This window comes from Diplotaxodon limnothrissa, linkage group LG19 (genome assembly GCF_057381915.1).
Source record: "Diplotaxodon limnothrissa isolate DT_005_m linkage group LG19, D_limnothrissa_male_GT1.1, whole genome shotgun sequence".
Classification (NCBI taxonomy): domain Eukaryota; kingdom Metazoa; phylum Chordata; class Actinopteri; order Cichliformes; family Cichlidae; genus Diplotaxodon; species Diplotaxodon limnothrissa.
This window is the reverse complement of record NC_140614.1, coordinates 30653960-30775855: the sequence shown is the minus strand read 5'-3', so window position 1 is coordinate 30775855 and position 121896 is coordinate 30653960. Positions and strand designations below refer to the sequence as shown.

Here is a 121896-nt window from a genome sequence, read left to right as displayed (position 1 = left end):
TCACCCTCACAAATGTACTCTACACTCAAGAGACACAGTATATTTCAACAACTTTATTGCAAACCGTTAAGTAACAACGTAAGTTAAATCGCCAGCATGATACATGTTGTAACAGCAGGAACAGGAAAAGGGGGTGAGAGTGTCATTGTACTCTCAATATTGGTTGCTGTGGTTATAATTCATAATATAATCATAACCATATCAGCCAAATAAAATATTTCCATATAAAGATATGAAAACGTGAACATGATGGGCACACGGTAGCAGGAGACTGTCCGCATAAAGAGTTTACATCTAGGTCATTCTTTAGCTTTTCTACAGAATTCTTCACTGCGTAGAATTTGTAGATCAGCCTAAATAAAAATTCCTTGAACCAAGACCAAAACTTTATTACTGAGAGACTCGTGCAGAACACGCCCACGTCACTGACGTCAGAGTGCGCTCTGAAGAGTTTAAGTGGGTGGGGAAATTAAAACTTAACGGTAACAATGAGTCCCTCCTCTGTTTACTAAGCCGTTTTAACTACGACGAAAGCCGCTCTCCGTGTATAAAGGCAGACGATCCTCATGTAACCCTGCTAACAATAAAGAAACCCGGGTTTTGAACACTTTTCTTAGCTACCGCATTTAAAGAGACAGCGCCGGGGCTTTCGAAAAGCATCATGGCGGACTCCAGCACCAATGGCCTCACATCTCTCGCGCGGGCTTTGTCACAACCATCTCTGGATCTGATAGAAGTTAATGATGTTTCCCCTCCACGAAGTCTTCAGCTTCATCCAGGACGAAGGAGAAAGTTGTCCAGTTGCAACTCGATTGAGAACGCCGACCTGGTAACCTCACCTTGCGCCGCGGAGGCGCGGGTCCTCGTTATCAATACTGGAGGAACTATCGGCATGACTCTTCACGAAGACGGTAGCTATGGCAATCATTGTCATCAATTATTCGTTGTTCTCCTCTGTAGCAGTTAGCTAGCATAGCCGGTGGCTTCCTCTTATTGCATGTTTGCATGTGGGTCTGAACACGAGGCGTGACAACAATCTGCACGTGCATCCGAAAATAGACTTGGGGTAAACAGCTTACCTACACAGCTGATGCCATGTGCGACTGGCGACCTTCCAAATATACTACACCGGTGTACACATGAGCAGACTGTCTTGGTCTTGTGAATGAACATGGAAATGAAGATGCTAAATGAAGCTTGGTTTTAGTGAACAGAAATGCAAAGACGAAAGTTGAGATCAGATGTATTTACTCTGCGCATGATTCAGGGTTTTACAACAGACTTAAGTTTCGAAACAGGAGAGCAGCCAACGCCAAACGTACTACAGTGAAAACAGGTTCTCTCAATGAATAACTGAATGTTGACATTAGTTACTGTGCAACATCTGCGGTATTCGGACTTTTAAAAACCACCTGTCCCTATTTTTCAATCCATAATAAGCGACCTACTCATGTTTGTGGTTTATTCATTGCTTTGACATTTGCAATACAACTAAATATTCTTATATGTTATGGATTTTCTAAATAAGCTGAACTTGCCTTAACTATATTTGGACAAATACCTTTCATTACTTTGTACACAATAGAGTAGATATGAGAATGTTACAAGGCCATTGTTAAATCCTCCCAATTCTTTTGACCTTTGGGCTGAAGGAAGGACAATACTCTGTGGATAAATGCTCAATCAACAATTACTTTATTACATACAATTCAACACTTTATGAGCACAAACCATCCGGATGGGGAGACATGCATGAAGAGGGTCACAGCAAAATCTCAAACTGGTGGAGGATTACTCAAACTCTTATAGCCTCTAGTGGCCCCCAGCTAGTTGTAAAAACCTAAACATTCACATTCTTTCTAACTCCAAGCGAGCCTGACTTATGGCCTTGTCTGTCTCCTCTACTATCAGAAAAAGCAAGGTCCTGACTCTCTGAAAACAGTGTTTCTTATAACTCAGCAGTATAATGCATCATAAAACAATATCATTCATTCACACAGAATCAGCAGTCTAATGCAATACAAATCAGTTTAATAACTGTAATAGTTATCACCTTCTTCTAATTCAGGAGAATAATACAAACTAAAACTACATAATAATTTCACAATCTTTAATTAGGGGTATAACATAGCATACGATAATATGCTAATATATACCATCCATGTTCTGGTAGCAAAGAAAAGAAAAAAAGCAGCCGGAAAGCCATTTAGGCGAGGGTCATCATCCACACTTGTATTATACGTATATTATACTTATAGCTAAATAGAGCCCAACAATCAGAGTGAACTCATCAAACACAGTGCTAGATCAGTCGCAATGTACAGTAGATCAAGGTGGTTTGTTGACCAACTGAGATATTGACAAGTGATCACAGGATTTATACCACAGCAGAAAGATCTTTTCCTCATCTAATCTCTCCCCACACCCTGGCGTTCTCCCAGCTCAGGCTTCATCAATATTCATGTCACTAACACCCAAAACCAGTTTTTCCTCAGTTTTATGCCAAGGTATGTTCTTTATGGTCTGTTTTTCAACAGATAAACAAAAGTTAAATTAAATACACTCCTTAGACATTAAATTAAGAATAAAATGATTTTATAGATTTGATATGACACTGTTATACTTACATCAAACACTGTAACTATCCTTCATTGTAGCTTAGTAAATGACTGAAATCTTTTCAGTGCCAACACACTGCCTTCGTTGTGTTGTTTTGCTCGACTCATGCTTCCAAGCCTTCTCCATCACTCTAATTCTAGCCTTTCTGTTTTGAACGCAGTGAATAGTTTGGAGCTTGTGATGAAGGTCTTCCGAGGTCTTTTCTTAATGGCTGACTTGGATAATGATATTCCTGCCTTCTGGAGAGTCTTTTTCATTTACATGGATTTTCTGAAGTGGTTTCTTCTTTGTCATGGAAAAGATGCTGTGACCATTCACAGCTATGGTGATCTGTGGGGGGTCCAGGCCTTTTTATTATTTACAGAGCTGACCAGTGTATCCTTTTTTCTTAGGATGTCCCACACTTTTGATTTGGCCACTTATAATATCCCCATTGTCTCTATGATGGGTTTTTTTTGGAGCCTAAAGATGGTCTGGTTTTTGAATCGAGAGCTTCTTTGATTACATATTGAGGGTTTTATAGCAACTGCTTCCAAATACATTATGCCGTTAGAGCTGTAATTACTATACTCTTCCTACAGTTTGGATGTAAACAGCCTCAAATTAAAGCTGAAAGTATTACTTTAGTCATATTTTAAGCCCATATTGGTTGCAATTGTAACTTGAATATGTTTTGATAAAAGGCTCAAATAACAAAAATTGCACGGACTTAACTGTAGGTCAGCTCCCTTAATATACAGTCATATGAAAAATAGTTTTCACACGACTTCTTTACAGCCCTGTGATAATGTAACTACACCCTTGTTGCTTCCGTACAATTTAGAGGGAAACTACGAGCCAGCCACTGCTGACAAATTGCACTTGATTAATTGATCATCATGAAGTGCTGTTGTGGAGGATTAAGTTTGTGTTAACACAATATGAATGATCTTAGAGAAGGAATTGTTGCTGCCCATCATTCCATCATTCTATAGTAAGAAAGATTATTCACAAGTGGAAAACATTCAAGACAGATGCCTGGATCCCCAGCAAATTCAATCCAAAGTCAGACTGTGCAAGAGAGAAATTGCAAAAAACTCAAGAGCTACCTCTCAGATGCTACAGGTCTTGGTTAGTGTGTTCAATGTTAAGTTTGTTTGTACAGTATAAAAAGGCTGAACAAATATGGCGTTTTTGGAAGGGTTTCCAGAAAAAGAACATGGCAGTATAGCCTAGGTTTGTCAAACCACACGACTTCGGGAACGATGTCCTTTGGACAAACCAAACTAAACTAAATCCAGAGCGCCACATTTGGTGAAAACCAAACAAAGCATATCAACCCAAACACCTTACCAACCGTCAAGCACGGTGGTGGAGGGGTGATGATTTGGGTTTGTTTTCCAGTCACAGTACGTAGGCAACCTTTCACTCACTGGGACGATCAGGAACTCCTCTTTATACTAAACTATACTAAAATCAAATGTGAGGCCATGTGCCGGACAAAAATGATTGTTAACTGAAATATGATAATCATCAGTTATTCAGATTGCCAGTTTAAAGCTGTATTATTTGTGTGAGTTCAATGTATGTTTATTTTGCTTGACAGTTAAGATTGCATGTCCATATTATATTCTGTCTCCTAACCTTTGTGTTATTGTTTCTAATAGTACATTTAATGTTGTCCTTTTATGTTATACTCAAGAAGATCATGTGTTTTTAAAAGTGTGCTTCAAGTGTATTTCCAGCCATAATGTTATTTTTTACAATAACCACTAGGGTTCAGTATGAGAGTGTTGTTGTGGTGTTGAGATGACAGCATATCCACTGTGCTCGCTTTCTATTAATAGTAATCCTACTAAAAGCAAACTGTTAAACATTAAATATCTCTGTTGTTTTTCTGCTCTTTAACCTACAGTTCTTGCCCCACAAGCCAATGCTTTTGTGAAGAGCCTGCGTAAGCTGCCCATCCTCCATGATGAGACATATGCTCACCAGACCCGCATGTATGAATACTATGGATCTGACACCTTGGTCCTGCCGTAAGTGCACCCATTAGTCAACATGTAGATATATATATCTGTATTTAACAAAATGAAACCACATGCTGTACTATTGGTTGCCATATGTATCAGAGGAAGACTACATAACTGTGTTTGTAATATTTTAAACATGTTTCCTTATCCTTATTTGAAAACAGAAAATTAACAGTATTTTCTGTTGTCACAGCCATGAGGCATTAGCTCATAATTTGTCTTCATTATTAGCATCTTGTGAGGCCTGTGTTACTGACAGAGCAAGAGTAGGTCAACAACAAAGAAAAGGATCGCATGTAAATTTGTATTGTTGCTTATTTTGAACTAAAAGTTTGAAATCCTGTGTGTTTTTATTTCCTTTATACCTAATTTATTACATTAATTATGTCATTTATTTAACTTGAGACCGTCTCACTTCACAGTGAAAAAATGTTGCACTTCATCTAATGTGCAGTGCTTTTCCTGAATGGCTAAACCTGACAGCTATTTGGATCTTTATAGATCCAAACTTTGTGTTTATAGTATGTGCAGACCGTCCTCAGGACAGTGAGATATAATGTATTTCAGGTGTTTTTGCAAGAGCATTCGTTATACAGGCTAAATCGCCCTATATCTTGGATCTGCCCAAGATGGTAACTGCACACAGTGCAAGATATGTTTCCTATCTGGAAAAGCAGAGGCTGAAAATAAAACAAGTTACATTCCTGTTAAGAGATGCACTTATTTTTATTACCCTTAACTGCTTTTGTCACTTTAACAGGAAGCCAGCGCCCCATCCCGACCTGCACTTTCACGGGTGTTGTAGTACTGGTTGCATTGTGTTTGACTTCTCCCTGCTTGAGATTGGTTTGATGTCTCTGCTGTACTTAACACCACTTGCTTGGGTGTGCTTCCCTGTTGGGAAGTGCATGCCTACGTGTCTTTCGGCAGTTGGAAAAAGTTGCTTGTTGCTTGAAGTAATTCTGTGTCTCTTACTCCGGCTAATTTTGAACTCTGTAACTAACAAGGCAGCTGTACAGCGTCTCGTTCCTGATATAAGCAAAAGATAGATTGCAGTGTTGCATGTTTAACTTTATTTTGTCTTGTTTTGTCATGCTTGTGTGCAGTTGAGTGAATTGGGCTCGGAGCCGATTGACAAGCCCTTTAGGGTCTTCATCGTCAGTAGAAGTAGCCTTTTCCAGAGACACTAATTTCCTCTCTGGCCTCATGTTGACTGCTATTATGAAAGTGGGTTTAGTCCTGTATTATAGTAAAGATATCAAGGTATCTATGGCCCTTGAAATGGTAAGTATTTTCTAAAGATAGGTTGTTAGAACTTCGTTATTTTATTATCTGTGAGATATATATATGCCATCTTCTTATGTTTTTCATTAATATTCTACTGATTGAATGTTTTTAGGTGTTCAGCACGTCTTAACACTTGCTCATCCTTGAGTTTGCAGTGTTCATATCAACTGAATTAAACTCACATGCAAATTTAATAGGCATACCGTTGATCTTATTCAAGAGCTGATCCTACGTCTATTATTTCAGAGGGGAATTGGTTTATTGATTAACTGCAAAGCTTTATTCATGTGATGTTGAGAGGCAATGCCACAGGGCTGTTTGCTTCCACCTCCAGCGTCCTTCCATGCGTTTATTATTCTGAGCATATGAAGTGTCTTAGCATGAGTATGGTAATGTGTAGCTTTGCTAAACCTTAGGACACACTGCCAGATATGTGAATAATTGGTGATTTGAATAGTGTTTTTTTTAGGCACTTTTCTTCTAGAAGATCGACAACATATGTTCTTGGGTCATGTGTCGACTTGAGGCTAATTAGTAGAGTGTCTATAGGACCCCTGCTTGGATGGACTGGGGCTCACCCGCTCTTCCCCCTGCTGTTCCATTCACCTCCTATCTCTATGCTATAAGGCTGCCCTATGGTAATGTGGGGGGTGTTCTACGGTGTTTCTTTAAAAGGGAGATTAAAAAGAAAATCGCTTCATGGCTTTTCAGTCAGTCACGCTGCCTTACATGGAGCGTGGCAGGTGGGGCTGTGGGACGCCTGCGTTAAACTGCACTTACAGGCAGCATAAATATGTATGTATGAAAGACTCCCTCCCTATTATTTGCAATGAAAAAGAAATACAGGCTTTTGCTCCAACATGATACGAGTCACCAAAGAACCTTCAAAATATATCGGATAAGCTATCTTGTGTCCATAAATGTAAGTGTTCAGTCATGTAGCTGTGCAGGAAATTGGGACTCTACTGTGCTAAACAAAAATGCTTAACTTTTAAAGTGCTGCACTGTCTAACTTGTGTGACTTTGCCCCTCCCTTTTACCCTTTGAAAATTCTTTGTGTGCGTAAACCTGAAACAGGTTTTGGCGCCCTGTTGCTCAGACAGAAGGCCCAGCTAAACGGATTTTGAAGTCAGCGTTTTTAACATTCCCTTACGCTTCTTTAAGCTCACATCTCCCCTTTAACCAGAACCTGATCCAGCTTTTATTAAATGTTCACCACAATACATAATACGTAATAATTTATCCCAGTAAAGACTTTAATTGCTTGTTGACTGCGTGAACTTTTGAAGTTGAATATTTGTACTTGGAACGACCAACACCGCTGCTTTATTATTGGCTGTATAATCTGTCACTGTTTGGCTTTGTGTAAATGTTCCTATAGAGAATGCAGCTCATAGATAAACTGGACTGTTTTCTCTTCCAGACTGAGTAAACAAAATAAGAGGATAGTCTACACTATCTTGGAGTACAATCCTTTATTGGACTCTTCCAATATGACCACAGATGACTGGGGTAGATTTGGAAAGGACATTGAGGTACTTGCTACTCTTTTTAATTTGTTGTTGTGCCTTTATATTACTTAAATCCTGCTTTTAAAATCTAACTGGCCATGTGAAATTATCTCCATTATGATAATTATTTTCTTATTTCACCCCAGAGAAACTATGAAAGCTACGATGGTTTTGTGATTCTTCATGGCACAGACACTATGGCTTACACAGCCTCTGCCCTGTCCTTTATGTGTGAGCATTTGGGCAAACCGATCATTCTCACGGGCTCACAGGTAAGAGCTGCTATCCTCAAGTCACTAACTAACCAGCAAATAAACCAGGGTTTACTGCTTTGTTAAAATGAGACACTTTCTGTCTTTAGGTACCCATCTATGAGATGAGGAATGATGGCAGAGACAATCTACTTGGGGCATTACTAATTGCTGGACAATTTGTCATTCCTGAGGTGAGATAAAGAAGATGGTTTATAGCTGCTAATTGACTGCAAACCTTATTAGAAATGTTGGATTGTGAGAGAGAAACTGACTGAATGTAATACCCTGATAGCCAGTTGTTGCTTTGTTTTCTCTTAGCTCTGTTATATGTTAGTGATTTAATCAATCAAGAAATAAATTATTAAGTTCATCTTATGAACATGCATTTGTTAGGTGTGCCTGTATTTCTACAACAAACTCTACAGAGGGAATCGTGTGACCAAAGTGGATGCTGGGAGCTTCAATGCATTCTCATCTCCTAACTTGGCCCCCTTGGCCACTGCTGAAGTGGATATTACAAGTAAGGAACCAATAAACTGCTTACGTAGAAAATAAATCACTTTTTGTTTTTAAAGGATTATTTTTTTAATGGAGTTTCTTCAACTTTCCGCCAGTCAACTGGGATACAGTGTGGAGGGCAAACACCACAGCAAAGTTTCAAGTCAAGACTGAGCTGAACCGCAACGTAGGCCTGCTTAGGCTATTCCCAGGAATCACTGCGTCTACTGTAAGTTTCAGGGAAATGTATTTTATTTAACTTTTTATTAAAGTGGTATAAAATGTCGTTTTTTGTTTAATGCTACTGGTGTAGCCTGTGAAGTGGACCATGGATGTAATTTTGGAATATTTACCAGATGTTCTGAAGCTACCGCTTGTCATTATTTGGATAGAAGAATGAAAATGATAAAAACTAAACAGCTTGCTCCTTAGAGTGCCTCACTAATCACTCAGAGCGGCCGCCCTGACAGTTGTGTATAACTTTATGTCACAGTCTGGCGAGAGCAGACTGTATGTATAGTGAAGAGTGGACCCAAAATGCAGACACCAAGGAACTTGGATCAAAACTTGAGTATCAACAAAAAGCGAGCCGTTTAATGAGGCTGGCAGAAAAGGTACAAATAAAGGGCAAGGCAAACAGAAATAAAACTAACATTAACCTAAACTGGGAGAACTAAACAAACAACATGGAAAAACCTGGACATGAAACCTAGAAACATGGCATGGAGAACATGGCGTGAACAACAGACGACCTGACAATCACACACTGAAAACAGAGGACTTAAATACACAGGAGGTGATTAGGGGAAGTGGAGACACATGAGGAAACAGCTGGCACACATGAACATAATGACGTCACAGTGGGAGAGTAAAACTGAACATGATGAACACAGAACACCAGACCTCTTCACAATAAAACAGGAAACATAATGAGACATAGACATGACAACCCGAACTTGACAACGTAAGACACAGACATGAAACGCATAAAGAGCAGGGGAGATTTAACATGGTTGGAAACACGAGGGGAAAATAATAACTAGAAACACTTAGGCATAATAATACAAACTTGATAACAAATGACACGCAGCATGAAACACGAAGGTTGAGGGGAAACTTAAATACAGGGGAAGAAAACACAAGGAGTCTAATAACCAAATGAACTTAGATAACCTAATGAACAAAATAAACTCAAACTTAAAACGCTGGGTCAAAAGACCCAGGATCATGACACTTTAAGTCTTAAATGCAACCCTGTACAACCTTACAGCTAAGGTCACAAAAAAGATTAAAACACTCACTAGCACCATAAACAAACAGCCAGCTTCATGTAACTCAGCAGTCGTATTGTCTTCTCCAATGTTGTCCTTTTAAACATGGGAGTCATTTGGCTGCTTGAGGAACTGCAGTATTTGGACTTGAGCCTTGGCTTCATTTCTAAGCCTCAGAGGTTCCAGCTTACTTACGCTGTTTCCAATTAAAACCAAATGACATGCAGTCAAGTGCTGAAATGAGTATGTTAAAATTGCCGGCATGGTGCAAATCTTTAAGCCGAGAAAGTTGTAATTGCCTCCTTTTTTTCTGTTGTACTAGATCACCTGTTCTTCAAAGGTAACAGACTGTTGTTTTGTCTGCAATAAAATATAGTTAACTTCAATGTAATTGCGCTATTAGCCTTCTTCTGTTACTTTCCCAGTCATGTAAGCTGCCATCAAAGCTCAAGCCAGAGAAAGATGAGACGGAGTTATGGGCCATGTCCAATCCCCCTGTAAAGAGGGAGGGTTGCTACAGATACTGTAACATTTAGCTGCACCTCCCCCTGCAGCGTCTGCTGGGGGAGCGACTTTACTGTCTCAGTCTGCTCCCACTGCCCAACTCTGCTATCAAGGCTTTCTTACAGCCTTTAACTGCTTTTATGAGGCACCGTTTTGATTAGGCACTTGGCTCTCGTGTGTCCGCACTCTGCAGTACGGGAGCTTCATTGGTAATCTGTGTCACACCTTTCTTGTCAAACTGCTTATCGCATCAAAAAATACTGAGTGAACCTGGAACTTTTAATGTCACCTTCTTCTCGCATTTTATGGTAACTGGCACAAACTTGCCAAGTGACTTTATGCTTGCTAACACCTTCAGATTAATTGCTCTCCTTTCTGCCATTTGAGTCATCTGCCATTCTAGTCATATGCCATGGCTAATGATGTGGTGTAGGGCTTCCCAGTGCCAACCAGCCAACCAGTGACTGAGATACTCTGGTTGCAGAGATGGCACCAGATGGGCTTTTAGGAGAGTGAATGGGTTGCATGGAGTTAAAGGGGCTGCAGGAAAAATAACACGGAATACTAATTTCTCATCTTGATTCTGCACAGTTGAGTAGCCAGTTAAGATGGCCATAAATTTTGGGTGTTTATAACCTGAAACTGCGCTCATCTTTGTCCAGGTAAAGGCTTTCCTGCAGCCACCCATGGAAGGAGTGGTCCTGGAAACCTACGGCAGCGGAAATGCCCCCGATAACCGCCCTGATCTCCTGGAACAGTTAAAGAAAGCCACTGATGCCGGTGTCATCATCATCAACTGCACGCAGTGTCTGAGGGGGTCGGTGTCTACATCCTACGCCACTGGCAAGGTAGTTCATGACGCTTGGTAATTAATCACAGTCTTGTTAATATGTTCAGTTGAGTTGGAGAGAGAATGAATCAATCAGGTCACTTATTCCTGTGATTGATACTACAGGTCTTGATAGTAGCCGGCCTGATAGCAGGAGGCGACATGACTCCAGAGGCTGCGCTGTCAAAACTGTCCTACGTATTGGCCAAGAAGGAGCTTGCTCTGGAGGCGAAGAAAAAGGCTGGTGGCACTTTCAACACTTTCTTTTCCATTATGTGGAAGCTTTTAAAGTAACAAAGTGCTAAAAGATTATTATTTTTTTGTGACTCTGTCCAGATGATGGCAGAGAACCTGCGAGGTGAAATGCTCGCTGACTTGGCAGGAGCCAAACTGTGCCTGAGTGACAGCCGTTTCATCCAAGTCATTGCCAAGTCTCTAAGCGTCAGCTGCAAAGAGGTAAGGGTAGCAGTGCATTTCCGCAGACTTTCAGCTCTGGGGCTAACTTTAGGTTATTAGGAGCTTGTCATTTTGCCATACTTGATGACTTGTTTTCATATTCAGAGAAATTGCGGGTTTTAAAATTCTTGGAATCTGGTTTCAAAAGGAGCTGGAAGCCATCCGAGATGCTCTGACTCCCACACTGGCATGCGCCGCTGCTAAGATCGGTGACATTGAGGCCTTAAAAGCCCTAAAAGAAATGGTAAGCAATCCCACGACCTTCACCACATGCTGTAAAGTTAATCATTATTTCCTGTTTTTGAGTCTCCAAACACATTTTACCCATTTCTTTCCTGGTCATGTTTGGCTGTAAGGTCATTGAACTTTGGAAAACTTTTCCCACTGGTAGATTTTCAAAACATTTTCAGGGTCACACTTCCATTTTGTATTAGAGCGGTGTAGTCAACACGCAGGCACTCAGACAAGCAGAACTAGAGGACAGACTGGTAAGGCAAGCCTAGAGTTGTCTCCACAGTCGCATGTACATGTCTGTATGTGGATTGACTGGTATGCAGCTGCTGCCTAGATTACCTTGAAGTTTTCAAAAATATATTCTGCCCTCACGTAAGGGCATTGGCTGCTTTTCACTCATTTTTGGTCCAGACCTTGTTTATTTTTATTTTTTGTATATTTGTTAAGCCACTTAACACTGACCCATGAATCATTCAAGCATAAAAAAGCAGCAGATGAACAGTATTTGAAAGTCATGTCCTTAAGAAATAGTAAAGAAAATCCAGCAAAAACCTTCCAGTTGATGATCCCTCTAATGTTCACTGAAGCCTCTGCAGAAATGGTAGAAGGGCGGCTGTCAAGCAGCCACTCTTAAGGAAAGTAAGCAGGGAGAAAGGGCTGAGATATACCACATTAGACAAGAAATTTAGTTAAAATCGGTAGCAGCAGGTCTTAAGAAGTGATCAAATTGAAAATTTTGGTTCAAATCATTGTCAGTATCTACAGAGGAGATCGAGAGAGAGCTACAACAGTGAGTGAATACAAGCACGGTGGATGGTGACGTTGTCAAAATTGATGCAATTATAAACACAGAAATGTGCTGTCAAATTTTGATCCGATGTAATGCTAATTGGAAAGCATCAGATTGGCAACGGCTTCATTTTTTCAGCATGACGGTGATCCCAAACACACTGTCAAACTAAAAGCATACATGGATAAAGACAAACAAAAAAACAGTGGGACACTACCAGGCATGGGTTGGCCCTCAGAGCCCAGACCTCAACATTACTGAAGCAGTGTGGAATCATCCTCACAAAGAATGGAACAAAAAGCAGCAAACATCCAGAGAAGAGCTTTGAATGTCCTTCAAGAAGCCTGGAGAAGTATTCTTGAAGACTGCTACTCAAACAGTTTGGCACTTTAGATCCTCAGATGAGTGGAAAAAAAATCAGCCACAGGTTTGGCATCGCCCAAATCTAGCAGTGGTGTAAGGCTTTTCGATCATTCTAGTTGTACACTCAAGTTTTAGTCTTTTTCAGGAGATTTTTTATTATTATTTTTGTAATTTTGTTACGCTGTCTGAAACAGGTTTCTCTTGTGATTGAGCATTGAGTCTCACTGGGATTACCCGTATAAATAAAGATTAAATAAAAACAAATAAACAAAAAGAACAAATATAGATTAGAAATAAAATCAATACATCATCTCACCACACTAACCTTTAAACCACCAGCACACACACTGAGGATTTTCCCTTTCCACAGGGCAGTAACTTATGTCTGGTGGACTACGATGGACGCACACCCCTTCATGTTGCTGCCTGTGAGGGCCACCTCAAAATGGTGCAGTACCTACTGAGTCATGGAGCTTCGGTCCACACTAAAGATCGCTATGGCGACACACCCCTATGCAATGCTGTGCGTTTCAGGTAAGACTTGTCTTGTTTCGAAACAGTAAGGGCCAGTGTGTCTGCCTGTATCTTGCTGTTAAAGTAATATTGTCATTTATGAATTTGCAAACACAACAATTTAAATCCCCCCCTCTTGGCAATTAGACATCTGAGGATCTCCTGCAAATATGTTTAATAGCTGCTACAGAGAGGACTTCATTACATGAGCTGCTGATAGGTTTTGCTCAAATGGCAAGAAAGCAGCAGCGGCTGGGGGGAGGGTGAAACCAGGAAGGGGCTCGTAATGGAGTTTAGAGGCCGGGCAATAATTATAAGCTAATTAGGCTAATTGTCATCTGACAATTTAGGCAGTGTTTATTTTTACCAAAGCTGTATTTTTAATTTTGTGTCATTCACTGAGGTTGCTCTAAACGTCTGTCAGGGAATAGCCAGGCGTAACATTTCAGGGCTATGTTGAGCCTCAGGGTGAAAACGTTGTGTGTGTCAGAGCTGCGACAAATGGCTCATCTCTTTCAACGGTTGGTGCTGCAAGTGTGGACTTGTTGCCTTTGTGATGGCAGAGGGATGCACTGGAGCGCAGACACCTGTTGTTACACTTCCTGTAATGTGCTGCACAGCTTGAGCAGCTATTCCCCTTCTTAATATTTTCACTGAAATAACAAAAGTAATAAAAGTGGAGTTTTAAGTTGCTGTCAGGGATGCGCGAGCACATTGTGAGCCACATTTCGTACTGTATTAAGAGCCTAATGCCCATATAAGGAGAGGCAGAGAGGACAGAGAGAGAAACCTGAAAGAAATGTGGGGAGTGCCCTCTGAACCAGTCCTACCAGCTTGCTCCCCGGTTCATTGATGAGAGTTACTGGCTTATGCTCCGCAGGAAGTCCCTAATAGGTTCTCTGGCTGTTGCTCTCCATACAGCTAAACAATTAGGCACAAAATTGAGCTCTTACTAGCTTACCCTGTCGCTTTGTCACACAGGTCTTATTCAGAAAGTCTGCGGGTCAGTTGTGGAAACTTTTCAGCCTTTGCTTTTAATGCACATTTCTTGTCACCGTGAAAATCACTGCATGTGACTCCTGCGTGGGCGGCTCTTTGCGGGGGACAACAAACTTGTTCGTACTTGCCAAACGACGATTACTGCCACACAGACTCTTTCGCTCCAAGTCTAAATTACAGTGTGAATGAAAATGTTGTTTAAAATTAGCATTATATCTAATTACACTTAATAGGTAGTTATGTCTGTTTCTTCTGATTCAAACGAATATGCTTATTAAACATAAGCCCTTTTATTAATGAGATATAGGCTCTCTGGCATCTCGCTAAGAGACGGAGATGGAGTGCACGAGCATTATTTGGTTCACGTGCAAAGGACTCGTCACACTTGTTGTAACTGAGATTGTCATCATCACTTCTCTTGAAGTCTAGCCAAACTTCTGAGTATTTGGGCCCATCATTAATAGCAGGGTCTATGTGTGTGTGCTGCAACAGCTGCTCTCGATTGGACACAGGCACCGAGAGGGGAAGACCTGACTTTTGAATTGAGAATAGCAAAAATGCACCATAATCTAATGTCCTAATACAACTGCAATTAGAGAGAGATTTATAGTCACAATGTTGTGTTGTGTTATTACATTCCTTGAAACTTGTACCATGTGGAATATGTTACTAGCTCTGTCTTAAGGTTTGCAAGAGTTACAGAAAAGTGATCAGTTGCGATGCCCTTTTATTAATAGAAAAGAGTGCATGTGTGAATGGTGATATACAGTAACAATAACTCTGTGATTACATGCTCTCTAACTTAGACACAAGGAAGTTGTGAAGCTGCTGAGAAAGACCGGAGCTCATTTCTCCAGACATGAGTTGGAGGAAGCAGGAACTGAAATGTGCAGGTCAGACACAAAAAAGGAAGTATTGTAACAATTGTACACAGCCACTTCGTTGCTCCACCGTCACTAATGACCCATCCTACATAGCTGACACAGGTGCAACCAGTTGTCCCACTCTTACACAAACTGTAGGAATGCTCCCTAACAGCATAGCTTCAGATCTGTTCTCTATCTGTAGTGTCAGTAAGTACGTGTTGTTTTTTTCCCTTTCTTTCTTTCTTTTTTTTTTTTTAATCTGCCCGAGACACTAAACAGGTTTTGTTAAGACCGTTCCAATTTCCAGTTTCAGGAACACACCTTTCATATGATAAGCATTGCATGTGTCACTATGAAGATAAACCTCAAGCTCCTGTGGCTCATGTGGCTCAGTAATACTGAATGTTCCATTGATATGCTTTTGCAGTCTTTCCACAAATTTCCTTTACACAAGCTGTTCTTTGCCCAGTGTATAATATTATATTAATACTGATTTTGGAGAAATGAATCCTGTTGCTGTAATAATGCTTTTACTTTGTGTGCATCAGCCTGGCAGCCAATGGTGACCTGGATGGTCTGGAAATCTGGAGCCTTGCTGGAGCAGACTTAAATCAACCAGGCTATGATGGGCAGACTGCAATTCAATTGGTGGGTTTGTAGGAAGGCATATTTCTATTTTATTAACACTTAGCAGTTCACAAAGTTAAAAAAAACTTCTCCATCATCGCCTGTCACAGGCACAAGCTGTCGGCAAAAAGGATGTGGTAGCATTTTTGCTCCGACTCGAGAGCAAAAAATCAAAGGTATGCTCTGTTTTCTCCATTTTTCAGCTTTACTCTTCTGCAGGGCAAGCTTGGTTTCTCTGTCTATAATTTTCTCTCAATTACTTTGTTTAATTCCAGAAAGTATTGGGTGAATTTAATGATGATGATGATGATGATGATGATGAGGAAGAGGTAAAAAAGATGTAGCCCAAGTGTGTGTGTTTCCCTGTGTCTACATTCCCCATACTCAGCATGAGATCAAACCCTGTGCATGACTGCATTGGCTCCCTTTTTTCTTTGTCTACAATACCTTTTGCTTATTATCCATCATGACCTGTTGTCACTGGGTTGTGTGTCTCAGCGCAAAGTGCTAAAGAGGAATTGCATACACTTGGAATGGTCACCAAATTGGGTGGGAATAACGTGCCAAATCTACAGAGAAATGGCTCTGATCTGGAAAGCCATTAGCTAGCATGCTGATTGAAAACCTGGGGGAAGCGGGCTTTTTTTGGGGTCTGGGTTTCTGGTGTAACCAGGACATCCAATAGAAGTATATTTTAATAATTCCATACTTCCTGTTCAGTTGTAGTTTACAAATAGATTCCTTTTGAAAATCAAATTAAAACCCTAAATTTATGTCAGGTGATAGGTGACTATGTCCACATAGCATTTTGGTCAATGCACTCACTCTTTGGGTCTTCACACACCTTGTTCACCTGCATGTACCCACACCTGCTCAGATCCCACTGGTTGAACTGACACACAAGCAGACTGCAAAAGGAAATCGGAAAAGCTCCTAGTGCCAACAATATATTATATTATAACCGGGTCGACTGTGGCTCAGGACATAGAGTAGGTCATCTGCCAACTGGAAGGTTGGTAGTTAGATCCAGTCTGCATGTCAGCTTAACCTTGGGCAAAAATGAGCCCTGAGTTTTGATTCATCCATGAGAGTGTTAGTGTTTAGGTATAGAGAAAAGCACTGTGTGAATGTGTGTGTGATTAAGTGCATATGGCTTGTAGTAAGAAAGCGCTTTGAGTGCTCACTTAGACTAGAAAAGCAGTGTGTGTGTGTGTGTGTGTGTGTGTGTGTGTGTGTGTGTGTGTGTGTGTGTGTGTGTGTATATATATATATATATATATATATATATATATATATATATATATATATATATACACACATGTTGAAAATCATTTAATCGTTAATAGAAGTAATCAAGAAAAATATTCATGAGGATAAGCTGCTTCCTTACTGTGTAGATGTTTCCCTCTGGCTCTGAGAAACTTGAACTGACAGCTTTACTAAATAATAACTTAATCATTGATTAAAATGAGCTAATTGCCAGCTTAATTTGTAACCTGCTCACTTTGCAAAACAACTATTGCATGAATTTGAGCCAAACGTGTGTCAGACCCCGTTTATCACCAGAGATACATCAGATAACATCTGATAACATCTGTGTGTGTAATTGTGGTTGGAGATGAAGCGTTTTATTGAATTCTGCTGAAACACCAGCCACCCTTGCATATTAATCCTGTCTCTGTTTGTCCCCGTGGCAGAGCGGAGTGATCCAATTCAAGGCTACCCCACCGGCACTTTGAGCTGACGCTACCTGAACCAACAATTGTCCTCTGCTGGCATCCATTTAACTGCTGAGGTGTTCTCTGCACAACGTCCGGCTACTTTTCACAAAATTGCTCTCTTCTTGGATGTCATCTGATTGCATGTGTTCTTCAAAGCCATCGCTGCTGCAGTCTTCCTCTCCAAAAATATTAATAACACAAAAGACTGTGTAACTGCTGAGGGCATGGTGCCCAGAGAAAATAAGTGGATGTATGTACATGAAGTTGTTGCAGACTTTTCTGTGTATAAGGAAACTGGTTACAGTGCTGACTGTTTTAATCAAATGTTTTATTTCTATGTATGTAGTAAATGTGATGTCCAATTAGGGAATTATGCCATTTGAGCAGAACCTATATATATATATATACACATGAACATTACAATATAAAGTAATATTTTCTCCTTGTGTAGCAATATATGTGTCATAGCATAATATCTGGACGTACAGGGTACATTCACAGATTTCTATGCTGTTTCTTTTATAGTGACATGCTGCAAAATCTCAGTTCAAATGATTCTAGGATTTTTTTTTTTAAATTTTATTTTATTTTTATTTTGGATGGTGTCCAAACTACCCATGCATTTTGAGCCAAAGTATACCTCTGTTCCCAGAGCTTTTCATTTCCTCCTGCTACAACAGGTATTTCAGAAACCTGCAGTTTAAACCTTTGCAACTCATCTAGCGTGTTTCTTGTTCTGATTGTTGAGCCTGAAGTGTCACATATCTCTTTCTTTAAGATGGAAAGGGGAAATCCAGAGTATTGTGTGAGACATAAATGCTTTAAAGTGTCACGGTTTCTGTTTTCCTTAATGTGTTTTAAATGTCTTTTCGCATTCTTTACATTTGTAATCACAAATGAATGACATTTACTTATTCGTTACTTTAGTTAAACATGAGGAAATGTTAAACATTGCTACTCCTGTTTGGTTTTCAGTAACGTTAATACCAATCTGGGCAAGAGTCATTCACGTAAATGTTTTGTGATTACATGTGTGTGCATATACATCTTAGTTATTTTAAATGTATCCTGTTGTTTCCATTGCTGCTGTTGCCTCTGCTGCTGCAAATCAGGAACTCTGGGAGATTTAGTTTGTTCTGTGGATGAAAAAAAGAGGCAGAAATAAATTTCTTCTTTCAGAGAAATGTCTCCTGTGATCGCTCCCATGTTGCACAAAAAAAATAAAAAACACATGGACTGCTCCATGCCTGATTCTTGAGCAGTTATCACTTTTACATACAATAAAATGTTTTAAAAACTTAAAAATGAAATTGGAAAACTTTTTTTTTTAAAAAGGCTGGAAATAGTCGTTTTCAAAGGCGTGGTTTAGTTAAAGGCTAATCTAAAAACATAGTGGGGTTTTCCCCCTATTTATTTTTTTTTAAAGAAAAGTCAAGTGAAACGGAGTCCCTCTGAGACCACTGAAATGCCGTGTCTATGAAACTCCCATCTATAATTTATCTCGTGCAGGCCATTCAGTGATTTAAAAGCTAGTAATACAATCTTAACACTGACAGGTAGCCAGAGTATCTGCTTAAAATAGGTGTTACATGACATGAAACCCAAACACAGCCCTTCAGCTCACACAATGTAAGACTTTGTGAGACAATTGATAGTTTCATCAGAAATTAAACAAACTACAAAGACAAAGATAACGTGAAATTCCTCATGTTCATGTGATAGCAGTTGCTATCTTTGTCTTGAGCGTGGCTGCCCAGTCGTGCTCCTACTGGTGGAACCCAGCTCATCCGGTTGGACCTGCACGGGCCTCATTCCTGCCTGAATGTGAGGCTTGTACGAACCAACCCCAAAACGCTATATAAAGAGCTCTTAACCCTGCAGTTAGTCAGTCTGGGCTGGGATGACACAAAGAAACACCACCGCGAGGAAAGAACTATCTCTAGGTAAGTCTTCTCAGCGCACGTTGGCTGAAACCCCTTGTTAGTTTTTGCGTATTTGCTCTCCATCAGGCCCAGTGTGAAATCTGCTGTCGTGATGTGTTTGACTTGTGCCTTAACCGACAGATTAACAGAACTTAATTCTGTCTGTTGTTGTTTCTTTCACTAGTGAGATCAGCAGTTTAGAGGACGGACCTTGCTATGAAGACGTGCGTAGTCTCTCTGATTAAGTGGTTCTCAACAGTTCAACAGTTCTTTAACAAAATTGTGAAATGTTTAGGACCACTTGACCAGTACGACAAATGCTCCCACCTTTGGAGAAGAAGCTACACTGTTCTCGAGTGACTATACCAGAAAGGTCTAACGTTTGCCTTTTTTAAAATTAATTTTTTTTAAACGACAGAGTGAATTGCTCTGCTTTTCTTCTTCCTTAATGCACGCCTTTGTCTCCTACTCTCATTGTGCCCCCTTGTGTTGCAATCACACCTGCAATCCAGGAGCTGCGGGGAGCTGTAAAAATCTTCAGGGTTCAGTAATTTCATTCTGCTGGCGCACATACAAATTTTTTAACAGCTCTGCTGCTCCTGCTGCTGTAACACCCGTCCTTTTCACTGCTTTACTGTTGCTGCTGTTCAGAAGTCAATAAAGAACCATTTGTCACTAATGGGTATGCGTGGGATTGTGTACTTTACGTCTGCAGGGATGGTCGCTGTCCAAAGTACTGAAAATTGCAACTGTGGTAAATATGGAAAAATCACATCTGCTGCTATCTAATTTGACAAAACAGAGAAAAATAATTGCTGGTAAGACATTTTAATCAACAAATAGTTAAGCGTGGAGCAGCTATTTCCCCATTTAACTTGGTTTAATATCATTTTTCCTGGGCTGTTGTTTTCCCGTCTGTATTATATTGATTAAATCATTTATTAGTCTAAATTAGTTTAAAAAGCCTCTAAACTGAGACAGACTTAATTAAAGCCACAGGTTTGCATTCAGGTCTCTTATCTGCTTAAAGGTTTGATGAGAAAACCAAAACTAAGGACTCACAATCTGACACAAGTAAATCCAAATGCTTTTTCCCAGGGAAGGGAAAGGCTACTCTACATTGCATAAATCATTCATGAAAGCAGTGTGCACCATTTATTCCCCCTCCCCTTTTTAGACAGCCCCCTTCCTTTTTTTCTTTTGATCTCCTCCATGCGCCAAGAACTATCAATATTTGCTAAACGTTTCTCACAAAGCCTGTCCGTGCACCGGGAGAAGCTGCAGATCGAGGTCTCACAGTCAGAGGATAAGACATAGGAGAGGACTTAATGAGATGCCCAGAGCGATTTCCCTGTACGTGCGCAAGGGCAGCAGATGTAGCAGCACACGAAGTCCCAGGGGATCCCGTCTTTGGAATTTCATCAGCGGCCAGAGGAGACTCAACCCAGACCTCCTCCAGAGGGGAGGGCTGGGTGACGGACATGGTAAATCATCTTTACTATGAATTGCAGTTATTGCTCTTCTCACAACCCCTGTCTCTCCATCACACAAAAGAAGGTGTCTGTGTTTGCGTGCATGCACGCGTGCATGCGCAACAGCGGGTGTGATGAGTTGCGTTGTTCTGGGGATAAAACAAATGATTAACCCCCCGCTGCTTAGCTGTCAAGTCATAATTGTTGCACCAGAGTCACTCTTGATCTTCTCTGCCCTCCTGAAAGACAAAGAAAAACTTTGCTCCATGCAGCCGCCGCTCTCTCCCGGTGACCTTACAACTTTCCAGCAGTCAGATCAGATACGTCACACTTACACTTACCGCCACTGTGAATAAAAGTTGACTGTATTTGGGCTCTGATACTAATGAGCTAAACTAATAAAACGATTGAAGTTAAAGATAAATTTCACCCAAGATATGATTTCCGCTCAGCTAGTTCATTTGTTAAGTTAAAGGAACCATCCACAGATTTCAACCTCAGCCAACAGGTGTACTGCTGTTTCCAGGGGCTTTGAAGGCACCTTTTAAAACTCAGAGCTAAATAAAGCTAATCATGTCATAGTCTTATACCACGGAGCCCAATATACCACATACCACACCAGCCTGTGGTGTTTCTTAATTTAAACTGCACTCTCAGGTGCAACATATAGCCTATCAAATATTTGTTTCTGCTCTTATGGGCTTTGGTGGTGACACTTAACCCCATTATATCAATTTAATCCAAAAGAAATAATGCGGATTCTTACAGCTGTAACATTAAAAAAAGCATACTTTGTCAATTTGAATTCAGTTTTCAAGAAATGCGAGCCAGTGTTTCGGTGAAACCACCACGGGTGCCGCGTTTCACAGTGACACGTAGCTCACCGAGGAGCGGCTCCATGTGCATGACATCACCACTACAGTTTGTTTCCGTGCAGTCCAGTCTGAGAAGAAAAACTGGTTTATATTCGTAAATTAAACCCGGGCAGGACAACACTCTGATTATTCTGTTTAACGCCTGTTTTCATTCTAAAAACTAATCGTCTCTAAATTGTTTTTTTTTTTTTTAAAGACAACTCATTACTTTTATAATAGATCCGCTGGATCACAGGGAAACCACCCACTGGCCTCGTTCTTAATCTCACTATTTTAGCCGCATCTTGCTCGAAGAGTTGAGGCTATTCGCTGCATAGTGATTGGCAACCATGCGATCTTACTCAGTTATAACTGTTAGTTCCATTTTTAAGCAGCAAACACCTTAAATTATCAGGAATTTCAGCACTCGGGAGATTTTTCCGCCTTGGACATCTCACAGGAAATTTGAGCTGATCTGATTTCGATACAGACTGTAATAAAGTAAAATCAATCAAAAGCTGATCTGTTTCAATCCAAACAAAATTGGCTATCACTGCAGATAACCGTCATCACGGTAAACAAATCAAGTGCCTCATATTTGATTATATCCCAGACTGGCTTCTACAGCAACACTTTAACCACAGAGCTGCAGTACATTCTGCTGCAGGAAGATTATAGGAACATTATATATGTATATAAGACAAACATATAACATAGAAGCTTTGATTGGGTCGTTACTGCAAGCCCCTACATGAATAATACAGGAATATTACAGGGGGTCTGCCGTTAGGGGTTATAGCCGGATTGTCATTGTGTTTTACGTGTTCGTCCAGGGGGATGACAACGACGCACCAGCAAATCGGCTATGAGAGCAGGTCATCTCTATCTGAGGGAACAGAGAGCGAGAGAGATGGAGAGAGAGGGAGGCTGAGTGAGGGGGAGAGAGGAAGGGAGGGAGGGGGAGAGGAGAGGAGATGAGATGAGAGTACAGCAGATGCACAAGGTGCTCCTTCTCTCTCAGACCTGCAACAGCACTCAAAGATCATGGATAATAAAAAAGTATTTCAGTGGATATAAACACCTTTTTGCGCACCGGATGGATTGCAGTGCTTGTTTCCCTCCTCTTATTGGGCTGCTGGAAGTCGTGGCTATTTTACGCACACGTGCGAGCGCTCAGCTTGAATGACTGAATGTCCGGATTAAAAACCCCTTTGGATCTTTTTAGGGGGTACGAGACATATAAAATAGATGGCTGTAAGAATCAAATAGGTTTCCCAGGGAGTGGAATATTTTCTAGGGTACACTTGCAGCCCACATGGCTTTACCAAACTCACCGGGGTCTCCCGAAGCTGGGAAGCCCAACCCCAGCGTCATAGACCTGGGGACATTCTTCGTCGACTCGGACATTATATTTGGGTTTACAAGTCACCTGCTGAAGAGAAAAACAAAGGTAAGAGTTTTTTCAAGGGATGTTTGAAACAAAAGCTATCTCAGAGAGCATGTTCTTGCTGGAGCGCTGTTTGCACAAGTGGGAAACAGTGACGAGCCAGATAAATGATGCGCGCTTGACGGGTCCTGTCCGCTATTCAGGACCGTGAGCAGCACCTCGTAGCATCTGCGATCCCTGTTAACCTCCAGCTTCATTCACTGATTTCAAGAATCTCCAGTTTTGCGTATCAATACTTTCTTCAGCATTTTGAAGCAAATAAAAGCGCCTTAACTTAAATTCTCTTTAACTGCTGTTAAAGTAAACGAGGAAAAATACACCTATAAGGCTTTGTAGACAATTCAATGACAACTTACCAACATATTTAAATATGACTTATAAGCTGGTGTGGAAAAAATGTTTATTACAAGGTGCGTTGTTTAATTTAAGTCTTAATTTCCTAATAATAAATCTTCCAGTGTCTTTTGACAAGCCCCTTTCAGCCCCGAGAAATGTTGCAGCCGACGATAAAAACATATATTGGAGGTTATATTTACGTTTAAAACGTCACCATTGGCTGATATGACTTGTGCAAAAGAATTGGACGAGAAAAAAGTGAAATAAATTAAAATCTTTTTATGGGGAGAGAAAAAAGAGAAACCGTTTCTTATGTGCAGGACAGCAGGGCATGTGGCGACTGTCGCTTACATCACCCGCATGAAATATTCAAAGTTTACCAATTAAATATTTAACCGTGGAGAGCCCACCCTCTTCAATTTGAGAGATGGTGTTCTTTATTTCTGACGGAGGATGGCGCCAGAGTAACATCAGCGACAAACATCTCTGCTCCCTGAGAGGCAACAGTTGACGGTGCACCCTGAAAGCGAATAAAGCACAAAATCCAACAAGAAGATTCATATTATCATTATCATTCATGTAAGATGTTGTCTTTGACATTAGTTTAATTAAGCTCCAATTTAGGGTTTTATATAGCCCTACCTACCAAATAACAGACTGGGTACCTTAAAGTGATTAAGGCATCTAGTATTATATTTTTCATATATATATATATATATATATATATATATATATATATATATATATATATATATATATATATATATATATATATATTTTTTTTTTTTTTATCTCTTTATATCTCTTAAGATATTTTTACATTTAATACAGTTGTAAAACGTTAAAACTGTACTCTAGACTATGGCTATTTAAATCCGCGTGTGATAAACTGAAGAGAGCAAGCTGAGAGAGAAACTACTGAGATTTTTAATAAAGAAATAGTGGAAACGTTTTTATGCAATTAAATTAGTATAATATTCGATAATGGTTCACTTCACAGACAACTCGATTGCCGCATGAGCAGGGAAGTTTCTTTATCCCTCCCATTCGGAGAGTAACACCGCCTCCTGCGCACGGCTGAGTGCCCTCCTGTACCAAAACTCCTCCACAACTTTGGAGCTTCATGGGGCGCACTCACAAGTTGCCTTCGCCCAGTCGCCACCGGTCCGGTGCGATGTGACAGATGACTGATAACCTTCAGTCCGGTCTTCGGTGCAGCCTATGGCTCGGTCTCACATTTTTCAGCCACAGTATCCGTGAGTTTCAAGACGTTCTCCTGAAGGTGCAACCTTGAGTTGGGAGAATGAGCTCCTCTTGGGGCAGTTCAGCTTTTGATGGTGGAGACCATGACAACCGCGTGTTCACTGTAAGTGTCTCCCTGCACAGGATTACGTGTAAAAAAACTAATTTGCTTATTCTTAAATACAGTTTGCATTGTTTTTATTTACATCAGCTTTTGTGAGGTGCGCACTTCAGGTGCTCTGTATTCAAACGGGCTGTCAAGGTACAGGCAAAACAGTTTCACCGTCACAGTTGGACGCTTTTTAAGTGCAAACTACTCTTTTTTGAAACCTCAAAAGTTAACCAAACCTTTGCTTGTTCCGAAGGTGGAGGGATGTCCGGGTGGAGACTCTCCCGCGACCCCCAGGAAAAGACTTCACTCCGCGGAGGAAGCGCAATGGAGCAGCCGACCTCCTCCTGAGGGCGCCGGGTCGGTTCCCATCTCCGAGTCGGAGGAGAAGGGAGGCTTTTGCCAAAGTTGCCAGAAGAAAGTCTCAGAGCTGAAGAAACAAGCGCTAGCTCTGGCTGACCAGAATTCACTGAAGGTTGGTGTTATAATTTGTAATCTTTGAAATCTTTTAGCACATTCTGTCGCTCACATTTTAACTTTTTTTGTTTGCATTGAAAAGTACTGTGATCACCCAAGTTGCACTTCTGCTTTACAGTAATTCATGGTAAAATTTTCATAAAAAGCCATCAAGCAAGCAAATTATAGTAACTATTACCACAGAATAGTGATAGGAGCTCTGTAGTGATGCTTGTGTCCACCTGCACCTGCTCTTCGCATTGAAACATGAACAGTGAAATTAGATCCAGCTAATGTTTCACCAAGAAAGCTCTCACAGTCCACTTGCAAAGTTGTTTATTGCTATACTTGACTTCAAAATGCTGGCTCTGGAAGTGAAAATGGAAGCTTTTGAGACTTTGAAAGTGGCCTATTGTTTGGCTAAACAATGCTTATCTTTTTATTTTGCTGTTGGGTGTGGGGGGGTCGAAGGGGCCGAAACAAGCAGGCCCCGCTCACGTTGGAGACTGAGGAGGAAGTTAAGTCCCAGTCGACCTTCGCTGTGCATTGAAAGTGTTCCTGTGTTGCTGCTCCCACAATTCCCACCGCTGTTAAATATAGGCCCTGAGACCACTGTTGTTGTGGCGCGCTGGTTTTTGCCCCAGGGTCGGTTCTCCTTTGTTGTACCATTTTAGAGGGAAAGTCTCAAAGTTAGATTGGATTACTGCTCTACAAGGTTCACCCTGAATACGCCTGCACCTGATGTTCATACAGGAACAGAATACATAAGGGAGAAGGAAACATTTGGACAGCACCTGTGCTCCGGTTTGAATCACCTGTATGTGTGGTCTAATCTTTAAAGGTGGTTTTGAGTGTATCAGATCTATAGTCAGGTTTCAGGTTAAGTCCACACATTAGCCAAACCCTAACTATTATTATCTGCCCTGGGAACTGACCTCCCCTTTTTTAGTGTGGGACCCTCCAGCAGTACTTTGTGGCCTTCAACAGGTGCTCTGGGCTGAAGAAAGAGACGAAGACTTCCCCTCTGCCCCGTATTTTGCTCTTGTTGATGGCTAAATTGCGCCTTAATTCCGGGGTGGCAAACAGTGATGGCAGGGTGCTGTTATTGTACCAGCGTTATGGTATAGGTTTCCCCTAGGTGAAGGATAATAAAACCATTGTCTTTGTGAGTTTGAGCTGCTCACCTGTTGGGCCTCATAGGATGGATGCAGTTATGGATGATCGCTTCCAAATTACTTCCTCCATGGAGGGAAGAAGGTCAACACGGTTATTCAGGTGGCCTGCTGGGATACCTGCTAGAGTTCAGCCAGTGTTGTGTCTGCGGCCGTCATGGGAAAAATGAGTGCGGAGACTGTTTACTGAGGTCACACTTCCCCTCCCTCCCCATCCGCCCGCCGTCCCGTTTTTGAGAGGAGGAAGTCAGCTTGGTCCCCAGGCATCCCTCCCCCCCCCCTTCTCTGCTGTAGACTTATTGTTTGAATACAGTAGTAGTAGTGAGTAGATAAAAATTCAAGGAAAAGTGTTTGGGTCAAGTGAATGTGCTTTCAGACATGAAGCGACTGGAGGGAAAGCTGACTTTTAACACACATTGAAGTCCAGACAGCTTTTGCATTTTCCTGTTTGGGTCTAAAGGAACAAGAAACTCGGGGAAGTAAAGCCCTTCTCCCCTCCACGCTGTTGTTTATTGTGGCTCTGTGGAGCCCAGTGGTGTAAGTGGACAATTGCAGCAATGCAGTGATGTTTTTGTGCACAGTCCACTTGCTTTGAATGTTCAACAAAGCAGCAGCAGCAACGATTTTTGCATAACATTTACAATGAATTTCTGATTATAACCATTTTATGACATCACGCTAAGGGGGTCAAGCCTAAATTAACTTTTCTGAAATTGGGTCCTCGAGCTACTACCCCTACATTTTAACTGCCTTGACACATTTTATGTTATTCAGAGAGAAGATAATGAAAAGTCTCGTGGAAAAGTGCCCTTTCCTGAAAGGACAGGTAAAAAAAAGAAGAGACACTGACAACCACCAGACTCTATTTAATCAAGGCACTTCAATTGCTTAATTTGCATAATTAAAACCTACAATAATGAATGCCTTGACTAGAGAACAGCAGAGAGTCTGGATTTCCTAATTCTAGCATGCTTATTGTGGCTGGACACAGCAGTTAGGTGAGGTATGCCACAAAGTAAAACGATTGCTTGAATCTCAGTTTCAAAGAAACCTGTTAATTTCTTACTGCAAGCTAAATTAGCCAGCTTTCGGCTAAAGCTTAGCACCATATGGAGAGGTGAGGTATCAATTTCCACCTAGCTTTCAGTAAGAAAGGGACTAAGTGCATCTGCAAAACCATTAAACTATTTTTAAGATCAAATATGAAAACTGTTATTTGCAAATGATGTCTATGACTTTTGTACTTTTACTGATAATATAAATTTTGAGTTGTGGACGTATTTTAAATATTTCCATTTTCCAAACCATTGCACTGAGGTTTCACTGCAGGTCAGTGCTGACAGAAAATCATAAATAAAGATGCCTATGAATGTAAAAACCAGCCTTGGACCTTGTGGAGTGCACGAGTGTGCTGACTGCTTAACAGAGAATGTCCTGCGGGCCTGTGAGGGTTTAAAGATTTGGAATTAAGCTGAACTGTTGGTGTTTTTTATTGCAGCCAGGCCTCACCTCTGCCATGAGGGAAGTGAGACACTGACCTCTGCCCCGGCCACCATACAGATCAAAGTATAATGAGCAAGTGAATCAAGTTAAATCTTGCTGATAGAGAGCAAACCACAAGCTAATCAAGAATACAATGCACTGCTGATATATGCACAATGTGTTCCAGCCTATTATGGATAGGGTGAGTGAATGTGACTATGAATGTGGCTGCACAAATTAATTTGAACCACGAGGCCTTTTTGCCAGGTTTTTCATGATGAATTCATAAATTACAGGAACGGTAATTTTCACAAATGACTCACTGGGATTCATGTTTGATTTGTTCCTGCTTTGCTCCTTATTTGACCCTCGATCCATTTAAAATGCAGCCTCGTTAGTGAATCCATATAACTGTCTCGGATCAGGTTTTATTTCCCGAAACACTACAGAAAGGAAATTAATCAACCTTATGTCATCCAACAAATGTTTCCAGGCCAAACAGTCACTGGCATAGCATGTTCTGAGCATGTTTGTCTTTGATTTATGATGACCAGAGATAGGTGAGGCAGAATACACAGCTAAGGATTCAGGAATGATATTTTGCTATTTTGCACAAGCGAGCGTGTGTTTAAAAGTGTCCAAAACATATAGGCGAGAAATGGGTAAATGACTGCAGCTCTGCAGGCCTGGTTCCCGTTACCTCTCCTTTGTTGACTGCCCTCTGACATTTCTGTCACTTCTCTCAGCTTTTATGGTGGGTTAAGGTTTCAAGGAGCTGATCTGTGCAGGAACAAGAGCACACTGCAGCTTCGCTGTAGGAGGGCAGACGACAGAGGACAGAATGAAAACCCAAACTGACGTAGACTTAAAACAGAGCATGGCCATATTATTCTATTCACCTCTAAGCACCTGAGCCCCCGAGGCCCTCGCTGATACGTGTATGTGTGTGCCTGTGCGGCTGTTCAGCAGTGCGAGCACTGCAACGGGCCTGGGAGGAGATGAGAGACGAGGCAGGAGAATAGAAGAGACTCTGAGCTGAGCTGTGCTCTTGCTTTATCCCTGCATGCGGTGTGACTTCTGCTTTATGGCATGTGGCTGTATTAAACTGTAGGGCAATAATCTGGTGTCAAGTGGTGCAGAGACCATAGACATCAGTCATGCTGGTACCATGCTGTACTATATATGGGAGCCTCAGCAGCATGCAGTTGTGTACTGCCGTTTTACCCAATCCCCACAGCTTCATTTATCCAGTGCTGGGTGTTGCGGGAATGGCAATACTTTTTCAGTATAGACCGAAATTTGTCTGAGACACCCCGAATTGACAGGCGCCTTTTTCTTTTCTCAGTGGAACAAAGCACAAAGTTAGTACTGTGAGCGCTGCAGGAATTTAATTGCCTTGAAAAAACCTCCTCCAAAAACCTTCATCTCCATTATTTTTCAGCCTGTTATTCATCTTCATCTATACTTCTGAACTGCCCAGTGCTCCCAGAGCCCTTTAAATTTGAACAGTGGAACAACTCTGTCAGTAGTTAAAGGAGTGTAAAGAATTTCTCATTCACTTTCTTGCTTCCAGATTTTCACAGCTGGTCCTGCTTTCAGAGCACTTTTACTGGCCACAAACCTTATTTTTTAACCTCCAGGCAACTCTGGAATGAAGGCCACATCTTCACTGTGTCTGCTGCAGTTTCATTTTACATCTTTAATTTAGTGAGCTGAAAGTGAATTGACCCCAATTGTCGCTGGCCAGTCTGCCACTTATCACAATTGCAAGGGTAAATTGGTATGAGGCAGAGAGCAGAAAATGGGTTCAAGGTGCACAGATTCAACGTCTGAAGGGTCTGGATGGAAAGTGAGCTGCAGTGAGGCTGATGCTCATCACCTTTCATCAGGAGGAGACCGCAGGAATCTGTTGGAGGAGGTTGCGGAATTCTCCACCTGGAACTTCCATTCCTCAAGTCTGCATGTCACTCCTTGCTCAGGGGAGCAAGATGAAACAGGAGCTGACTGAGGCTCCCCAGCAGATGCCCACTAACACACATACACGCATAATGTACGCACACAAGCAGGCACACACACATATTTGCTTGAATGTGTCCTCCTTCGGCCATCTGGCCCTTTCTGCTGCTACTGCATGCCATTGCAGTGTCTACAGAGAGCCGTGCAGATGTTCCCACAGTTACCTGTCAAGGTGAGCAAAGCTTTTTAGAGCTGTTTAGATGTGGGGATTTACCCTGCTGCTTCCAGTTATCTCTTTCCATCTTAGATCTTCACTGTAAATATACACTCCCAATAAGTGAGCTTTGCATTTAGAAAGAGATAGAAATGTAGACAAGAGCAGCTCTGTCTCACAAGTAGCAGATCACTGTATCTAAACTGAAGTCATTGCTGTCAAGGTATTAGGTCAAATTAAGCAGGCAAGAATAAATCTTGGAACTAAAATTTTATGTCAGTGTTTAATACATTATCTGAATCTTTTTGTTTCTAACCCATCTTCTGTATGAGTAAAAGCAACTACCAGGCTTCTGCAGCTGTAAAATCATTTCATTATCGGCAGGGGAATATGCGTTATTAACAGTAACGAGAGTTAATTTAAAAATCATTGCACGCCTCTATTAAGGGCATTTCAGCTGTCATGTTTGAAGGTTTTGGCTGGTCATAGTTTTGTCACTATTTATAAAAGATCACCTTAAATGACTCAAAAAGAGCTTTCTCTGGCTGTGGCATACCTGGAAACCAAGAATCGCAGCACCATCAGTTTTGACCTTTGGTCCTGGCCTCACCAGATAGTCACTTTATTGTCCTAACATGAATCTTGTGTCCTTAATCATGGGCTAATATGCTGACTAAATACAAATTCTTTTCCTGACACTTCTTAATTTATTATCTTGCAAGGAGTTAAAGGTGAATGTGCCCTTCTTATGACTGACATGTTAGATATAAAGCTGCAAACCGTTTGCATCTTGGCATAACACATCACCTGAAAATAGCAGGTGACAAATGAACATGCATCTCATTTATTTTATCTACAAGAAAGGAAAAGTGTAAAAAAATGACAAGGCAATGTTTGACAGGAGTAACAATTTTTAAAAACTGGATAGAATAATAGCTGTTTCCACCTGCTCCAGTCGCTTTGCCAAGCTAACCTGTCTGTAGTGGCATGAGTAATTGAAATTAATGAGAGGGAAACAGAGATGGTCTTTATATCCCAAAAAATGTGAATAAACATATGTCCCCTGGAATCTAAATACTTTGTACTTCTCTGAGTTTTTGATTGGATGTTAATTAAGTGCAGTAATATTTAAAATGTCTGTCAACAGTTGTTCACAGATACATGTTTACTTTACTACGCTAGTATCCCATTTATTTTATGATCAGTCATCTTTACAGGATTAAGCTGAATCAAAGCACCCTGTAATGCTCCGACTGTGACAACACCTATATCCCATGTCGGCTTCTTATTCTTAGTGGGTTTGAAAAATAATTGCCATACATAATAACATGTGTCTGAATGGGTTTGCTGCTATTTGGTGAAGGATCATGTGTTACAATGAGCCAGACTGAAATGAAACAATGGATTTGCAGTCTAGGCTGACAGGCCAATGTGTTACGGCACGGCACAGGTCTGCAGAGCATGAGAACAGAACAACAAAGGCAGAAATGTCAGTGAACAACGAACACGAATGCAACAAGAAGTCTAACCAGTGGGAATTAATCAGTTTGACTTGTTCATTTAGGGTGAGGTGCGCGTGCGTAAATATGAGCGTGAAAAAGAAAATTGCACGTGTGTGTTTGTTTCACGCGCTCTTGGTACTCCTGGCGCTTGGATCCATATGTCATGTTGAAGTGAGATGTACACAATCCGGGCAGACTGCACTCCATTATTGAGTCTGATTCAGAGTATTGGGAGGCAGAAAAAACATAGTTGTTGAGATAAATTTTCAACATGGTACACAGACACTGAGGAGCACTGAGTTGGAGGTAATCTCCTGCTGGCTCCATAAAACGCACTCAATTGACAGAAGGCCTTGTGGTAGCAGACAAATCGCCTGGCTTATAGCAATGTGCTGAAAGAGAATGCCAGCACTGTGTATCCTTGCCAAGATGGATGTGCAGACAGCAAACTCAGGGCTGTTTTGGGCGTGGCTCTCTTGCTGACAGCAAACAGTGGATCAGTTGAGTATGCTGCCTGAGTTAGACTTGACATTGCCTTGTTTGTTTTCCTCTTTGCAAGATGTTAATGGAGCATCTACTTCTCACCTTCCAGTTCATGAAGTTGCCAGTGTGTGGCCTCTTTGGGAATATTTAGCCACTCGAAGAGTTAGATGCTACAGAAGCAAGTGAATAAGAAGCTTAGAGATCACTAATCAGGACGTGTCACTTTACATATTACATTTTTTTTTTTAAAACGGGTAATTTTTATCCACAATTGGCTTGTTTAGAGAATTTAAAGGAATCCTAAAAGACTCTTCTGCACCTCCAAGCAAAGTAATTACTCTCTGCAACATGCCTGCAATCATGTTTGTTGTTTGGGCAATGTAATATTTCTTTCTTTTTATTCCCAGAGGAGCCCCTGAGTGGCCAAGAGTAGTAAACTGTGGCTGCGGTTTGCAGCTGCTCCGTAAGTGCACCAGTCTGCTGTCATGTCATATTTCCCCATATGTGTCAGAGCAATAGTGTGCATGCATCTCTCTCTGATTCTATTTGTGTTTGTGTAATAGCAGATGGATAGCGATGAGTTGTGGTGTGACTTGTAGATGGCTTGTGTTAACTCATCTCCACCGGACTCCCCAGCTATGCTTTAGGCTATTCTTTATTGTCAGGAGCTCATTCAGATACGTATATAGTGCTCCATAAATCCTGGCGCGGTATATAAAAAAAAGATGCCAGTCAAAGTTCACGCTGCTCATGTTCATTTCACGCTTGAGTGTCCCGCCCCATGTGTGAGGATGAGCGTGGGTATTGATGATGTGTGAATGTGCGTGAAAGTACCAGAGGGAAAAAAGATAGAGATGAAGCACAGTCAGAGTCCCTCCATCCTTTCCAGTTTGCTGCTGAATGCATCCGTCTTTCTGATCTTAACTACTACCAATTTATGATTGCTTTATTACTGTCGGCGTTTTATCTTCACTGGCCTGGTGGTGGTCATGGAGAAGGTAACCATCCAGTAGCATTACTCTAGTACTTGCTGGGGTTAGTTATGATGAGCTTTCTTTACCCCTTGTGTTTTATCACTAGCTTATATATCAGGGTCTAAAATGCCATTAAGCATCTAAGTATTATTATGTATATGAATATCAATAATGTCAGCTTAGCATCAAAGCAGGTAAACCTTCTGTAGTGAGAGGAAGCTAAAGTAAAGAAGAAATGTGTTTCAATTTGGACTTTTCTCTCATTATCAAATGACCTGACTTGGCAATTTGTCTGCTGACATTTGAAAGGAAATGGCATAGCCCTGCGTTCGACAAATGGCATCAAAGTTGCTTTTATTCCAATGGAAAATTGTTGTCGCTGAATTTTTCAACAGGCGGAACAACGAAAAGGTCAATCGCAGCCGTATGGATTTTCATAATGGATTTTCAACTGAAAAAGTCATAAAATAGCTGCGTTGTTTGTCTGTGATTGGCAGCTGAAGTCCTTTTCCTTAGACTTTTATACTTTGGGAAAATGTGAAAAAAAAAGTTTTATTGATTTTGTTTTGTAAAATCGACATTAATATAAGACAATGATGTTTTGCTGCTAGACAAAAGTGTGATTGCAGACCTTTTTTTAATCTCTTCTCGATGAGCCACGAAAAAATCATAAAAAAGATAAAGAAAAAAGTGCTTGAAATCTGTAGCAGTGTGTTTTGAACAGGCTGCAAAGTGAAAAGAGTAAGAGCTAATGTATAAGCTACAGTGTATCACGATAACAATCACTTTAGAGGTCACTGGTTGGAAAAACAAAAAGAAAATGAAGGGTAATTAGATTTATATTCAGATCAGCAGATATGTACTGTCTTGATAAACTGTGCCACCTCGAGCTTGTCATTACTCCCAAGCAGCAGATGCTCGTGGAGTAAACCTTCCCCTGCCTTTCTCCTATGAACCATCTCTCCCATTAATAGATCCGTCCTTTATGTTTCCCCTCTTGTTACGGCCGCTCTATTTTATGATGTCACTCTCTTTGCTGAAGAGCTCTGGGCTGTTTTATCTCCTTCGTGTGTGTCGAGCACTTAAACTTAAACCTCTCTGTTTACGAGTCCCAAACTGCCTCTCCATCCTCTGCGTTTGCTGCTCAGTATCAGTTCAGTACCACCTATAAAAGCAGAGCCGTCCTAGCTTTTCGGGGAACTTGCCGGGGAGGCCTCACAGTGCAGACTCAAAGGTAAGTGCCCAGCTAACATGCTGATGATGGGCAAAAACCTATGGAGGGACTTGTCATCAAGTGAGTGTTTGTATATGTGTGTAGATTTACCGATAGCATTGTGTCTTTGCCACATTCTCAGTTGACAGCGGCTTCTACCCCTGATTACTGCTCTGAAATCACTTTCATTCAGAGATGCTTTCAGTTTATATTTTGTTCCTACATGCTGTTGTTTTGTTGCCTGAAATTGTCATCATTAACGTGCCGTCTTTTAGGTACTCAGCTGTATTCGCTTTGCCAGTGGCTGTTTTGGCAGTGTTCACTCCCGGTGCCTCTATCAGGCACCTCTAAATCAACATGATAGATGGCAGCTTTTTGTTTACCGCTCTAAATTTATGCATCAAACAAAAAAAACATTGCTGGAATACCTTTGAACATGTCTGTGCAACGCGGAAATGCTGTCCCTCCTCAGATGAAAAGGGGGGAAGCTCCTGGGGAGAGCACCTGCACTTGTAGCCTTGGCAAATTCCTGCCAAGTTTTACTGTTCGAAGCAGGAGTGGATGCTGTAGTTGTGTTTCGCGCTCTGATCCTTTGCTCTGTTCAGCTCAACCCTCCCCTGTGTCTTTCAGGAGATGCAACAAGGAGATCATAAACGCCAGAACTCACAGTGCAGGATCATGCTTTAATATCATTCAAAGTCAGCCAGAGGGCCTGCTAGATGGTGTTAAACACTACATTTTATTGTTTATTTACAGTTTTTGCCATCTTTAGTTTCACATTTAAGCAATCCTGTTTAAGCTATGCTGACCTGACCTCAAACGCATCTCTTTTTACAAATTTAATTTAGCTAGGAATGATAGTTTGAACTTCTCTCTCCATTTTTTCTTTTTCCTGTGCTTTTTCTGACCTCTCTGTACCTGTTCACCACCACGTGAATGCATTCCTTCCTACACAAAATCCACTCCTCTACTCTTTATTTACTGTGAGCAATCTTCCACAAACTCCATTGCTGCCACACGGTCATTACCACATCTATGTAGCGAGACGGTGCCCTCCTCCTGCTTTTTCTGTCCAGCCACTGAACCCTTAACCTCACTGTCCCACGCTGGGCGTTTATGTCTTCATCCCTTTTGTGCGAGAGGATCTGTTTGGGTCGTGATGTCCAGGAGAGAGGTGAAATTGGGGTACACTTGAACTCCCAAAGAAGCAGTAACATTTGAACTGAATTTGACCTGTGGGACTACACGTGATGTGTCTGTTTTCCTCTCTTTTATGCATTTTCTCTTTTTCAGCTATTGCCAGGCATTCAGGCACACAACGTATGCATATAGAGTTTGGTTCCCACACTAGATTGCAGCAGAAAGTGTTTTATACGTTAGTGGTTATCTTATTAGGGGTGCTGTAAAAGCCCTACAGTAACCATTCAAAGTCATCATGGTGCTATAGCAGTTGAACAATGCTTAATTAGCTCGTAAACAAAGGCTACAGGGGAATCAGAAAGGGCAATCAAAGTGTCCCGTGCCTTTGAGCTTCTCACACCATCAACAAAGCCTTCTCTAATGGCCCCATCACTCCACTTGTTGTGTCTCACCACAGTGTGCTTCCTGACAACATAAAAGGCACACATTCCAAAAAGAGCCTCGGACAGGAGACGCTACTCATCTTCACGCTACTCATCTTCACCTCCCTTTGCCTTCAAAGCTACCCTGCTGACGCCAGTGCCACTCCCCTCCCTACCCTTTCCCCCCCTGCCAGATATTGACATTGCTCCTCTGCTCACGTCCTCCGTGTATGTTTGGTTCCCCGTGGCGACCACCGCAGCTTTCATCTTTCCTCTTTCAGTCTTGTGTCCGTGACTTTGGTGGTCTGTTTTATTGCAGCTCTTTGTGTGCCGCTGTGCTGGCACGCCGCTGGGATCCTGTGAGGAAGTGCTCAGCGCACAAAAGACACCGTGCCAGGCTATGGAAAGGTTACTCAGGCTTGATGTAAAGACAGGTGTGAATTTGATGTGTGTGTCAGGTGTGCCCGCGCGAAAGCCCGTGCGTCACGGCGGCCTCATGCTCATGCTCACGCTCGCGCCAGACAGCGAGTGCATGTTTTCCTATGTTCGGACACGAGGCCCTCTAAAGAAAACAGACATTCGCTGCCACACGAGGACAGCACGGCAGCAGGTCGGAGGCAATCTCTGCTTGTTTGTGCGACTATGTTATCATCTCCTGTTTCCTGTCAAAACAGGAAAAGAGAGGGGCGAAAATGGAGGCTTGGAAAGTGCCGCCTTGATGTGTGTTGGCTGGAGGTCCAGCTCTGTCTGACAGTGACCCTCCCGGCCAGGAAAAACAGACCTGTTCTGGGCGTAACCCACAGTGGGGTACTTCAGTGTTATTTTTATCACTTTCGTAAAGCAGGGATGCTTTTCCCAGCTGTTGACACAGGTCTGGGTCATTTTTGTCTCTCAAACAGTGCAGCACAGGAGAGAGGGAGACGTCCCATCTGGTTGTGTCCTTTTGCCTATTAGCCTCACATGATTGTAATGTCTGTTTAAGAAGGGAAATCCTTTTCGACATTCTGTTAATCATGAAAGCGAAATGCTCTTTTTTTGTTTTTTTTGTTTTGGATGATCCCTAGACCTCAATCACAATGGCTTTTTCATCAGGCAGGGCTCGTCAAGTGATTTATCCATCCGTCACACTTATTTGTTAATTCTTTACAAAAGGATGGCACACACACACGTGCACGCACACACACAGCAACAATGGGTGCATTCCAGCAGATTCACTGTGGTTCAGGCTGCGGCTTACTGCTGATTGCACGGCAGGTAAAAGCTCCAGTGCATGCATCGATATTGCTTAATAAGAAGGTATGGACAGGCGTACTGCACAAACACCTGATTAGGGAGCGAGCTAATTACTGACTGGTGAAAAATGATAATCATCTCTCTCTACTTTGATGAGTCACTATGTAAAACTGAGAGTTGCCCTTGTGGCATTCCAGGAATTGATGGCAGGGCTAAGTTTAGCTCTTTATGGCATTGCTAAAAGCGAAACAGCTCCATGCACAGGAATCCTATTGTTACACCGAGTGGGTTTTTCAATTTGTGTCCAGTCTAACCACATTAATTCTTTAAGTTATACATGAAGGATTGACCCACTAGGAGTGCTTCCTTATTGAAAAAAAGACACACAAAACATCAGTAGCGCCCTTGTCACGTCAAATCTGGATCAGCGGCAGCCGTCTGCCCCTGTCTCCGAGACCCAGATTAAGATGTGGCGTGCGCTCGCTGGCTGGGGTCGATGTCATCAGCAGTGGGGGTCGGAGTTCATTTGTCTTTCTTGACAGACCTTCAGGTGGTGTTCCAGTGCTTTGGCAGGAGGCCACACCAATGCTGACCTCCATGAGTCGCGCAATTAGTTACCCTTTGACCCCTCAGCCCTGCAATCAAACCCCGAGCATGGACCGGGCATGCTTCTGCATCCCCAGACCCACTTATGTGGGAGCGTGTGTTTCTGTGTGTTTGTAGCTCAAGCACACACTGACGTAACATCTGATTCAGTCTTAAATGATGTAATTGCCAAGTCCCACTGTTTCAGTGTACTTCACAAAATGAAAATAAACTTGCATGAATTTGCACCATGAGTGTATTGACTCTTTTGCATTCTCCTCGATTCATAAATATTTTCATTTTTCAATGGAAGCGGATGAAAAAGGGTCAGATACATTCATTCTGCCATAGACAGTATAACACCTCTCACCTCGCTTAGTGTCTTTGGAAACAGACGGACTCAGATCTATGCCATTGTGCCCTTGAGCCAAAAATACGCAGACTGTGCCGACTCTCCCACTGTTTCTTTAAGAATCGTGAGTGTCTCACTCTAGCTGAATTCCAAAGCTTTTACTGAGATTTGCAGTGTTGTGACATTACATACAAAAAACACCCCTAAAAATGTGAAGAGCACAATTTTAGAGACATAGTGAGAATTCAACAAAGTCCCCAGCAACTCAAAAGTTTATCCACTGATTTCATTATGTGAAGTGACAGCAGCGATATCCTTGTCCGCCCATGCTGACATCCCAGACATGATGATAAGGACAGTTTTGTAACTTGTTTTGTCCCTGGTTATGCAGACAAAAGGCTAGATTGGCACCAAGCTAAGCCATTCAGTCCAGACAATTTCAGGAGAATCATTTTGGCATTATGTGAACTTCAAACATACCACACAGCAAAAGATTCTCTGTGTTTGATGTGGTCCTACTAACTTGAATTACTGCATTTGGTTTAGGTAAGGGGTGACACCTGTGTAGATGATGCAGGAGGCAGGACACACGATGCCCTCTTATTGCTGTGAATTCTCGGGAAATTTACCTGCACTGTTCATGCGTGGGCACAATCTTGTGTTATGGTGTCCTAAGACATTTACATTCACTTCCAATGTTTAGTAAATTAGGCTGCAACACATGTGTGAAAATAGCTTGTGTAATACTTTCAAATAGCTTCACTATTTCCTGCATCTACAAGTCTTGTTTCAATTTAACTTCATTGCATCTCAAAGGATTACAGAGTTCATCTTAACATAATGTTAAATCTGTGTTTTGACTCAAACGGATGCTATAAAATTGACAAAAAGGTTGAAAAATAGTTTAAAATTGCCTTTCACTTCAACTCGTCCTCACCGTCTCATTTTAATATTAAGTGAAGCTGCCGGAGTAGCTTAGTGTTGTAGGCCATAAGGCCATTTGCAGGATGCTATTGTTCCTGAAAAACAAAGTGGCAAAATGTGCATGTGAAAGAATTTTGATAAGCTAAGCATTTTCGAGGCTTGTGAATGAAAATCCTTCAGACTCAATAAGTGGATTAGTATGTGCTACGCTCCTCCGAGATAGTTCCGCCTACCTCCTTATCTTGCTGCGATTCAACTGAATGTGTCTAGACATCTCAATTAGCAAGAACCCCCCCCCCCCCCCCCCCCCCAAAAAAAAAACAACAAAACAAAACAGATACTGGTTAGTGCTTATCTTTGTGTTTTCTTCTATCAGTGCTCTCACCAATGTCTAGTTTGGTGTCTAGTTCTCATAAACACACATCAGTTTCCCATTAACACACCACTTCCTGTCTGAAAGCCCTGCACTGATGTTTAAATTTCTATTATTAGCGATGATTGTGCTCTCTGAGAAGTCATTGGCATGGTAATGACATCTTTCATGATAAATTAGTATTCCCCCCCTCTCTCTCTGTGCCATACCTACACGAGGCTGTTGCGCCAGACTGATTCCGCCTCTCGCATCTCTGCTGCTCCATTGTTCTGCCGACACACAGCAGTTTCGTGAAAACACAAAGCGTGTCACTCTCTGAGATAATGCTCTGCAGACTGGGAGCGGATGGGACAGGAATGCTCAGCACTGCTCACCTTGGCTCAGGATTTGTTCTTCAGCGAGGCAAAAATGTCGGCCTCACCTTTAGCTCTTTTTATACTCCCTGCACATTTGTGATGTTAATCGGTTAGCCTGTTGCTCACATAATCCTGCACTGGCTGAGAATTTAGATATCTGCCAAACGCAAAAGTGCCACGCTCATCAGTAACCAGTTACTGTGGCTCAATACAAAGATACAGAGTCCGTCTATGAGGAGACAGAGAGGGGGAGGGAGACCGAAACTCACAAACACTCAGGAACGGAAAAATGAATAATAATTATCCACATGGCAGCTTGCCAGCATAATTACTGTACAGTCCGTTCTAAGGGGAAAGTGGGCAGAATTATTGTTGGAGGATGCTCAACATTTCACCTTGTCATCACTCCCCGTCACTTTCTTTTTATATCACTAGGAGTATGTATAGCTTTGCATTTTCTCCAAAGAGGAGAGACGAACTATTGCAATGAGTACATAAGATGAGGTGCAGAGATCCATATGTTATACCTCATGCATTCTAAATGGGCTGCTTGGCATGAAAAAACTACTTAAATGTTGATCTGAAAATGATTAATTTTAATTATGTTGTTGATGTTTAGTCCCAGAGTTTTTCCATTATGCGATCTGGAGGATGTTGATCAAATGCTGTGTGCAATTACTTCTGTTTGAGCATGAGCAACTCCCTTTGCATTTTTTCTTTGATAATTAACTACTCATATGCGCACTCCACGCGTCTGGCTGTTCACTGCTGTCACACTTTACCCCTCCGATGGAGATTAGTTGCCGTGAGCTTTTAGCAGAGGTTTGTTTTTCTCTCTAAATAAACTGCAGGGACCTGGGAGTGCTCGTTTTCCAGTCGAAATGAAAATGTTCCCCCCGTACAACATAACTGCAGCGACTGCAGCTCTCTTGGTGTGACAGTTCAGACAGAGGAGAAGCAGGTGGCTGTCATCGCTGCGTTTAGACTGAAAAAATGTTTAGAAAAAAAAGCATTTTGAAGTGAAGTACAAGTGAAGTAGCGGTTTGGACTGTTGGAGAGAACTATTGTATCAGGATCATGTGCTCTGTGGTGAGAGTTTAGAGTAGGTACTTGGACAAAAATAGATCTTACAACGAGCTTTAGTGGACCGTTAGGAATACTGATTACAAGTTCAGACCTGCACACTGTTGAGGACTTTACAAATGCATGGAATAAATTCAGATTTCCACTCTTTTTTAAATGTATAAGAGTTATATGCCTCATGCTGTAAGCTACTGGATAATGTGGGCCTTTTAGCATTTTTCTCAACATCTTAGTTACAAGAATTAAATATAAAGCAGATAAGCATCGATTATACAGTGTATAAGTGTATTCAGTATATAAAACAAAGATTTGCTATTGGAGGCAGTGGGATATTCCTTCCTATGCATTTTCCTTTTTTATATACTTTTATATACTTTTCATTATCCCTGCACTCTGTGTAGCTGCCAGACTATTTTAACCCTCTTCCCCTCCCTCTAATCTCACCTTCCTCCCTTCTGTCCTTGCTTTCACCTGCAGTTTACAGCAACACCTGGCTTCTGCCTTTACAGCTTGCCTGTTGAATTTTTCATTACACACTCATTTTGGCAAGTCTGGTTGGGGGAAAAGAGGAACTACCTTGAGAGCATCTCTGAGCCAAAAAAATCAGCCATTTTAATTAGAAGTGCACAATGGCTTGTGCAGGTATACGTAAACACAATTCACTGCGTCTCTGGCGAGGACAGCATAGCAAGCAGCCCTGCTGCCGCCGCCGCCGCCGCCGCCAGACAGCCTCTGCTGTAGCACTGGGCAGGGGAGTGAGAAATATAATGTTTTATCCTGCTAAATTGAAAAATACTTTTTCCACGAATGTGAAACCTTCAGAGGTCGATGTTGTTCTGTCTGTGCACTCAGCACTCAAATCAGTTGCCGCTGAGTTTAAGCAGTGATCGTTCACTACCGGATGTCTTATGGAGACCTGTTAAAGTCTCTCACTGCAGCGCTGCTGAATTCAGTTTGACCCTCCCCGGCACTCTGACCCTGGCCAAAGCTGATGAAAGCTTGACGGATCTTGGACAGTGAAGGCTGCCCTGTGTCCACAGAGGAGAGAGGAAGAAAAAGATGTTGGAAAGGGGGCGGCGAGGGAGAATGAAGTCTGTCCAAACAGTCTGAAAGGGGCTTGTTTTCTTTATGTGCGTGAGTGAACAGGAAAAGGTAATTAACTGGCCAAGTGGCGAAAGGCTGGAGTGATGGATGGGTGTGGTGTAAAGAGACACACAAGGGGCAGCAAATATAGACACACACACACACACATCAACGGACGGTTTTCACCCATTTCTTCTTCATATGTAAAGACGGGGTTAGTGAACCTTTTATGATATTACACGTCTATAAATGGGACGAACATATGGAGGAGTGACATATCATTATATGGCGTCATTAATGGTTACAGGGTGGTTTGGAACACACAGTCATGAATGATTACATCTCACTCTATCTGTTTTTAACCTCTGGATCAATGTGTGGTCCTTTTTATTACTGATTGACAGCGACATCTGGTTTTCTGGATGACAGAGAATCTGTCGGATGCGATCTAGTGTACAATGAGCTGTAACGTGCTCCGAGTAATCCCCAAGCAAAGGAAGAAATCCACCCAGACCTCCACGATCTCAAAAAACTGCATTTTATAGGCTATCTTGTGTGCTCGTTCCAGTGGCAGATTATTTGCCATCTTGGGTCCGTTCATCAAAGAGTCTATCTCTGTGATATTGTGGACAGGTGGTGCTGAAAGTGTCACTAAGGGGGAAAGCCTATTTGCATTTTCTGTTAGCAGTGCACTGACGGTTCAAGGCAGGAAAGGATTAAATCACACAGGGCAGGCAGACTGACATCAGCCTCTTCCTCACATAAGCTCTTCTTGAACAGATGTGCAATACAGGAAATTTTGGCTGCACTGAAGATCAAAAATTGGATGCACTTTTCAAAACAAGGTAATCTGTTTTATATCAATAGGGAGACATTTGTTCATTGTAATTTTGTTTTTGGCATTGTTATAAGCAGTTTTTCATCACGATAGCTGGAGAATTATGTAAAGCTATCTTTTTTTTCTCAGTAGAATACAAGAATGAAACGACTTTTTGCAACATCACGTTTAAAAGATCGTAATTTAGAACATGAATAATCCCGGACTTACAAGATATCTTAATTGGTATTCATTCCTTTGGCATTTTACATTAATAAAACCACAAGGCGTTCTTGTGATTTATAGAAGTTATTCAGCTTAAAATATGGGATAATCCCACGAGAGTAGGAGGCAAAGAGAAAGAGGAGCAGTGAGACCCCGGCTTCGGAAAGGCAAGAGCAGAATCGATTTTGTAACCGCATCTCTCACAAAAAGCTTAAACTCAGATAATGAGATATGTGCCTAAATGTAGCCGCGCTTAGACAAAAGCCAGATTTCGCATGAGAAATGCTGGAGATCCACCAGAGATATTTCATCATCATTTCATGGAATCCTATTGTGCTCCAATAAAATCCCAGAAGAGCGGCTGAAAAATGAAGCATTCAGAGTTTTTCACACAGCCACAGAGGATGAATGACTTCATTACTGTATTGGTGCATGCTTTTTGTGTGTGTGTGTGTGTCTGAGGTGGTATTATCAGGTAGGTAATGACAGTGTACTTTTGTTGCTGGAGATACTGTTGCCTTGTTTGGGGGAAAAGCCTTATTACAGGTTTGTTTAATCTTGTCGAGTCAGCAGACGGGGACAAGCATCTGTTTGATGTGATTTGTTGAACCATCCCATTTTGTGTTCTACCAAAGGCGTTCCCACAGAGTTAAATAGCATGCTAGTGTGACATCCTGAGTCATTGTCTTCTCTGCCTCCGAGCAGGCAGTGGTTAAATTTAATGGTCTGTATCCTAGATATGCTGTGGCACTAAAAGCTCTACCTGATATCTAATCAGAGTCGCTGGCCTTCCGGGTCTCCGCTCCTTCAGGGGATGTGAGTAGAGTCGTAGAAGTGGAGGTGGTGGGGATAGTTGAGAAGGAGCGGAGGGGAGGGCGAGAAAGGGATTACACCACTGTGGTTGCTTTTATCCTGGGAATGTAATCTGCCTTAATGCCCAGTGCTCACTCGGGGCAAGGCCAGCAGCTGTGCTCGTTTTTCTCCGACATGGCTGTCAGATTTAGCCGTGCTACCTGTGGGAAAGTGGGCTTGGTGGAAGCTCTCGTCCTCAACCTGGGATCTGAAGTGGGCTCCTGCGGTTTATTGGGGGGGCAATCTGTTTCAGGAGGCCATGTGTGGTTTAGGTCAACACTATCTCAGGCTGGGTAAACAGACGTGGCTCTGTCACATCCTTACAGAGCAGGAGAGGAAGGGAAAGTCAGGAGTTGAAAGGGCATTAGATTTGGCAGCTGCTGTGTGGTCTTGATTTTACAAGAAAGTCAGTAGGAAGTACTTAAGAATTGTGATGTGTAAATAGGACTGGTGCCGGTGAGAGGACAGATATAAAGCAGCACGACATTGTACTGACTCGTATTTAGGAATGCTTCCAGTGTTCACAGGATAATAAAATAAAAACCTGAAAGAACAAGGTAGAAATCTTAAACTGAATTTAAGAGTTAACCTGGCAGGTCTTTCAGTTTAATGGATGCTTGAGGTGAGCACACAAAGGACTTAGGAGTAGTGAATGACTTCACAGATGTTACGAGTATTAAAGCAAATCACCGACAGCAGAATGCCACCGAGTGCTGGCAGCTCTAAAACTGTTCAGATATGAGCTGACCGGCAGCTGGCTGTCGAATGTCAGAACTTTCCACTTTATTTTTTCCGTCATCGATACATGTTGGTACAATTTTGCTTTGTTTTTATTCTGCTGGAGCTGCAGAGGGTCACGGGGCGCTTTTATGTCTGAGAAATATCTGTTGAGCTCAACTGGAATAGAAAATATAGTTTCCCAGAGTATTTTACTTTCAATGGAGCGTGCCTAAAAGTGTCTCGGCTAGCGAGGGGCCTCATGCATTTCAAATCACTGTGACCTTCCCTTGATTTGAGTCAGCCTGCAATATCTGGCCTCAGCGCTCCACATGAGAAGCACATCAGAGACCGAATGCGGAAACTGTTAGATGGCAGTTTTCCTTTGTCTGGTTAGAGTGAAGGCGCTCTGACAAGGCAAGGTAAATGAGGTGTGATTTGAGGAAAAACCTATGTGTGACTTTGACCAGTTCTGCTTCTACCCTGAGGACACACAGGAGTGAAATCATGCACATCTTTCTCCCTGTCGCCTCATCCATAAGTGGTTACGGCTGAGCTTGTTTCCATCAGCCTCTGGGCATGGGATGTCTGTGATGACACTCTCCATCAACCCAGAGAGCTAGTCAGCCGGGTGGCTCATCGCTCCTGCTGCTGCTACCCTGCTTTTCATCACAGTTAGTGTGAGGGACAAAGACAAACTTATGTCTCTAAGGGCTGTGAAAGGTTGAATCCACAAGCAGGGCTTCTCTCTAGTGTGCTCACCACAGCTCCTTTCCATAATAAGGCTGCAGCATCTGTCCCCAGAGTTTAATAAAGATCCATGCTGTCAGGCAGTAAACCAACACAGCCACCCACAAGCCTCCGGGCAAGGGCCGCAACCCTGGCCTACCTCCTCCCACTCCTCACTGTCTTTTTATCCTTGCTTGTGCTGCTTAATTTTTCAGTGGACAGGCCTTGGGTTGAAAAACCAAAACCGTCTCCCACAGTAACAATGGCCAAGAGGTAACAGCCCCAAAGTAGCTTCCATGCCTCTTCTCCAACCAGAATGATTTGAGCGTTTGAGTTGTGTTGATGCAGAGTGTTGCAGACTTCTCTGCAGCAGCGCTACTCCTCGCTGCCAGTTGCACCCGTCAGTAATAGATCAAATGGATAATAAAAGAAACAATATGGCTTTGGGGGTGGGTGCGCTCATGTATCATACATTTCATGTTTTCTCTGATATCCTTATCCACAAGCTCTCACACTGCTTAAATGTGAAGGTACAAACCTGTAGGTGAAATATTTCGATGCCTAACTATGGCCACTTTTCAGCTGACTTGAGATATTTTTACATCCAAACCTGAATTCTGATCTGTGTGTGAAATATGTACCACATAAATATGGATTTGTCCTTGTGTTTCCACCTACCCACATCATTCTCTTCCATATACCCATCATCATCAACCTCATAAGCCTTCTGGCCCTGACCCTTTATTCACTCCAACGAGCATACGTAAAGCTTACAGACAGCTTTACAGGAGAAGCCTGCTCTCTAACCTCCAGAATCCTAACTGAATAGCAGATGTGCTCAGCTTTGTGTGTCCTTTTATTAGCTCCCCTAAATCAACACCTAACAATGCACGCTGAAAGAGAGAGAGAGAGATGGGTAGGGGGTGGTGTTGATTTCTTCGATGTACCAGCACCCTGAGGTGGGTAAGGAGTGGTCGAAAGGTAAAAGGGTTAAGGGGTGGAGTTGGTTTGTTATGACTTTGGTTCAATTTCCTGTCTAAGAAGCGTATACATGAACCCAGACTAGACTGTGGAAACGGCAGCCAGCGGTGCTTTCATATTTCACTCCAATTTGTCGTAGACCGTTTGATCTTATTTCAGCAGAACTGTCCTGTCTTGTGCATAAATATCCTGTCTGAGCATAACAGCCGGGATTGTTCACGTGTCAGGATCAAAGAGCATTAGATATCATTTTTAAAGCTCTATCCTATTTCATATATCTTAAGCTTCTCACATTTAAATCCTTTTCTCATTGGGATGTACAACAGCCATTTGATAGACAGCTGATCAACCATAGACAGTTGTCACCCCAGAGTTCTCATTTAGAGTCGGATTTATGGGATTTTCTACATTCTGACTGCATTTCTTAGTTGTGCTTGTGTCCTGCCCACATTTGTCCATGTGCAAAGTAAGCAGCCAATATAGCAGATCATTAACCAGAATGGTTCTCTTGCATGATTGTGCTTTAGGTAAAGAATAAAGCAAAGAATAGATTGAGCATGACTTAAACTATATTGCTTTTTGTGTCTTTATGAGATGAGAGGAAATATATGGCAGAAAAGAGTCTGTTTTTATTTGTAAGGCTGCAGAAGGTTGCCTTGGAACGTTGCGTGATCATACTATTAATGCTGTTTGCAGGGAAAGGTAATCTAAAAGTCTGTGTATTGAGTGGCTTTCATAGGGAGGAGATTTAGAGTCCCTCTGCCTGCCTCTTTGGTCTCTGGGCCCATCTTGGGTTAGCTGTATTAAGTGGCACTGCATTAGAGCAGCGGATTGTTGTTTCCCCGCAGCTTCACTCCTCCTGATCACCTCGGAGGTTCTAAGGAGCAAAGGTCTCATAAACATTTATGTAGGGGCTGTGAGCTTCTGTCTTAGGCCACTACTCCTCTGGGCAGAATCCTATAGTGCCTCTTTATGCCTCTTAAGAGACTCTCTCTAGTTCTGTGTGTGTAGGTGTGTGTGTATATTTCTGTGAAGGTTAGTTTCACTAAAACAGACAGAAAGTTATATTCTTTCCCCTCCTATGCCTTTACTTATGATAGGTCTGTATGCTTCCAGCTTCCCAGAGAGTAGGTTGTCATATGTTTTCACAATGGGACACTTATTATATGTAAATTTTATAGCTTTAGGCGCAGAGTCCCCAAGGCTGTTTTATACTTTTGTTAGTTCTTGCAAACAGCGATGGAAACCCTAGGAAGCCTTCTTAGAGAGGAAGTGAGAGGACAAAGCTCTACTGGACACCATCGCTAAAAGCAGTAATAAGCTGAAGTCTGTGTGGTGTTCTCTTTTAAAACTGCAAAAAGTAAATAGCAGCCACATTTCACTTGTGCTTTTTTAATGCGAGGAATGTCTCTGTGGGATGCTCGGCTAATCCCTCTGAGCATTGTAGAGTGCTGCAGGGATAATGTCTTTATTTTTCAGGCCAACGTGTTAACAAATACTTTCTCTGGGACAAGTATAAACTTCAGAATTCAAATATTTGACTTTGAATTCATGTTGAGAATCAAGAATGTGAAAGTGCGTAGAGCTGATGCATTATTTCATGCATCTAACAAGTCTTTAACAAGTAGAAAATGTTAACTAATTTCTCAGTTTAGCACTAATTTCTGCAAACTCTACTTCATGTCTGATTTATTTTGGGGGGGGGATCAGCAGTTTTAAGTTGCATGCAGGCTGCGCATCTAAACTAGAAGGGAACTTGCAGAGGGTGTAATCCTCCACCAAAGGTTGATGCCTTATCTTGCAGTTTTAAAGGTGATTTGGATAAGCAGCACAATTTAATGGGTTCTTCCTTTCCCCATGCTGTGTCTGTTCATCAAGTCTCAGGAAATTCAGCCTGGTAGTATTTGTGTAGCCCTAATCTCGCTGACAGAGAAACAAACAAATGGTACTGAAAACACACCTCTACCGTAGCCCTCTGCACTGAGGCCACTCAGAACAAACAATCATCCAAGAGAGGGAGTCGGCAAAAGCTCAGTAAGGGTCTCAGAGGGCAGTCAGGGACCACATTGCTAGCAGACCACTGACACCACAGTAAATACATATATACAAAAAATTGTAATGTGGTTATGCTTTGGAAAAAACATGTTTCCTTCAAAGTGTTTCTGTTCCGAATGCTGTGCTTTGAGCTAAAGTGCATTTCTTGTTTTTCTCTGCAGGACCCCGGGTATGCAACCTTCCTGTTCGAGCAGCTCCAAACTCCTGGGAATCATGAACCTGGATGCTGCCAAGTTTGCTCTACACCTCTCCACCAACTGAGGCAGGAGGCCTTGCAGACACTCCATGCTCCTGTCTTGGCCTTCAGCTCCAACATGGCTGCCTTGCCCAAAACATCTTTTATACCACAGCCTTCTAGATTCACTGTGTCGTCCTCCAGCATCCAAACAAAACAAGTCTCGAAAAGTCAGCCCTCTCCCCACTCTGTCCTGCCAGTAGGGGAGCGCCATGGGGTACCAAGCTGGTCCCAGAACGCAGCTAGCACTTCAGGGCCAAAGACCAGTGTCCAGGTGACAGTGGCAGGAGGGCAGCTCCCTGGATCTCTGAGCACCGTCACAATCCAAGCCCAGCAGTACCTCGAGGGCATGTGGAGCATATCCAGGGTCAACAACTTTCTCCCTCAACCCAAGTTGGTATGTGTTCACTTTGACCTTTTTTCTTCCTCATGCAACTAGCATTTAAAAGCAACTTTAGAAATAGTACATACCGTTAGAAGAGATGAAGCCCTGTGGGAAATTTGTGTCGTAGAACTGGAGCGCTGACCTCTTATTTCTCAGAAGTCACAGAGCCTGAGCGATCTAATGTCAGAGGTCATCTGAACACTAAACTCCTGACCTCTTCCTCAAGGGCATTTTAAATTATCACAACACAGCGTCACCATAGCTCCTCTCTCGTTTTAGCTAATCAGCGCTTTAATCTGTTCTGTTTATGCATGGAAGACATGCAGCAAACAAAACAGTTTCAGGAGCTTTACCTTAAAAGGTAAATGCTGAGGTTTCTATGTGCACGTTGCCAGGTATTTTGTGGTAAGCAATACGAGGGCATCTTTCTGTGATGACAACCTAAGTGACAAACCTCTGTGACATTCTACACCAGGCGGGTTCAGTGTACAAAGCATACAGCATGTGCTAACATCATCTAGTCCAGGGGTAGGCAACCTTTTTGATGACAAGTGCTATCTAAAATTTCCTCAGAAGTCAATGTGCCATATAATTGCATTAGCAATAAATTTAATAATGCTCTATATTAACAGTTACTGCGCTGAGCGGAGAGCTCCTGAAGCATTTGAAGTGTCGGAATGTGGAAATTTCAACATCGCTTGAAAAAACAGAGCTAGCAACGTCCCTCTCACCAGTAGGCTAAGTGATTTTTAGCCAATTACAAGTTGAATCTGGTAGTTGGGGTTGTTAGCTAAGATACCGTCATTAAGAACCAGTACAACTAATGTGTCTATGCGAGCTAATTTGCGATGCGCACCGCTGGCCCGGCCATTTATTTTTTAATGCACCTTCTCAGATTAATTTACTGCGTGTCGTGCACAGGGCTGGACTGGGACAAAAAATCGGCCCGGGCATTTTGATTAGAGACCGGCCCACCAGGTATTACAGGAAAATCCATAAAGCCTTTGAATGAAAACAAACGCTGTTGTGACAGTGATGTACAGTCTTGTTGGTATATATACGATTTCTATACGTTTTACATCAGGTAAAAACTTTGGTTGTAAGATTCAGATTATTATTTTAAATGAGAATAAGAAAGTATTTCTTTGTGCCCCCCTCTCCCTGTTAATGCCCTACCTGGCCCCCTGGCAAAACTTTGCTAGATCCGCCCCTGCACAGTTACCAGCTGTCAGCTACATAGAAAGGGATCCTGGTGTTATTTGTCTCTCAGAAACAGATCATAACTTCCCTTCAACTCATTCATGTCACCTAAAAGGTAAACCTGTTTCTCCATCACAACTCTGATGATTCAGTAAGGACATCTCCTGGTTTCATCTTCATGTTTCCCTCTCACCACATATCCAAACCAAGGGCGTAGATTTGGTTTTGGCATTGGTGGGGACAGATGATTCAACCATCGAACCCTGCCCTGTTTCTTTTTTGTTTCCTTTTTGTCTTTGCTTCTTGATAAAAAAGGAGAAATATACTTGCCTACATATCCTATTCTGCATGCTTTTAAACCATTTAAAATCACAATTCATAGTTTTATATGTGAATTATATAATGTTAAATTACTATTAAACAAATGACTGACTAAGTATTTTAGAGTTTAGTTCACTTCAGGCATATTTCATATAAATCAGGTATCATACAAACATAAAAATAGCTTCAAATACAGTCATGACAATAAAAGAATATGACTTTAAGGACTTAACAACATTAGTTCAGTTATAGTGCACCAACATCTCTGATACATTAGCACTAAGGGAACACTGAATGACCTGCTGGTTTTTGTACATAAAACTACTCATCTAAGATTACCACAAAGTACAAGATCTCTCAGCAAAATTATGCAACATTTTAGGCACTATTGCCCCGATCAAATCAGTGAGCTGGGATGTTTTATTCTAAACATGAACTACTGTTACAGCAACAGACACGAACAACAGACATGTCCCACACAACAACTCAATGTGGACTATGTGAAGGAGCCAAACACAGGCCTTCTCCTCTCGTTAACTGAGATAAACTGCTGGCATATTGGTTTTACATCTATACTGTCCAGTGTCTCCTGGTGGACACACAGCAGCATTGTTTAATCTCATTTGAGTCACTGTTGACCGTAGCCATGTTTTTAGTCTTCTGAGAGCACTGAAGCTTCTTTCAGCCTCAGTACCTGCGTTTTATCCTCAGATTAAAATTATTATTAAGTGCGTGATGTGCCTCACCTTTGGCCCTGGCTCTTCCCCTCTGACTGCACTAGGACATATTGCCACCTGATAAAATTGATTCGTGCCATATAAAAAGTGAGACATGTCAATTCAGATTCTTTGTCAAATATACACTAATGAATCAATTTACATCAGCAGCCTAACAGTTGTCATGATAATAAATACTAGTTAATCTATAGCACCAACTCATCAGTCAGTCACCTGTGACCTCGCCTCTTCACCTCTGAGCTACAACATGGCAGAGCTGCCTCTGTCACCTGATCAATAACAGTGAGACGTTCCACATACATGCAGTCACACATGTGCTTCAAATACACTAATGAACCAACAAGTCATCATCCAATTTCACCTGTGATCTTGTGTCACCATTACTTTCTATCACCTGACAAATAGGACATACATGACAATAAGAATAAAATGTGGAGCTGCTTCAGTGTTTCTGTCACTTTGTGCAGATCTTGACTCATCAGTAATGTTTGTAGGGTGAGTGAGTTTTTAAAACAATTTGTGCAAACTGCACTACAGGGTGGAATATTTGCAAAATCCTGACTATCTCATGATATTTTGTCTAAAAAATTAACCCTATGAATATGTCAGGACCATTAGGATGAAATTATTGTGTCACCAACATTTTAACTTTAGACATATCATTTTAACAGCCTCTGTAAACTAATATCCTGGCTTACTTGAGGCTGCTGTTTTCTCTGACACTTTCAATCAAAATTAGAAATGCTGCTCTGAGACTGAGAGAACTAATAGTGCTGCATGTTGTGCAGTTAGTTTCCAAAACACGCTATTCGTGGTTACATACAGTTTTAGACTGATGTGGGCCAAAGCCTAGCATAGCCTGTAACGTTATTGTGACGGACACATTTTATGAGTGAGCTTGACTTTAAGTGACTTACAGGTTTCTTTGAAAAATACTTTCTTATATCCAGGTTCTTCCTTTTTGCTGTCATCCTCCTCTCCTCCTTGCAGGTCCTAGCGGCGCAGGCTTGCCGGCCGCTGCTAAAACTAAACAGAGCTCCTTGAAAGGCACAACCAATCACATTGGCCATATTTGTCACATGATGTAGGACTCCAGTATGGAACGTAATTTAACTCTTTCTTCACAGCTAGGCGAATGAGACGTTGACAGATCGTTTTTTTCTTTCTGTCGGGTTTGTTTTTCTTTACTCAAAGAGATTAAATTATTGGTGGGGACAATTCAATAATCGCTGGATATTGGTGGGGACATGTCCCTTCCGTCCATGCCAAATCTATGCCCTTGATACAAACCGATATCATGACCAGCAGCTTTTACAGCTGTGGCTCCAGCAAACATCAGCTGATACTAGAAATTAATATTAAATAAATTCTAATGATCAAGCTTAAACGCGCTGCTGTTGTTTAGCGCGACATCCGCTGGTTTCCTCTTTCTGGCGCAAAGTGGGCGATAAACAAAGGAGAGACGGGACTTGCTCAGAAATACCGATCAGCTGATCATTGATCAGTTTCATGATTGAATGAGAGAAGAAGAGGCAGCTGACAGCGTAAAGATGCAGAATAACTCCAGCTTTGTGTCTTTTTCATTGTAGCTGAAGTCCAGGACAAACTGTGTTCCTTTTCAGCTCAATACCAAACACGTGATGTTTTCTCTGAATGCGGGACGATTCTGTTTTTTACGGCACGGTTGGCAACTCGACTAACGAACCTTATGAATAAAATAAAGTTCACTATCAGTAACATCAAAGCACCCACCCAGCTGTATAGAAACTCCGTCATGCTAGCTAGTACGCAGAGTTATTGTAACTGACTGTAAAAAGTCAGCACAACGAAAATAAACTCCACCTAAACTTGGTTCATATCTGACCCAGAGAGACTGCAGGTCATAACTTGGTAAATGGCCTGCATTTGTATAGCGCTTTTCTAGTCCCTAAGGACCCCAAAGCGCTTCACACTACATTCAGTCATTCACCATTCACACACACATTCACACACTGGCGATGGCAAGCTACATTGTAGCCACAGCTGCCCTGGGGCGCACTGACAGAGGCGAGGCTGCCGGACACTGGCGCCACCGGGCCCTCTGACCACCACCAGTAGGCAAACACGGGGTTAGTATCTTGCCCAAGGATATTTGGCATGCAGCCAGGAGGCAGCCTGGGATCGAACCACCGACCTTCTGATTAGTGGCTGACCTGCTCTGCCACCTAAGCTACAGCCACCCCTTGAACTTCTTACCTGAAGTTCAGTTCACCTGACACTCGGACCAGCGGCCACCTCAGGTCTCTGCTCCTCCTGCCTCACCTTTCCCTCATCCACCTGGCCTCTTGTGGCAGCCACCACCAAACAGTTATTTTTACACATCTGCCAGCATCTGGCCAATCCACCAACTTTCATTGTTTATACCATTACTAAAAATAAAAATAAAAAAATCATCGGTGGCCAGTCCAGCTATGGTCATGCCATCAGTTAACCCTTCGTGCCAACTGTGGCATGCGTGCCCAGGGTTGATCTCGTCCTTGTACTTTAATATTTTCCATCTGCTTCATAAGCTGTAAATCGTGCCATTTCTGTTTTAGCTGCGCTGATAACTGCAGTCTACTGCAGGTCTTGGCAGTGTTATTCCTTCTTCCTGCTTGAAAAATTAAAGACAGATTTTCAATCCTCCCCTTAATGTCAACAAGTGCCTGTAGAGATGGTTTATGGGAGGCCATCAAAAGCTTTTAACTGCATGTACGCAATCTAGGGCAAATCAAACAGCCTGGCACTGAAGGGAGAGGCAGACTTGTGTTCTCCATCTATGTGTCTAAAAGCAATTAGCGGCCCTTGGAGCCAGGATGAGTTGCTCGGTTTCTGTAGCTGTGGCTGAAGCCTTCCCTGGACAGAGAGAAATGTCCCTTCAGGACATTAAGTTACAAACACAGAAGAAATGGTGGGTTCTTTCATTAAAACCAGATCCTTTAGAATGACAAAAACCCACACACACTCTCGAGGATTGGAGGTTACACAGTGCCGAAAGGCACAAGCTTTAATTCATGATTTCTTCTTAGTTTCTTTGTGAGGAAAGCGTGCAAGAAGCAAAGATGGACTGTGTGTGTTAGACAGAAATTCTTCAGACAGTGTCAAGCCTGAGGCACTCCCACACACAGACCATTATAGAGCACCTTGACACTCCCATTTGGGAAAAGGCTCTGGTTAACATCTGAAGCTATGTTTGTGGTTGTCTATTGAATTGAAAACTATGTGGCTCCATCTTTATAATTGGCTGGCAGCGGTTCCACTGAATGTAGCTGCCTCGAATTGGGCGAATGAGAAACATGTGCATTTTCTGAAACAGTCTATTGCAAGTCTAAGAGTCGGATGCAAAAACCAAAGTTGACATGCTCCAGCTTCACAGTTGCTCATGTAATCCCTGCTGTTATTGGCAGTTTGAATAAAGATCTTTAAGTAGTTAAGGTAATCCGTGAAATCACATTACTAGGAGTGTGATGCTGCTGCTGCTAACAGCAAAAATTGATTGATCCAAATCTGCATTTCTTCCCTTTGCTCATTTAAATCCACAACCACATGTACACTAATCTGCAAAAACCAAGTGTTCTTGACTCATGAGGGTTTCCGTTGTTGGCCCGGTGGTTGCCTGCTGCCACGGTGTGCTCCATTGCCACCAATTTGAAGCCCAGCAGATGATCTTGGCTTCGGCTGCTTCGGTGCAGCTGGGATCTGATGGCAATGCGCCACAGAATGAGAGAATGACAAGAGAAGAAAATGATGCAGAAATGAAGGGGAAGGAAATCCCCACTCTTCACAGATTAGGAAAGAATTTGAATGCTGTGCTGTTACACTATATTTTCTGAAAGACACTAGAGAACTTTTAATTATACCCCGCACTAAATGAGAAGGTATGTTAGTCCTACATGGTAGGAACTCAGCTTTCGCCTCAGTTGGTTTCTGGTGGTTACAGAAGCCAGCCAGGCACGAAAGCCAGATTAACGCAAGGCCTATTTCACCTCAGCAGTAATCGTCTGTTGACTCCTGGGATCAAAGGTCACAGAGGAGTCCTGGTAGTCTAGGGTGGAAAAAGAGCTGTCCTACTCTGCTCACTTCACATTTCATAGGAAGCATTCTCCCAAACCCTTTTCACTTATGTGATTCACTTTTTTCCATTATGGTTACTTGCTTTGTCTCGTTTCCCCCCCTCCTTTTTCTTCCTTTTCTTTCCAAGGCAAAAGGATCAGGGAGGGCTAGGGGTTAAAGGGTGTAAGGCCAGCTCATTACTGACTTTGGGTGCAAACGGCTGAACACACATGGCTCCAGTGACACAGCCTAATTACTTGACCAGGGGATAGATTGTACTTTTCAGCCAGAATCAGGGAAAGTGCAGGTCCAAGGCTACAGAGAGCAGCTTGGCTGTGGAGCTTAAGTCCTCAGTTTTAATACTGAGGGGAATACTATTTGAAAGGCACTGTGCTAAGCTTGAGTGTGTGTGTATGAATGTACATGTCCATTTCAAGGACACACTGAAACCCCACCTGTGACCAGCTGTCTTGTGTGCTCCTGAAACTGTCTGCTACTTGATTTTTAAACCGGCACTGCACCTACTCAGTCAGTGACAGATTTGATAGGCTGTACACATCTGCTTCCTGTATGGCTGTGCGTGAAGTGCCCTAGTCATACATGACAAAGTGCAGCAGGTCTGCTTCGCTGGTATGCACCAAGCTAACACCAGCATAGTGCGCGGCCTACTACTGTGGTTTGCTTTCAGTGTGCTGCCTGGTTTTTCATGCTTTTAAAGTCAAAACTTTGGAATGCACAGCTTGATATCTGACTTAGCTTCTATGATGAAGCCCCAAGAGAGCAAAAGTAGACCTTTAAAGCAAGGCTATGACTCTAAGATCTGATAACAAGCTCAAAAGGAAGAAAAGGGAAAGTGGGAATTCATGAAGACCAAACACCACAAGGCAAATGTTTGACAAATGGTCAGTGGAGCGTTTCCAGGAAAAGATAATGCAGCCCTGCTTTAATATAGCAGCACATTGTACTGCGTGTACAATGTGCTGTAAAGCTGCGTGTAAAGCTAACAGTAGCAGGAGTCCAAGCAAGAACCAAGCCTGTCATATATGAATGTAACTATGTCCTCACATCCTGATGTATGGCATTCTCATGTCAGGCTTGGCATATAAATAGTGCAGCTGTCAGTGTGTGTAGACAAATGGCAAATGGTGGAAGGCCACACACTTTATAAAAAAGATTGTAAGGGGTGTTATTTTTGTTGCCAAACATGAGTCTAGGGCAAACCCCAATGTGGTAAATATGCAGAGGGCCTGAACTGTGTTTATAATACACTTCCTGTCAAATGGCACTGAGGCTGCTGCCCTGTGTTGGGCTGAATTCAAGGTCAGTGCTGATTACAAAGTGTCGTGTGTCAGTTTTATAAATGTTTTTTTGAATAGCTTCAGCCTTTCTTTAATTTCTGATGCTAAAACCTCAGAGAATGGGTTCTCGTCAGCTAGGATAAACGTGAGGCTTCAGTGGGGATTAACCTTTTGTCTGCATGGTGACTCCAGCTCCAGTGTCGTCTCAGAGTCAGCTTTTGACTTGCATAATTAGCTCTCTGCACGCCATGGCTTGGTGTAACCAAAATAAGTGGATCACTGAAGATGGAGCTCTTGCTCACCCTTTCTGTGGTCCAGCTTTCCAAAAATCCTGCAGTATTCCCCTCAACTTTAAAAATGAACTAATGCAGAATGTCTTGCTGCAGAAAATAATTAAAAAAAATATGAAGACACACAGGTCTATCCTTAAAGGAGTTCATTCATAGATTTGGCATGAGTTGTCAAAGCCGAAGGGTTGAAAGAGATGCGGCATGTCTCAGTTTTGTCCTTTTCGTTTCCAGGGTAAGGTGTGCCATTTAAGCACAGCTCACATGCCTCATAAACATTTAAGCTATGGAACAAATGCCACCTGTACACCACCTGTTGTTACTCCCTGTGAAACTCTCTGAGATAGCTTTACTGAGTCTGCAGGATGAAACGTTCTTCATTCCTGAGGAGTAAAGTGCTAAACTTGCAGGTATAGATATAATCAGGAGCAAAGTGAGGTAAATCGCTAGTGATTTAATTACTAATTAAATGTGGGTTACCACTTAATTACAGTAGGCTGCAGCCAGAGGAACCTTGTAAGTGTTGCCAGAATCAATGAATGGTCCCGCATCCTTGCTGTTCTGTGGGGAGCTATCTTTGGATATTGCTGACTCCCACTAACTGGTACTGGCTGCAGCAGCTGCCCATCCATCTGTGGCAGAGGGGGAGCAAATAAAGTGGAAGGAAGGTGAGCTGGAGTGGTAAAACCATTAAGTGGCGGTTGTGGTCTTATCTCTGTATCTGTGTGTACACAGGCCCATGGGTTGATGGGAAATTCAGACAGGGATGTCACAGCCTTGGAGGCCCCTGTCACCACCATGACCAGCACCAGCGGCAGCACCCTGACGCCCTGCAGACTGAGGAGCTCCAGTCAAGCGGGACTCCCAGCGCCCGTTACCAGTACATCAACCACCGAGTCTCCTTCCTCATCTGCAGCAGCCTCCTTCTTCATTAGGTAAGCACCTCCCCCATGCTGTCAAGTCACTGCATGGTTAATTGAAATGTGTTTGCATACACACCCGCATGCATTCAGTCTTCAGTGAGTTGAAGAGGAGATATGCACAGACTCGCGTGGTCTCATGGTTTTAACCTCCATGTGGGGCACTTATTCACTGGAGATGTTGTTCTTGCCATGCTTGAATTATAGCATGCCTTGGGATACACATCATGGAACTAAATGAACCTTTTAGTTGCAGGCACCAGTGCCCATGAATAGAAAACAGAATTGCATAATTCGATATGAGGAAGGAGTGTCTCACGAAAGGGGTTTAGGTTAAAGCTAGCTATTGTCCTGAGGTATTTTATGTTTAGTTATTTTTTTCTTTGTTTTGCCTCGCCAATTTAAACGGATCTTGCAATTTTCCAGCCATAGACTTACTGGATGCTCCCACAGGTGTAGCGCAGGATGCATTTTTTGTAAAAGCATTTTGGTCCCTGTGTATCCAAGGCTGAAGAAGCCTGTTTTTAAAGCATTGCTTGGCTTTGGTATTGTCGTTGCCCTGGAGAAGACTTCACCCTCTCTGTGCAGGTGCATGGTTGGGGAAATATTGTCAATGACAGATTCCCTGGCAGGCCAGTGCATACATTCCCTGCCTCATCTCTCCAAAAAGTGCTGTGTTGTAATGAGCGTTTCTGAAAGGGAAGCTGGCTAAGAATGATGCATAGGACCATTGACGCTCTGCACCACAGGAGACAGAGAAAACCGGTGAAGGGGCTTGTGGAGTGTGACAGGAAGCCCATGGGGGATCAGTATGTGGCTTAGCTTTTCTTCAAGCATCCCAAATGGAGTTTGTGTTGCCAGCTTTTACAGGGTCCAAGTATATCAGTGGGACCATGAGGTCTTTCCTTTGACTAAGGGGATGTTCCAAATCCTCCACCTAATATGTAACTTCCTGTGTATCTTGCTTCCTGTCGCAGGAGCACGAGGTTTAAACAACAGTGAGGCATGACCTTCTGCTAGACAGGTTAAATTCCTGACATTGATTTATTAACGCTCATGTTTTCTTTGGACTTGAGCTAAAAGAAAAAGATAAGCATAAAGAGCTGCATCTAGCCATTCAGTGTGGACAGGAAAAAAGAGGAAGGTGGACTTGTTCTTTTCCCTGCAACAGGGCCTGGTGGAGCACACGGGGTGTAGAGAGTGCGCTCCACCACCACCTTTTATTTTATCCAAAAGATAATTTGCTGCCAAGAATGTTTTGTTTGACTTGGCTCGCAGAAATACGATAATGATAGGCCAACCTCAAACAGCATTGGGTTCTGCAGATAGAAAAAAATAGGGTGGAGGAGATCCACTGTTCTCCATTTGAAGCACACCCACTTCCTGACCTTCTGCAGCTGTTATCCCTGCAACAGGGATCATCATCAACATCATCGTGAAATCGTTGTTGCTCATTTTTTAAAAACATCATTGTTGTCTGAAACGTAAAACAGTCAAAACAAATTGAGTCATTCAACAATATTTTCCATTTGCTCTGATAGTGGAGCTGCAAAAAAAAGCAGATGAAATTAGCATCCCTCATGTTTTAGACATGATTGAAAACTCAGATCTGATTAGTATTCTTTTTTTGTTCTCCGTAGATACAATTAGTGAGATGCACGTGCAAATCCTTCGAGCCCAGGGTGTAAGACCAGAATAACCAAACAGCAGTTTTTTCTTACCCCAGTGGCGTGGAAACAGCTCCTTGGACACTTGTCTGACATTCACTAACACTATTCCATTCACAGATGAAATTTTAATTAGAATGCAATTAACCGGAGTCTAGGTGTTCTCGCTAGGCTGTTGGTGAGAGGAAAAGAAAAGCGATTAACAATGTTTAATTTTGCAGCGGAAAAATAAGTCAACCATTCAACTAGTTAAAGAAGCATTTAGTTTAAATATGTCTGGTAAAAACACTGGTTTGATAACAACACAGCATTTGCATCTCCTTAGATGAATTATTTGTGCCTGTGAATTGACTAATTGTGCCTTCAATGTTTTATTATTTTAATTTATTCTAATAGTGTCAACTTTACAACAAGTAAACTTTGATATTTTTATGGTTAGATTGTTCTAAGAGCAGCTTTGCCTCAGATTTCTAGTATATTTTGGGATTTTAAATGTTAAATTCAGTCTCTTCTCGCCACATCCCTAAGACTTATTTAAGTATTTAATGTAATTTATGGACAGATCATTTATTTGATAGACCAGATGATTATGGAAAAGAAGCTACTACTATTAATTTAAGAGACCAAATGACTCATTTGTTCACATGAATTTATTTGATTAACAGCATTACAGAGATGCCTTCCAGGCTATGTAGACAAATGCAAGTCAAAAAAAAAAATCCAAGTGTAGCTTTTATTCTCTGAATCTTCCCATTCCAAGTCCATCAGCCATTTATATTATCTTGATGCTTCTTTTTCTTCCACTTGCAGAAAATAGTAAAAGTCTTTGATCATCTAATGAATGCTTCTTTCAGGCTTATGTGAAATTCCAGCTCAAAAACAGTTCTTTTGTCCCACTTCCTGTTTCTCGTAATCTTAGGAAATAGCTTGAAACCAAAAGATGACCCCAGGGCCAGTAACGACCAGTTTGCAATTAGACTGACTTTACAGTTGCAGAGAGACAGGAAGAGTCAGGGGTCAAACTCTGACTGGATGGTGTGTGTGTGTGTGCATATCATTATGTGTGTTTGGCTACGTCAGTGTGTTACTTGGGGTAATGAATTTAGAGCCATGTGTTCAGCTGACTACCACGTTAACCACTGATTGTCTTGTGACAGAGCATATGATTAGTGTATTGACACACCGCTGTGTAATGAAACCAGGCGACGCTCACAGCAGGGGCTAGACGGTGCGGCTAACTGCTGCCTCGCACAACCTTCTCCCCATCTTTCTCTTCCATTAACATCTGCTGATTGTGGCAGTGTGTTTATTACACACCAGGCCCATGAGATGAGAGGGGATGCTTGCTCAGTTTGCAGCCAACTTTGATCAGCTGGCAAATTTTGTGTGTAGCAGTATGAGATAGTGTTATCTTACGTTGTTGGGCCCCTGTTTAAGTTTGTCCATCTACCGTCTCTTATCATACCCCAGAGATGGACAATGAAGTCACTCTTAAGATGCAAGGAGATAATGACTAGAGCAGTATAGAGGACCTCAGAGACACGACAGTCGGTGGATGCAGACTTTAGAAGTGGCACGCAGGCTGAAAGGTTGGGATTTGCAGGGGCTGGGCGGACAGCTGTTTGCTGGAATGTGAAGGAGGAAGTGGTTTCATGGTCATCCACCGGTGCCTATAGCTGCTGCCCAGGTGAGTGTTTGTGCACTAATGACTGTGATTGTGCAGAAGGGATCCTCCTGTAATTGTGGCAGCAGGGCCATTTAGCCTCGGCTCTCCTGCACACACACACAAGACTGTGCCTTTGTGTCAGGAACGCTCACTCTGCCCTTCATCCCCTGGCTGCTCTGAGTAACCATAGAAACAAGTCATTAGCTTGTGGGAATAAAATGTAACTGATTTTTCTTTCAAAAGTGAAGATTGGAAATCAGGAAGTTGAAACAGCCCTCTCTACTCCACTGGACTATAATTTAGTCAGAAGAAGAGCATCTCTTCAGTAATGAGTCCTACATGCTGCACAGTGGAAGCGCAGCAGGATGACAAGTAGCTGTTCTTGCTCTGAATAACAGATGACTTGCTGAAGGCCAGTGTCCAGTTATGTTTATTCTGGAGTTTGTGCGAGAAACTGAGCCGGCCTATTCGTTTTGCTTGTAAAAGAGACAGTGATGCAGTTGTATAGAGAGGCTCAGAGCAGACAAAGCAGCTCACTGCTGGCTTTGGTTGGCTGTGCTGTGATCGACAGCAGGGATCTCAGTGAATGACAAATAGGCAGGATAGATTATGTGAACCAGAGGGGTGCACCGAGCACAGCTGATCTGGCCCACATGGCAGGGAGGATAAAGAGTGGGGCAGTAGCAGCTCCTTATAAGTGTTGTCATTCAGACGGTGTGCTCGGGCTGATGCTCCTTTCTGACAGCACTAAGAGCAGGAGACCTGTACCTGTGGAGAAGAATATTGGATTCACTACCATGAGAGTGAAGTAAGCTATTTTGTGCACAGACATCATTGAGCGCACTTGGATATTTGATATTCGTGTGTGTTTGTGTGTGAGAGGTGCCCTGTTTTCTTTCTCTCTTCCCCTCCCCTCTCACCCCTTTCTCTCTCTTTCTCACTCTCCCCCTCTCAATTTATCTTTCTTTGTGTGGCACACGCTCTTTTCCGCTCTGTGGAATGTGCAGTTTTGTGCAGTTGGAGTTGGACTGTCTGATCCCTGGAGGTGAGAGGCTAATGGTTTTGTTGTCAAGCCAGAGCGAGATGGATTCCACCACGAGAGCAGGAGTGTGAGTGGAATGTATAGCATGTGTAACATACTGTAGAAACCTTGGCTCCATTTTGAGAAAGTAGCCACAGTGGAGCTGAAATGTTAATACTACCTCTGTCTCCGGAGTCTGACAAATGAGAATTGATTCATATCAATCTGTTGAATCTGAGCAACACATGCCCAGGGCAGCGAATGGCTCATCAGAAGTATTGAGTGGGTGGTAGCTGGGATGGTTGAGCTGCTCTCTGGTATTTGTCTTTGTTTACTGTTGGATAAAACACCAGCTGGTATTTTCCTGCCATAATCTGGCTGATGGGACTAATGGCTGCCTCTGTGCAGCGGCGGACCCAGTGGCAGCTGAGGCCACAAAAGGGCTGGGGCTCAGTAGATAAACCCAGGTGTGAACCTGTGAACCAAGGCCTGTCGGGCACCGTCAAGGCTGAGGTGTTGATGGAGATCCTGCCTGGCCTCGGAGCCTCGGGCATCTGTGTCGAGTAGATACATCTCACTACCCACATCCACCTTCTCATCCACCCGCAAAAAGCAAAATGCCGCTCCACTCTGACTCATAATCCTCCATCGTTCTCAGGTAACAGAAAATTTGTCTTTTGATATAAAGACTGACATAGAGAAAACCGTGTTCAGCCTCGGTGGATATTAGAAATGAATAGAAGTACTGATTTGCATTTGCAGATTCCCTCTCACTCTCTGGGCATCTGTGTCTTCCCTGGGATATGATAACATGGTGTGATAGTGCTGTGCCCCCTGCAGCAGCAGACTGATGTGCTGTGGTGTGGTGGGCAACACAGAGTCACTTGTGCCTGTCATTATAAATGGCAAACAGCTCCACTGAAAGAAAAGCAAAGGGTTTGTCCCTGCCTTCGTGGTAGCCTGATGCCTTTTCCCTCCCCAATATGCCAAATAAATCCCTGAGTCAGGAAGTCTGTCTGGCCCACTCACATAGCCTGCAGGGGGGCAGTTAAAGTGGGAGGGGGGTGACAAACAAAGAGCTGAAGTGCTGACTCAAGTCTGTGTGCTCACCCTGGGTCCACGTGTCCTAAGCCCTGGGGGAGAGGGGAAAGCGCTGCCATCCTCGCCTGACAGATTGATAACATACATGAATAAATGTGGAGCATAGACCTCTGTCCTGCAGGCTTCTCACTTAACACTGGGCTTCTTTTGTCACTCAGGATGATGACAGAGACAATAAATAAGGTTTAATTGTGTGCGATTGCTTCACGTGGGCAGGGTGAGGTCACGCTCCCAGCATCAATCCATTTCCGTCTCTGTTTGCCTGCCCACGTCCAGCATTCCCCATTTAACGGCATGTTTCTGATAACTGCCCACTGGGCTCCGTGATCAGCGCATTAGCGTTTAGTTATCGCGTTAGACTAAATTCTCTCACCCTCAGCCTGTTGAATGGATATTATGCATCGTGCCTGTAGGGGCTGAGGGATGCCATCTAAACCTCTTTAGTGCACCTCAGTGAAAAGTGTCATGCAAATGGAGTCTATTATCTCTGTCATTACAACCACTTTCTCTTTAACATTGTGGGTGTGAGACACTGAGTGAGAGTATGGAGGAATGAGAAAGAGTAAACTGCAATAGCTGGTGGCAGGGAATATATGTTGAGGAATTTTATGACCTATTGTGTGCAGTTGTAGAGTGACGCCCGTGGCCTCATGAGCTCCCACAAGTGCCTTTTTTTGCCTCAGAATCCAAGGAAACAAGGAAGGCTCCTAGTGGGGTTTCTCAGGCATCACAATGCTCAGCCACGCCACAGACTTCTATTCAACATGAATAACTAATATCTGCCTAAACACTGGTTGTAGGTTGACTTCCCCATGTGCTAGAGCTTTATTTTGTTGTGAAACACATAAATATTATATGCACAGCACCACCTTGCACCCGCCGTCCTTCGATAAGTCAATTGTGAGGCGCTAGCTTTCCCTGGATGTAGCTCGGATTACCACTGAGGATAAGGGCATTGTTAGGACAGGTTTCCCTCATTACCCACAGCCCTAGTAGCTGAATCATTTCATTCCGATAACACTGTCTTTTTTATTTTAATCTCCATCTATATGTAGCTTGGCTCCAGGAGGTTGAAAGGGTTCACATGGGTTGATGGTAGCTGTGGGGAATTTAAAACAAGTAACAACGGGGCTTGTAAGAAAAATTAAACATGAAAAATATTGCTGACAGTTTATTATCAGGACATTTTCAGTATTAACTTCTGGCTTCACTATAGTCTGCAGCAGTTAATGCAAAATGAGCTACATTAAAACAGGATGGATGCCTAATGGTCCTTCTAGTACATCGCCCATGTTTTATTTGCTCCACAGTCTACTTCTTAGTGGAGAATTATGAAGATTAAGAGTAATTGTAAAGGATATTGTGCCCCACCTTTTCATGTCCACTTATGTATGAGACAAGCGAGCGGCTTGGACGTGCAAAACCACCGTATCAAATTAAAAGCTGCGAGGACGGTTGATCTCCCCTGTGTTTCTGTCACTGTTTTCTACATGCACGTCGTCTTGAATGGAGAGGATTATAGCCTATAATCGGTTCACGACCCAGCGCATGAGAGCCAGCTGTGGTGTGCTAAAATCCCCTTTTCCCCATACGCTCTATGAGAACCAGCAAGTGTAGCTGTGTGTGTTTCGGTGACTCAGTTTATCAGTATGTGATACAGGATAAACTGCTTAATTTGAATAATGTGGCTGCAGTCGCTGGCATTTTGGTGGCTTTTCTCAGCCACGCGGTTTCTTTGCTTTCCCTGCTTTTATTTTCAGATTGGTCTCCACTTTTCATTTGATTTACATGGTCTTTCATGACAGTACTGCCCATTTCACCTGATTTGGACCTTTTCTGGTTTTAGTTGGGTTACCAGTTGACCAGAATATAGATGAAAGATTAGGAAACACATGTAAGACCTCCCCTCCCCCTGCTTTCTGTCTCGCCAGGCCGCCCACTGATTAATCACTCCCAAATGTTCTCATCAGCCTGTGGGCCTGTTTGTTGTGATAGCCTCTGTGTGGGAAAGTGCAAATAAATAATAGCTAGGTGTCTTACTCTGGCAGCAAATGATTAATGAAGTGGAGAAGTGATCCAGAAGTACTTTTTCCCCCGTTGCCCGTCCCTCCCAAAGTTATCACGCTCTCACGTTAGTTTCCCCTCTGACAGCATTAAGCTACAGGGGCATAATATTTGATTGAGGAATTGTCTCGTAATTGTCTGATAACAGGCCTCATTTGTTGCTTGTCTATCAAATATCCTGCTTCTAAAAAAGCACCGAAGCGATTTCCGAGACAGGAAACGTCACTCAGTCAGTGATAACTTCATGTGTGTTCCAAAAGTTGTGTTTGTGTGCCCTGAGTGCAACAGCCTACCTGATGTTTTGAAGGCAAGACGTGGGTGGGATGACGGGTGAATCGCAGTTCAACATGTGAAAATGTGGAGTTATTCCAGATTCTCTGCAGCCTGGGAGAGGAGCATAGCAAAATACCTGGAGCGCTGTCTGAGGAGCAGAGAGAAAATGCTCTGGAAGAGATGAAAGCAGCTGTTAATCTTTGTCAGCAGTGCCAGAGGTGGGGAGACTGCAGTCAGTGGAGCAGGGATGAACATGTCTTCATTATCATCTGTCACCCATCAGCTGAAAAGTGAATGTTCTTCCAAAGACTTTTACTTTTGCTGCATGAACCAGTTTTGACACATTAGCGGAGCATTTTACTGACGCTGCATTTTTGGAAACCTCTTGTAAACAATTTAGAGTCAATTGTTAGAGATTTTTGTTGGATGACCTTTGAATTTCAATGCAGTTATTTCCAGTTATTTCCACAAAGGAGTTTAATTGGCTCATTTATCCAAATGACTAACAAACATGTCCTGCAGAGCTAAAGCCTGTGCTTTCTTCACCTCGTCATGGCCCAGTGTTCAAGCTAGTTAAAGCCATATTTGCAAGACTTGATCCTCAATGTTACAAGGAACAATAAAGTGAAAGTAAATGCAACAATACCCTACCATTTTCCTTCCTTTGCTCATCTTAAGCCTTCCTTAAGACCCTAGCTTGGCAACAGAGTTTTGCGGCCTTTCACTCCGGGGTTGAGGTGAATTAGTGGGTGTGTGACTGTGCAGGGTGCAGACAAACACAAAAACCCTGTGTGTTTGTCTGCCAAAAATATTCCCACCTCTCTTTAACCTTATTGGCAATGGCACAGAGCGCCTTCTCTGTACCGCAGTGGGATAGTGAGGCTCTACTGGCATGAGCCAGTTCTTCTTGATCTGACATCCAAAAGCACAGGAGCCAAATCAGACAAATCATAGTTTCTTCTTTTTCTCAACAAAATCAGAGTAAAAAGAAGTTCTTTTTACGTCTGCGCTGATACAAGCCACTTCTTAAATTTGTGTTGTTTACCCTCATGTACTGAATCACCAAACCAGGTTTTCTTGAATATTGATGAGTTTTTTCACTTTCTGGGCCAACTGTTCCATTTATTTTTGGCCGACTGGGAATTCCCATCTTTGGGAATAAAGTAATTCCAAGATGGCTGTGGCATACCCCCACCAATCATTTTTTCCCCTGTTTCTTTCTCAGGCAGAAAATGATTTACCTCCTCATGGACAGCGCTTCACTGGCACAGAGCCAGGCCCACTGATCGAAGAGAGGACTTGGCTCTACAGCCTGCTGCTCCCTCCTTCGCTCTCCGTCTTTCTTCCTTCCTTACGCTTCCTCTGCAGCTTTCTCTTACTTACTATCCCCCCAATTCATTTTTTAACGCCTTCCTCACCTCTACAGTGCTTTTCCCTCCATTTACCACTCAGAATCCCTTTCTTCCCCCGTGTTCCAAATGATCCCCTGTTATTCAAGCAATTCTCCAGAGGATACCCTAATCCCTTGTTTTCCAGCTCAGTCCACAGACCGGTTGAAAAGAGTTCTAAGGAGATTGCAACAAAACAGGTTTACAACCTCCGGGAAGAATTTGGGATTTTATTTACGGAAAGCTGCACTTCTTTTTCTTCTTCTGACAGGAAACCTCCCTGAATCCACATTATGATACAAATGCGACAAGTCAATTGCAAAAAGGCGACATCAGTTTTTGTGCGGAATCCTTTCTTTTCTGTGATGACGCATTGTATCCACAGATGTTACATGAATGCTTTTGGCCTTACTTAATTGGCTGCAGATTGGTGCAGTGAAGATGCTCAGCCTTGGGCCGTCAGCAGTCAGCGCACAAATAATGATCCATCTGATATTCTGTGTCCAAGGCCAGACGCTAAGCAGGAACAAAAGGCTTGTTGAACACCTTGTTGGAACAAAGAGCTTTCCTGAAAAGCGTCGGTCCGATAGGTTTGGAGTGTGCCGTGCAGGGTATCACTCAGCTAACTGGACATTGCATTCATTGCTGTCTGGTTTTGCTGGGATTCGTTTATCTATTTCTGAGGATTTATAGAAAGTCTATAAATCTTAGCCTGGAGGTGTTTGGCCACTTCCAGCAAACTGCTGCTGTGTAAGCCAATACAGCACAGAGGAGCTCTACCTTCAGTATACTATTAAAACAGCCAAGCAGGAGAAAGCAGCCTCGCAGTCAGTTGAAAGCTTCAGAGCTTTGGATTGATAAGATTTAACTGACAGCCCGATAAGCCTGATAGTTCTCTCTTCCATTTTAATGTACCTGGGGCTGCCAAAGGAGTGAGGAAACACATTTTTCAAAACTACTGGAAAGATCTTGGTTTGGAAAGATGCTCATCTGAATCTGAATCTGAACGATAAGATAACCATGCTGAACAGAGGAGAATGTCTGTTCCCGTAGCTCCAGGTGGGAGCTTTTTTTCCTTTTTTTAGCAGCGTCTGTAAAATAAAATAGCATATTTTTGTGCTACAGTTACATTTTTTTAAAACCATATTCGGCATTAATTTCAGTGTCCATGCTGCTGTAGCCTCAGGCAGTTGTTTTGAGTGATTTAGGATAAGAGGGAGGAAGTGAGAAAAACTAAATGAATGTTTATACCAGAGGTCTTTTAATTGCAGGGAGACTTTAGAAAGAAAACGGGCTCATTATCAGACTAAACGTCTGTGCCACACAGGAGGCTCTGTCATCTATTCAACAGCCAGCTCTAAAGCGTTCTCCCCATATGTTCAGTGCTGCGTCTCAGGTAACCCAACTATGTCTCTGTGGGGCAGCTGTGACTCAGGGAGTGGAGCAGGTTATCCACTAAACAGAGGCTTGTGCTTCATTTATTGGCTTTTCCGCCCGCGACCTTTGGTGTGTCTTTGCACAAGATACTGATTCCCCAAAATGGTCCCTTAGTTACATATTTATGTAAAGCACAAGTGCTATATGTATGAATGATGCTTGTAATGCTTTAAGTATTCAGCAAGGCTAGAGGTATATAAATAAAGTCCATAGACCATTTCTCTGGTTAGTTTAAGAACCTACCTTATATGACCACCCGAGCTTTTAGTGTTAGGTTAATGCGTATGTTTATACTCCACATCTGAAAGATGGTGACACTTACAGCTTCACAGGGCAGTCAAAGGGTCTTTTCTAATCCTCTGAAATACAGCTACAACGGATGAACTCTCAGGAAGCTTTTATGGCATGGAAGCATTTGTCTCATTTAATGATCGGCATCCTGACCTTGTTAGTAAATCTTGTCTGGGTGGGCATTCTCGCTGCCAGCGCTGGTTGGCAGAGGATGACATCACCTCCTCTCGTCTGCACACCGTATGAATGTGTGTGTATGCATGTGTGTGTGTTCACAGGCTGATGTCATGGTCACTTAATCACTGCCAAAGTTTAACGAAGGCTGGGTCAGGCTGTGGGTGACCTGGGACCGCGAGGCCAGTGCAGAGATGCAGATTTGCGTTAATCCTACCTAAAATTTGGCAAAGAGAAAACCACACAGCGATGTCTGCCTGCACACAAAACTTCGGTCTGGTGCTCTTGCTTTAACAGAACTAAGTCTGTATTTCTCCTACAGACAGTAGATTTATGTTATACCCCCACACCTTTGGGGCAGAGAGCTGTTTGATCATGTCAAGGGCAGCCCATCAATAAGACAGCCTGTACTGGTTTTAGCTCTGGGGAGGTTTCCTAATGATTATCTTTTGACTCAAAAACACAGTACCTGCTCTGATATAGATCAACAGACATCCAGCCCAGTCAGTCATGACCATCTGCTGATTTGGCATTTATGGTGAGGGCAAAATACTCAGTATATACAACAGCAACATGGCTATACCGGCTTCAACTAAAGAGAAAGTCTCACAAATGCCGTCACTGGTATGGGGTAAATTCTCAGTGTCTCTAGCAACCAGTGAGCGAGTGAACTCATTATGCCGTAGTCATTATCACTGCATGGTGTTGAAGCTGGCTGTAGCCCCAGTACTCCCATCTCCCATTCGTGAAGAGCTATGCCAGCCTGCTAATCAGCAGCAGTGGGAGACTCGCTGTGGGTGGGGTGGCGCGGGTAAAGCAGTCTCATATCAGACTGAGTGATCTGATCCGCGCATGAATGGCCAGAGCAGCCTTATCTTGTCTGCAGAGGGGGAAAAAAGGAGATTCACAGAAAGGAAGTGTCAAGGATAGTAAATGCGGCCAACATGGTAATTAACCACAGAAAAGAGGTACCTAAAGAGCTGTATAGCTGGCGTGGAGAACAGAGACAAATTTGTACAAACAAGCTAATAGGCGCACCAACTAATGTCTCTCTGGGTCAGAGGAATTTCTCTTGTTAATTTGACAAAGCAAAGAAAAAAGGCTGGGAACATTATTGACAGGCTACAGTGAAGCTTTGAATCTAGTCAGAAAATACAGCCTAACCATTCTTTCTCTGTCGTGCCACCATTGACCACCTCCGCTCCTCCCTCGCTCTCACTCCCTCCTTAGGTAAAGGATGAAATCTACATGTCCTTTCTCGAACAAAGGCACCGGGAGACCTTTTCATTTAAAGGGTTCTTGATTTTACATCTGTCTTGCTTCAGCTCATTTATATATATTACTCTGATTATCTGTCCCTAAGGTCTGTTCATAAGAAGACAGTGATGGAGCTGAAAGACTATCAGGATAGTTCCAACTGTGGCTGTCCCCTATTTTTATGTCAGTTTGATGTATAACAGTGAAAAGCACACTGGTGGTAGCAGCAGTAGGGATGAGAATAATTACCGGTTGCACTGTCAGAGTGACCAATGCCGACATTAGTATTGTCTTTTACTCATCATCTGTTGCCAATCATTGCTCAAAGGGATTCGATGGTGGTGAAGCATGTAGAACTCTGTTAGGAGACAGTCCTAGCACTTTAAAATAAGCCCACCTCAGAAAAGCAAACACTGCAGAAAAGCAAAGGTAACCATGCTATGGAAGGGCAGAAAGGAAAGAAGGAAAAGGTTATGTGATATATCAAACAGCTTTATTACTGTACGAAAAATGTAGGTGGTGTTGGTTTTATTGTTTGCCTTCAAATTTAATCCAGCAGAGTTCATATAAGGGGCACTGTGTCAGAAGGAGAGGAGCCGATAGAGCTTTGTGCTGCATGTACTTTCATCTGGCAAGTCTCACACCCACTCTGTTTGCCGATATGTTGTAGTAGGCACTCTGCAGCCAAAGTAGCAGCCTTTCAAACAAGACTGGCTGGTTGGGGGGGCTGAGAGGGCTTACTGGTAAATTGGCAGCCCAGGGAATACAGGGTACTCTCACCCCAGCGCTCACCCACTCACATGCTTTCATTCCCCTTTTTACCCTTGACCATTGACTGACTGCATTCTCTCTTAGTGGCCAGCATAAATCTGCCTTTCTAAGAAGTCATTTGTTCATTGTCTGTCCTCTTTTTTTGTTTTGTTTTTTTTTTAATCTCCCTCAGCTTTCCAGTTTAGTCAGAGCATCATTCATTGAAGAAATCCATTTTTCTCCTCTTAAGTACATCCTTCCTTATCCTGTCTCGCTCCTTATGATTAATACCGCTCTCATTCTTCCGGCTAATTACATCTGTTAGCAACGACAAAAAATAAATAAAATAATACAAATATGTAGTGTACACATGCTACCCCAAAAACACAGGAACACACATGTACTCTCGGGCTCATGGATGCATACACTGTAGGCATACTAACCAAATCTGTTTGAAGTGTGGGACCCTAAAAGAAGAGAGGGCTCCTGCATGCATTAACTATTCATGTGACGTGTGGTGGGGTGCATGCATGTGTGTTTGTGCAGAAGGCTGAATGAGACAGTGAGTGTGTGTGTGCGTGTGGGTAGAGAAAGAGAGAGAGAGAAAGAGAGCACTCGCAAATTGTGCCGCAAGCAGCCAGCAATCGAGCGCTGACACCTCGTCTGGCAGTCGGAGGGAAAAGGGGCTGGGCTGAGGAAAGAAAGGGAGAGAGAGAGGGAGAGGTGGGAGGCAGGGAGAGAGGAGGGAATGTATGTGTGTGTGTGGATGTGTGTGTGTGAGAGAGAGAGCCAGGGAAAGAGAAATAGAGAGAGACACGGCAGGACAGCTGCCAGAATTTCTCCGATTGCAGGAGAAGGACTAAGAGGTGGAACAGGAGCAGGAATTCTTCTCATTCTCAGCTACTCAAGGAAATCTTGCAGCCCAGCCAGGAGCGCTGATTATTTTCCCTGCCTTCTGCCTGTAAGCAGTAGAGCGTCTGGGAAGGACCGAGGCATAAGGATCTGTAACCACTCACAGCAGACAAGTACGGTGGATTAACTGGATGAGGGGAAAAAAGCAGCCTATGGGATGACTGAAGAATTGGATGCGAAGAAAAAGTAAAACTGAGTCGGAGGACAAGCCAAGTTTCTGCGGTTTCTGAACTGCGTCTGAACTTTTGCAGGTGAAGGAGACACGCAAGGAGTTAGAGATGCTTTCGTAGTGCATGAACACAGGAGGTGCACATCCTCATCCTAACCTCGTCCTCACCTTCTCTTAAGAAACTCTCTGGATTACACCTTCACTGCGCACCTACTGGTTTTCCTGAAGGGCACTCATCCTGCCTGCCCACCTCCACCCAGCCCCACCTGCCGCTTGTTCCATTCAGTTACTATGACGCCCACGCCTCCCACTCGTCGCTCTCCCTCTGCCCCCCGAGCTTCTCACAAGCCTCTGTGAAATTAAGTGGAACGTTGATGATCGTAGCGAAAAGGACCTCTGTGCCTTGAGTAGCAAGCAACCCCACCTCGCTGTGTAATTGCTGAGTGTGCCGGCGTAGCAAATGTGCAAATAATGGAGAAAAGTTACAACACGGACAAGGACAGCAAAGTCGAACTCTATCAGTTGCCTGTTTTTTGACTATGAGCATAAACTAGATAATGGATTGGAAAGAGCTGTAAGTATCTCACAATGTGTGCATGTCGGGGGGGGAAGCTTTGGCTCACTTTTCTAACATTCAACAGAATTCATAAAGCATGAGTGTATGTTCAAGTGTTTTCGGGCTTCACTTCCTCATACATATAGAGTCTCCTTTGAGCATTTTAGAGAAAGTTGTGAAGGAAAACAGCTTCATTAGCATTGAGATTGAGTGAACAGGTGGACAAGCTGTTGTGGGCAAAGAAATCTGAGCCTCTCTTCACTGCCTCTCTCTCTTTTTTTCCAATGACTGATCATATAGTTGTGTAAGGAGAGAAGAGAGAAATGAGAGGACGTGGGAGGGAGAGGTGGGGAGAGACAAGCAGTTTACCTGTGTACGTGTGACTGTGTTGAAAAAAACAAAGCCCTAGCATAATCATCCCTCACCTTCCATTCATGAACATGTGCACTGATTGTCATTGTGTTGCATGAATTAAAGCTCAAGGTTACAATCGCAGCTTTGGGCTGTGAACGCTACTCGCTGGTCAAAACAATTATAAATGAAGTGGAGTGGCTTTTTTTCTATGCTACTCTGTGGGTGCTGCTTGATTTCTGTCTAAACTCAAAGAGAAGAGAGAATGAGGTGAGGGGTGAGAGAGGGAGAGAGGCAGAGAGAGACAGAGGGACAGGGTAGATTTATCTTGAATGAATGTGCTGCGGATGCCTCTCATAAATGCACGTACACACTCGCAGACTCGCGCCGCCACGTGTACTCTGCTATAGTTTCCCCTTTCTTTCTCTCCATCTCGCATTCATCTATTCCATCTCACTCCGTGTCACACGATCCGTCTCGCATGCTATCACACATAGGCAGCTCCCCGGGGAGCGGCTTCTCCTGTAGTCTTCTTGGATGCAATAATTATTCCATCAGCAAGCAGTGTGTTCGCTGATTGTGCTCTTGGGCTGTCACTGCAGGGGGTGTACAGTGGAGAGGGGAGGGGGTGGAGAAGAGGAAGCGGGGTGGGTTGTCACTCCAGGATACAAGGAGATAGGGACGAGAGGTGGGTTCTGTTTTTGGCAGCAGCCCACCTAGTCCTGTCCAGAGGAGCCCAGAACACAGCTAATGAGCTCAGGCTGGCCTTTTAGAAAAATGCTACTCACCAGGACATGGATCTGTTCCTTTTTGTACTCCAGATTTCCTCTTTTCTCCTTTTCATGTTCTCTATGTATTCTACCTCTCCTCAAAAACCTTGCTCTGCAGATTTTTCACATTCTATTCTCAACTTCAGGTCTTAATTCTCCGCGCCACACTTCCCTTCATGTTGACAACCGCCCCTTTGTCTTCCCCGTACTTCTCTGAAATCTGACTGCTTAAATGAAACCCATTTGAGTGCATTTGAATTACCTTTGGGTATTACTTTCCTTACTGACCTTGAATTACTGCCTGAGGTGTGTGTTAACTGATCTAGGGCAAAGCAAAAACTCGAACCACCTGGACCGGGGTCCCTGCAGGCCAGGCAGAGATATTGGTGTTGCCTATAAAGTTGAAGAAGTTTGCACAAAAAAGAATGACTCCTTCTGATTGTTCTATGGAGATCTTCTTGACTTTGAAAAGAGACCAGAATGACAGCGGAATTTAAACTGTGAAAAAGGTCAATTCACTTACAGAACTGGGTTCTGTTTGGTATCAGCAGAACTGTCATGTGACTATCTAGATATCACTAAACTAACATCTGATTATCGAGGTTGTTTACAACTTCCAAAATACATACATGTTGTAGGTTTGTCTCAATAGAATAGAATAGAATAGAAAACTTTATTTGTCAATTTCTTCAAATGTTCTTGCCATACAAAGGAATTGAAATTACGTTTCACACTGTCCCATGCGCAGACATTGACAACAATAAAGTGCAGATGCACAACAAAAACAACCCTAACAATAAGGTAATAATACTAAATACTAAAACAATATGGGTCTTTTCTAATGCTTTTCTAGCTAACAATTACACATCAGGAGAACCTCAGTGCTCAGTATCTTGCCCAAGGATACTTTGGGATGCAGCCAGCAATTGAACCACAACTTCTTATTAGTAGATCATCTGCTCCATCTTCTGAGTCACAGCCACCCAAATGATGCTGTCATCATTGCTTAGCTGCAATGATTAGCAGAGAAGGACACAAGTATGCGGTAGAGGGAAGTGTTTCAACAGTCCTCAGCTGTCACATCCACGACAGTTTTTTTGCTGTGTTTGATCAAAATACGTGCATGTATTTCCTGTGGCTTTACAGTCTGCGTCTGGTCCCTTTGAGCAGAGAACCTGGTGACCATTTGTCTTAGAGAGCTGTTCTGCATAAAAACATAAAGGTGTAAGAGAATTCCACTTTTAGTTTAAGTCGAGAGCTGAAACATTATCCTTCTTGTTATGGGAGTATGAGTTGGGAGTTGAGGGAAAAGCATTTTTAGAGTGGAGAAGGGTTGGGAGTGGTGGCATAGTGTAACTCACCTCCTGACTTTGTTTACTTTGGCAGACTAAGAGCAGATTGTTGACCTTTATGTTAAAGTGTTAGCGTGTGGTTTTTGTCAAGGTAGACATTTAAAATCAATAACCTCTTGGTAGGGTACCTCCTCAAGAAAACATTACCTGAGAGAGAAAGAAAAAGGATTTGCTTAACTTTACAGCTTGGTAGTTTTCTAAGTATAGCTTTACTTTCAAGGCTTTTTTTCCCCTTCCCACCTCCAGGGCAGCTCAGAAGCTGAATCTTTCCTCCAAGCGGAAGAAAAACCTGCCTTCCCTGCTTAACCCGCAAGAACCCTCCATCTACCCGACCAACTTCAGCGGTATCCTGCAGGTCTCGCCACCCCCTGCCCCACCATGTCTGCTCCGTGCTGTTTCCAAAGTGAAGGAAAATCCAGGGATGGGAAAGGTGAGAAAAGACACACACAGAGGCACCAGAGACAGAATGCTTTTAATGCACAACAGCTATACAACACGTGCTCTCATAAGCCACCATTCCCTTCCTCCCTTGCCCTGCAGAACTGCGTGCGCCAACATTTATGGATACACACAAACCCCTATTTGGAGGGTTGAATGCAGAGTGGCGACAGACTGGTCTGCAGGCAGCGTGCTGTCTGGTCCAGTCCATGCAGATGCAGCCAGATAAGCCTGCTGGAATGTCATGAATTCACTCAGTTTGTGTGACCAGCATTCCTCTCTGTGAACACAGAAAAGACAGTAAAAACTATAATTCACCAATCTGTGGTCACGTTAGCATCAAGACTCCTAATTCCATTTTAGGTGCAGTGTGCAGTGTTGAAAGTCAGGCTGCCAGCGATAGAGCAGTCATTAAACAAAGCTGTATAAACACATCTCTCTTCCTTTGTGGTTTATTGGGTATTGTTTGTCTGAGCTGGCGTCCTGTATTTATAAAGCAGAAGAAGTCCCCTAACAAGATTAGATCCCACCTGGACAGGAAGTGCTCGCTTCTGTTGCCAGGTATCCAGACGGTTGAAATTTTGCCACATATTGTAAATCTCCCATTGACACGGGGACTTCATAAAAAACCTGTGCTATTAACAAGCCTACTCAAGCTCACACCTGATGTATATGATCCATCTGTGCCGTTTAAGCAGCTGGTTTTCAACGGGAGATCAGGATTTATGACATTTTATGATATTGTTCCAAGTCTGCTTGCACAGATTTTCAGGTTTTCTTATAGTAAAGTAAACAGATCTGTGTGCTTTCCTGGTTTGTCTGCCTCTCTTTCACCTGTGGAATCGCACGTGAAATAACATTTTCAGTCGCTTTCACGGCTTCTCCGGATCTGTTTCATTCGAATTCAATCAATGTTTCCAATCAGGTGTAGGTGGGTCACTTCCACTTCTCCACTTTTGACCTAGACACAGTTCTTTCAGGTGTAAGGAGCTGAGTGGACGGAGTCATGCCAAGCCTCACTAATGGATTTTGTGGGGAATCAAGGGACAGGGAACCAGGGGCCATTAGCACGGTGTGAAATACTACAGCCAATCCTCTGTGGCCTCCACTATCTGATCTCTGCCAACGTAAATAAAACAGGGACATTAGCTCACTTGGTAGCCTCTGTCTGGTGGACAGACATGTGGTTGTCATATATGGAAGCCCTGTTTAAATGACATAGCAAATCTAATTCACTCAACATATGCACTTGTCAGTCACAACAAGAGTCCCCTGTGGAGTATAAAGAGTGCTTGCACTTGGCCTGTGGTATCCAAGATGAATTCACTCAATGAAAGAAAGGGTTTTCCAGCCACATTGTTTGTGAGTGCAATATTAATATACGATTCAGGGAAGAATGGTCCTTTTGTGTAGGCGTGAAGATGGTGGAGAGTCCTGAGCTGAGCAAAGCAGCCCTATGTCAAAAAGGGAAGAGAGTTGGTTGTATTTTAAGGGTTTTATTTCAGTGCCTGAGAGGCACCTTAGGTACTTTTTTAACAAGCTTTAAAATGACTCTGGATTGAGTTCCCTGTCATGTATACTGTAGGACAGAAGCAATTCAGCTGATGTAATGTTAGGCGCAGCACTAAATACTCTGGGAGTTGACAGGGACTCTAAAGACTGCTAAACATATCCAAAGAGCCATTTCTGTTCCCTGTCATTCACAGATATATTTCCAGAGAGCCTTTGGAGAAATAGAAGTGGCGCTATCTGACCATCAGATTGTAAAGGAATATAGAGATGTCAGAATTTCTAAAGAGGTGTCATATAGCCTGACACACATAAGCACACCCACACAAACCACAAACTGTGCATCTATGCATTAGAGACATAGGTTGTCTGTAAAAGAGGTCCTACCACAAGGCATGAATGGGCATGTTAGTGAATCAACATCTTTAGATGCAAGATGCGATCATGTTTAGCATACCATGTTGGCATCAAGAACTATATGTTGACCTGGGGAAGGTGTTAAGAATCTACGCTCATTTTATAAATATAATATGTCTCAGAATATAGCAGGGTGGGTCACTTGACGGCCAGTCGTTTTGCAGGCAATAGAGGGAAAGGAGAGAAAAAGGAGAGTTAGGAGGTGGAACAACAGGCAGGGAGGGCATATGCTCCTGCACTCCCACGCTGGTGAGCTGTTCCTGGTCCAGAAAAAACAATCTCTAGTGGGATAATCCCCCAGCAGGGAGCTGCACACACACCAATTTCTAACATTTTCAGCTGTGACTTTCAATACTCACCTTGCTGCCTTTTACTAACACCATTAGCCAATGTGTTGACCCAGGGAGAGTTTCCATGGTAACTTTCAGTGTCCATCAGCTCTGACAAAGTGAACGTGATCTTAATGCACAAACGCTGAAGGACCTTCAGTTTGCAACTTTTATATTGAATGCCTGCCATATGTTTTTCCCGTCTCTTCGCTTAGTGCACTATAATCAAAATGTCTGTCTTTTTGTCGTGTTTTTGTGCCATCTCAATTTCTAACACACCGCTGTTCTCTCTTTTTGCTTATTTGATGTTGCTTTAGGTGAAAGTGATGATGCGTATCTGTCCGTCTCTGGAGGCTGCAGACTCCTCAGAGTCTCAGTCTTTCTTGAAAGTAGACAGTAGGAAGAAGCAGCTGACCCTCTACGATCCTGCGTCCAGCCCACACTCTAGTTCAGGGCACAGGAGATCCGCCACTGTGGCCGTCCCAAAGATATTTGCCTTTGATGCTGTTTTTACCCAGGATGCTTCACAAGTAAGGGCCAGTCTTGTGTATGTGTGTGTGTATTAGAGCAAGAGAGCTATTTTTCTATTTGTTATCAGGGAATTCAGCCTCTCAAGGGCAAAGGGACGTCTTTATACTTGCAGGGTGTGACCAGAGGCTTAGAGAAAAAAAATGCCTTTCTTGGGTCAAGGGGCATTCTTAGCAACATGGGCCTAACAGCTGGGCTTTTAAGCCCTCTACGGAATGATTTGAATCCACTCCACTTATATCTAACCACTCCTTTCATAGGACAGCTATATCTAACCTCAGCCATTTGGAAGACACAGCAGGCATAAGTGCTGAGATCAAAGTCAAAGGTCAGATATACAGTATGTTTAGTACATGTGACTTAGGAGCGGATCAGATTTGCTCTCTTCTCATATTAAGACAAACACCAAAATCTTTTAAGAGAATGACTCAATCTGTTTTTGCTCAAAGACAAAATTAACAGAAAATCCAAGGTACGGTAATCTGAAGTATTGTTTGCATGTCGCCATGGTGCAGCGAACTCTAAATAACTATGACAGCAGAGTGTAGGATGTCATCACCTGTGTAGGATATCCAGAAAAACCTCAGATTTTTTGCCTACTTTGAGCAATTTTTTAAAATTAAGTAAGCTGCTGATGGCTAAAGACTAAATGTTTCTGCTACATAGTTGAGGCCAAGCTGCTAGATTGTGCTGCTGGGGCAGCACTGCTGGTGGCTAACAGTAACAACAAGCTGTTCTGCTGTTAGAGGTCTTGTTTGCTGTGTGATGTATGGGAAGGGGCCTTTGCTGCTGAAGCCTTGCCCCAGAGGACCTCTGCTGAAACAGATTGCCTCGACATGCAAGACACGGAAACAGACATTAACAAACAAACACACACGCACTTGAGTGATGAAAAATACTGAAACTAATAACATGAATTGGTGTAAGCAATGCCAAATGCTCACTGTGCCTGTTTTACAGTGTTCCTCGAATTGCAAACTGACTGTGAAGGGCCTGTCTCTTTGTGTTTTTCCACAGGCTGAGGTGTGCTCAGGGACAGTAGCTGAGGTCATCCAATCTGTGGTGAATGGTGCAGACGGCTGCATCTTCTGCTTTGGCCAAGTAAAGCTCGGTAAGCTTCTCCACTGGCAACAGATTAGAGAAGTGCCTTTGTTAGCCAAAGAAAACTCTCGTTGCTCTTTGTTAGCTACACTTGATGTCCACAATTGGCTTAGCGGTGCACTGGGGTGAGTCAAGGAATGGGTGATTGAAGGAAAAGGAATGGATAGTGAGTCTGGTGTGGGGGTGAGGGGTAAAGTGCTGCATTCAGGCTTCAGGGCTCAGTCTGTAATTAAAATCTTAGTAATTGGCCTGGCCAGTGTTCTTAGGCTGAAGGGCCTGCTTTTCTCATGCAGCTGTTTCCAGTTTCTGTAATTCTGTGCAGAATGACTGTGTCTGGAACAGGTCCCTGGATTAGCATTTGATTTAAAAGAAAAAAGTTATTATTATTTTATTTTTGCCTTTCCAAATATTACCTCAAATCCTTCACATCTGCCATTATTAATTTTTTTTCAGCACCATTTGTTTAGCAGAATAACCCTTCAGAAAATATCCAATGCCAGTGCCTATTTCTTTGTGAACTTCAGGCCTATTTCAGACAGGTTGATAAAAGAAGCAATTTTATTTTGAACATATAGTGAGTGCAGCCGGCTTCCACACACAAGGCAATATTTTTATCCCCCCCCCTCCTTTCTTACATCCTCAGGCAAGACATACACCATGATTGGCAAAGACAGCTCCACTCAAAGCCTAGGCATTGTGCCCTGTGCCATTTCTTGGCTCTTCAAGCTCATCAACGAGCGCAAGGAGAAGACGGGCACGCGCTTCTCAGTCCGCGTGTCTGCAGTGGAAATCTTTGGAAAAGATGAGGAGCTAAAGGACTTGCTGTCTGAGGTGTCGTCCGGCAGCCTGCAGGAAGGCCAATCCCCGGGAATCCACCTGAGAGAGGATCCCATCTGTGGCACTCAGGTGAGAAGTGTTCCATCTCTCCACTTTTTCTTTGTTCACTGATCCTTTCATTCTCTCTGTGGGTTATAAAATATTAGTCTGACTGAGTATTGATCTTTTACTGTCTAGGCTCTAGCTCTTTTTTTCCCCTCAAAGATGTTGAAAGTTCTTCGAGTGCAATGTGTGTATATATATGTGTGTGTGTTTTTATCTCCCGTGACTTCCTACCCTACCTGCTCTTAAAACCCTTGCTTTATATTTTCTACCCAACCCTTCTGTGGTATTGATGGCTTTCTTCTTACCTTTGTATTGACTCTTCTGTCAGCATCCGTCAGAATCTATTACTGATGTATTAGTGTCAGCCCTCTATAATGCCATAGAAGTATTACTGGGTGTGTGTGTGTGTGTGTGTGTGGTGGGAGTGGGAATAGCAGAGGGGGGTTGTGACTGTATGTTTGAAGGCTCTCACAGGTGTTGCTGTCAGATGTTGTTTTTGGGGGATATGCATGGACTCTAACTTCAAAGGGTGTGCAGTACTATGAATCTCCCTCTTGCGCTTTCCTTCAGCAGCTATGTGTGCCTTCTCTCTTCTGCCTCCTCCTTCCTTTCCTTCTGTATCCCACCACTGCCATCATCACATCATGTTGAGGTGAAGAGCCCCTGCCTCCTGCTCCACTATTACCTCTCCTAATCCTCCTCCCACTGTGTGCATATCTGCTGTTTTAATAGCCCCTGAGACCCAATCTAATGGGCAAGAAATGTGTGGCAGAGTCCAATTAACTGGTTACCTTCTCTTTCTCGTTTCTCTCTGTCTCTCTTTCTTTTAAACATCAGTCCTTTTTCGGATACCCTGACCTTATTCTCTGGTTTTCCTTTCCCGCCCTTCAGCTTCAAAACCAGAGTGAGCTTCGTGCCCCAACTGCTGAGAAAGCCGCCTTCTTCTTGGATGCAGCCATTGCTGCCCGGAGCACCAGCAGACCGAATGTTGATGAGGACGAGCGACGGAACTCCCACATGCTGTTCACACTGCACATTTACCAGTACCGCATGGAGAAGACTGGAAAAGGGGGAAGTTAGTATTATTGCATTACTACTGCCCTGCAGCATAGGACCAGAAAGTTGTCCCTTCAAATTTATAGTAGAAAATTATAGAGTGAACCATGCGCAAGCAGCCAGATTAGTGAATGAAGTCCACACTTGCTCTAAAAAGTACTAAAATACAAGATAATCTAGATTAAAAGGCGCCTCCATTTAGTTATCACTAATTGTTGTTGGGTTTTTTTTAAAAACATAAGCTCTTTAGATGGCTAAGTGGATTTGATCGCACTTTAGCTTTTAATGGAAAATCGCAGGCTCTTTTTTTGCGTTTGATGAATTCATTCTGGTCTCTGCAAAACAGAAATGTATTTGCATGCTTGTAATACATTGTGGTTAAGAGTAAGTAAAGCCTGCTGGTTTATGAACAACATCAATCACCAACAGGATAATGTGTAGCTCTGTGATTTACAAGGACAGACGCTGGCATTCGCCCTGTCTGCATTTTTCAATTATTTGATGGGGGACTGTGTTTCTAATTGTCAGTAGATTCTCTCGTTTTACGTGTCTCACCAAAGGAGACTCCTTGTTGCCATGAGTTACACATCTGGTGGAGGTTTAGCAGTCTGGCTGCAGTCTTACTCATAAATAATCCAGACAGCTCAAACACAGCTATGCCACTCCTGTCATCAGGGCACTTTGTACAGGCAACTTACTCCACATAGGGAGTGTCTGTTTTGCTCACCTGGTTCTTCTTCTGCCGTTGGCAGTGTCGGGTGGACGAAGCAGGCTGCACCTTATTGACTTGGGGAGCTGCGAAAAGGTCCTGAGTAAAAGCAGAGATGGAGGAGGAGGCTTGTGTCTTTCCCTGAATGCACTGGGAAACGTCATAATGGCTTTAACAAATGGAGCGAAGCATGTACCCTACAGGTGAGAACACCAACATGAGGTTTTAGAGTCGGCTGCGTTTTAGCTTCCAAGAAACTGTATCTATATGTTAATTGTTTCAGGCAAGTCACCGCATGTGTTGTCAACCTTGCAGGTTTTTCTGTGCGACTGTTCAGTTTGTTTAGTTAGCTGCACAACAGCTTTCACTGGGGTTGCACAAGATTATATTGTAGTTACTCAAGTATGAAAAGATTAATGACTTGTCATTTGGGAGTGTTTTTCAGCTCGGAGGATTTAACGTGCCTGCCCCAGTAAAATATTACTGGGCTGTTTGCTAATAACAATGTAAATGCTCCCTGTAGAGACAGCAAACTGACAATGCTGCTGAGGGAGTCCCTTGGCAACATCAACTGCAGAACAACTATGATTGCCCACATCTCAGATTCCCCAGCCAACTATGCTGACTCGCTCACCACTATCCAGCTGGCATCCCGGATCCACCGAATGAGAAAGAAGAAATCTAAGGTACGGCATGTAAACATGTGCAGTAACACACTGATAAACCGATGAACAAGCAATATGAAATTCCAGTGACACCACTAACGATGCATTTGTATAATTTAAGAACTTATTATAATCCTTATAAATCTTAATAAAGCTCCATTTAATGTTGCTCATTGTTTATAAATGATAAATGAAGAGTAATCGTTATTATTAAACATTATTTCATCATTAAGTGTTGCTATTGTAGCAATTACATTCCTAATGTGCATGCGTAACTTTAATTACCTTCATCATAAATCACAGCATTATTAAAGTCCTTAAATTTGTCTTCCTCGTGTAATTTTGGAGCTATTTCGCAAATGAATGTGTTAATGCTCCCACAAATGAAATATTATTAGTGCAGTAAGTCAGAGCTAGTTTCTCTCAGCTCCTCAGCACATAATCATGTAATCAATACCACCGCCTAAGGAAGTGTGTGATGTATTCCCTTAGATTAGGGAAATATATGCTCCAGATAATTAGGTGAAATGACAGCATGTATTTATTTAGTCCCCATTATAATTATGATGCAGGCCGCAGACAACAATTTGCATTATTGACATTAGTTTCTGTGGGGCTATTGATGTGCACTTTTAACCTCTAGATAAATATTGACCGGTAATATTATAGGAATTAAAATATGCTCTGAAATGGATTTTGCTGCAAACTAGTAAGATATGAATCTGCTCTAAATTATAAGAATTAAAGTGATTTTGTAAATTGCAAAGTCTATTATGTTAATTTTCCTTTTATCATTTTGTGAGATCATTTACAGATCTCTACTCTGTTCTAACTTGGTTTTGCAGTATGCATCTAGTTCATCTGGAGGTGAAAGCTCGTGTGAGGAAGGGAGGATCCGGAGGCCCCCCCACCTCAGGCCTTTTCACCCTCGGACAGTAGCCCTGGACCCAGACCTGCCCTGTTTGCTCAGTGACCCAGAATACTCCTCTAGTAGTGAGCAGTCTTGTGATACTGTTATTTATGTGGGCCCTGGGGGAACTGCAATCTCAGACAGGGAGCTTAGTGACAATGAAGGCCCACCTGCCTTTGTTCCAATTATCCCTTCTCTGAACAAGAAGAAGTCTGCAAAAGAGGGCCCTCTGGACAGAGACCATTTCTTTAAATGCAACACATTTGCTGAACTGCAAGAGAGGCTTGAGTGCATAGACGGCAGTGAAGAACCTACTGCTTTCGTTGGAGAGGGAAAACGATCCCAGGCTAGCCCCAAGATGGACAAATCTAAAGAGAGCCAAAGCTCTGTTTCACCAAAGACTGTAGCAAATATTTCTTACAACCAAGAGGGTATCTCACCCAAACAATCTCCTAAATCGGTCCCCCCGCAGCCATCTTGCAGTCCCAGTGCCAAATCTAAAGTTGACAGTGCCAAGAGGCAATGCATGCCTGTGGAAAGGGTACCATCAGAGAGTGTTCAAAATGTTTGCAGGACCAGGGCTGATGGTGAGAAGGCCTTGGTTTCAGAAAACAAGGTTAGTGCAAACAAACTGGCACCTGCCGCTGCCCCACCTACTGAACCTGTGGTGAGAGAGAAGATTTACTCCAGCAAGAAATCCTTGCCAAAGCCAGCCCCGCCTCCTTCACAGCAGAGAGAAAATACTGACAATGAGGAAAGATCAAGCACCAGAATGCCACCTGTTGGAATGAGCCACCAAGCTGCGAAAAGAAGGGATCCGTGCACTTCGCCTTTACTTAGAGCTCCGGTGGAGGTGTGCCAGGTACGCTCGACGTTGAGGGAAAGATGTCTGGACCGGGACATCCTTAGAGCGACCGTCACCCTGCAGCAGCCTGTGGAGCTGAACGGAGAGGATGAGCTGGTGTTCACTGTGGTGGAGGAGCTATCTATAGGCAGTATAGTAGATCAAGGCCGGCCATCGAGCATTATTAGCTTTAACAGTGACTGCTCTCTTCAGGCCCTGGCCTCTGGTTCTCGACCTGTCAGCATCATCAGTAGCATCAATGATGAATTCGATGCCTACACATCAGCCGCTGGAGGGTCAGAGGTGAACATTTCAGTGGTCACAGCCCCTCAGGAGGGAGGAATGGCGTGTATAGACAGCAGAGGTTCATCTATCAGTTCTTGGCTGAGTGAGGTTAGTGTCTGCACCTTGGAAAGCGAAGGGGCTCATTCCACAGACGTCTTCCTTCCACAGGCCAAACACATGGGCCCAGAGGCCACCGTTTACTTTGACTCCCTGGATATGTTTAATTGTGTCTCCTCGCCTAGAAATGCCAAGAACTCCCTAAATGACAGCGGATTTAGTTTTTCTGAACTAGACAGTGATAGCGCCGCCTCAAGCAAGCTGTCACTGACAAAGTGCCCCCCATCACCAGAATCAGCAAAAGGCTCCCTAAAATTTACATCTAAAATAACTAAAGCTCACTCGCTTAGCTCCTCCCCACAGGGCCCAACTATAGTCCACTCCAGTCTTCCCAGGAAGATTAAACCTACCTCATCTATCTCTCATAGCAGCAGCAGTAGCAGCAGCAGCAGTAGAGAGCCACTAAGGCAAGAGGTTAAACAGGAAGATCCTTGGAAGTGCATTGACAACCACTCTGAACCTCAATTTTCTGACTCCAGCAATACCAGCAAATTTCTCAGAAATCCCCCCAGTGGCATCCCTTCCAGCAAAACGTCCAGCAACACCAACAGTGTACCTCGCTCTCCCAATGTGCAGGGGTCTACCTCAGCCCAAAGGGTGGTTGATGGCTGTGAGAAATCAGCCAGCAGGAATCCACCCAGCAAAATGCCTCAGCTGAGACGAGGTGCCACCACCCTGGGAACAGTGCCCGTCATTCATTCCACCACGGACTACAAGGGAAGCCAAGATATTGTTGCATCTGCCACAAGCCTTAAATTTTCCTCTCTGGGGAAAAACAAGGCCAACTCACAGAAAGCGAGCAATTCCGCTAAACCCGACTGCACCATGCCTCCTCCTCCTCCAGTGAGAAAATCCAGTCTTGACCATAAAACGAAGACACTGCTGCCCCAAAGTGCCTTAAAGACAGCATATGGGGAGGCAGGAAGGACCTATGGAGCGAGGGCGGCTGTATCAGAAGATGAGCTTGAGGTATGCCACAGAGTAGACAGTTTCAAAACCTCCAGCCTCAACATGGCCAAAGTTACCTCCAGTTTGAAGGCCAAAGGGCCTAGAGGAGAGGCTGGGCAGCACTATGGCAGTCAGATATCACTGGAAAGGTGTGAAAGTCTGTCCTTATCAGGTTCCAGAGCTGCGCTTAGTAGAGAGAACAGCGGGGCAAGTCTTGGCAGCAGTAGTAGCAAATCAAGCAAGTCCATTTCGCGATTCGGTATTCCCAATTCATCCAGCGCTCCTATTGCTTCCTGTCCATCCTCCCCAAGTGGAGGAAATGTCAGCAAACCTGGACAGGTAAAAGCTTCTGTAAATCCTAGGTCATTGGGAGCTGTTAATGGTTCTAAGGCACGTTCACTATCAGCCAACAGCTCCAAGGGCTTAAGCTCCTCCACAAAGTCTTTGGCCGCCCCATCTACCAGAAACACTAATGCCAACCTCCCTCCTTCTGGACGGACATCGGCTCCTCGGACCACCGCTGCAGTCACCAGCAAGCCTGGAAGAGGCACTATCATGGGCACAAAGCAGGCCATTAGAGCTGCAAATAGCCGTGTGAGTGAACTGGCAACAGGCAACATATCAGGAAAACACGTGAAAGCTTCAGCAGACTCAGACAGTGGGAATGACAGCGGGGTGAATGTGAGTGATGACAAATCCCCAGTAGCCATGCTGCCTTCTCCATACAGTAAAATCACAGCACCCAGGCGGCCTCAGCGCTACAGCAGTGGCCACGGCAGTGACAACAGCAGCGTGTTGAGCGGGGAGCTACCTCCGGCGATGGGACGCACAGCTCTGTTCTACCACAGCGGTGGCAGCAGCGGATATGAAAGCATGATCCGTGACAGTGAAGCCACAGGCAGCGCTTCCTCTGCCCACGACTCTATGAGCGAGAGCGGCTTCTCATCTTCAGGGAGAGCAAAGAGCTCCAAGTATCCCAAGAAGAGAGCAAACGGTGAGAAACTAATTTGGGATTTCGGGGTTTTACAAGTAATCTAGAAATGGGTAATATTCACAAATATTGTGATATACATTTCGTGGCACACACCCGAGTAATAAATATGTGCTGTCTCAGAGGAAATCAACCATAAATTTGTGGATCCATTGTTATTACAACCACAAATGGGCATTTCATCGGATTTTGTTTCCTTCTGAATCAGCAGCATGCATAATTCATACGTAGAGTAAATGCGAAAAACGTTAATGAATGTTTCAGACAAGGCATCTTTGATGTGTGTATTGATCAAATAAGAGTTGAACATGGGGATTTTTATGTAGGCCATTGTCTCGTGTATAACTGTTTCAATTCATGTAGGATAAACCAACCTTTTGAATCCACATATCTCATGAAACTCTTATAAGTATGCAGTCGCCACAGCTCAACCAACCACTGTAAAGCCTTGCATCACTTTATATCTCAGAGTGGGATTTATATTTTTTTTTCTATAGATCCTAGCAAATGCTGCTGTTGTATGTTAGCAATCTAATTGGTGCCTGTCTGCCTGGTGCTTTAGGCTTCCAAAGAAGACGGCTAATCCCAGCACCCCTGCCAGACACAGCATCTCTGGGGAAGAAGGTGAGCACAGCAGGTCAGTGGGTGGACTTGCCTCCTATGTCTGGACCACTGAAGGAACCCTTTGAGATCAAGGTGTATGAGATCGACGATGTGGAACGGCTCCAAAGGCGCCGTCAGGAGGAAACCGCAGAGGTGAGCAGACACAGGTCACAGCTGGCTTGTTTTGCTGGTTTAGTGGTTCATCTTTCTGAACCCTGTTTTGGGTAAAGTGAAGTCTGGGTTGATGCCGTGTAAATCCCACTTGCTAAGCCTTAGCAGCATTTTGCATCTGCAACATCAATGCCATACATTAAGATACAATCACACTGACTTGCAGTGTGGGAATTTCTTAGCTCCCTTCTCCCCAGCTTCTTTTTAAAGAACAGGACAGGAATAATATGTCCCAGACGTCTGACCTTCAGCCAGCTCTGTGGCAAATCCTGGAGTTAAAATGTCTGCGTCTCCAGATTCCCAGTGCTTGGTATTTTGGCAGCACTCCTTGGGAATGTCAAGAGTTCAGTAGGCAATTACCAATGAGGGTTAATTGGTCTGAGTATGACTGATTACTCGCCTCACTGCTGAATGTGATGGTGATACGGTGGGGTGTAAAAATGAAAAAGAAGACTGCGGTGAAAAGATTGGTCAGAGAATGTGCAATGATTGCGAGGACACCTGACACCGACCCAAATCAGCTCAATGACAGCAGTCATCACTGAGCAGTCTGCATTGCTGACTCCTCCTGGGTCATTAACTGTTTCCATGAAGTGCAGCTGGAGGGGGATATTTTTAAACTTATACATATGAAATCAATGACAGGAGGTAGTCTGATTTACTTTTCTCCTCATCATCAATGTCAATTTAGTTCTTTTACTGTTTTTTGCACCTATTACAAAATTCCAGTTAAAATCCATTGCAAACAGAATATGTTTTAATATATAACACTCTGTCTTGTCCAACACACTAACTTGTTTTATTGGTTTTTTTCCAATCCCGTGTTCAGCAACCATTCCAAGACGTTGACAAGGTGAGCTCGTTTTTCAGAGAAACTGATGTTTAATTAAAAGCAGCACAGACTGTATTACCAGCGAGCCAAATGTGACATACAAGCAGTATATTATCTGTTTGACTTTATTTCACGTTTATCAATGAAGTTTACTGATAGCTTCTCTTTTTTATGTAATGCAACCGTTTGAACTTTTTAACTGCATTTTTGATAGTTACTTAAATCAGTATAATCTGTCTTTTTCCCCTCAGGGCCTGCTGTATTTTAACAGTAAGCTGAAGATGCTTGAGAGAAGGCAACAGCAAGTGAAGGAAGTGAGGGCAAAGCATCAAGTGTTATTGGAGGAGCTGGAAGACACGAAGGCCCGACTGATGATGGACCCCAGCAAGTGGATAGGAGAGTGTAAGTCACTTCCTTTGAGAGTAAGATGACAAATAAACTTTGGTAGCAGACAATGTAACTAAATCCTGCTTTCCTCATTCCAACAGTTGAGGTGGACCAGAATTTGGATAAAGAATCTCCAGAGTATCTGGAGGCCTTGACACAGGCCACAGAGGAGCTGGAGTTCTGCGTCAACCTGTGCAAGGCCCGTGTCATGATGGTGACGTGCTTTGACATCAGCATGTCAACACCTGGCACTCAGGAGGGGCTACGTGAAGTCGAAGTCTGAGGACAAAAGTAAGTAGGAGCGGGAAAGGAAAGGAAATGGAAGTGAGAAGAAAAAGAACGATGAAATGTAGCAGTCAGTGTGTAGAAGTCCCTGGGAAGAAGAGCAAAAGACGGAAGTGAGATGAGAGTGGATCTTAACATGTAAACAGAGGAAATCTTGACCACCTAGCTACAGTGCCTCATTACCAGGACACGGCAGAGGAATGACACATGAGCACAAACGCTGTTGCCTCTATGGCAAAGCAGTGGTCATCACCTACTCAAGAGTCAATGAACAACACCTGGAAGTGCCTTTTTTATTGTTTTGTTTCGAGTCGTTATTTTTCCTATGGCGCAGGTATCTTAAGCGTACCTACTCCCTGAACATATTGCTTTTAAGAAAAATATTTTATATTCCATTGTATAGTGTATTAAATGAATATGTGATGTGTACAAATGTCCTTTTTATGGGGAAAAATAAAGTAAAAAGAAAAAAGCAATAAGCTAATGTTATTGCTCTCCCAGACTGCCTTTTCTCTCGTTTCAAACCTCAGTCAGCATTTTATCCATGATCATTCAGCCTCCTGCGCCTTATGTTAACTCTCTGGTTCTGTAGTTTTCTAAATTTTCAAACTGGACTATGTTATTTCATCAAGGACTGTATTTGCTGTCATCACTCATCTCCTGCCAGCTGTCCTGTGAAAGCTGCTTGCAGGGTAGAGTGAATGTTTTTTTTTCTCCTCCAGTTGCCTTGTTCAAAATGGGTCTCAGTGGATGCACTTAGGTAGAGCAGCAGTTTTGTTGTGGGAAGGAGAGTTTATTCAAACTGTGCTTGCCCGTGTTTATCTCACTAAAATAAAAGTTTAAGCCAAAACATATCAATCAGAGGGGCACTGTGATGGACGATAAGTGATTGTTCTTGATTCAGCCATTCTTTCTGGTGCCTCAGTATGTGGTCATGCAACGTAACCTTCCCTCCACTCACCTACAATGATCATATGATGACTGGTTACACTTCTACCGGTGCCCATCAGTGAGCCCACTATTTCTCTAAATGGGCTTTGACTGGGGGCTTTTTATATACTGTAAAATAAAAAGGAGCACTGATGAGCACAAGTCAGCCAGTCTGTTAGACACTACTTCTTTTTTAAGTGCTACCAAGCCTCAGCTCTATGCATTCCAATACATTTACTGCAACTACAATAAGAACCTCATTACCGAGTAAGGGCAACCACCTAGTTTGTTCTCTTTTGTCCCTACTCTACTAATCTACTAATTATTGACGTTGATCTAATGTCTCAAACGAAGACTCCAGAATTTCTCCATGAAACGATACAGTGAAAAGCAAAAGATTGCGGCATTATTTAGCAAAATCAATCATGGCATCAGCTCTTCATGGCTGCCAGAATGTGCTTATGAATCAAACAGCTGACACGGAGACAAAAAAGATGATTGGTGAAAATGATTGTTGAGAAAAACAGACTGGCTTTGACGTATCTTGCTGTGTTTGACTTCTATATCTATGACAAATACGACTTTGTTTTCTTTGTTTTACAAAGATGGACTATCTCAGGCCCTCTCTGAAGATGCTGCATGAGATTTTTAATCACTTTTAAGAATGATTTCTACTCCATTTTTTACCATTCTAATTTTTTACAATAATTTCTGTGTGTTCACTAATGTGGGGTTATGCTCATGAATTAAAGAACTATTACCAAACCAAGACCTTTTTTCCAAGAAATTATTATATGTAAGGTCATATTTCATATCAAAACCCATATTTTCTAATACCTTTCTTTTTGTATAGGATTTTCAGACCCTGTGTATAAATGTACAATATGGCAGCTTGTGTTTTACTTTTACAGTACTTGTGAATAAAATGTTCCTTCCTACCGATGATTCGGAGTTGACTTTTTTCACCCTTTCATGTGTTTAATACTATTTATTCTACAATTATTTTCACAAAATTCCAAATAAATACCTTTACTACAGTGGTAGCTTAAAACAGCAACTAACCAGGAGAAACCTTTGCCACAGGATTACAAAACTAGACATGGCACACTTGCCCTTTTGTTTTATGTTTGTTTATTCAGCATCTTCTCTTTTAAAATGAATGCGTGTAGAAAAAAGTGCTTTAGTGAATGAGCAAGTTGTTACTCTATGGAAGCCCGTTTCCGCCACAAAAAAAAAAGTATCCGTAACTCGAAATTTTGAGAAAAGTAACTCGAAATTTCAAATCAGCGCTGCCGAGCAGTAATCTATGTGAATGACGTCATTTCCTTGTTACCCGGAAGCTGAAGCCCTCAGGTACAAATGCTACAGCTAAACTACCGGTATTACAGCCAGTCATTAGGGCACAAATTGCTGAGTATTTTCAGCTTGGCTTCACAAATGACTTGTGTTATTAGCTGAATCACATGGCGTTACTATCAGCAAACGTACTCTCGAAAGCGCTAATTTGTTGCACATTCCTCTGAGCCATATCCTTCCGGATAACAAGAAAACAATGCCAGTCACATAGATTAATGATTGGCAGAGCCAACTCGAAATTTCGAGTTACTTTTCTCAAAATTTCGGGTTGATAACCTCGTTCAATTTTGAGTTACGGATTTTTAAAAAAATATTTTAATTTTAGTGGCGGAAATGGGCTTTCATATTACTCAGACGTATTCAGAGTATAAAAGCACTATATAAGAACCAGTCCATTTACTAGTATAGATCCATATACTTTTACATTCACATTGCTAATGATTTTTTTCCACAAAATAAAAAATCACACAACAGACTGTATTGTCCTCGTCTAATGAAAGCATTGATATTATTGTAACATCACCAAAGCACAGAATTTGTAGCACAAAGGATCAGAAGGCAGATCTGAAGACAGAAGGGGGTGTAACCAATAAAGTGGCTCCAGTGAATCTAGATTGACTTTATAGAAACATCTATTTATAAGTAGCAATCCTGATAATATTCAACATCTTCTTTCTCATGAAATCCTTATAAATTAAGGAAAAGTCCATTATACTGTTCCCTGAAGATTACAGTCCGCTATTATTTCCCCCCTTTTGTTGACAGGTAACTTAGCCGACTCTGCACTGAAATCATTTTCAGCAAAGGTCTAATTAGCCTGGAGATGAGAGTACCTGAGCAGATCATAAAACCGGTTCAATTAAATAGGAAGCAAGATGCTTAATGTCAGATCAAAGTGTGTTCTCACAGCAGCCAACTCAGTGTTCTTTTTTTCTACAAGGACATTATTGTTACCTCCCAAACAAATTATGAATTTGTAATTTGGCTCAGTTTTCCTCTCGTTTATCTCCATGTTTGCACTTTGCTTATGTGTTTGGAGCAAAAGAAAAACTAAGAGTGAAATGAGAGACATTGACATAAATGGACTTGCTGATTCAATGCAGCTACATTAATAGCAGCTACACGATACAACTGTCAAAATGTTGAATATTATGGAGCGGGGTAAAAAGAGAACGTGGAGGACTACAGCGATTAATTACTATCAGGAGAACCCTTGGCTCAGTGTGAAGTCCTGTTGAGTAATATGCTGTTGCTGTGTGGATGGAGAGCCAAACTGGACCCTGCTGTGCAGTAACATCTTGTCTCCCCCTTGTTAATTCTGTTTTGATCAAACACACGAGGAGTTGGTTTAGCTGACTGGCAAAGAGCAGCTGGTCACCGTGTTTATAATCAAATTCTGCGAATGACCCATGTGTGAGGTTTTGACACATTTCCACATCTTGTAAAGGTCACTGTATGGAAGAACCACATCAAATGCGCCACACACAATGGAGGCATATAAAATGTAGGAAACTGTATCCTTTAAAAAATTCTCAAGTTATTCTTTAGCCAGCAGTGATTTGGCAGAAAGTAAAAGCCTTCTGACGAATCACTCAAAAGCCTGTCAGCTCTGTACCTTGTTGCTCTTGGGAAGCGTGTGTCTGAGTGGAAACATTTGGCCAAGGCTGCTGCAGACGTCTGATGGCCCCTGAGCACAGTCAGCCCCGTATATCCCAGCCTACTTGCCTCGGGGCTCTGATCATAAGTAGGGGAGCTGGGTGTTGTGTGAGAATAAAAATGAGTTCACTGAGAAGTCAAGAGTCCCCCTCTCCTTCACCCCAACCTGGCACTGACCCTGTGAAGAATATATACTGACATTTTTATTTGATATTTTTTCATCAAGCACAATTCCAGTCTACTCAAATTTGAGTCCATTTTATATTCCTTTCTGTCTTCTTTGGTCTGTTATCTTGACTTCAGTACTCAGAGCGGTTTCTGCTGTCAAACTGTTTCAGAAGCTATTTTGTAATTGGGTTTTTTTTTCTCGCTATTTCAACACTTAGAAGTTTAAATCCCCTAAATGTCAGCCTAAATCCTTAAAAGACACTTCCATTTAGATTAAGGAAAAACTCTAATTTTAATCTAACTGTATTTTTCATTTTAGGTGGCCTCACGTTTGCTGAAATAATGTGGATTATTACTAAAGCAGGCTTATTGAACCCTCACTCCCCCTGCAACCCTGTTAGGCTGTCTGAATGTGCCCAGGGCATTGTTAGTGTGGGTAGTTGCTCAGTTTTGGATTTACAGCCCTGCAGTTCCACAGATTGGTCTGCCTAAACCAAGCCTGCTCTTTGAAGAAGACCCATAAACCTGACCACATGCTGCCACTTATTCACAGTAATTAAAACAAGCTGGCGTCCTTAAATTACCAGAGCCTGGGCAAGATGTAAGCCTCACACACAGTCGCTGGTCATGCTTCAGGGAAGTCGTAACTATTGACATCTCCATCCCTAAAATGGATTGCATGTGTGAGCAGTTTTGCACCGAGACAGAAACCTTAAGAATCCTGAAAGCTTCGCCCCATGCTCTAGATTTTTTCAGGATGGGTGGCCAGACAAATCCAGTAATTTGGCACTGAGCTTAGTTGATGCTAAAGGGAGAAAATCTAACAAAAGCAATCAGTTGTGTGAAAATGAATTCTCACTTTATAGTCAGAGTTAAACACATTTGCTCTGTGATTTTGCCAAACATCGGGGCTAGGCTGGCTCGAAAGGCCATCATCATTATAAGTTGTGTAGTGTGTGGCTAATAATTTAACATATTGGTACAAATTGAAATGTGAATAAGGTACCTTGTGTCACTATCACTGGACTTCCTGAGTCTGCATTCGAATTGCCTGGTTTGGATAATAATGAGTTCAAACGGGCTGTGAGCTGAAATGGTAATGAGTGTTTCGGCGATGATGCATACTCAGTCACACCTACATAACCTGATGCGGTCTGACTGTGAGCTGGCAGCTTTTTTCCTATTCATTATGCGGTCTGAAAAAGTAAGTAGAGAGGAATAAGTAGGGATAGCAGGGTGGGAAAATTCATATTTTTTGGCAAAAACATGTGTTCCTGCTCAGGTAATTTTCTCTGTCTTTGCGCAGTGAGTGAATAAATGTGACTACGGTGCATAAGATTTTTTTATTATATCTTTTTTACATGCTTGTTATTCATTCAGCAGTCTATCCCGTATCATGGTTGGTCAGTACATGCAGTACATGATGCACTGACCTTGTCAAAGCATGATAAGGAGAACTACTCCTCCCCACCACGTGCACTCACCTTGTTTTATCTGTGGTCTTGTAGTCTCATGGTCCAGATTGCTTGTAGATAACCAGTGATTTACATAAAGGCTTTGTTTGGAAACACTGTTTTAAAATGCTTTCAGAATACTGATGTGAGGAGTCAGTGTGTAATGAATATTCATTATTTGGGGGGAAATAGGTTATACACAGTTAAGCAGAAAAAATAAACTATAAAATCATTGATTACAATGTTTTTTGGACATGTTGCAGCACGCTACAGCGAGGTTAATCACTTACATGCCTATCAAAGCGTTTGCTGTTTTTCTTTTTAAGGTTTCAGGACTCATATAAGCCTGCAAATTGCACTCAGGAGATTAGTGATCATAAAACATTTCATTATTCCTACAGAAGAGGTGAAAGTATTTGATTAAAAAAAAAAAAGCTCACTGAGATATTGTTGTTAATTGCATAGAGAAACAGCCATTCCATCAGGTTGTGCTCTTAACAGATGGGAAGGCGTGACGAAAAAGACCTTTTTTAATTAGTCTGTCTGAAGACATTTCTTCATAACAGACAGCCCCCTCTGTGTTAAGTCTGAGTGGCCACCAGGAAGGCTCTTAGCTGGCTCCCAGTAGCAACCATCTGGTGTACAGCAGAACCGGGGCTACAGGGTGGATCCTCACTCCACTGAGCCACCACATCAATGAAGGACGCAAGCAAAAGCTCATCCTGTAAGGTTTAGTCAGTTTAATCCAGTACCTCGCTGCTCTGTGTGATGATCAGGGGTCAAGCCATCAATCTACGCACCAAGATATGTAGTCCTGTAGAGATGGATCAGGCATAATGTAATCTTTGTGTTCTGTGTTAAGTATCTATTTATCTATTTCATGCTAATAAATCAAAGATTAGCACGAAATAGACAGATAAATGGGCTTACATTTATAATTCTCCTCATCTAAATTGTTCTGAAATAGCAAGACACATTCAGAAGGTAATACTCATCATCATTCTGCAAAAAACCCCAAAACATTTTGTTCAGTATGAACTGTTTCTTTTTGCTACGTAGCTCAGCACATTTCAGTTGTAAGTGTATTAAATGCTCCATCCAGTTCTAGATTAACTGTAACTCACAAAATGCAAAAGCAAACATACTTCAGGCATTTGTGAAGTGTACTGATAAGATAAATTGGATTTCCTGCCCCTGCCTGGCACAAGTTATTATATATGCTGTTTAATAAGACCTCTGTTTTTAAAGCTCTGAATGCCTTCTGCCTTCTTCTTGCATTGACTCAAGCTCTCTGGCTACAAACCTTCAATTGTAAATTAAAAATCTTATCAGTGTATACTCTTTGATTTGTGCACTTAGCTGTAAGTGCAAATACCAAGTTATGGTTTTGTGTGCCAGCCTTAAAAACAGTGCACTTTTGAGGTCAAAAGGTACAAATGTAACCTCAGTTGTGTTCATAAGATCAAAAACAATCTAATTTCATGACATTTGGAGGTTAAAAGCAATGGATCCAGTATCGACACCCTTATGATGTCGAGTAAAACATAGTTTAAAAACAAAAATACTGAGGACTTTATTTGTTTCAGAGGAAGAAATGTTGGTATAATGTACTCCCACTCCCTTTGTCATTTTTTGGCATTTGCTTTAGTGTTCCTCTGTGTGATAGTTTTTTGTATCACATTCACATTTTGCAATTCTGCCTTGACTAAAAGAATGTAATCAAAAGACATGGTCCAGTATTCAGGTTCATTTCAATCACTCATAGCCAGTGTTGGGTAAGTTACTTTAAAATAGTAACTTAGTTACATTACTAGTTACTTCTCTCAAAAGTAACTCAGTTACTTCAAGTTACTCGTTACTTTCAAAGTAACGAGTTACTAGGGAAAGTAACTCTGGTTTTACTCAGAATTCTCTTGTTAATGTGTTTCTTCCATAACTTTGCCAGTCTTCTAGCTTGCTTACTTGCCACAAGTGCACTGTGCCACCTACCAATAGAAAGGAAAAGATAAAGTGCATATTTCCACGAGAGAAATCCCACGCCTGGACCGTCATTGACTGCTGCCATGATTCTAGCCTACGTCACAGCGTCATGTGCGCCTTTTACATCCAACACAAAAACTGCAGTCGTGGTGCTTTCGATTGTACTCAGAACTCGGAAATTCTGCCTTCTGAATAGGAAGATGTAGGTAACACCAGACTGCAGATGAGCTGCATACAGGGCTGGACTGGGACAGAAAATTGGCCCGGGCATTTTGACTAGGAAAAATCATAAAGCCTTTGAATGAAAATAAACACTGTTGTGACAGTGATGTACACTGTTTTGATGGTATATATGCATCAATCTATCAATCGTTTGTTGTAGAGCTGGGCGATATGAGATTTTTTCATATCACGATATGTTTTTTTCATTTCAGGCGATAACGATATCTATCACGATATAAGCCAAATAACTATATTTGTAAGATTTAAATGTGCCGTTGCTCACAAGTAAAATGTGAAATAATCAGCAGCTTGTTTTTATTTAAATATTTATTCCCCATAATAAGTTCAACAGGGTAGATGTACTTAAGGAACATGAGACTTTTTCTGATAAATAAAGGCAAATATTGCAAACTACACAAAAGGCAGCCGCTAAAGCGTTTAAGTTTCAAAATAGAACAAACGAAACAGACTAAATTGTCAATTCCACTTAGAAACAAAATATTAATTCTAAAAATAAATCTTAGTTTGTTTTACAGAAGAACAGACAAAACTGACTAACTTTTGTCAATATCAAATAAACTGAGAACTAAAAGGAAATTCTCAATCTCTCCTTGTTGTATAGCTTAGCTTTTCAAACAGTTTTAACAGTTACTTTAGTCTGACAAAAGCCGAATGACGAATTAGCGCTTCCAGTCAGAGACTGAGGCTACGTCCACACGTACACGGGTATTTTTGAAAACGGAGATTTTCCGTTTTCGTTTTAAAAAATAATCCCGTCCACACATAAAGGCAGAAATGAAGGAAAACGCTGCTATGAACATGCCAAAGCAGCAGGTGGCGCTAGATTCCTAACCGTGCAGAAATGTTGGCCAATCAGAAGTCTAGAAGCCTCGGTGGGAAAAAGTAAACAAAGCTGGGGCATAGAAGCAGAACCGAGTCGTAAGTGTGGACGGACAGTAACTGTGTGTATATGTAAGCATTTAAACACTGCAGAGAGTAGAATTAACAGTATTGTAGAAATTCATTTCACCGAAACAATAACGTGGCGCACAGTGTGACGCATGCACCAGTTTATTGTATTTCCAGACTTGCTTTCGGCACAATTTGCAGTGCACGCTACTCTGTTTTTTGTCAGACTTGAAATAGCCGAAATACCTTCACACTACGGAACTTCTATGGCTCTTCCGTTCGACAATCTCTCCGGCATTGGAACCATCATCTGTTTTCTCTTCGGTTGATTTTTCTAGTCGGCACACTCATTTCCTCCATTACGCGCTGGCTGCTTCCCAAACAAACACACGTGCGGCTTGGCACTTGTGCGGTACGTAACAAGTCACGCGACGTGACGCTGCGGCTGTGATTGGTTCGGCTCTGCGCTACTTAATTTGGATTGGCTGACCTTTTTTTTTTTTTTTTTTTTTTTTAAGAGGACAAGAGCGGCGAGGTCTATCGCGATAGCTTAATTTCTCTATCGAGTAAAAGTTATATCGCGATACATATCGTTATCGTTCTATCGCCCAGCTCTAGTTTGTTGTAAGATTCAGATAATTATTTTTTTAAAAGCTAGACATTTTAAATGAGAATAAGAAAGAAAAGTATTTCTTTGTGCCCCCCAATTCCCCGTTAATGCCCTACATGCCCCCCTGGCAACACTTTGCTAGATCCGCCCCTGCACAGTTACCAGCTGTCAGCTACCTAAAAAAGGATCCTGGGGTTATTTGTCTCCCAGAAACAGTTCATAACTTCCCTTCAACTCATTCATGTCACCTAAAAGGTAAACCTGTTTCTCCATCACCTGTTCAAACAAACAAGAGAGCCGATCAGCTGATCATTGATCAGTTTTCATGATTGAAGCAGAAACGGGAGAGGGAGGGGGGAGAGGATGAGAGAAGAAGAGGCAGCTGTGCAGCAAAGACACAGAATAAATCCAGCTTTGTGCCTTTTCCATTGTAGCTGAATTACGGGACAAACTGTTCCTTTTCACCTCAATAAGAAACGCGTAATATTTTCTCTGAATACCAGACGGGACGGTTGGCAACTCTAATAACTTATGAACAAAATAAAGTTCAACATCATTAACTTCATAGCACCCACCCAGCTGTATATAAACTCTGTCATGCTAGCTAGCACGCAGTACGGAAAAAGTCAGAATAACGAAAATAAACTCCACCTAAACTTGGTTCATATCTGACCCAGAGAGACTGCAGGTCATAACTTCTTACCTGAAGTTCAGTTCACACTTGGACCGGCGGCCGCCTCGGGTCTCTTTTCCTTCTGCGTCCCTTTTCCTTCATCCACCTGCTGGCCTCCACCACTTGCTAATGTTACTGAATCTGTGGAAGCTCCGCGATAGCCACCACACGAAGTAACGAGTAACGACCCTATCTAAATCCCAGTAACGACTAACGCGTTCCTGATTTTGGCATAATAACTAGTTACCGTGCTCGTTACCACAATAATAACGTAGTTACTGTAACGCGTTACTTAATAACGCGTTAGTCCCAACACTGCTCATAGCCATGTTCTATTTATCATGCTTTCACCTGGCAGTCACTCACTCCTTTAACGTGGGCTGTTTTCATTTACACATGTAGATGATGATTATATCTCTGAGGCTTTTTTTTCTTCAGGTGTTTCCATTGCAGTGAGGGCCCATTCATTGTAATCATGGAGATGGAGCGCATTGTCTTGTCAGACGGTTCCAGAGGCACCATACTGGTGACAACCCAAACATGTCTTTGTGTTCCCTCTCTGTCTCCCACATTAGAGTGTGAATTGTGCAAGTTGATGACAGGAGGCTGTCAGTCATTGCAGTGTCTAAAGTGGAATACGTGCAAGTAAAGGGTTAATTAAACAAAATGCAAGACCTTTCTTTGCCACACCGTTCATACTGTAGCCAATCACATCCCAGGCGCACACTAATCAAACATAGACTGGCAGCTCTGCGCCACGGCAACAGTTGCTCTGATGGCGGCTTGTCTGGCAGGGTGCGTATGTCCTGCTGTTTGCCTGTTGGAGTTGTTTGGCAGACCGGTGCGGTCTCTCTTTTCTTTAGCTCATATTCATTCACAGCCAAAAGAAGGCGGGCAAATAATGTGTTCTCTGAATTACTGACACACTGAATCATTCCTTCTAGTGTCTGGTTTGTGTAAAAATAGAAATAATTTTGTCCAATGTTTAATAAAGATTAAAGGAGTTGACAGATTTCAGTTACAGCACCTCAGTGTGTGTGTGTGTGTGTGTGTGTGTGTGTGTGTGTGTGTGTGTGTGTATATATATATATATATATATATATATATATATATATATATATATATATATACATATACACTCATGTAAAGGTCTACTAAAACAATTCACATGCACATGAATTGTTTTCATGCAAGTACATTATTATTTCCAAAAACTTCCAGTATGATGCTTATTTTTCCAGTGTACTATTCTTACTTGTTGGTTTCACATCTATCTGAAACTTTCCACAGTTGTCGATTGTCTCCCCACATTACATTTTGAATGTGGCTCTGTTAGCATGCTGTCAGTGCTAACTGTAATTTCCTATTGTAGTATGGCAATAAAAAAAGGCAATTCATTGGGTGTTGCGTGCAAGAATACTTAGGCTGACCCTTCAGAAAAGTGACAGAAAATTTGGTGTGCTTTGCTTGTGGCTGAGACCTTTTCGAGTTGGCAGAAGCAGCTGATTTAAATCCAATACAACTCTATAAAATACTAAGCACATAGCTTATAAAAGGTTCACAGTGCTACGTTTCCTAGTTTTCTTCTGCTTTCTACAGACCATCTTTAAGCTGAGTCCTCCGTATATGCTGACATCGACTCTTATCCAAAGCTTCAAATATGGAAAATACACGCCAGCAACACTGTCACTGCTGCCTGAACTGATACATATATTGATATAGTTTCCTTTTAAATAACCTCCTTGACCTATCAGTTTCACACATGCAGCCCACTCTTGTCACACTATCAGTACACCGTCACTATTGCAGCAGTAAACAGAAGTGTTCAGACACAGGGTACAGGCTTTGAATGACAGTGATAGTTTGTGAGAAACCCTGGAGAAAACATACATTTGTGAAATTGTAGAAGGATATACGTGGGTGACTGTTATAGCGAAATAAATTGTTATGAAGTGATGAATAGCTTATAATGATCTCTCAAAATCAGAAGATCTATTGACGCCCTTTATTCTTCAGGAAGACTTGCTAATTATTTTTTATATGATTGTGTTGCTATATAGAGCCCCAGATAGAAGATAGTACAGTTACGCAGATCCCCAGAGGAATTAAAATCAGAGTAGAAAGCCGTTTTACGATTGTTTTGTTGCTATCATACATACTAATTCTGTTTGGTTAGCGGTGATATAGTACGAATTGTTTTTACAACAAGTTTTATTTCGAAATGTGGTACAAGAAAGTAATTTAACTTTAGTTCTCTAAGAAAAAAGAAATAAACTGGATGAAAATCCGCTGAGGATAAAACAAAACATAATGTCCTTGAAAGTGCTCAGCCTCTTTCTCTTCCAGACGAAGAACATTGTTCAAAACTGCAGTCGCGAGATTATTTTTGGTGCCAATTTCCACAAGGTAGTGTTCATTGTGTTTTACTATATGTTGTTCCATAGCAACCGAGATGAAATGGTTATATTGATTTTTCTCGGGAGCAAATTAGGCCTCATGTGGGAGTAACCATGCAGTTCACTCTGCTTTGCCTCTGTTGTGGTATGAGCAACCTTCAGAAGATATTTCTTCCTTCTCTTTAATTACCTCTGGTTACTTGAATGGCAAAATCTGCCCTCATGATTAGCTGTCAGCTGTTTTAAGGCACAGTGCATTGATTACATCATGATCGCTAATAGAAGGTGAAATCTTCTCTATTGATATAGAAGACAATGATTGGAGGTTTTAAATCAACACGACCCCCACACATAAGCGTAGAGAATAAAGCAATAGCAAAGAAATAGCAAAATGTGTTATATGACCACATAGGTAGCTCATTCTTCATCACAATGTCTGAATTATTACCCCTGATTATCTGCTGTATGCACATCATATCTAGATTAATAAAATCAACCAAAGCTGTGAGTCTACCTGCCATAGTTTTTTTTTTTAGCCTGAATTAATTCTAAATAGATATAAAAAGCTGCAAAATAAATAATTTAACCTTAATTTAAACTGACATAACAAACACTCTGAGCCATTTCTCTGTTAACATGAGTTTTCATATTCAGCTTTGATTAGGTGGAGCTGCTGGAGCTGGAGGCACGTGCCACTGACTGCCCGATCGACAGTACGTTAAATATTAAACAGACATTGGCTGAACATCCTGCCACAGACAAGTTAGAACACCATTTATAGATGTTATTCTTTGTTTATATGAGTCCATCTGAGGATTTGAAAAGTTTATTCTAGGCTTTTGGCTGCCTTAAAATAGGATTACAGTGCTGTACTGTTTTTTAAGAACTGTTTTTCAGCCTTTTATCTAGCCGTCCTTATTGATGGTTGTCTAAGTAGTACTATTTCAGATCATTTGGACACTGAACGTCTTCAATTTTCTACATCTTGCTTTTTTGCTCATTTGTAATCATTGATCTTCTCTATGGGAATGTGACTTGCCTGCTTGGACAGGTGTGTCTATGCCTTCTGGCATACGAGCCTCTGAAGCTCCACCATCCAGACTTTTTGCTTGGGAGACTTTTGGCGCTCGTATGGTGGTCCCTCCTTCCATCGCCGCAGCTCCTCAAACACAGTTGTTCATGAATATGGATGCAAGCAAGGCTCCCTGGCATCATTAATGTGCCACAAGCCCATATAAATCACATCACCGTAAAACCTCCAAATGCTCTGTTAGAGAAGGTAACAAGAAGACAAATAATTCTCGAAGAGAAAAACCCCCAGTCTGCTTTTATTTCTCATCCTTGTTTTGTGTTGTCTCAACATTACTTTACAGTTGTGAAGTAGTGTGCACGGCCTCAGATATCATGTGACATGGATGAATGCAGTAACACACAGACAGTATATCATGGCTGAAGTGTTGAGGGGCACTGCTGCAGCTGATTTGAAGCTCTCCATTTCACTTTGAAAAATGAGCGCACATCTTCAGCTCTCAGTACCACTTCTGTGACAATCCTGTACTACTTTTTTTTTCATATGATGGTCAGATTTTGCAGTAATATGTGATTATTACTATGGGACTCTATGGGAGTCCTATAATACTAATGAAATTTGACTCTTTATGAGAGGATTTAAAAAATTCACATTATCTCTCTTTCTCTCAGTGGAAATGCCGTACTTGGCTCGATGAAACAGGTTATATTTCCAGCAAGTGGAATGAGAGAGGGCAGTTTAAGTAAGCAGGTGAGTCTCAGGCAGACTTTTCAAAAGGTCTCGAGCAGAGGAGAACACAGGTGAGATTTAACTCGAGCAAACCGATCAGAAACTAAAGGTCTGGGAAAGCTATCATATGAGCAGGTTAACAACCTGGTGAGGAGTAGTGGTGAAGAGTTTAAATGCCGTGTTGATTGCAAGTAGACGACGTGTGCCTGCCTGGGATTCCTAGAAGACCACGCCCACCACTAGAAGAGAGAGAGGTTAATAGCCATTCAAGTACAGGTGTATATAGTCGCTTGTTAAGACCTACTAACCTGATTCTGTAGTGTTCTTGAATGGGATCATTTTGACTTTGGTCTATGTGTGTGTTTCACTTAAAAAGATTTATATGTATTTTACAGACATTTTCTGTACAAAGCTGCTTACTTTCAAAATGACAAGGGGATGATTTAAAATAACTAAATAAATAACTGAAGGTGTTTCCATCAAAAGCGGCTGCCACACACTTTTGCCACACTGCAGTGTAATATCATCCATTTATGGGTTGAGGTTATAAGTGGAGGGGGAAAAATCCACTTGACTTGTTTATTTCACAACTGTTGAATTTTAAAGTCCTTCTCTGGAGCTTTTCTTTCAGCTTTTGAATGAAACCTTTTCTGGTTTATATTTCAGTTTCAGCTATATGGACCGATTCTCTGCAGCACAAAAGAGAACACAGGGAAATGCCTCGTATGTTCTTTTCCTTTTCTTCCATGACAGTGCCACCCACCCCCCCTGCAAACATCTGATAAGCCCCCATTTCCAAAAAGGAGTGCTTGGACTTTAACTTTTTGCTCTCTTTCACTCAGCCTTCCCTATTTGAAATACACACATGAATATGAAGTAGCATGGCCTGGATGAGGCAGGCAGGCATCTTCTCTCTTCTCTGTGAAACTTCAGAGGAGGTTCCTTGCGGGGGGGTCTGGACTGGATGGTGGGGGAAGGGAGGTGCCAGTGCCAGCCTTCTTCAGAAACCTGGCACTTTTGTCTTTGGAGAGAAGCCATGCAAAATTCATTGTTTTCACCCTCCAAAGACAAACGGTGGATAAATATTTTTGAAGCATATGTATAAGAAGAAGAGAAGGAGTGATGCCCTAACTTTGTGCTGAAGCATATTTATTCTGTGGGTGCAGGCATTTTCACATTTGAGGTTTATGTCATCTTTTTAAAACAGAAATAGGAAATCTTTAAATCACTTTTTATTAGGACATAATAGGACATAGTTTAGTGCAAAGATGAAAAATCGCACACTGTGGATTTTCCTTGTGTTGCGCAGGCTTACTCGACATAGTAAATAGAATTGATCCTTCAAACTTTCTTCACTTTAATAAAGTATGCATTGCTCATTGTGTTGTACAGTAAAGCAGGTGTAAAACAACAGTGATTAATGCTTTATTTTGATGCATTGGTTCTTTTGTCACTTATGTTTTATGTCTGATTAAGCTGTGATTTCCTCAGGGATGATCCACACAAGCGAATCATCCTTTTAGAGATGTGGAAATCCCAACAAATTTGCTGAAAATGATACCCCGTAAGTGAATTAAGACAACTTTAGAGCAGTGCCCACCTACTTCACAGCAAATTGAATTAACAGTAGGCGAATGCTGATTTTAACCAAGTGATGTAATTACAACTACAGGTTGGGTGCTAACGCAATTATCAAGCTGAGTGAATATTCCCAGATCCGATTACGATGGTGAACTTCAACCCCCTTCAGACTGAATAAGACATAATTTATCTATAAAGAGCAGTGCTGCACCTCCATTTGTCTTTGGCTTGTCTTTCATAGGACGACTGATACTTTTTTTTCTTTAAATGTAATCTTACTCCTAAATTGCAATTAATCTAATAAGTTATTTTGATTTTTCAGATAGTTCCAACACAGCTGCATGGAGCAGATTTTGGAAATATTTGACTCATTGCTAAGAAGAGCCAAATATAGGAAAAAGGCATAGCAGGGAAATCAAATGAACTGTTTAATATTTGCAATTTACTTCCCCTACCTACGAGAAGAGGTGACTAGACTTGTTTTCTGTGTTAAGGGGTAGGGATGGGGTGGGCTAGCTCCTTGGACACGGGTCATTATTATTGCCTTAGGTCAGGATTATAGAAAAGCTAACAACAAGATATGCAGTGGGGTGAAGATGTACATGGAGCAAGGTTGAGCACGGATTGACTCCTTAATGTAATTACACCTACTCAGGGGAGAGGAGGAGACAGAAGTGGGCTGCGGATTTGGGAGAGTGATGTGACAGCCTCACAATAGAGAGCAAAGGAGTGTCAGCAGACTTGTCTTCCAGGGTGAGGGTCGGCGTCGTGGCCTTAGGCCACACACAAGTGATTAAAATATCCTGGCCCTAGGGCCTGGAAACGGCACAAACAAACGCACAGCGCAGGACCTGAAATTTGAATAATGGGACATGAGTGCAGTGCATACAACCCATTGTTATCTCGGTGCTCTGCCTTCAAGCTTATCCAAAGGACTGACTTGCATACAAATTCCTGAGCTTGAATTTGTGTGCACAAAATTTAAGATAAATTGTGCAAGTGTGTGACTGATACCTAATGTTTAGCAAGAATTTTTGCAAAGGACATTATTTGCGTCAGGTGTTATTTCCTGTGCAGATGATTTAGCTTTTGCTGCCTGACATGCAGTCGCAGAATGGATTGCCCACTCTGGGGTTGGCACTCCCTCACACACTGAGAGAGAAAAAGCAGGAAAGAAAGGCCGTTTGATGAAAGGACAGAACCCAGCCCCCCACTTGCACTCCTTTCCTCCCTCCTTCTTTTCCTTGCCCCGTGGAGCTAATCTGACAAAGAGGAGCCAGCATCAGCCAATTTACACTAGCAGCAGCTTTTCTTGTGCTGCGCCGTCTTTCAGTAGCCTTGCCTGTGTCTCTACCTCCAAACACCTCTCCCCACCCCCTTCTTTGTGTATACACTTGTTTACAGTGTTTGTGTGTGCACAGTTGTTGCTGTGCATGCAGTGGTGGAATAATGTCATGTACAGTAACATGAAAGACGGTCCAAGCCCTGGGGCTGGCAACACCTGCTTCATACCAGCTAAGGTATTGCCACCTTCACTAGTGTGCCCCCAGTTATTGTGCAGTCTGTCTCTGGTACACACATAGCGTAGGTTTCCATTATGTTCTTGAATGTGCCTCTGAACAAAGAAAACAGATTAAGAGTCGTCCATGATTGAGCTCCACCCTCCCACCTTCCCACCATTTTGCTCAGCCTCACTCTGGTGTCAAATGATCATCCCTTTTGGATGCCTGTGCATATCAGTACCTCAAGAAAGATGAAAAGTGGACAACACATCTTTTAGTTATCAAGAGGACGTTTATACAGTAAAGAAAATCTGCATGTCTTGTCCACATGGCAGATGAACATAATGCGTTCTCAGTGTAAACAGTAATTACTTAAACACGAGCTATTGTTGTACTGTTTATAGTGGCTTTAGGCATGCTGGTAAGAGATCCCTGATTCTGCTTTGTGTTGTTATGTCTCAAATAAATCCTTCAGATACAGTGACTCTCTCTCAGTTTAAAGCAAATGCAAGCATCATGGTCCATCAATTTTTCTCCACCAGGCTTGCCCATACCAATTAAATCAAAGTTCATCTCAGCCAGACATTAATTATTTAATGAATGGCATCTGGGCCTGGTGTGGCAGTGTATGCATCTGCGCTCAAACGGGAAAGAAAGATAAACTGGTATAGTCTTTTTTAGTTCCTCCCTCTCCTTAGTATTTCTAAGTAATATGACTTCCTCTCTAACAAGGCTATATCAGCTTTGTTATCTGTGATATTAGTTGTATTAGAAGGTTTTGGATAAATTTCACAGCCAACAGTGGTTAAATGCTGAATTGTTGTTAATGTATGCCATTTTTTTCCCTTGTACCAGTGACAAATGTAAGCTGTTGGGTGTCAGTGGTGAGGTGTTTTGGATATAATAATATTGCAATTAAGAATCAGAATGCTCTGTTCCTCTGAATTTTTTTTGCCTAGTTTCTCATAAGATGCTGGTCAAAGGTGAAGGAGACCAGACTCATCCTCATTTACACAATGATGCATCAGCACTTTGTCTGTGCCGGGTCAATAGAAGTCTCCCAGCATCCAGTGCAGCCTGTCAGAGTCAATAGACTGACTGACATGACATGTCCTGCACCACTGATTGAATTAGTGGCCATTTGTCTGCCATGATTGTCTTTCTGTCATATCATTGTTAATCTTGTAGTGGGTGTGGTCTATTGTAGCTTCGTGAGATTTGACAAAGCAGAGATGAACACATTGGGTTTTTCTTAGTCATATGGATGCCACATATTACTGTTAAACTTAGTTAAGTTCCTCGGTATCTTCATTACTTGAACAAATTACTTGAGAAACTTATATCTGTCTACTGTAAACATCTGACTTTTCGTTGAACAGAAATAAGAAAAAAAGGACACCCACAAACCTCAAAATATCATATTTATAGAATAGAATAGCCCTTTGTTGGTCTGAGTAGAGTCTGTGTGAGTGGCCTGGGTGATGAGGGTTACTCAGACCATATGAGTTATTAATTAAAAGCAATGCTCACTAGAGACAAGTTCGGTTTTTATTTTTCTGCAGGATCTTATTCCTCTGTATGCTCTTAACTTTTATCTGTTATTCTTATTATTGTGTATATTTCCAGTTTTTGTGTTTTTATTTGTTGTACAGTGTCCTTGGGTGCTTTGAAAGGCGCTATTTTAAACAAAATGTATTATTATTATTATTATTCAAAATGCATTAGCTGTAAAGTTAGACTTCTGTAACAATGGTGGCATCAAGACGCAGGTGCATGTCCTTGTAAAGCCTTCGTCATAATGATAGGCAAATGTGCTGCTTTACACTATACTCGCCTCACTGCTGAAGAGGTCTTGCAGCTCTGCAGCAAGGTGGGCTCGGCAGTACGCATGCTGCAGTGTGTGTGTGTGTGTGTGTATATATGTGTGTGTATATATATATATATATATATATATATATATATATATATATATATATATATATATATATATATATATATATCACTTTACATCTTCAGTATATATGTAAGAGATATGTTCATGTGTTCTAGCTGCTGCACCACACTTTTCAGTGAATTAATTGCCACCAGTGTGCATTACTATGCTGAAAGAGTGTGTGTAAATAAATAGTCACCGATTGTGTCAGCTGGAAGGAATGCTCCTCCAGTAGCTGACATTTACAGTATAATGGGTGTTGGCCTGAGATCAGCAAGAATATTGAATATTTTATGGGGGTTTTTTTAGTATATAAGCTGATATAAAATTGTTGTCCATAAACAAGTTGTTTCTAAAATGTATTTATATTTTCAAACCAAATATATTTGAATAGCTCCAAATACCTCTTGTTGAGAATTTAAATTCACATTACTGCCAGCAGCCAGTGTTGCCTTTGTCCTCTCATAGTCCTGACATTATGCTCCAATAGTGAGACAAACCATAGAATTGTTAATAATTCAGACTTAGTGGAATATGCATGCCTATTCTCTCGCAGACTGCTTAAGATGCACAGACTGGGTCTCTTCAAATATTGATTTTCTCTCTCACTCCAATAGTGTTTTTATGCAGAGAACCTGTGATTTAGCCTTTCCTGTGACATGCGAAACAAAGGAGTCAGGCTGTAAGTCTGTTTGCTCTCTAGATTTCCTCCGGTTTCTTTCTGGATTCAAATGTGTACATAAAACTGTAATTTTGTAGCAATCGCTGTAACATAAAAAAATTAAATGGAAGAAAGAGATTTAGTGGTTCTCTAATCTAATCACAGTGAATGCCTTTTAATGTAAATTTCCTTTTGACAGCCCAGAGCCAAACGCAGACACTGGCACAACTTTAGAAGAACTCCATGATGGCAGTAACTCATCTGCTGCAGTTTTCAAATCCTCATAGCTCACCTTGCTCCTGTGATCTGTACCCAGACTGGCATGTATTATTTAACAGGGAGATGAATGGCCGATCGGGTGTTGCTCGTGCGTCATGGCGTAAGTCGTGATAAATAACGCGAGATGGCTGACAGGCGACCGGACAGTTAAGAGTAGAGATATCAACATCAACACAGGCTCAACCAACCGCAGTGTAATTTTGCAAGTCGTTAAATCACTGCCAGAGAAATATGAGTCCAAGGTTATTGGGCGCTGCGTGAGTGATGGAGGCTTGGAGTGGTTCACAAGGCTCAAGTTGCTGCGGAAATGAGATTTAACACTGTGTCATCTCATAGACCTTAGCTAAGCAGAGGAGGGGAAAAATCAGAGTGGAAGTGAATTTTATTTGTTGGTGTAATGCTGGAGATGTTTAGTGCATTATACTGTTGAAATGGACTGAAACTTTATCTGAAATTAATCGACACAGTGATGCTTCACCAGCGCTCTCTTTCCTACCACTGGGCTTTTCTCTGTTTTTTTTCTTTTTAATTCACAAGGATGTTGTGTGTGTTTTCTGATGGACAGCATCTATCTACTACATAATGGAGGAGGAGAAAGGCAAGAAAGAGTGAGGTGATAGGGGTTGAAGATTTGAGGCGGGGGGAAGGAGGTAGAATACACTATCCAATTTGTGGTGGACCAGATGCTGTACCCTCAAGCGAAGTATTTTACTCCAAACGCTACCTGTAAAACTCCATCTGTTGAAATGGGCTCTGGAATATGTCAGCACTAGCTGAAGGCTCTCTTGAAGCACTCAAGCTGGCTCTTTGGCTCTGAGGATCATGTGTTGTCAGCGCTACCCCATGGGTAGAGAAAGAGAGAGGGAGGGAGAGAGAGTGAGAGACAGAGATGATGTCTAACTGTCTGGCAGCAAGGTTGTTGCAGCCAAAGCCTGTAGTAGTGGGGCAGAGGGGGATTCTATCATCAGTGAAACCAATGTTGTTGAATGTCAATTTGGTTGAGGAGACTGGAATCTCCTTTTTATTCTGAAGTCACGAAGTGTGCCATATGCATACAGCTGCAACATTTGCTCACTTGGATAAAAATAATGGCCGGCAAGCTTCTACACATGCTTGTCACCAGGTGTTTACTTCTCTGATGTCAGAGGAAAGCAAAGCCAATAGCTTTGAGTGTGAGTTTTACAGGGCAACACTGTTTATGTACCTACACGTCAGTATGTATTAAAATGAGCCTATAGGTTTGTACTTATTTGCAGTTCTTTCAAACACGCATGTTCCCTGTGCTTATATGCTTACAATAATTCAGAGAGCACAAGCCCCACAGCGTGCTCAAAGGAACCCCGAGGCACAGTCTCATATTGTATAAGGATATGAGTGCTTGTAAACCATGCAGTAAATGGAAGTACAGTAAATCCCTGCTTGCAACAATAATCCACAGCAGATACTTTTTGTACCTATGCACTGTCCTGGAAGAACAGTTTCCCTTGGGGTGGTATTTGTTTGTTTCTTCTCTATGTCTGAGTCTGAAACAGGAAGCAGAGTTTCAATATCTGATTAACTGCTATTAAATAAAATTGCCTTTCCGTTAGGGTGGGGCGTCATTCAGCTCTTAATACTGCCGGTTCAGACTGCATAAAACCTTAAGGTGAGGCTGAAACCAGAAAGTTTTCTCTTTTTTCTCAGTAATTCCACATTCAGGAAGTGCTGCTGAATCAAACATACAAAACGCATTACCTCAGCACCGAGAGGCAGAGCATGCCTGCGCATTTCCACTTTAACTTTGCAGTTTCTAGTTTGAAAAGCTCATCTTTACACAGGGCTGGGTATGCAGTTTTACCCACTCCAACTTGTCTCCTCATATATGAGGCAAGAAAGAGTTGCATAGGTGGAGTAAATGCAGTTATAAACAGATATTCTGTCGCTGTAGTTGTGCTGCAGTTTGCTTTCACCTGCTGTGATCTGGGGCTAAAACTGTAGCGATAGCCAGAGAACTGTTTCCTGTCTCCTGCGCGCACATTTATACCCCCACTAGGAGAGTGTGTCAAATAAGGTCAGTCGTTTTGATTAGACTCACACACAACATAATGCCTGTATTTTGCTTTCACTTTGTCATAGTAAAGATTTTGCTTTCCTACTATTTTAAAAATTTGTCATAGAGCTAATTTTACACCAACAGCGGCGCGTGCCTGTGTGTGTGTAAATAATCAATCCCCATAGCAGTAATCAATGGAGGGAGAAGTATGCAGTAATTTTGTTAATTAAAAGCTGGGGGGCATCAGACATGACTGGGTGTTGGAACTCCATTTTAGAGGTGGCATAATTAGGTGCCATACTTTGTAAAATGGCTGATAGGGATTCCCCGTCTGGGCAAGAGAGCTCTGAATATTCATCAGGAATTGTTAAATGTCGTTTGTAGACTTATTACCACTTCAGGAGATTTACCCTTGCTCTTTAGTCATTCTTCCAAAGAAGCATTAGCAGAAAGCAATTGTATAAACTGCAGTGTTTAAGTGCAGGTTATGGCTGTTAGAGCTGTTCAGGCTAACCATAGTGTGTGTGCAGTTAACGCCTGCAAGACGACAAACAAGGCAACATCATAGATGCTCAAGCTTTGTGGCAACTGTCCTGGAAAGAAAAAAAACACCAATTAGCAGTAATATGTTGAGACTAAGTGAGCTTGGAGTGAAAGCCCAAATCAAATAGGAACACGAGGGATGAATTCTCTCTAATTTGAAGCCATTTTGATGGGAAACCTGAGCATGATGGAGCATATGGCAGACAATTCAGCCGTGTTTTGATAGTGTCCATAAACGGGGACCATCACCATGCCTCATTTCAACCCAAGTGCACTTTGCTAGAGATAAATGCAGCATCGGAACATGAGGGGGTGTAAATTGGTGCGTAATTGCATTTCCCAGAGAAAAACCTGCACGCACATCTTGTCCCATAGGTATTTGCAGTGTAACACCTACAAATATGTGCAAGTTATTTGCATTTGAGCAAATTCATGCAAATGTCTGTTAATCTTTCTCACCTCTTAAGGTTAGTTTAATTCTAAGGAACAAAATTAAATCTTTAAAATACTTTGCTCAGATATTATGGAGGTTGTGTTGACTGAACGTGATTTCTGCCCTTAATAGACTTTCCCACCGACCACAGAAATAGCAGTTTGATTTCAGGAGGTTCCCATGTTGTTTCTATACATAGACTGCTTGAACTTTCTTATGCAAGCTGTCTTGTAATTTCTTGAAGAAGTCTTCAGGAGTAGTTCTCTTTCTTTAAAGAAATTCAAAGCTCTTCTTTGGATGTTGGCAGCCTTTTGTTCCATCCTGTCAAGATGATCCCACACTGCTTCAGTAACGTTGAGTTCCACACTCTGGGGAGGCCAATCCATGACTGATAGTTTGTGTGTTCTTCTATCCAGGTAGGCTTTTATTGCATTGGCAGTGTGTTTGGGGTCATTGTCACGTCTGATTGTGATGTGCTGTCCAGTTGATACTGCATGGTGAATCAAACTCTGACAGTACTTTTCTGCGCTGATGCCCAACACCACCGGCTGAGCCTCCACTGTGTTATACTGATGGCAGACACCCCGGAACAGCATGTTGACCATCCCTGACATATTGTATTTATATCTATATATGACCTTTATAACAACAAGCATATACATGATCAAAGCATGTTGCTATCTACAGGAGGAGCAGAGAGCCGCAGGGCATGCTGCGACTCCACATGTAGTCGTCAGTCCGTATCAAATGTACATAAAGCATGATTAGTTGTTTCCTTTGTCCGACCATAGGATAGCAGGTGATTAGATCCAAAGTCTGCAAAACTTTGTTAAAAAAATAAAGCTGACTTATATTTTCAAAATAAATCCCATGATTTTAATTTTAATCGCTCTGCTCCTGCAAATTTCTTGTTTGTTTTTCTGTGCCGAGTTGTTTTTGCTGAGACAGCTGGACCACGAGTCTTATCTCCATGTCCTCACTTCCCCTGCAGCGAACTGCTTGTATCATGTCCACTCTTATCAAATCTCTCTCGCGGCAGGCACTTAGGATACTTGCAGGTTGATGCTGGGCTCAACCTGCCTCTTTAATTGAAAGGGAAGCGTTACGCACAAAGATACAGTACGAGTACAATGTTTTAATTAAATGACCTGCTTCAGAGGAGGGAGGCTCAGGGTGTAAGAGGTGGACCATGAGGTGAGAGACATCTGCCCTCACACGCACAAAGACAGATGGACACCTTCATGGGGTCCTTTAATGCTAATGAATATGAAGATGAGAATGTTTTAGTTGTGACCAAAGTATGAAAGTATTATATGCACAGTTCAACATAAATGCACAATAAACCTTTAAGCAATAAATTGCACAAAAATTCCAGATTTTGCAAAAATGCTATTTGATATCTTCTTTTCTTGTCATGCTTGAAATTGTCATAAGGGTCAAAAATGTGAATTTTCTGGTAGTTATTTGATGGTTCTGGCTTTCCAGGATTAAGTGATTCTTGTTGGTTACCGTGAGCCTAATCTGCCTCAGAGGAATAGAGTTTTATGGTATCGGATTAAAACATGGTGATGGCTGCGCCTCACAGGAATTTGGAAGGCTTCCATCTTTCAATTTTAACAACTCATACAAATAACTTTGATTTTAGAAGAAAGGTTTAACGAGTCTTAAATGATTTGGCTTAACCCCCCTACTTATTTTCATTTCAGTCAGATATTATGCACGCGGTGTCCTTTTCCATTCAGAATAATCTTCTTGTGAGGAAATAGGACAATAATGGTGATAATCGTGTTTTTCCCAGTTTTAATGTAAAACATATATGTTTCTATTACCTTATTTCTAATTCATGAGATCTTCAGATGAATAATAGATGATGTCCTTTGAGACCAGTGCCCTTGTGCCTGCACTCATTATTAAGAGAATTCCAGATCATATCAGGCGGCACGTTTACTTTGATGTCCTTCTGGAAAGTCCTTTTTGAAACTGACCACTGATACATCATGCTGCCTTGGTATTGCACATAACATACATCATCATGTATGATGGTGTGTATTTTTTTAACACGTTTTCTATACTTTTTGTTGCTGCTCACTCCTGAATTTGCCTTTAAGAAGGGGAGAGCAGGAACTACATTTACCCCAAAGCAAGAATTAATTTAGGGGTTCTCTCAGTGCGCCGAAGCACGATCTTGAGAAACATTTCACTAGTTCAACATGGAAATTGCTAAGGAAACAATTACTCTTAGCCTGAATGAAATGTGTGATTATCTTGTTTGTTAATGTTTGAATGATATACTCTACATTACGTTCTGCAGTGTTTAAAATGGCAGTAATTAAACATTTCGCCGCCACATTTCAATTATTTCCACTTGTGGGCAGGAACGGCCCTGAGCAAACTGGAGGCCGTGTCCTTTGCATCCTGGGTATGAGATCCTGTATAATTGAGATAATTATCTCCCTCAGCAACAGGGTTTTTTTTTCTAAAAAAGAATTACCATATAACATTGCTAATTTTAATTAGAGACCTAATGCAACTCAAATAATTATAGGAAGAGAGGAGAGAGAAGAAGGGGGATATCTTGAATCATTCACCCTGATTTAGAGGATGAAGAGGGGAGGAGATGGTTTATATAATGGTTTATATATAAAATGTTAGGGTCAGGTCTGCTGTGACGAATTGATTCTGCTGAAATGTTGTTTAGATGCTTAGCAGGTGAAATAAGTTGGCGAGCGATCAGCCATGTGATGATTATCTCGAATTTATTTAATTAAAAAATTTATTGTCTTTTGTGATGAAACTGTGCAATTTGAAAAATTGGTACACTGAGTTTTTCATCTTCTACACACACACAGAACCTCTCACGTGGCCAAAAAGGTCAAGGAATTAATCTAACCGTAAACCATAATAAATTACAAAGACCAGTTTTACAGAATAATCCATATTAATACCACTGCAAGGGAGCCAGGCTGTAAATACAGAGACTAGATGTTGTGATGCATGGCTGCTAAAGACTGTGGTGGAAATAATCTCTTACTGGTGTCTCTTAGTGAAGGGATTAAATTCAGTTTCTCGGGGTCAAGTTCTCATTTCATCATCTCTTCTTTCACTTGATTGCAGCTGATTTGTTGGCTTTGCTAGCCTCTTTTGTGACACGTCATGTGAAGTTCTTCCTTCTTGTTTTCCCTTCTTCAAGTGCTCGAGGCAATAACGACAACAGGAGTAAGCTGAAAATAGTGGATGCTTTCACCCCGAGGAAAGAAAAAAAATGTGTCAGCCTCAGAGGGATACTGATTTTACATGTCACCCTCTTTCAACACGCTTGCCATATTTTCTAAAGATTTTACAATAAAAAGTACTCATTACTGTTTTTCGGAGATCAAAAGCGTTTCAGAGAACTGTTGTAACCCAGTCACTCATCACTGACGGACCTGATCTTCAGTGAGTTTTGAGTTGTGTAGGAGAGACGCTCCCAAAGGCGTTAGTTCCAGCGCTCGGTGTACAATATCAGTTCACCCCTTAATGAAGCAGCTGTAATCACACTTATACAGAAATGTCGTCTCTCGTTAGCAATGCAGTTGGAGAGATGCTCTGCAACTCTTTGATGTTGTCAAAGAATCTCACCACTGCGTTATGAACAAAGGCAGCCTTCCTCTAAGATAAGGGGAGGAGTATGCCTCCCTCTGTTATGCCAAAGATGTCAGGAAACTGTGTGAGTTAGGAAACCCTTTGTTTTGATTCTGAAACAAATTACATACACACACACAAAACCCCCCTTGACTATTAATGCTATTTTTTCTAGTGTTTGCTCTCTCCAATAAACTAGTCAACTGTGTGGCTTGTCTACCTTCCTGTTGCCCAGTTGATGCTAGTGAAGGCTCTAGCCCCACTGGAATAAGCTGTAAATGGATGATAAAAGGATGGATTAAAAAGGCAGTTGCCCACAGATCTCTAAAGCACTTGTATGGCAAGATGTTGATGTTTCTGAACCTGTTTGAGACATCAGAGACTACCTGGCATTTGATAAGGCTCCACTCTTCGGCTGCATTTGAGACGGGATCTTGTGTTTTCCACACTTTGGCTGTCACTGCCAAGGCTGCTGTCTGTAGATAACACTAAGGGAAGAGTCACCAACCAAATGCTACAGAGTAATGGGAGGAAAACAGGAGAAGGAAAGCAACGTGATTGCACAGGAGTATGGGAAAAAGCGAGGGAGTTACATTTTTTTTCTTCACTCATTTGATTGTCTCGAGGGGTTTTGGTCACACATGGGAACCTCCTACATTGATGCTGATTAAAAGGCACCACCACTCTCCTGCCTTCAGCAGAATGACTGCAGGGAATAATACCAAACAGAGGGCCTTTTCTAATTGTTTGCATACCTGTAGGGCAGTGGAACTTACTCAGCTTGCCATGCACTGTTTACTATGCATGAAAAAAAAACAATTAAAATAGGCAAAAATCTGTTAAATAGATCTCAGCATTGAAGATTGGCATGCAGCCTACTGTGCCTACTGCAAGTGATGGGAAGCTTTTATAAAGGTCTTAGTTAATGTTTGGAAAGGAGGGAAGAATTTTCAAGTCTATCTTAAAGTCTATATGATTTTGGTGTATGCATTAATTCAGCTTCCCAGATTTACGTTCACCTTGCCAATCAGAGTCATGCCTGGATTTGTAATGGGGGGTTCTGAACAGCCATGAACCAGGGGCACAGAGGGGGACCAGGATATGGACTCGCAATTAAATTCTTTTGCATTATCATTTGTATGTGAAAAATGATAATGCAAAAGAATTTAATCACAATCTTGTTTTGGTTAATTCCTTTGCAAAGTGGAAAAAAGTATTTAGGCTTTTTCTTAAAAGTAAAAGTTTTAATCCTACTTAACAGTGCACATGTTACATAATCAAGCTATAATTTAAATACTTGTAAGTCATTAAATATAATGATACTTTTCACTCGGTCGTAATTATTTATTTTTTAATGTGCATATCTCTTAAATTATGCAGTTTTTTAATTACTTATATATTGTTTGCTGCCTTGATCTATTGTAATACAATTCATCTACAGGTAAATTATTTAAAATGTTTGTTTTTTTAAATTAATCAAACCAAACCAAAGTGTAACAATAACAATTACTGCCAGCAACTTTAAAAGGAGAAAAACAAGGTTCACTGAAACATGAGTTGGGGCAATTGCGTATTACAATGAACTATTACAGAATGTCAGGTTTAAATAAGGAATGTCAAGTCCAAGTTTCTTCAAAGAATGAGTAATTTAATCCAGATCATTTGCAGTATGATCAATTAAATGTCATCCTGTCCAAGTCCAGGTTAAATATTTTCACACAGAGACCAGCAGGAACCAGCCATTAGTTCGGTTTAGTGTCAAGTACTAAATCTAACGCCTAGAAGTGTAAATTGTAAACTCTCTAAAATGAATAATAGACATAGATTAACTTCTCATCATTAGGATATTAAGCTCACAGTGACTATGCATTACAGGGTCTTAGATGCCTCGTGCTGATCTAAACCAAGGTAATGATTATCCTGGGCTATGACGGTCAAGGATCACTGCTTTCAGGCTAGATTGTCGTCCAGTGACCAAACGCATCAAGTGCACACTTTAGACCAGCATAATTATACCAGGAGGAAATCAACTCTCAGTTGAGGGAAATCAAGGTTTTAATTTAATTAAGCTATGACTGCACACAGATTGCAATGTGTAGGTCTTTAGGACTTTACAAGCTGGTGGCTCAGGCTTGGCAGCTCTCTAGAGGAAAATTAAACACTGACTGCTCTACTGTTAACATGGAGAGCTATGGACTGTGCCACATAGTTATAGCGTCACCATTCACCAGCATTACGGTGTTCAGTGACATAGAGGATTTGGAGTGAGATTTATGCAGAACTATATCCACTTTGTTAAATCTGCTTCTGACTCAAAATAGCTCCATTGACAGATGGTAAGCCTTAGACCTGCACTGAACAGAAACAATCCTTATATCCCAGTGGAGAAAAAAAAAAGTCTAAATTCAATCTTTTTGCACTCTCCCTCCTGCTGTGCTGCACTCAAGCAGAAATGCATTAAACACACATTCGCAAAAGCGCACACACAAAGCAAAGACCCATGTTAGTGTTTGTATTGATTGTTTCACACCCACTGATGTCTGTTATTTAGCAGTATAATTTAGAGCCTTGCTGATTGAAATATCAAAATTCCAACGATACCTTTGTATCAACATTTTTTATATCCTCGCCATCTGTTTAATAGCCGGAAAGACACATCTTACATGTATATGCTGAATTAATGATGGTAATAGCAGAAGGGAATTTTCAGTTGCTGCTATAACTGCAGCTTTCTGATGCTTAAGCAGAAGCAGAGTGAAGCTCTGGGTTTTACAGCTCTCAGGTGAAAAGCCGGCTATCGACAGAAAACAGGAGACTCTCCTGAATCCTGATTACAGCCACTTTGTGACACCTGGGGGACAGAGAAAGATGTCTTTTAAACCTGTCATAAATATTCACAGCAACTTAATTGTGCGTGCAGAAGTGATATAAAGACCCACCACTGTTGCACTTCTGGGAAATTGATGCCATAGAACAAAGTACTTTGGCACCTCGCACAGACTTGACTTGAGAAACTCACAGGAACAACACGTCTCAAATCGTCGTGCCATGAAAAATTCCCAATTTGCTGCTCGGGCTGTCACAAATTCTGGCCCACCATTGTGCCTCCGGCTTGCTTTTACTTCTTATGCAGTCAAGTTTCATAAGACTCCACCTCTCACTTCCTGGCAATTCCCTTCCATCAAGGGTAACTCCCCCATCCTTTTTATTGACTGTTTCGCTAATTGTAGCCTGCATAAACAAAGCGTGGAGGACTTGGCAGTATAAAATGCTCAGATAATTAGTGTTGCAGGGGGGGAAGACTGCATCTGTGGACATTGATCTGATGGTTTGCTGTATTGAATGGGTGAGGGAGGTACCCCTGTGACTGTGACAGGTAGCCTGTCTCATGGATCACAGGCCATCGTCAATACTTCTTCTCCTCTTCAGTGGTCTGGTGTGAAGCATTTCTTAGAATGACACAGGTGCCAATTGATTGTGGGTATTGCTGGGGAGGCATCTGCTGTTTATTCATTCAATTTCCATTCTTTTTTCTTTTGCTTAGCTTGCATCATGACTTCATTATTGAAACTCGAGCAGCTTTTTAGCCAAGACTGGAGAAACGCATCTATAAGCTGATCATCTACAGGAGTTTTGTTTTTGCACTGTTATTTTGTGTGGTGTGACATACACCAGCAGAATCTAAATGGCTATTTTCTCCTCTGCTAACATGTGTCTGCACCGTGCTGTATGATGGTGCAGCGGGAATAAAGATGGTGATAATGGGAGTGTTGGGGTGCAGCTGCACCATGCACAGGGGAGGTGACCTTGGCCATGGTGGCTACCACAGAGAGGAGCCAGCCATCTGTCTTGGGCCACGAGGAGGTGACCGAGCATCATTGTTTAGTCCAATGGAGTACACTGGGGTCACTGGGAGTGCTGACCTCCCGGGTGTGGAATAGAATAGGGTGTCTATGCTTTATCAACACTGAGTTTAACAAGAATACAGAGGGCGACTAAGTGTGCAGAATAAATTGTCTTTTTTATGCTCAAGCAAGCTGTTATTTGGGGAGACTGAGTATTTCCTCCTGTGACTACTATCTAATCAGATTCTTTTTTCATACCAGTGAAGTAGCCCTTATCCTAAGTATTCTGGCCCTAGAGCCCCTTAACAATTTGCAACAATTACTACAAGAACCAAGAGGAGATGCAATTTGGACATAGTTTGACCCCCAGCTAATTTCTAAACGGCATTTAATCTGTATTTTATAGAAAAAGTTCACCAAAAAAATGTTTTATATGTTCACTTCAGCACTCTTTTAGCACATAATGCTGGTAGAAAACCACAGTTGCACCTGCCTGTTGAAGATAAGTTGATACGTGTGGTGGTATTAACTTAGAGTGGTTAAAAATCTAAAAAGGCTGCTAGGAAACCATTTAATAACAGCAAAACAATATTTTAAAAATGGGTGTGTACAACAAGAGCCCTACAAACCTACATTTTCTCTATATTCCTAATTCTTGCACCAATTGATGCTCTGGACTTTCACAACAAATTTAACTTTCTGCTTGTTAAGAAACAATGCAAATACTCACACACAATTATGTTGCCATAGTCAGCAAAAATCAAAACACAGGCAAACATGGCGGCAGGCTGGTAGTACTGTAAGTCAATCCAGTATCAAAAATTCTAATAGACATGCTGGTGTCTATTACAGTGTCCATTTCACACTTCGCCTCTCTAAAACGCGAAATGGATACCCATGCAGAAGTTGTATTACTGCATGCAGAAACTGCATTACCAGCAGGGGGCGATGATCTATCTAAAGGCACGCAGACTATTCCAGGGTCCTTGTCAGAATCGATTAAGCTAGGTGGCTAATATGTATATATATGTAAATGTGTTAATAATGTCGGTTTAAATGCTTTCCCATGATTATTTTCATGTTGGCTGGAAATAAAATACTTTTATATTAAATAAAATACCCCTTGTTATTAGTGCAGATTACTGCAACTTCTGCATGACAGGCGTGTCTGTTACACGCTTTGTTGTGATATCGGGTGTAGGCAGTGATTAAGATGCTAGTTGTGTTCAATACATTCCAATTTTATTTATATAGTGCCAAATCACAACAATAGTTGCCTCAAGGTGCTTTTTATTTTAAAGTAAAGACCCTGCAACCCCGCTGTGAGCAAGCATTTGGCGACAGTGAGAGGGAAGAACTCCCTTTTAACAGGAAGAGCCAGAGATGAATAAAAACAAATGATTTCATGCAAATGTATTTGTGTGGTCACACTTTGTCCAGTCTGCAAACTAGACAGAAAACAGAACAAACGTATCAATATTGTAAGCCTGTTGGAGAAAACTCAAGCTGCATAAAAGTGCTAATCTATAGAAGAGACTCATCACACCGAGCAGTCCATTACACTTACTTTCCAATGCTACTTCATAAACTAAAACTAAAATATAAATTACATAATGTTTTATCACATGAAGGAACAACATGTGAAACAATCTTGTAGTGATATTTAGCAAATACTTGGTGAAACTACGATATTAAATGTTAGTGGACTAAAAATATGACTTTTCAAGTGTAAATAGAACCAAAACCACAAAAAGCTAATATCAACATTTAATGTGAAGCACTAACACTCTTGTGATGACAGTGACTGACTGGTGTTTAGCAGACATAATACTTTAAAATCTTCCCCCATCATTTAGCTTGCCAGCCTTTGATAAATGGCACAAATACATCTGGATGATAGAAATGGCAAAGATTAGAAGGCAAAAGAAAGCCTCTGACAAAATGAAATTTTGACCTAATGGTAACACCACAGCAAGAGCTGGAGGATCACGAAATTTATCAGTTTAATTGTTCCTGTCTTACATAGCAAAACCTTCTTAAACATGATATAAAATGATATAATTCAGTCTAGACCAAACACCAGCCCAAAACACTGACAGTGGTATCCATAAAACCGTGCTCCTTTGTATCTAAAGGTATTACAGAAATGTTATTGCCCCTGTGCTCAAGTGTTTATGAAATCCTTGTAATGGGATGAGGTAATTTAATTTAATATCTATTTGAATGTCTGCATGGGTTTATATATTACAGCCCTATAATCAAAGTATCTATCAATGATATACTCTTGTAAATTTAGCTGTGTTTTTTAAATAAATCTGCATGGTTTCATAAAAATGTTGTACGTTTTGGACAATTACTTTGTCAATTTTCTGTCTTTTTGTGATCTGGGCACAGACTTAATGGAGTACCCATACCAGACAAAGGCCTTCTGATGAAGCAGTCAGCCTGACAGAGACGTGACAGACATGCAATCAAGGTGTTAAATGATAGGAAGGTCATAATGTCTGTCCTTTCAGTATAATCACAACCCCATAGCTCAAGTTTTACCCCACAGTTTCAATCACCCTCCCAGCTCCTT

General features: G+C 42.1%; 2 protein-coding genes across 4 annotated transcripts; both read left to right on the top strand.

Annotated features, from left to right (window-relative positions):
* The first annotated feature begins 454 nt into the window (after positions 1-454).
* aspg (asparaginase homolog (S. cerevisiae)) lies at positions 455-18508 on the top strand. Of its 2 annotated transcripts, XM_085342379.1 has the most exons (18): positions 455-911; positions 4514-4637; positions 5392-5427; positions 7342-7453; positions 7576-7701; positions 7791-7874; positions 8077-8203; positions 8298-8410; positions 10619-10804; positions 10912-11025; positions 11122-11241; positions 11390-11485; positions 12999-13162; positions 14947-15033; positions 15555-15654; positions 15744-15809; positions 15909-15962; positions 17331-18508. In XM_085342379.1, the coding sequence occupies exons 1-18, from the start codon at positions 662-664 to the stop codon at positions 17370-17372; spliced, it is 2001 nt and encodes a 666-aa protein (XP_085198505.1). In that variant the 5' UTR covers positions 455-661; the 3' UTR covers positions 17373-18508. The 2 variants fall into 2 exon arrangements, with proteins under 2 accessions (XP_085198505.1, XP_085198506.1); XM_085342380.1 differs by lacking the exon at positions 15909-15962.
* Positions 18509-22917: 4409 nt separating this feature from the next.
* kif26ab (kinesin family member 26Ab) lies at positions 22918-89101 on the top strand. 2 transcript variants are annotated; one of them, XM_085379251.1, is made up of 16 exons: positions 22918-23052; positions 24993-25211; positions 48277-48747; positions 57385-57584; positions 75015-75198; positions 77779-77991; positions 79007-79100; positions 79734-79996; positions 80864-81047; positions 81781-81940; positions 82261-82423; positions 83248-86500; positions 87060-87253; positions 88101-88124; positions 88355-88505; positions 88592-89101. In XM_085379251.1, exons 1-16 carry the CDS (start codon positions 22918-22920, stop codon positions 88771-88773), a joined length of 6090 nt encoding a protein of 2029 aa, XP_085235377.1. In that variant the 3' UTR covers positions 88774-89101. The 2 variants fall into 2 exon arrangements, with proteins under 2 accessions (XP_085235377.1, XP_085235378.1); XM_085379252.1 differs by lacking the exon at positions 22918-23052 and adding an exon at positions 24689-24751.
* The last annotated feature ends 32795 nt before the right edge of the window (positions 89102-121896 follow it).

Coding starts and splice junctions, on each gene's coding strand:
- aspg (XM_085342379.1), top strand. CDS start 662: ATGGCGGACTCCAGCACCAATGGCCTCACATCTCTCGCGCGGGCTTTG. Junction 4,638..5,391: donor TCTGACACCTTGGTCCTGCC/GTAAGTGCACCC, acceptor TCACTTTAACAG/GAAGCCAGCGCCCCATCCCG. Junction 13,163..14,946: donor TGCAATGCTGTGCGTTTCAG/GTAAGACTTGTC, acceptor TCTCTAACTTAG/ACACAAGGAAGTTGTGAAGC.
- kif26ab (XM_085379251.1), top strand. CDS start 22,918: ATGGCTTTACCAAACTCACCGGGGTCTCCCGAAGCTGGGAAGCCCAAC. Junction 48,748..57,384: donor TTCTCCCTCAACCCAAGTTG/GTATGTGTTCAC, acceptor GTGTGTACACAG/GCCCATGGGTTGATGGGAAA. Junction 81,048..81,780: donor GAAGACTGGAAAAGGGGGAA/GTTAGTATTATT, acceptor TGCCGTTGGCAG/TGTCGGGTGGACGAAGCAGG.